This window comes from Oncorhynchus keta, chromosome 19 (genome assembly GCF_023373465.1).
Source record: "Oncorhynchus keta strain PuntledgeMale-10-30-2019 chromosome 19, Oket_V2, whole genome shotgun sequence".
In the NCBI taxonomy this organism is placed as follows: Eukaryota; Metazoa; Chordata; class Actinopteri; order Salmoniformes; family Salmonidae; genus Oncorhynchus; species Oncorhynchus keta.
This window is the reverse complement of record NC_068439.1, coordinates 69,081,079-69,208,959: the sequence shown is the minus strand read 5'-3', so window position 1 is coordinate 69,208,959 and position 127,881 is coordinate 69,081,079. Positions and strand designations below refer to the sequence as shown.

General features: G+C 41.7%; 5 protein-coding genes, 1 long non-coding RNA gene and 133 other non-coding genes across 156 annotated transcripts; 2 read left to right on the top strand and 137 right to left on the bottom strand.

The window, feature by feature from the left end:
* The first annotated feature begins 10,040 nt into the window (after positions 1–10,040).
* LOC118398779 (snake venom 5'-nucleotidase-like) lies at positions 10,041–20,111 on the top strand. Of its 3 annotated transcripts, none has more exons than XM_035794472.2 (9): positions 10,047–10,635; positions 11,898–11,973; positions 12,244–12,432; positions 13,485–13,682; positions 14,387–14,541; positions 14,631–14,739; positions 14,927–15,076; positions 16,611–16,811; positions 17,164–20,111. In XM_035794472.2, the coding sequence occupies exons 1-9, from the start codon at positions 10,306–10,308 to the stop codon at positions 17,349–17,351; spliced, it is 1,596 nt and encodes a 531-aa protein (XP_035650365.1). In that variant the 5' UTR covers positions 10,047–10,305; the 3' UTR covers positions 17,352–20,111. The 3 variants fall into 3 exon arrangements, with proteins under 3 accessions (XP_035650366.1, XP_035650365.1, XP_035650364.1); XM_035794471.2 differs by having other exon boundaries at positions 10,052–10,635; positions 11,751–11,973; XM_035794473.2 differs by lacking the exon at positions 16,611–16,811 and having other exon boundaries at positions 10,041–10,635; positions 11,751–11,973.
* Positions 19,283–41,364, bottom strand: LOC118398778 (sorting nexin-14-like). 5 transcript variants are annotated; one of them, XM_035794466.2, is made up of 31 exons: positions 41,175–41,363; positions 40,844–40,994; positions 40,496–40,616; positions 40,119–40,192; positions 39,809–39,887; positions 39,639–39,682; positions 39,429–39,516; positions 39,159–39,243; positions 38,879–39,035; positions 38,584–38,659; positions 38,258–38,302; positions 38,089–38,169; positions 37,613–37,727; positions 37,181–37,336; positions 36,938–37,062; positions 34,878–34,936; positions 34,443–34,469; positions 33,323–33,452; positions 32,789–32,975; positions 32,455–32,538; positions 32,191–32,291; positions 31,560–31,671; positions 29,870–29,910; positions 29,569–29,685; positions 25,465–25,545; positions 24,198–24,318; positions 22,946–23,110; positions 22,542–22,637; positions 22,177–22,268; positions 22,008–22,064; positions 19,283–19,451 (listed from the first exon to the last, which is right to left on the bottom strand). In XM_035794466.2, the coding sequence occupies exons 2-31, from the start codon at positions 40,978–40,980 to the stop codon at positions 19,413–19,415; spliced, it is 2,892 nt and encodes a 963-aa protein (XP_035650359.1). In that variant the 5' UTR covers positions 40,981–40,994; positions 41,175–41,363; the 3' UTR covers positions 19,283–19,412. The 5 variants fall into 5 exon arrangements, 4 of the variants coding, with proteins under 4 accessions (XP_035650359.1, XP_035650361.1, XP_035650362.1 ...); XM_035794468.1 differs by lacking the exon at positions 34,443–34,469; XM_035794469.1 differs by lacking the exon at positions 25,465–25,545 and having other exon boundaries at positions 41,175–41,362.
* A 399-nt stretch (positions 41,365–41,763) lies between these two features.
* Positions 41,764–51,611, bottom strand: LOC118398776 (heterogeneous nuclear ribonucleoprotein Q-like). 7 transcript variants are annotated; one of them, XM_035794460.2, is made up of 12 exons: positions 51,441–51,611; positions 50,528–50,705; positions 49,664–49,782; positions 49,465–49,572; positions 49,103–49,216; positions 48,645–48,821; positions 47,252–47,387; positions 46,877–47,082; positions 46,318–46,467; positions 46,090–46,211; positions 45,386–45,915; positions 41,764–43,975 (listed from the first exon to the last, which is right to left on the bottom strand). In XM_035794460.2, exons 1-12 carry the CDS (start codon positions 51,441–51,443, stop codon positions 43,947–43,949), a joined length of 1,872 nt encoding a protein of 623 aa, XP_035650353.1. In that variant the 5' UTR covers positions 51,444–51,611; the 3' UTR covers positions 41,764–43,946. The 7 variants fall into 7 exon arrangements, with proteins under 7 accessions (XP_035650353.1, XP_035650354.1, XP_035650355.1 ...); XM_035794461.2 differs by having other exon boundaries at positions 41,764–43,972; XM_035794462.2 differs by having other exon boundaries at positions 45,401–45,915.
* A 5,098-nt stretch (positions 51,612–56,709) lies between these two features.
* On the bottom strand, positions 56,710–95,750 carry LOC118397822 (uncharacterized). 6 transcript variants are annotated; one of them, XR_008071218.1, is made up of 19 exons: positions 95,659–95,750; positions 95,247–95,275; positions 89,967–90,022; positions 88,986–89,041; positions 76,820–76,875; positions 72,114–72,169; positions 71,121–71,176; positions 69,148–69,203; positions 68,658–68,713; positions 65,466–65,521; positions 64,231–64,286; positions 62,998–63,053; positions 62,008–62,063; positions 59,803–59,854; positions 59,054–59,105; positions 58,563–58,618; positions 58,318–58,369; positions 58,071–58,122; positions 56,710–57,135 (listed from the first exon to the last, which is right to left on the bottom strand). It is a non-coding gene; the product is annotated as an uncharacterized LOC118397822 (long non-coding RNA). The 6 variants fall into 6 exon arrangements; XR_008071221.1 differs by lacking the exons at positions 59,803–59,854; positions 62,008–62,063; positions 62,998–63,053; ... (9 more) ...; positions 95,247–95,275; positions 95,659–95,750 and adding exons at positions 59,550–59,601; positions 60,047–60,090; XR_008071223.1 differs by lacking the exons at positions 59,054–59,105; positions 59,803–59,854; positions 62,008–62,063; ... (10 more) ...; positions 95,247–95,275; positions 95,659–95,750 and adding exons at positions 59,550–59,601; positions 62,498–62,526.
* On the bottom strand, positions 58,205–58,276 carry LOC127909752 (small nucleolar RNA SNORD50). Its single transcript, XR_008072347.1, has one exon. It is a non-coding gene; the product is annotated as a small nucleolar RNA SNORD50 (small nucleolar RNA).
* Positions 58,698–58,769, bottom strand: LOC127909758 (small nucleolar RNA SNORD50). The gene has a single exon (XR_008072353.1). It is a non-coding gene; the product is annotated as a small nucleolar RNA SNORD50 (small nucleolar RNA).
* On the bottom strand, positions 58,941–59,012 carry LOC127909751 (small nucleolar RNA SNORD50). The gene has a single exon (XR_008072346.1). It is a non-coding gene; the product is annotated as a small nucleolar RNA SNORD50 (small nucleolar RNA).
* Positions 59,192–59,263, bottom strand: LOC127909750 (small nucleolar RNA SNORD50). Its single transcript, XR_008072345.1, has one exon. It is a non-coding gene; the product is annotated as a small nucleolar RNA SNORD50 (small nucleolar RNA).
* LOC127909749 (small nucleolar RNA SNORD50) lies at positions 59,437–59,508 on the bottom strand. Its single transcript, XR_008072344.1, has one exon. It is a non-coding gene; the product is annotated as a small nucleolar RNA SNORD50 (small nucleolar RNA).
* LOC127909748 (small nucleolar RNA SNORD50) lies at positions 59,690–59,761 on the bottom strand. Its single transcript, XR_008072343.1, has one exon. It is a non-coding gene; the product is annotated as a small nucleolar RNA SNORD50 (small nucleolar RNA).
* Positions 59,941–60,012, bottom strand: LOC127909747 (small nucleolar RNA SNORD50). Its single transcript, XR_008072342.1, has one exon. It is a non-coding gene; the product is annotated as a small nucleolar RNA SNORD50 (small nucleolar RNA).
* LOC127909746 (small nucleolar RNA SNORD50) lies at positions 60,181–60,252 on the bottom strand. Its single transcript, XR_008072341.1, has one exon. It is a non-coding gene; the product is annotated as a small nucleolar RNA SNORD50 (small nucleolar RNA).
* Positions 60,424–60,495, bottom strand: LOC127909745 (small nucleolar RNA SNORD50). Its single transcript, XR_008072340.1, has one exon. It is a non-coding gene; the product is annotated as a small nucleolar RNA SNORD50 (small nucleolar RNA).
* On the bottom strand, positions 60,663–60,734 carry LOC127909744 (small nucleolar RNA SNORD50). Its single transcript, XR_008072339.1, has one exon. It is a non-coding gene; the product is annotated as a small nucleolar RNA SNORD50 (small nucleolar RNA).
* Positions 60,906–60,977, bottom strand: LOC127909743 (small nucleolar RNA SNORD50). Its single transcript, XR_008072338.1, has one exon. It is a non-coding gene; the product is annotated as a small nucleolar RNA SNORD50 (small nucleolar RNA).
* Positions 61,159–61,230, bottom strand: LOC127909776 (small nucleolar RNA SNORD50). The gene has a single exon (XR_008072371.1). It is a non-coding gene; the product is annotated as a small nucleolar RNA SNORD50 (small nucleolar RNA).
* On the bottom strand, positions 61,405–61,476 carry LOC127909742 (small nucleolar RNA SNORD50). Its single transcript, XR_008072337.1, has one exon. It is a non-coding gene; the product is annotated as a small nucleolar RNA SNORD50 (small nucleolar RNA).
* Positions 61,652–61,723, bottom strand: LOC127909741 (small nucleolar RNA SNORD50). Its single transcript, XR_008072336.1, has one exon. It is a non-coding gene; the product is annotated as a small nucleolar RNA SNORD50 (small nucleolar RNA).
* LOC127909740 (small nucleolar RNA SNORD50) lies at positions 61,896–61,967 on the bottom strand. The gene has a single exon (XR_008072334.1). It is a non-coding gene; the product is annotated as a small nucleolar RNA SNORD50 (small nucleolar RNA).
* Positions 62,142–62,213, bottom strand: LOC127909757 (small nucleolar RNA SNORD50). The gene has a single exon (XR_008072352.1). It is a non-coding gene; the product is annotated as a small nucleolar RNA SNORD50 (small nucleolar RNA).
* Positions 62,385–62,456, bottom strand: LOC127909739 (small nucleolar RNA SNORD50). The gene has a single exon (XR_008072333.1). It is a non-coding gene; the product is annotated as a small nucleolar RNA SNORD50 (small nucleolar RNA).
* Positions 62,638–62,709, bottom strand: LOC127909738 (small nucleolar RNA SNORD50). The gene has a single exon (XR_008072332.1). It is a non-coding gene; the product is annotated as a small nucleolar RNA SNORD50 (small nucleolar RNA).
* On the bottom strand, positions 62,885–62,956 carry LOC127909737 (small nucleolar RNA SNORD50). Its single transcript, XR_008072331.1, has one exon. It is a non-coding gene; the product is annotated as a small nucleolar RNA SNORD50 (small nucleolar RNA).
* LOC127909781 (small nucleolar RNA SNORD50) lies at positions 63,133–63,204 on the bottom strand. The gene has a single exon (XR_008072376.1). It is a non-coding gene; the product is annotated as a small nucleolar RNA SNORD50 (small nucleolar RNA).
* Positions 63,376–63,447, bottom strand: LOC127909736 (small nucleolar RNA SNORD50). The gene has a single exon (XR_008072330.1). It is a non-coding gene; the product is annotated as a small nucleolar RNA SNORD50 (small nucleolar RNA).
* Positions 63,623–63,694, bottom strand: LOC127909735 (small nucleolar RNA SNORD50). Its single transcript, XR_008072329.1, has one exon. It is a non-coding gene; the product is annotated as a small nucleolar RNA SNORD50 (small nucleolar RNA).
* On the bottom strand, positions 63,874–63,945 carry LOC127909734 (small nucleolar RNA SNORD50). Its single transcript, XR_008072328.1, has one exon. It is a non-coding gene; the product is annotated as a small nucleolar RNA SNORD50 (small nucleolar RNA).
* Positions 64,119–64,190, bottom strand: LOC127909733 (small nucleolar RNA SNORD50). The gene has a single exon (XR_008072327.1). It is a non-coding gene; the product is annotated as a small nucleolar RNA SNORD50 (small nucleolar RNA).
* Positions 64,368–64,439, bottom strand: LOC127909756 (small nucleolar RNA SNORD50). Its single transcript, XR_008072351.1, has one exon. It is a non-coding gene; the product is annotated as a small nucleolar RNA SNORD50 (small nucleolar RNA).
* LOC127909732 (small nucleolar RNA SNORD50) lies at positions 64,611–64,682 on the bottom strand. Its single transcript, XR_008072326.1, has one exon. It is a non-coding gene; the product is annotated as a small nucleolar RNA SNORD50 (small nucleolar RNA).
* On the bottom strand, positions 64,867–64,938 carry LOC127909731 (small nucleolar RNA SNORD50). The gene has a single exon (XR_008072325.1). It is a non-coding gene; the product is annotated as a small nucleolar RNA SNORD50 (small nucleolar RNA).
* LOC127909730 (small nucleolar RNA SNORD50) lies at positions 65,110–65,181 on the bottom strand. Its single transcript, XR_008072324.1, has one exon. It is a non-coding gene; the product is annotated as a small nucleolar RNA SNORD50 (small nucleolar RNA).
* Positions 65,353–65,424, bottom strand: LOC127909729 (small nucleolar RNA SNORD50). Its single transcript, XR_008072323.1, has one exon. It is a non-coding gene; the product is annotated as a small nucleolar RNA SNORD50 (small nucleolar RNA).
* Positions 65,601–65,672, bottom strand: LOC127909780 (small nucleolar RNA SNORD50). Its single transcript, XR_008072375.1, has one exon. It is a non-coding gene; the product is annotated as a small nucleolar RNA SNORD50 (small nucleolar RNA).
* Positions 65,844–65,915, bottom strand: LOC127909728 (small nucleolar RNA SNORD50). Its single transcript, XR_008072322.1, has one exon. It is a non-coding gene; the product is annotated as a small nucleolar RNA SNORD50 (small nucleolar RNA).
* Positions 66,095–66,166, bottom strand: LOC127909727 (small nucleolar RNA SNORD50). Its single transcript, XR_008072321.1, has one exon. It is a non-coding gene; the product is annotated as a small nucleolar RNA SNORD50 (small nucleolar RNA).
* Positions 66,341–66,412, bottom strand: LOC127909726 (small nucleolar RNA SNORD50). Its single transcript, XR_008072320.1, has one exon. It is a non-coding gene; the product is annotated as a small nucleolar RNA SNORD50 (small nucleolar RNA).
* LOC127909725 (small nucleolar RNA SNORD50) lies at positions 66,588–66,659 on the bottom strand. Its single transcript, XR_008072319.1, has one exon. It is a non-coding gene; the product is annotated as a small nucleolar RNA SNORD50 (small nucleolar RNA).
* On the bottom strand, positions 66,837–66,908 carry LOC127909724 (small nucleolar RNA SNORD50). Its single transcript, XR_008072318.1, has one exon. It is a non-coding gene; the product is annotated as a small nucleolar RNA SNORD50 (small nucleolar RNA).
* On the bottom strand, positions 67,080–67,151 carry LOC127909723 (small nucleolar RNA SNORD50). The gene has a single exon (XR_008072317.1). It is a non-coding gene; the product is annotated as a small nucleolar RNA SNORD50 (small nucleolar RNA).
* LOC127909722 (small nucleolar RNA SNORD50) lies at positions 67,327–67,398 on the bottom strand. The gene has a single exon (XR_008072316.1). It is a non-coding gene; the product is annotated as a small nucleolar RNA SNORD50 (small nucleolar RNA).
* LOC127909765 (small nucleolar RNA SNORD50) lies at positions 67,556–67,627 on the bottom strand. Its single transcript, XR_008072360.1, has one exon. It is a non-coding gene; the product is annotated as a small nucleolar RNA SNORD50 (small nucleolar RNA).
* Positions 67,802–67,873, bottom strand: LOC127909775 (small nucleolar RNA SNORD50). The gene has a single exon (XR_008072370.1). It is a non-coding gene; the product is annotated as a small nucleolar RNA SNORD50 (small nucleolar RNA).
* On the bottom strand, positions 68,059–68,130 carry LOC127909721 (small nucleolar RNA SNORD50). The gene has a single exon (XR_008072315.1). It is a non-coding gene; the product is annotated as a small nucleolar RNA SNORD50 (small nucleolar RNA).
* LOC127909762 (small nucleolar RNA SNORD50) lies at positions 68,302–68,373 on the bottom strand. Its single transcript, XR_008072357.1, has one exon. It is a non-coding gene; the product is annotated as a small nucleolar RNA SNORD50 (small nucleolar RNA).
* LOC127909720 (small nucleolar RNA SNORD50) lies at positions 68,546–68,617 on the bottom strand. The gene has a single exon (XR_008072314.1). It is a non-coding gene; the product is annotated as a small nucleolar RNA SNORD50 (small nucleolar RNA).
* LOC127909719 (small nucleolar RNA SNORD50) lies at positions 68,793–68,864 on the bottom strand. Its single transcript, XR_008072313.1, has one exon. It is a non-coding gene; the product is annotated as a small nucleolar RNA SNORD50 (small nucleolar RNA).
* Positions 69,036–69,107, bottom strand: LOC127909718 (small nucleolar RNA SNORD50). Its single transcript, XR_008072312.1, has one exon. It is a non-coding gene; the product is annotated as a small nucleolar RNA SNORD50 (small nucleolar RNA).
* On the bottom strand, positions 69,282–69,353 carry LOC127909779 (small nucleolar RNA SNORD50). Its single transcript, XR_008072374.1, has one exon. It is a non-coding gene; the product is annotated as a small nucleolar RNA SNORD50 (small nucleolar RNA).
* Positions 69,523–69,594, bottom strand: LOC127909717 (small nucleolar RNA SNORD50). Its single transcript, XR_008072311.1, has one exon. It is a non-coding gene; the product is annotated as a small nucleolar RNA SNORD50 (small nucleolar RNA).
* Positions 69,778–69,849, bottom strand: LOC127909716 (small nucleolar RNA SNORD50). Its single transcript, XR_008072310.1, has one exon. It is a non-coding gene; the product is annotated as a small nucleolar RNA SNORD50 (small nucleolar RNA).
* On the bottom strand, positions 70,023–70,094 carry LOC127909774 (small nucleolar RNA SNORD50). Its single transcript, XR_008072369.1, has one exon. It is a non-coding gene; the product is annotated as a small nucleolar RNA SNORD50 (small nucleolar RNA).
* LOC127909715 (small nucleolar RNA SNORD50) lies at positions 70,270–70,341 on the bottom strand. Its single transcript, XR_008072309.1, has one exon. It is a non-coding gene; the product is annotated as a small nucleolar RNA SNORD50 (small nucleolar RNA).
* LOC127909714 (small nucleolar RNA SNORD50) lies at positions 70,513–70,584 on the bottom strand. Its single transcript, XR_008072308.1, has one exon. It is a non-coding gene; the product is annotated as a small nucleolar RNA SNORD50 (small nucleolar RNA).
* LOC127909713 (small nucleolar RNA SNORD50) lies at positions 70,761–70,832 on the bottom strand. The gene has a single exon (XR_008072307.1). It is a non-coding gene; the product is annotated as a small nucleolar RNA SNORD50 (small nucleolar RNA).
* Positions 71,008–71,079, bottom strand: LOC127909712 (small nucleolar RNA SNORD50). The gene has a single exon (XR_008072306.1). It is a non-coding gene; the product is annotated as a small nucleolar RNA SNORD50 (small nucleolar RNA).
* LOC127909778 (small nucleolar RNA SNORD50) lies at positions 71,255–71,326 on the bottom strand. The gene has a single exon (XR_008072373.1). It is a non-coding gene; the product is annotated as a small nucleolar RNA SNORD50 (small nucleolar RNA).
* Positions 71,498–71,569, bottom strand: LOC127909773 (small nucleolar RNA SNORD50). Its single transcript, XR_008072368.1, has one exon. It is a non-coding gene; the product is annotated as a small nucleolar RNA SNORD50 (small nucleolar RNA).
* On the bottom strand, positions 71,755–71,826 carry LOC127909711 (small nucleolar RNA SNORD50). The gene has a single exon (XR_008072305.1). It is a non-coding gene; the product is annotated as a small nucleolar RNA SNORD50 (small nucleolar RNA).
* On the bottom strand, positions 72,000–72,071 carry LOC127909710 (small nucleolar RNA SNORD50). Its single transcript, XR_008072304.1, has one exon. It is a non-coding gene; the product is annotated as a small nucleolar RNA SNORD50 (small nucleolar RNA).
* Positions 72,249–72,320, bottom strand: LOC127909777 (small nucleolar RNA SNORD50). The gene has a single exon (XR_008072372.1). It is a non-coding gene; the product is annotated as a small nucleolar RNA SNORD50 (small nucleolar RNA).
* Positions 72,492–72,563, bottom strand: LOC127909772 (small nucleolar RNA SNORD50). Its single transcript, XR_008072367.1, has one exon. It is a non-coding gene; the product is annotated as a small nucleolar RNA SNORD50 (small nucleolar RNA).
* LOC127909709 (small nucleolar RNA SNORD50) lies at positions 72,749–72,820 on the bottom strand. Its single transcript, XR_008072303.1, has one exon. It is a non-coding gene; the product is annotated as a small nucleolar RNA SNORD50 (small nucleolar RNA).
* Positions 72,992–73,063, bottom strand: LOC127909708 (small nucleolar RNA SNORD50). The gene has a single exon (XR_008072302.1). It is a non-coding gene; the product is annotated as a small nucleolar RNA SNORD50 (small nucleolar RNA).
* Positions 73,237–73,308, bottom strand: LOC127909707 (small nucleolar RNA SNORD50). Its single transcript, XR_008072301.1, has one exon. It is a non-coding gene; the product is annotated as a small nucleolar RNA SNORD50 (small nucleolar RNA).
* LOC127909706 (small nucleolar RNA SNORD50) lies at positions 73,489–73,560 on the bottom strand. The gene has a single exon (XR_008072300.1). It is a non-coding gene; the product is annotated as a small nucleolar RNA SNORD50 (small nucleolar RNA).
* LOC127909705 (small nucleolar RNA SNORD50) lies at positions 73,736–73,807 on the bottom strand. Its single transcript, XR_008072299.1, has one exon. It is a non-coding gene; the product is annotated as a small nucleolar RNA SNORD50 (small nucleolar RNA).
* On the bottom strand, positions 73,977–74,048 carry LOC127909704 (small nucleolar RNA SNORD50). Its single transcript, XR_008072298.1, has one exon. It is a non-coding gene; the product is annotated as a small nucleolar RNA SNORD50 (small nucleolar RNA).
* LOC127909703 (small nucleolar RNA SNORD50) lies at positions 74,240–74,311 on the bottom strand. Its single transcript, XR_008072297.1, has one exon. It is a non-coding gene; the product is annotated as a small nucleolar RNA SNORD50 (small nucleolar RNA).
* Positions 74,483–74,554, bottom strand: LOC127909702 (small nucleolar RNA SNORD50). The gene has a single exon (XR_008072296.1). It is a non-coding gene; the product is annotated as a small nucleolar RNA SNORD50 (small nucleolar RNA).
* On the bottom strand, positions 74,738–74,809 carry LOC127909701 (small nucleolar RNA SNORD50). The gene has a single exon (XR_008072295.1). It is a non-coding gene; the product is annotated as a small nucleolar RNA SNORD50 (small nucleolar RNA).
* LOC127909771 (small nucleolar RNA SNORD50) lies at positions 74,982–75,053 on the bottom strand. Its single transcript, XR_008072366.1, has one exon. It is a non-coding gene; the product is annotated as a small nucleolar RNA SNORD50 (small nucleolar RNA).
* On the bottom strand, positions 75,236–75,307 carry LOC127909700 (small nucleolar RNA SNORD50). The gene has a single exon (XR_008072294.1). It is a non-coding gene; the product is annotated as a small nucleolar RNA SNORD50 (small nucleolar RNA).
* LOC127909770 (small nucleolar RNA SNORD50) lies at positions 75,479–75,550 on the bottom strand. Its single transcript, XR_008072365.1, has one exon. It is a non-coding gene; the product is annotated as a small nucleolar RNA SNORD50 (small nucleolar RNA).
* LOC127909699 (small nucleolar RNA SNORD50) lies at positions 75,975–76,046 on the bottom strand. The gene has a single exon (XR_008072293.1). It is a non-coding gene; the product is annotated as a small nucleolar RNA SNORD50 (small nucleolar RNA).
* LOC127909769 (small nucleolar RNA SNORD50) lies at positions 76,218–76,289 on the bottom strand. Its single transcript, XR_008072364.1, has one exon. It is a non-coding gene; the product is annotated as a small nucleolar RNA SNORD50 (small nucleolar RNA).
* Positions 76,461–76,532, bottom strand: LOC127909698 (small nucleolar RNA SNORD50). Its single transcript, XR_008072292.1, has one exon. It is a non-coding gene; the product is annotated as a small nucleolar RNA SNORD50 (small nucleolar RNA).
* LOC127909697 (small nucleolar RNA SNORD50) lies at positions 76,707–76,778 on the bottom strand. The gene has a single exon (XR_008072291.1). It is a non-coding gene; the product is annotated as a small nucleolar RNA SNORD50 (small nucleolar RNA).
* LOC127909695 (small nucleolar RNA SNORD50) lies at positions 76,955–77,026 on the bottom strand. Its single transcript, XR_008072290.1, has one exon. It is a non-coding gene; the product is annotated as a small nucleolar RNA SNORD50 (small nucleolar RNA).
* On the bottom strand, positions 77,196–77,267 carry LOC127909768 (small nucleolar RNA SNORD50). Its single transcript, XR_008072363.1, has one exon. It is a non-coding gene; the product is annotated as a small nucleolar RNA SNORD50 (small nucleolar RNA).
* Positions 77,451–77,522, bottom strand: LOC127909694 (small nucleolar RNA SNORD50). The gene has a single exon (XR_008072289.1). It is a non-coding gene; the product is annotated as a small nucleolar RNA SNORD50 (small nucleolar RNA).
* On the bottom strand, positions 77,696–77,767 carry LOC127909693 (small nucleolar RNA SNORD50). The gene has a single exon (XR_008072288.1). It is a non-coding gene; the product is annotated as a small nucleolar RNA SNORD50 (small nucleolar RNA).
* Positions 77,943–78,014, bottom strand: LOC127909692 (small nucleolar RNA SNORD50). Its single transcript, XR_008072287.1, has one exon. It is a non-coding gene; the product is annotated as a small nucleolar RNA SNORD50 (small nucleolar RNA).
* LOC127909691 (small nucleolar RNA SNORD50) lies at positions 78,190–78,261 on the bottom strand. Its single transcript, XR_008072286.1, has one exon. It is a non-coding gene; the product is annotated as a small nucleolar RNA SNORD50 (small nucleolar RNA).
* LOC127909690 (small nucleolar RNA SNORD50) lies at positions 78,448–78,519 on the bottom strand. Its single transcript, XR_008072285.1, has one exon. It is a non-coding gene; the product is annotated as a small nucleolar RNA SNORD50 (small nucleolar RNA).
* LOC127909689 (small nucleolar RNA SNORD50) lies at positions 78,695–78,766 on the bottom strand. The gene has a single exon (XR_008072284.1). It is a non-coding gene; the product is annotated as a small nucleolar RNA SNORD50 (small nucleolar RNA).
* On the bottom strand, positions 78,942–79,013 carry LOC127909688 (small nucleolar RNA SNORD50). The gene has a single exon (XR_008072283.1). It is a non-coding gene; the product is annotated as a small nucleolar RNA SNORD50 (small nucleolar RNA).
* Positions 79,185–79,256, bottom strand: LOC127909687 (small nucleolar RNA SNORD50). The gene has a single exon (XR_008072282.1). It is a non-coding gene; the product is annotated as a small nucleolar RNA SNORD50 (small nucleolar RNA).
* LOC127909686 (small nucleolar RNA SNORD50) lies at positions 79,432–79,503 on the bottom strand. The gene has a single exon (XR_008072281.1). It is a non-coding gene; the product is annotated as a small nucleolar RNA SNORD50 (small nucleolar RNA).
* Positions 79,679–79,750, bottom strand: LOC127909685 (small nucleolar RNA SNORD50). The gene has a single exon (XR_008072280.1). It is a non-coding gene; the product is annotated as a small nucleolar RNA SNORD50 (small nucleolar RNA).
* On the bottom strand, positions 79,941–80,012 carry LOC127909684 (small nucleolar RNA SNORD50). The gene has a single exon (XR_008072279.1). It is a non-coding gene; the product is annotated as a small nucleolar RNA SNORD50 (small nucleolar RNA).
* Positions 80,187–80,258, bottom strand: LOC127909683 (small nucleolar RNA SNORD50). The gene has a single exon (XR_008072278.1). It is a non-coding gene; the product is annotated as a small nucleolar RNA SNORD50 (small nucleolar RNA).
* On the bottom strand, positions 80,434–80,505 carry LOC127909682 (small nucleolar RNA SNORD50). Its single transcript, XR_008072277.1, has one exon. It is a non-coding gene; the product is annotated as a small nucleolar RNA SNORD50 (small nucleolar RNA).
* LOC127909681 (small nucleolar RNA SNORD50) lies at positions 80,677–80,748 on the bottom strand. The gene has a single exon (XR_008072276.1). It is a non-coding gene; the product is annotated as a small nucleolar RNA SNORD50 (small nucleolar RNA).
* Positions 80,924–80,995, bottom strand: LOC127909680 (small nucleolar RNA SNORD50). The gene has a single exon (XR_008072275.1). It is a non-coding gene; the product is annotated as a small nucleolar RNA SNORD50 (small nucleolar RNA).
* LOC127909679 (small nucleolar RNA SNORD50) lies at positions 81,171–81,242 on the bottom strand. Its single transcript, XR_008072274.1, has one exon. It is a non-coding gene; the product is annotated as a small nucleolar RNA SNORD50 (small nucleolar RNA).
* On the bottom strand, positions 81,418–81,489 carry LOC127909763 (small nucleolar RNA SNORD50). The gene has a single exon (XR_008072358.1). It is a non-coding gene; the product is annotated as a small nucleolar RNA SNORD50 (small nucleolar RNA).
* On the bottom strand, positions 81,661–81,732 carry LOC127909678 (small nucleolar RNA SNORD50). Its single transcript, XR_008072273.1, has one exon. It is a non-coding gene; the product is annotated as a small nucleolar RNA SNORD50 (small nucleolar RNA).
* LOC127909677 (small nucleolar RNA SNORD50) lies at positions 81,908–81,979 on the bottom strand. The gene has a single exon (XR_008072272.1). It is a non-coding gene; the product is annotated as a small nucleolar RNA SNORD50 (small nucleolar RNA).
* On the bottom strand, positions 82,155–82,226 carry LOC127909676 (small nucleolar RNA SNORD50). Its single transcript, XR_008072271.1, has one exon. It is a non-coding gene; the product is annotated as a small nucleolar RNA SNORD50 (small nucleolar RNA).
* LOC127909675 (small nucleolar RNA SNORD50) lies at positions 82,409–82,480 on the bottom strand. The gene has a single exon (XR_008072270.1). It is a non-coding gene; the product is annotated as a small nucleolar RNA SNORD50 (small nucleolar RNA).
* On the bottom strand, positions 82,656–82,727 carry LOC127909767 (small nucleolar RNA SNORD50). The gene has a single exon (XR_008072362.1). It is a non-coding gene; the product is annotated as a small nucleolar RNA SNORD50 (small nucleolar RNA).
* LOC127909674 (small nucleolar RNA SNORD50) lies at positions 82,914–82,985 on the bottom strand. Its single transcript, XR_008072269.1, has one exon. It is a non-coding gene; the product is annotated as a small nucleolar RNA SNORD50 (small nucleolar RNA).
* Positions 83,161–83,232, bottom strand: LOC127909673 (small nucleolar RNA SNORD50). The gene has a single exon (XR_008072268.1). It is a non-coding gene; the product is annotated as a small nucleolar RNA SNORD50 (small nucleolar RNA).
* LOC127909672 (small nucleolar RNA SNORD50) lies at positions 83,408–83,479 on the bottom strand. Its single transcript, XR_008072267.1, has one exon. It is a non-coding gene; the product is annotated as a small nucleolar RNA SNORD50 (small nucleolar RNA).
* Positions 83,655–83,726, bottom strand: LOC127909671 (small nucleolar RNA SNORD50). Its single transcript, XR_008072266.1, has one exon. It is a non-coding gene; the product is annotated as a small nucleolar RNA SNORD50 (small nucleolar RNA).
* LOC127909670 (small nucleolar RNA SNORD50) lies at positions 83,902–83,973 on the bottom strand. The gene has a single exon (XR_008072265.1). It is a non-coding gene; the product is annotated as a small nucleolar RNA SNORD50 (small nucleolar RNA).
* Positions 84,149–84,220, bottom strand: LOC127909669 (small nucleolar RNA SNORD50). Its single transcript, XR_008072264.1, has one exon. It is a non-coding gene; the product is annotated as a small nucleolar RNA SNORD50 (small nucleolar RNA).
* Positions 84,404–84,475, bottom strand: LOC127909668 (small nucleolar RNA SNORD50). The gene has a single exon (XR_008072263.1). It is a non-coding gene; the product is annotated as a small nucleolar RNA SNORD50 (small nucleolar RNA).
* Positions 84,651–84,722, bottom strand: LOC127909667 (small nucleolar RNA SNORD50). Its single transcript, XR_008072262.1, has one exon. It is a non-coding gene; the product is annotated as a small nucleolar RNA SNORD50 (small nucleolar RNA).
* Positions 84,898–84,969, bottom strand: LOC127909666 (small nucleolar RNA SNORD50). Its single transcript, XR_008072261.1, has one exon. It is a non-coding gene; the product is annotated as a small nucleolar RNA SNORD50 (small nucleolar RNA).
* On the bottom strand, positions 85,140–85,211 carry LOC127909665 (small nucleolar RNA SNORD50). The gene has a single exon (XR_008072260.1). It is a non-coding gene; the product is annotated as a small nucleolar RNA SNORD50 (small nucleolar RNA).
* Positions 85,387–85,458, bottom strand: LOC127909664 (small nucleolar RNA SNORD50). The gene has a single exon (XR_008072259.1). It is a non-coding gene; the product is annotated as a small nucleolar RNA SNORD50 (small nucleolar RNA).
* LOC127909663 (small nucleolar RNA SNORD50) lies at positions 85,633–85,704 on the bottom strand. Its single transcript, XR_008072258.1, has one exon. It is a non-coding gene; the product is annotated as a small nucleolar RNA SNORD50 (small nucleolar RNA).
* LOC127909761 (small nucleolar RNA SNORD50) lies at positions 85,880–85,951 on the bottom strand. The gene has a single exon (XR_008072356.1). It is a non-coding gene; the product is annotated as a small nucleolar RNA SNORD50 (small nucleolar RNA).
* On the bottom strand, positions 86,131–86,202 carry LOC127909662 (small nucleolar RNA SNORD50). The gene has a single exon (XR_008072257.1). It is a non-coding gene; the product is annotated as a small nucleolar RNA SNORD50 (small nucleolar RNA).
* On the bottom strand, positions 86,378–86,449 carry LOC127909795 (small nucleolar RNA SNORD50). The gene has a single exon (XR_008072390.1). It is a non-coding gene; the product is annotated as a small nucleolar RNA SNORD50 (small nucleolar RNA).
* Positions 86,635–86,706, bottom strand: LOC127909794 (small nucleolar RNA SNORD50). The gene has a single exon (XR_008072389.1). It is a non-coding gene; the product is annotated as a small nucleolar RNA SNORD50 (small nucleolar RNA).
* LOC127909793 (small nucleolar RNA SNORD50) lies at positions 86,881–86,952 on the bottom strand. Its single transcript, XR_008072388.1, has one exon. It is a non-coding gene; the product is annotated as a small nucleolar RNA SNORD50 (small nucleolar RNA).
* Positions 87,128–87,199, bottom strand: LOC127909792 (small nucleolar RNA SNORD50). Its single transcript, XR_008072387.1, has one exon. It is a non-coding gene; the product is annotated as a small nucleolar RNA SNORD50 (small nucleolar RNA).
* LOC127909791 (small nucleolar RNA SNORD50) lies at positions 87,381–87,452 on the bottom strand. Its single transcript, XR_008072386.1, has one exon. It is a non-coding gene; the product is annotated as a small nucleolar RNA SNORD50 (small nucleolar RNA).
* Positions 87,628–87,699, bottom strand: LOC127909790 (small nucleolar RNA SNORD50). Its single transcript, XR_008072385.1, has one exon. It is a non-coding gene; the product is annotated as a small nucleolar RNA SNORD50 (small nucleolar RNA).
* LOC127909789 (small nucleolar RNA SNORD50) lies at positions 87,875–87,946 on the bottom strand. Its single transcript, XR_008072384.1, has one exon. It is a non-coding gene; the product is annotated as a small nucleolar RNA SNORD50 (small nucleolar RNA).
* LOC127909788 (small nucleolar RNA SNORD50) lies at positions 88,122–88,193 on the bottom strand. Its single transcript, XR_008072383.1, has one exon. It is a non-coding gene; the product is annotated as a small nucleolar RNA SNORD50 (small nucleolar RNA).
* LOC127909787 (small nucleolar RNA SNORD50) lies at positions 88,373–88,444 on the bottom strand. The gene has a single exon (XR_008072382.1). It is a non-coding gene; the product is annotated as a small nucleolar RNA SNORD50 (small nucleolar RNA).
* On the bottom strand, positions 88,620–88,691 carry LOC127909786 (small nucleolar RNA SNORD50). Its single transcript, XR_008072381.1, has one exon. It is a non-coding gene; the product is annotated as a small nucleolar RNA SNORD50 (small nucleolar RNA).
* LOC127909755 (small nucleolar RNA SNORD50) lies at positions 88,873–88,944 on the bottom strand. Its single transcript, XR_008072350.1, has one exon. It is a non-coding gene; the product is annotated as a small nucleolar RNA SNORD50 (small nucleolar RNA).
* LOC127909754 (small nucleolar RNA SNORD50) lies at positions 89,121–89,192 on the bottom strand. Its single transcript, XR_008072349.1, has one exon. It is a non-coding gene; the product is annotated as a small nucleolar RNA SNORD50 (small nucleolar RNA).
* LOC127909785 (small nucleolar RNA SNORD50) lies at positions 89,364–89,435 on the bottom strand. Its single transcript, XR_008072380.1, has one exon. It is a non-coding gene; the product is annotated as a small nucleolar RNA SNORD50 (small nucleolar RNA).
* On the bottom strand, positions 89,607–89,678 carry LOC127909784 (small nucleolar RNA SNORD50). The gene has a single exon (XR_008072379.1). It is a non-coding gene; the product is annotated as a small nucleolar RNA SNORD50 (small nucleolar RNA).
* On the bottom strand, positions 89,854–89,925 carry LOC127909783 (small nucleolar RNA SNORD50). Its single transcript, XR_008072378.1, has one exon. It is a non-coding gene; the product is annotated as a small nucleolar RNA SNORD50 (small nucleolar RNA).
* Positions 90,102–90,173, bottom strand: LOC127909753 (small nucleolar RNA SNORD50). The gene has a single exon (XR_008072348.1). It is a non-coding gene; the product is annotated as a small nucleolar RNA SNORD50 (small nucleolar RNA).
* Positions 90,345–90,416, bottom strand: LOC127909766 (small nucleolar RNA SNORD50). The gene has a single exon (XR_008072361.1). It is a non-coding gene; the product is annotated as a small nucleolar RNA SNORD50 (small nucleolar RNA).
* LOC127909782 (small nucleolar RNA SNORD50) lies at positions 90,601–90,672 on the bottom strand. The gene has a single exon (XR_008072377.1). It is a non-coding gene; the product is annotated as a small nucleolar RNA SNORD50 (small nucleolar RNA).
* LOC127909759 (small nucleolar RNA SNORD50) lies at positions 90,844–90,915 on the bottom strand. Its single transcript, XR_008072354.1, has one exon. It is a non-coding gene; the product is annotated as a small nucleolar RNA SNORD50 (small nucleolar RNA).
* Positions 91,087–91,158, bottom strand: LOC127909760 (small nucleolar RNA SNORD50). Its single transcript, XR_008072355.1, has one exon. It is a non-coding gene; the product is annotated as a small nucleolar RNA SNORD50 (small nucleolar RNA).
* Positions 91,323–91,394, bottom strand: LOC118398901 (small nucleolar RNA SNORD50). The gene has a single exon (XR_004828722.1). It is a non-coding gene; the product is annotated as a small nucleolar RNA SNORD50 (small nucleolar RNA).
* A 119-nt stretch (positions 95,751–95,869) lies between the features above and the next one.
* On the top strand, positions 95,870–104,047 carry LOC118397883 (mitotic checkpoint serine/threonine-protein kinase BUB1-like). The gene is given in 25 exon segments (XM_052468960.1): positions 95,870–96,069; positions 96,269–96,328; positions 96,640–96,963; positions 97,036–97,079; positions 97,187–97,263; positions 97,375–97,421; positions 97,515–97,699; positions 97,930–98,066; positions 98,170–98,699; positions 98,899–98,945; positions 99,058–99,177; positions 99,405–99,521; positions 99,759–99,840; positions 99,950–100,025; positions 100,171–100,339; positions 100,595–100,664; positions 100,831–101,280; positions 101,424–101,746; positions 101,829–101,923; positions 102,126–102,287; positions 102,607–102,648; positions 102,650–102,765; positions 102,975–103,152; positions 103,242–103,348; positions 103,511–104,047. Coding segments are annotated over 25 exon segments (3,777 nt in total). The 5' UTR covers positions 95,870–96,046; the 3' UTR covers positions 103,707–104,047.
* Positions 104,048–109,349: 5,302 nt separating this feature from the next.
* Positions 109,350–114,956, bottom strand: LOC118397882 (mucin-5AC-like). The gene is made up of 4 exons (XM_052471788.1): positions 114,432–114,956; positions 112,859–112,884; positions 111,939–112,692; positions 109,350–111,753 (listed from the first exon to the last, which is right to left on the bottom strand). The coding sequence occupies exons 1-4, from the start codon at positions 114,606–114,608 to the stop codon at positions 109,411–109,413; spliced, it is 3,300 nt and encodes a 1,099-aa protein (XP_052327748.1). The 5' UTR covers positions 114,609–114,956; the 3' UTR covers positions 109,350–109,410.
* Positions 114,957–127,881: the final 12,925 nt, after the last annotated feature.

Here is a 127,881-nt window from a genome sequence, read left to right as displayed (position 1 = left end):
TAACAACACATCCGCCATGCTGATCCTCAACACAGGGTCCCCTCAGGGGTGCGTGCTCAGTCACATCCTATACTCCATGTTCACTCATGACTGCACAGCCAGACACGACTCCAACACCATCATCCAATTTGACGATGACACAACAATGGTAGGCCTGATCACCGACTACGACGAGACAGCCTGTAGGGAAGGGGTCAGAGACCTGGCTGTGTGGTGCCAGGACAACAACCTCTCCCTTAACGTGATCAAGACAAAGGAGATGATTGTGGGCTGCAGGAAAAGGAGGATCCAGCACACCCCCATTCTCAGCTACTGGGCTGTAGTGGAGCAGGTTGAGAGTTTCAAGTTCCTTGGTGTCCAAATCACCAACAAACTAACATGGTCCAAGCACACCAAGACAGTCATGAAGAGGGCATGACAAAACCTATTCCCCCTCATGAGACTGAACATATTTGGCATGGGTCCTCAGATCCTCAAAAGGTTCTACAGCTGCACCATCGAGAGCATCCTGACTAGTTGTATCATTGCCTGGTATGGCAACTGCTCGGCCTCAGACCGCAAGGCACTACAAAGGGTAGTGCGTTTGGCCCAGTACATCACTGGGGCCAAGCTTCCTGCCATCCAGGACCTATTCCAGGCGGTGTCAGAGGAAGGACCGGAAAATTGTCAAAGACTCAAGCCACCCTAGTCATAGACTGTTCTCTCTGCTACCGCAAGTCAAGCAGTACCGGAGCACTAAGTCTAGGTCCAAGAGGGTTCTAAACAGCTTCTATCCCGAAGCCATAAGACTCCCGAACATCTAATCAAATGGCTACCCAGACTATTTGCATTGCCCCCCCTCCTCTTTTACGGTGCTGCTACTCTCTGTTTATTATCTATGCATAGTCACTTTAATAACACTACCTACAGTATATGTATATATTACCCCAATTACCTCAACTAACTGGTGCACATTGACTCTGTACCGGTACCCTCCTGTATATAGCCTCACTATTGTTATTTTACTGCTGCTCTTTAAATATTTGTTACTTTTATTTCTTACTTTTTAGGCATTTTCTTAAAACTGAATTGTTAGTTAAGGGCTTGTAAGTAAGCATTTCACTGTTGTATTTGGCGCATATGACAAATAACATTTGCTTTGATTTAATAATTTAGTCAAAGTAAGTCCGAAGAAAGAGTCAGATGTGGGAGGGTTTCTAATGTAACTGACTCTTTAAGTATCACTAGTCACCTGGCTGAGTGCTGAAATGTTGAACGATGCAGAATCATTTGGGCACTATGTGCTAATCTTACCTCCTGTCATACAGTCAGCCCCTATAAAAGACAAGTTAATGGATTTCTGTAATTGTTTCTATCTTGACTCTCTGACACTGCAGCACTTACATCTCACAATTAAAATATATCAATGTTCTCCACACATGTGCAGAGACAAGTACAGATGGTCCCAGTCAAAAGTGTATGTTTTTTCCTGCTCCTTTTAAAATGCGTAGTGTAGCTCCTAGAGTCTAGAACTAGCTATGATGAAAACACAGTTATTTCTTTACTGATATACTGAACAAAAATATCAACGCAACATTTATAGTGTTGGTCCAGTGTTTCATGAGTTGAAATCAGAGATCCCAGAAATGTTCCATACTCACAAAAAGCTTATTTCTCTCAAATGTTGTGCACAAATTTGTTTACATCCCTGTTAGTGAGCATTTCTCCTTTGCCAAGATAATCTATCCACCTGACAGGTGTGGCATATCAAAAAGCTGATTAAACAGCATGATTATTACACAGGTACAGATACACCTTGTGCGAGGGACAATAAAAGGCCACTCTAAAATGTTTTAAGGGAACGAGCAATTTGCATGCTGACTACAGGAATGTCTACCAGAGCTGTTGCCAGATAATTAAATGTTAATTTCTCTACCATAAGCCGCTTCCAACTTAATTTGAAAGAATTTGGCAGTATGTCCAACCGGCCTCACAACAGCAGACCACATGTAACCATGCCAGCCCAGGACCACCACATCTGGCTTCTTCACCTGTGGGATCGTCTGAGACCAGCCACCCGGACAGGTGAAGAAACTGTGAGTTTGCACAACCAAATAATTTCTGTACAGCCTGTCAGAAGCTCATCGTCCTCACTAGGGTCTTGACCTGACTGCAGAGTGGCGTCGTAATTGACTTCAGTGGGAATATTCTCACCTTTGATGGCCACTGGCACACTGGAGAAGTGTGCTCTTCATGGATGAATCCCGGTTTCAACTGTACCGGTGTCAATGTTGTGAACAGCGTGCACCATGCAGGCGTAAGCTACGGACAATGAACACAATTTCATTTTATCGATGGCAATTTGAATGCACAGAGATATCTTGACGAGATCCTGAGGGCCATTGTCATGCCATTCATCCGCCGCCATAACCTCATGTTTCAGTAAAATCTTTGAAATTGTTGCATGTTGTTATATTTTTGTTCAGTGTACTTAAGCTCTCAAGGAGAGTGACACAGGGGTTAGGAGAAACACTTTAAAGTGACACCATCTCTACCGTGCTGAATAGGTGGATAGAACCATAGAATTAGAATGAATAGAACTTAGAAGTGAATCAGACAGGGGATATGGAACTCCCAAGCCTGATAATGAGATGCATAGAGTGAGAGAGAAATTTCATTTCTCTTCTCTTTCAGGAAATGAGGTAAGGCTATATCTGATAACATTTCATTCAACATGAAATTAAATGATCCCCTCCAACTTCATATGAACTTTTGTGATTTGGTTCTGGGGGGTTTGGTTTTATGCTCGCATAGAAATTAATATGAATCAACATTGTAATAGGACTTTGTATCAATCCTCATGTGTACTGCTTTCTGCTTAGAATTGTTTTAAATTTTGATGACATTGTCTCACCTTTAATTCAGATAATGATATGTAATATATGCCGGGCGTATAGGATAGTGCCGTTCCACAGGAGTTCTGAATCCTTTTCCATCACAGAACTCACGAGTCTCAGCTTTTATCTCCTATTCAACCATTTCATTCAAATATAATTAAACAAAATCTCCATTGATTACAAAATACGCATTTGAGATCTCAGTTAGTTTGCAGCCCACTGAGAACCTTATTTTTCAGATCATTTTTGTTCTACTAATCAATTTCTGCTAATAACTTTTATATTTTTCAGAGTAGCATCTGTGTACCAGTCACTGATTCATGCTGCTACCCACGAGGGTGCTAGTGGCTTAATAGTTGGCAAGAAGATCAGGCAAGGCAAGAGGGCTAGTTTCCCACACCACCACCCCCATGTTCTGTAGTTGTGATGATGCCAAAATCACTGCTTACTTTCTCCCCTTTTTTGATGTATATAAAACATATTAGTATCCCCATGGTGACAGTCTTACTGGGGCCCGACACATAATGAAAAAGACATTACAGACAAAATGTACATACATTTAAAACATTAGCATGTGGTGTGCGTGTGTGTGCATCTATCAATTACACCTGTCAGTACATACACACAACAAGTACGTCACATGGGGGAGAGGCGTTGTACCGTGAGGTGTTGCTTTAGTCAAACAGTAAAAGTCTCAACTCAGTTAGTGATTTGAGAGGTCCAAAATCCCAAATCATAAAAAGCTGTATACAATTATATCATCCATCATTTTGTGACCATTTCAAATTAGGCTAGAAACTGATATCACTGAACTTCTCCACATGGCCAAAAGTTATTTATCACCAACATGTGTTCATTAAATCACGGAACGATCACGGAATCAAACAAAACACAAGTTCTTCAGCTGGAAAGCTGTGATGGGGTGTCTTGAAGTCACAGCTGGCAGGTTGAAAACACATCTTCAAATGCCTTTCATGAAGGAACGGCACTAAATTCACTCCATTTCAATTCACCTCGGAAAATAAAATCACAGCAGATCTTTAGAAAAGGACGCCATCTGGCATTTAAGACTACATTGAGAGTGAGCTATAGTCTTATGAGAAAGTTAGTGTCAAAACTGTGCATCAAAAATGTTCAAAGTCTTTATGGAGAAAATTACAGCAATGCAAAAAATGACTTCTCTCTTTGAATTTAGAGGGTCTTAGAACAAATTGTAAAATAACAGCTTTGGTTTCCCTTTGACGACATGTTCCTTTTTAACTCCTGTCTCAATCTCACACCCTTAGCCCCTCCAGCTATAATTTCTGACAGTCAGAACCTCATCACTCTATCATTCCTCCAACCCCTTTACTTTTTGGAGACTTCTGTTTCATCCTCCCTTTCCGCCCACCCAGGTCTGGATGGGGGACAAGAACAAGAACGTGCAGTAATGCACAGCAGGTCATTTCATCACTCTATTTCAACCCATAGTTCCCTAGGATCCCAGCAACAATTTCATTCCTCACCAAGTGCTCTTCGTCCTTTGGTCTCATCAATCATCATTCATATCGAGCAGGTCCTCTTCCTCACCTATTCAGAACAAGGCTTATGGGCCCTGGTCAAAAGTAGTGCACTTAAAAGGTATATGGTGCCATTTGGGAAGCACACCATGTCAACAACATGGGGTTCATCTTCGACTGAGGACATGGACAGGTACGTGAGGATAACAGGCCTGCTCTTGACTGGTAAACCCATTCATAATTGGCTACAGGGCCTTGTATGAAATGCCATGGTCATTCATTCATTGTTTGTAAGATTGGACCACTAACCCTTATCACCAACACTATCATTATAGGTAGTCATATTAAGGCTGGTGTATGAGAGGGTTGGCCAATGGCCATCAGTGCGAAGTCGAGTTACCTCTAATGGAAGGACTCCCTCTCCACATAGTGCCTCCACTCTCTATTTCTCTCTCAGTCTCAGCCTATAGTGAAACGTACTCGTGCAGGTCTTTGGGTTTTTCATTTGTCATTTGTGTTGAATGTGAAGTGGGAAGGTGAGAGAGACTGTCAGTGTGCAAGCCCACACACACAGATCATCATTCATTTGGTGGGACTCTTGAGAAGCTGTCAGATGTTATGTGAATTGTTTCAGCCATTACATTTGTCATCTAACATCAGGCTTGACTTTCATTTCAAATATCCAGTGAAGTAGTAGTCTCTATTATTTGAACGGTTACCATATCTGGTGGTATCTGGTGGTGGAAGGTGCTGGTACGACACGGTTGTTAGCCCTGTAACACATCAAAACAGTCCCACATGCAGCGTACCTCATCTCTGGGTAAAGCTACATAGCTCCATGAATTAATGTTTACTGCCACCTTGTGCGTCAAAGGTGCCCCTGCAGTATGTCTAAGTAATAACACTATCATTTCTCTACGATTTTCATAGTATTGGAACATACCAAATAAAGGTTTAGTAAATATGTAATAAATAGCCTCAGAAGAGGTACTGGTGACGGATAATGGGACCAAAATGATCTTAAAACACAGGATTATTATGGAAACAATGATGTGTTTCCGGTTTCCAAGACATAGATTAAGCCTAGTCCTGAACTAATAAGAATGTCCAATGGAGAATCTCTATTGAAAGTGTCATGGTAATTGACCCTAAAGGTCTACAACATGAAAAAAGAGCCATTCCACTGGTACCATTAACAGCAGAGATCCACATAGCACGTTGGGGGCGATGAAACAACAGAAGCCCATTCATTTTAAATGAAGGAAGCCAAGTGGGTGGGGGGAGGGGGGCCGTTGGGCCATGTGAGCATGTGCGAGGGACTAAGGTTGGAGAAAGTTGAACTTTATTCAAATATTCTGCAACATCGTGTCTGGTTGCAGTCAAGGTCACTATAGCTTCCAGCCCCTACTGGGCTGGCTGTTTCCACTGGGCACAGACGTTAGTTCTATCATTCAGCCTACAGTAGCAGCCAAGTGTGGTGTTCAATGTATGCCTACATTCCATGAGACTTTTTTTTTTTAAACATGCAGGGCTTGACATTAACCTGTTGACTTTAACTTGCATACTATTGTTTGTACAGATGAACATGGAACCTTCAGGCATTTGGAAATTGCTCCCAAGGACGAACCAGACTTGTGAAGGTCTACAATTATTTTTACTGAGGTTAAGTTCTTCAGACAAGGAGGTGACTGAAAATGTTGCTGTGTTGTTTGATGCAAGAAACCACTTTACAAAATAAAATGCATTATTATTACCATACCATTATTACAGAGAATTCGACAAGTTATGCTACCCTCTGCCTATTGGCTACTTAGCTTATTCAAGCCTGTCTCAAAATACAACAGTGCCCCTTTAGACAAAAAAAACTCTACCCAACTCGCTTTTCAAAGATGTCTAGAAATGTACACATTTTGTGCTCTTGTAGGAAGCAATCACTCCCCTATTGCTGACTACAAATTATCTATAACTGGGCTAATAACTCACTAACAAGCAAAGGATATGAACAAATATGCACAGGCGCATCTACTCACAACCGCTCATGCTGTAAACAGTCCAGTTCAAAGTGAATGGCACAGATCCATATATGGCAATGATCTATTTGCATATGGGTCTACTGCAGGTCTGATTGGTTATGCCGCACCTATCTGTGTATGTGTGTCAATGCAATAGAATTCTCCTTCAATGTGTTCTGCCAACAACAAAATCTCTTGCATTGTTAGTTTTGCATACTAAATCTTGCATAATTCATTTTATTTTGGTATGTTCATTGAAAGTGGCTAATACTGCGTTGATTCAATCATAATTCCCACCTAAAGGGAAACATTGATAGTGTTAACTAAGGCGGAAAACTCTAGCGTAGCTTAGAGGGAACATTGGTCCCAAATGGGCCCTGGTCAAATGTAGTGTACTACATAGGGAATAGAGTGCCATTTGGAATGCATACACACTGCTACTTCTTATTCACTGATAGAAAAAAACTTTTGTGTTACCCTACTCATCAGCACATACTGTAGCCAACTCTCCTGTTATGATATCACCTCAAGCCCAAGACAAACTATTACTGGTAGTTCTGGTCCATGTACATTATATGCCTCTGTCAGCAGACATAAGAGAGAAAATGTGTTTGTGAGCAATAATTGTAGCAATACAGCAGCATGCAAGGAGTATGATTATAGCCTCCACCGTTTGTGGTGATGAGTTTGCAGACTTTGTTATTTTTAACTACGTGGCACTGAGTATCTGGTATTTAAACATAAATATTTATTGGCAGTTGTACATTTTTTTAAGTGACTCTCCCTGTACAGCAGTGGTATTCAAACTCTTTCAGTGGGGACCACATTTTTTCCACCAGAATATATATTTTTACATCAATAAATAACCTTCAATTCATCAAATGTTAATCTCTTATCAAAATTAAAAGAAACCATTTAAAAAAAAAACTCAATAACCCCACTGCAGTTCCTCTAGGGGGATACGACCCCAATTTTCAAATACCACTGCTGTATTTAACAAATTAAGCAATAAGGCTTGAGGGGGTGTGGTATATGAACAATATACCACCACTAAGGGCTGTTCTTATGCACGACGCAACGCGAAGTTGTTAAATGCGGTAGACACATTTCAGTTGAATACATTCCGTTGGACAACTGACTAGGTATCCCCCTTTCCCTTTATATTGGCCATATACCACAAACTCCCAAAGTGCCTTATTGCTATTATAAACTGGTTACCAACATTAGAACAGTAAAAAAAAAAATTTTTGTAATACACGCGGTATTTGGTCTGATATACCACGTATATCAGCCAATCAACATTTAGAGCTCGACCTCCCAGTATATAATGTTTAATCTATTATTTTAAATTAGTATACCAGTAGCAGCCCGCACATACAGTTGAAGTTGGAAATTTACATACACCTTAGCCAAATACCTTTAAACTCAGTTTTCATAAATCCTGACATTTAATCATGGTAAGAATTCCCTGTCTTAGGTCAGTTAGGATCACCACTTTATTTTAAGAATGTGAAATGTCAGAATAATAGTAGAGCGAATGATTTATTTCAGCTTTAATTTCTTTCATCACATTCCCAGTGGGTCAGAAGTTTACATGCACTCAATTAGTATTTGGTAGCATTGCCTTTAAATTGTTTTAACTTGGGTCAAACGTTTTGGGAAGCCTTCCACAAGCTTCCCACAATAAGTTGGGTGAATTTTGGCCCATTCCTCCTGACAGAGCTGGGTCAGGTTTGTAGGCATCCTTGCTTGCACACACTTTTTCAGTTCTGCCCATATATTTTCTATAGGATTGAGGTCAGGGCTTTGTGATGGCCACTCCAAAACCTTAACTTTGTTTTCCTTAAGCCATTTTGCCACAACTTTGGAAGTATGCTTGGGGTCATTGTCCATTTGGAAGTGCACCAGTCCCTCCTGTAGTAAAGCACCGGCACAACATGCTGCCACCCCCGTGCTTCACAGTTGGGATGGTGTTCTTCGGCTTGCAAGACTCCCCCTTTTTCCTCCAAACATATCAATGGTCATTATGGCCAAACAGTTCTATTTTTGTTTCATCAGACCAGAGGACATTTCTCCAAAAGGTACGATCTTTGTCCCCATGTGCTCTGTACTCTGACTTTTTTTTATTTAATAGAAAAAGCTTGTTTTCTCCCCAATTTCGTGGTATCCAATTGTTTAGTAGCTACTATATTGTCTCATCGCTACAACTCCCGTACGGGCTCGGGAGAGACAAAGGTTGAAAGTCATGCGTCCTCCGATACACAACCCAACCAAGCCGCACTGCTTCTTAACACAGCGCGCATCCAACCCGGAAGCCAGCCGCACCAATGTGTCGGAGGAAACACCGTGCACCTGGCAACCTTGGTTCACGCACACTGCGCCCGGCCTGCCACAGGAGTCGCGATGAGACAAGGATATCCCTACCGGCCAACCCCTCCCTAACCCGGACGACGCTAGGCCAATTGTGCGTTGCCCCACGGACCTCCAGGTCACGGCCGGTTACGACAGAGCCTGGGCGCGAACCCAGAGTCTCTGGTGGCACAGCTGGCGCTGCAGTACAGCGCCCTTAACCACTGCGCCACCCGAGAGGCCAGTCTGGCTTTTTTATGGCGGTTTTGAAGCAGTGGCTTTTTCCTTGCTGAGCAGCCTTTCAGGTTATGTCGATATAGGACTCTTTTTTTACTGTGGACATAGATACTTTTGTACTTGTTTCCTCCAGCATCTTCACAGCGTCCTTTGCTGTTGTTCTGGGATTGATTTGCACATTTCGCACCAAAGTACGTTCATCTCTAGGAGACAGAACGCATCTCTTTCCTGAGCGGTATGATGGCTGCATGGTGTTTATACTCGCATACTATTGTTTGTACAGACGAACGTGGAACCTTCAGGCGTTTGGAAATTGCTCCCAAGGATGAACCAGACTTGTGGAGGTCTACAATTATTTTTACTGAGGTTTTGGCTGATTTATTTTGATTTTCCCATGATGTCAAGCAAAGGGGCACTGAGTTAGAAGGTAGGCCTTGAAATACATCCACAGGTACACCTCCAATTGACTCAAATTATGTCAATTAGCCTATCAGAAGCTTCTAAAGCCATGATATCATTTTCTGGAATTTTCCAAGCTGTTTAAAGGCACAGTCAACTGAGTGTATGTAAACTTCTGACCCACAGGAATTGTGATACAGTGAATCATAAGTGAAATAATCTGTCTGTAAACAATTGTTGGAATAATTACTTGTGTCATGCACAAAGTTGCCAAAACTATAGTTTGTTAACAATAAATGTGTTGAGTGGTTGGAAAACGAGTTTTAATGACTCCAACCTAAGTGTTTGTAAACTTCTGACTTCAACTGTAAACATATACTGGTGAGGGGAGGGAGAAAGTGGAGTGACTGCAAAGAGGAGTGGTGCATGTCTAAATGTCTGCTTAGTGTGCTTAATCTTTATGCTGTAATGCATGGCAGTGGGAAGATGTTTTGGGGTGGGGGTGCTGTCGATTGTTTGGGGTGGGGGGAATTTTTGTCAATTAGTATTTTTCTCTGCTCATAATGGCCTAGTGCAGTAATTTGGTGAGAACAATTTTTTATGTTAAATTGTGATCTATCAGGGGGTGCTTCAGCACCCCTACATCCTGCAACTATGCCATAATTCAGTGTGTGGGTGGTGATTGAATTGAACAATTCAGATAGCGAGAAATGTTTTTTATATGCTGTATACACCTCTGTGGTAAAAGACACTACAATATTATAACTATAGAATGTGTAAATGGAAAGGCACAATATTTTGCCCAAATTACTCTCTCTCTCTCTTAAATGCTACGATTTGAGAAAAACAGTGTCCACGCCTTCTGGTGCAGTCACTGAAAGTAGGGGATAACTTCAGTGTTCTAATACACTGTGCGGGCAACGAGCAGATAAAATGGGAGTGCGTGAGCAGGTGAAGAGCATTTTATTATACCTCTGCATCTGTAGTCATGTTTGTACTGAAGAGTGGGAACTCACGCTGCTTCATACCAACGATGTCCACGCACGGGTTGAGGAGACAAGCAAGGACTCCGGCAAATGCACCAAGCCTCCGTGTTTTGCCGGGGTGGCACGGAGATTTACGAAAATAAAGGAGATCCGGAACCGAGAGAAAAATGTGATGCTGCTGGACGCAGGCGATCAATTTCAAGGAACCGTTTGGTTTAATGTCTATAAGGGAGCAGAGGCTGCACATTTTATGAACAAACTTGGCTACGATGCAATGGTAAGCCGTTTAGTCCTAGTTGGGTAAGAATTCATATAAATACGGGCTAGTGTTGGGGTATTCAACTACTATTTGAGAAAGTCCGGTCACACACATTTCCTAGGTGGCAAAGGTCCTGATAGATATTGTAATGTATCGGTGTAGTAACTTATGATACCTGAGTGACAGAATCAATGAGGGCCCCCTGCCCGTCGAGGCCTCTGGACACATAATCTGGCAATGATAACTACAAGATTTAGATAGCTGGTTAGCCTAACTAGCTAACATGGGCTGGTAGTTGATCCACTGGACATTTCTGACAGTTTATAAAAAGCTCTCTAAATTCTATCAGTGAATGAGATAGCAAAACTGCCCATATACTACCACATTTGGTCATTTTACCTTGTGCATTCTACGATACAACTCTCAATAGCAGTAGCCTAAATTGAAAGCCCCCCCATCAACAAGAAAATATACAGGTACAACGGGGACATCTGTGATGTACAAGGGACGGGTAACCTGGAGTAAGGTGTCAATGAGGTAGTGGGTAAAACTAGTCCTGACAAAGGACTACTATTCCCAGTGTGACACTGGCCCGGGAATAATTCCAGGCATCTTCATATTATGTTTAGGAAGCCAACCCCAGGATATGTCCAATCACAGAGATGTTTTTAATTCCATCAGTTGTTAGTAGACATGTAGCCTTTACTCCTATACTCCACTAACCAGGGGAGGTGACAGCCTGTGGCAGAGGCTAGTAGACATTAGATGAAGACAAATATTACTTTTGATTCGATTCGATATACTAATCTAAAAATGTTTATTGGTTTTCTAAGATGAACTTGGCAGCACAATAACTACTGAACATTATGGCTGATTTGTTGCACACTTTGTTAACAGGTGAAATATTGGGGATGACATTTACCTTTGTTTTGATTACACAGGAGGTTGGTGGCACCTTAATTGGGGTGGATGAGCTTGTGGTAATGGCTGGAGCGGAATAGATGGAATGGTATCAAACACATCAAACACATGGTTTTCATGTGTTTGATGCCATTCCATTTACTCCGTTTCAGACAATATTATGAGCCTTTCTCCCGTAAGCAGCCTCCTGTGGTTTTGAACTATCTTTATAGGCTCTGGGGAATCATGAGTTTGACAATAAAGTGGAGGGACTTATCAAGCCGTTTCTCCAGGAGGTGAAGTGCACAGTCCTCAGTGCTAACATCAAAGCAGACGACACACTAGCACCTCGCATCAGTGGCCTTTATTTCCCTTATAAGGTATTTGATCTGGACTCTAAGAAAGTGGCCGTGGTGGGATACACATCAAAGGAGACGCCTGCTCTGTCACAAACAGGTACAATTGATTGAAGTTCTAGCTCCTCTTCATCTGTCTTCCTCTCTTAATCTCTCTCTTTTCCTCAATCCCTCTATTGAGCTTCACTTAATACATTGTTATTCATATTCAGGCATTGTCTCCTCACAATAATCAATATTGATCACTTTGTCCAGGTTGCTTCATATTTGCTTCCTATTTTTGTCTTGGAGCAAATCTGATTTTGAGATGCCTTTCCATACGTAGCTACATTTGAGGATGACCCTGGTGTAAAACCATTTTTTGTTCCAGGACCTAACTTGGTGTTTGAGGATGAGATTGATGCTCTCCAGCTCCAGGTTGACAAACTAATCACTTTGGGGGTCAACAAGATTATCGCCCTTGGTCACTCTGGATTCGTTACAGACAAAGAAATAGCCAGAAGGGTAAAGGGTGTGGATGTGGTCATCGGAGGACATAGTAACACCTTTCTGTACACAGGTATGCATAATGTTTTTTCTATAGGCTACTTTTCTTATTTACAATCATAGTAGCTAGCCACTGTAATTCTTCAGAACACCATCTGGTAAACTGTCATCGTTTTTGTAAGGAGCCTACAGTTGATTTATTCCAGAACTGAACATGTGTCCTTGGCTGTCTTCGCAGTTTTCAAATCAAATCAAACTTTACTTGTCACATGCGCCGAATACAACAAGTGTAGACTAACGTGAAATGCTTACTTATACAAGCCCTTAACCAACAGTGCAGTTCAAGAAGAGAAGTGATCCAAGAGTGAAATCAAGTAACAACAACAGACTAGAAATGTAAATGAACGTGCCAGAGGTTTCCTTCTAACCTCAGCACCATAGAAAGTCCAAAACAACGTAGCATGTTTTATGTCCAATCAAAAGGACATAAATTCTTCTTCCAGTCCTGTCAAGGAAGTAGGTCCACTAATAGCTCAGCCAACACACTAACCATGCTGTTTCTGCTACACATGCAGTAGATGTTTGTACTTTATGCCTCAGCAGCTCCTGGCCCATGACTGTGACCATCTCATCCTTAGTGCAATTTCAAAAAGCTGAAACGATGAGTATCTGCCACCTGCCTTACCTGTTCTCCGGTGATGCCAATCATAGCCTTACTCTTTGTTAACTTGAGCTGTGCTAATAACTGATTTTTCCACAGCAGCAGCCATGATTAATGTTGGAATGTTTTGTTAAACTGTCTGGTTCCCACACCTGCACGTTCAATAAACTGGAGGGGAGAGTGGGTTAAGTTGAGCCAGAGAGGACTAAGGGAGGGACTAAGAGAGTGATTAAGTGATTGCTATAAGGTTTCCCTTTGAACGGAGGCCTATACAGTTCACTTATGTGGTGGGAAAGCGCAGAAATTAGCAATGCAAGAAGACTGCATTGAATCTTTATTCACCCCACGGTCATTTAGGCGTTGTATAAATTGCAACACTGCTTTCGTACGCATGACTACAATGCAACTGATGACTGATATTAACAATGTTAATCAATTCAATGGTTTACATTCACCGTTTCTAGGAAAACAGCCTTCCTCTGAGGTCCCGGCAGGTCCCTACCCGGTCATAGTAAGGTCAGAGGGTGGGCGTGACGTCCCTGTGGTGCAGGCCTTTGCCTTTGGGAAATATCTGGGTTACCTCAAGGTGACGTTTGACGAAGCTGGCAACGTGCTCCAGTCCACAGGCAACCCCATCCTTCTGGACAGCTCTGTACCAGAGGGTGAGTACAGTACTGCTGAGTAAAATGAGGGGAAGTTGACAGTAAGTGCATCCCAAATGGCACCCTATTTCCTATATAGTGCACTATTGACCAGGACCCATAGGAAACCTTTCTTCAGAACACTTGCATCTGGTAAAACTGTCATGTTTTTGTAAGGAATTATGGAGCCTAGAGTGGATTTATTCCAGAACTTAACATGAAAGCAACAACAACAGGCTGGAAATGTAATTGAAAGCGCCAGAGGTTTCCCTCTAACCTCCGCACCATAGAAACTCCATAACAACGTAGCCTGTTTCTTGTCCAATCAAAGCACATCAATTCTACCTCTAGTCCTGTCAAGGACGGAGTTCTGGTCAAAAGTAGTGCACTATATAGGGAATAGGATGCCATTTGGGATGTAAACAGTAAAATGGACTTCAGATTGCATCAGCAGTGAGTGCATGGTGATATACAGTAGTTTTATACTTGTAGTGCATGGTGATATACTTGTAGTGCATGGTGATATTTTATTTATACTGTAATATATCAGTAGTATGTCTCTTTGTCCACTGTCACTGTATCTTAATACAATGATAAGCATGAGTTCACCATGAAAACGTCCACACTGTTATTATCAGTATCAGGATCATTATAATCTACACGCGCATTAGAATTCTTATATTGTATGGAATATATAGTAAGTTTATATGATTCCGTCTTGTCAGATCCCAGTATTCTGGCTGAAGTCAACGAGTGGAAAAAGGCCCTGGCAAATTACTCCTCCCAGTATGTGGGGGAGACCCTGGTGTATCTCAATGGAACGTTTGAAGAGTGCAGGTTCCGAGAGTGCAACCTGGGAAACCTAATCTGTGACGCTATGGTAAGTTCGTAGTATTCAGAAAAGCTAACCAAAGGAGGTACCTTTGGGCCAGTCTGTAACCTACTGAAATCCTCTTTTTTTCGCTGTAGGTACACCACAACATTAAATATGCAGATGAGCTTCAATGGAACCATGTTAGCTCCTGCATCCTCCAAGGGGGATCGATACGGTCATCCATAGATGAGCGGAGTCGAAACGGTGTGTGTGCCTTTATGGGTCCGTTTCCTGGACACAGATTAAGCATAGTCTTGGACTTAAAAAAAAACATTTTCAATTTCTCCAGGACTAGTCTTAATCTGTGTCCAGGAAACCGGCCCTGTGTGTTTAAGAGAGAGAATAAACTCCCGCTTATGCTGAGGAAACTGAGTGAAATGTCTTTTGTTAGGTTCCATCACGATGGAGGACCTCATTGCTGTGTTGCCGTTTGGAGGCACCTATGATCTGGTTCAGCTGAAGGGATCTACTCTGAGGAAGACTTTTGAGCACTCCGTCAGGAGATATGGAGGGAACACAGGGGAATTCCTTCAAGTATCAGGTATCAGACACTGTTTTTTAAAATTTGGTACAGAGGGTCACAATATGACATCATGCAGGGGCAGTTACGCTGAGTGTACAAAACATTAGGAACATCTTCCTAATATTGAGTTGCACCCCCCTTTGCCCTCAGAACAGCCTCATTCGTCTGAGAATAAACTACAAATGGTCGAAAGCATTCCACAGGGATGCGGGCCAATGTTGACTCAAACAACTGATGCTACTGAACCAGATGTCTATGTGTCAGGGCAGAAGCTCCAGGTGGTATCTGATTTTAAGTACCTTGGTATCATACTTGATTCCAACCTCTCTTTTAAAAAGCAGGTGAAAAAGGTAATTCAAATAACCAAATTCAACCTAGCTAATTTATGATTTATACATTTTTTTTTACTACAGAGGTAGCAAAACTGTACTTCAAATCTATGATACTCCACCACTTAACATACTGCTTGACTAGTTGGGCCCAAGCTTGGTGTACAACATTAAAACCCATTCAGTCTGTCTACAAAAAGGCTCTCAAAGTGCTTGAAAGGAAGCCCAATAGCCATCATCACTGTTACATCCTCAGAAAGCATGAGCTCCTGAGTTGGAAAAATCTTGTGCAATATACCGATGCATGTCTTGTATTCAAGATCGGAAATGGCCTGGCTCCCCCTCCACTCAGTAGTTTTGTTAAACAGAAAACCCAAACATATGGCAGCAGATCCACAAGGTCTGCCATGAAAGGTGACTGTATAGTTCCCTTAAGGAAAAGCACCTTTAGTCAATCTGTTCTCTGTGAGAGCTTCCCATGTCTGGAATACACTGCCATCAGACACACATAACTGCACCACCTATCACACTTTCACAAAAAACAGAAAGACATGGCTAAAGGTCAATCAGATTTATGAACATGATCCCTAGCTGTGTGTTGTCGCTTTCCATGTTGTCTGTAGCTTATGAGGTGTGGAAACACTGTTGCTTTTATGGATTTTGTCTTGTTGCTTTTTGTGCCATTTTGCTCTGTCTACATCTTGCTTGTCCTACTTTGCTCTGCGTGTGCTCAATGATTGTCTGTATTATTGTAATTGTAAATGTTTTTAATAACCTGCCCAGCGACTGCGGTTGAAAATTTGCCGGCTGGCTAAAACCGTCACTTTTACTGAAACGTTGATAATGTGCACTGTCCCTGTAAAAATGAACTCAACTCAATGCTTGCCACAGTTGTGTCAAGTTGGCTGGATGTCCTTTGGGTGGTGGACCAATCTTTAAAAAAAATCTTAAACATACAATCTACCCGCAGTGAAGCAGCTCAACATTTACATTACATTCAGTCATCTAGAAGACGCTCCCATCCAGAGCGATCCACAGGAGCAACCAGGGTGAAGTGCCCCGCCCATAGGCAAATCGACAGATTTTGTTACATATTGGTTACATATAAGTTAGGACCAGCAACAGATTGAGGAACCTACATGAGGAAGAGGAATGAGGACAGGTGTTTGGTCTCCCGCTGTGTTTTGGACTGATTTTATTTCACTCTTGTACAATCTCAATAGGATTTCATGTAGAGTATGATATGTCAAGGCCCCCTGGGGAGCGCGCTAGGAGTATTAGTGTGCTCTGTACGGACTGCCGGGTGCCAGTCTATGAGCCTCTGGACGACAGAAGGCTATACAAGGTGGTCCTGCCCTCATACATGGTGGAAGGAGGAGACGGATTCTCCATGATTAAAGAGGAGAACCTGAAACATGACAGCGGTGAGCTCACAGAACTGAACAGATTACAACACAATGGTTATGTCCTAAATGGTACCCTATTCCCTGTATAGTGCACTACTTTTGACCAGCGTCCCAGTCAAAGGTAGTGAACTACATAGGGCACAGGAAGGAAAGAGTACCATTTGCGACACAGACAATCTATCGCTATGGCTGAGCTCCTCTCTGGTGAGCTCCTCTCTGCAGACTCACAACTTCCTTATGAACAGGAACCCTTTGGTAATTTTCTGTTGTATAACCATTACAGACCAAGCAATGTTGGTGAACTGTTGCATGAGGGTTGAAAATTAAAATGTTCTTGACGTCAAAGAATCGGTGTCTGTTTCTCTTTCAGGTGACATGGACATATCGGTGGTGGCCAGCTATATTGCTGAGAGGAAGAAGGTGCACCCGGCTATAGAGGGACGTATCAAGATTTCCAACTCAGCTTCAGTGGGGCCTGGTCACATGGCTCTGTTAATCATGCTGGGGCTAGTGATGGCTCTGTTTGGGAGACTGAGAGATCCCTGGCTGCAATCATGATGCAAAGCTCACCATTGGATATGTTCTTCTCACCAACAGCATTCAAGGGAAGAGCTCAACTCTAGTTAGTCTGAGTACAAATTGAACAGGGATATGGTGAATGGATATTTCACCAATGCTCTCAGATTTTTCTTTCTAAATACTGCAGTTTGATATGAAATTCGCTATTGAAACTTCAGGGAAAATACTGTAAATGTATTATCCTATGGCTAAAACTAGAAATGATGCACTGGTAAGTCTCGTGTACAGTCGCTGCCGTCAAGCTCTTGGTCTGCGATCCAGTTTGAGCATAAACATACATTTGCTTATGTACTCTAACAGATGGAAACAGATGACCGGTGCTTGTTTAAGTGTGTGCCCCTGGCAGAGCCTACTTAACCAGCATTAGGACTGAAGCGTTAAAGGTTTTGGGTCATTTCCGATTGAGCCGACATATGCAGTCTCCGCTAACGGGGGACATTGCCTTTAAATATCAATCACGCTGTAACACCGAATGTCCATTATACGGATAGAATAGACTTTGTTTATGAGATAGGGTGTCCAAACACAGAGCTCCGGAATAGTTTTGTCAATATTTTGAAGCTCTTTTAGAAATATAATCTCTCAAGGTGGGATAAACAAGTAGTGACCAACCTTTTGTAAACATTTAGAGAACTCTATTTACAGGACATACCCACTCAAAGTAACAAGGTAGCAGGAAACTGATACACTTGGTATTGATTCACACAGGAAACTGTTGAGTGAAAAATCCAGCAGCGTAGCAGTATTTGACACAAACTGGTGCGCCCAGCACCCTATTACCATACCCCGTTCAAAGGCACTGAAATATTTTGTCTTGATCATTCAGATTGAAGTGGATTTAACAAGTGACATCAATAAGGGATCCTAGCTTTCACCTGATCATGGAAAGAACAGGTGTTCTTAATGTTTTGTACACCAAAGAGGGAATGTTTTTCTCTGAGTTGTAATTTTTTAATAGCCTATGATAAATTGTGACCTAACATTTTAGATTTGGTGATATTACAACAAGGTTGGTAATAGTACAATATACTGATGATATGTACCTAAAGCCTGAAGGTTATACAGGTAAATTAACAAATTGTTCTCCTTACTGTTTTTTAATGTCTAGCAGCTATTTCTGCATATACAAACAAGTCACCAACTGTAACAATTCAACAGTAAAAATACCAATAAATTGTCGTGACTAAAAAAAAAAAAAAGCTAATCTTAAACTCGTTAAAAACAAAGAAACACATGAACTATGAAATGCCGCCCAGGCGTAATTCCATTGAATTTATTATTTCTCAAAGGAAAGAATTACATAACATCCCTCACAGTTACTCTTTAACTTGTGAGTGGTGTAACCTTGAGCTTTGCTGCTCTCACTATTCATCAGATCTCTGTCAGGGCCACGGGGTAGAGTAGTATTCTGAGGACAAGGACCATTCCGTCTCTGGATTGCTCACAGAAACACAAGCTTTATTGTTCACAGGGGCCAGCTATTAGTCTCCACTGATGGCTCTGACCCAGCTGGCTCTGACCAGTGGGAATGTACATGGTGTTGCCAATTACCACATCCACGGAACACTGCATGGAAAGTATCTCCTTTTCACAGTGGACTAAAACATTATCAGGGCAGAAATGAGACTCCAAGGAGGGAAGGGAGATGGAAATCACATTAGGTCATATGCAGGACAAAACAGGTCTTAGTGCTCAGCTTATTGCTCCAACCTGCTTCTCAGCTGTAAAATTACACAAAGGAACCTACAGTTACCATACAAAATACAGAGACTGTTTAAAGACCAATTGAATCTGTCATCTCACTTGGAGAAGGGAAGACATCTAAAATTGACACATCTAACTAAAGATGGACCAGTTTGCAGGCAGCAAGGCATTATTATATCCAATAAGTAAAATATTTGACCACCCAGTAAAATCTAGAAATATATTTTTATTAATGCATTATTATACATTGGAATGTTGATATATGCTCACAGAGACATTGGAATTTGCTGTATTGCACTTTGGCTCCAGAAAAAGGAAGCAAGCTGTTTTCTAAATTCACTGGTTACTGTCTGCCGACGGCTCCCCTTGTCCCTTCTGAAGAGACAACATACAGTATCAGCAGGGAGGTACACAACCTACATCCTGTTACCGTTCTACTTTCACTTAATTTATAAATGTCTAAATAGTTTGGAAAAGACATCCGGTTGATTACCCCCTAGTTGAAACAAAGTGAGTGTTTACTTTCAGGGGCCCTATGGCAGAGAGATGCTTAAGTTAAATACAATATACAGTGCCTTGCTAAAGTATTCAGACCCCTTGGATTTCATTGTGTTACAAAGTGGGATTAAAACAGATATAATTATATTATTTTTGTCAACAATATACACAAAATACTCTGTCAAAATGTAAGGAAAATGTATATTTTTTATTTTTATTAATAAAAAATATATATAACTAACAGTTGTATCAATCTGCTTGAAACACTATGGCAACACTTGAATTGCTGTCTAGCCATGATCCCCAACATCTTGACGGAGTATGAAGAATATTTACAAGGAAAAATAAAATAGGCAAATATTGAACAATCGTGGTGTGCAAAGCTCTTAGACACTTACCCAAGAAGACTCACAGCTGTTATCGCTCCTTAAGAGTTTCTAACATGTATGGACTCAGGGAGCTGAATACTTATGAAATTACGATATTTTATTTATTACATTTTTATTAATCAAAAATAAAGTTTGTATTTTTCAGACACTGACAGAGTATTGTGTAGATTGTTGAAAAAATATATAATTAAATCCGTTTTAATCACACTTTGTAACGCAATAAAATGTGAAGAAATCCAAGGGGTCTGAATACTTTTGCAAGACACTATCTAAAGCTGTGTTTGGTAACTTTACATTTATTTGTGTAATACAAGCAAATACACAGTAACGTCATTAAGAAACAGAATCTGGCCAGTTTACTTTTAAGAACACAGCTAAGGTGAAAGTATACAGCACAATAATTGCATTGTAGTAAGTAGGCATACATATTATGACAAACGTATTACGAATGGTTGCCCTGCATACAGTGGCTTGCAAAAGTATTCACCCCCCTTGGCATTTTTCATATTTTGTTGCCTTACAACCTGGAATTAAAAAAAAAAAATGGGGGGGGGGGTTGTATCATTTGATTTACACAACATGCCTACCACTTTGAAGATGGAAAATATTTTTTTGTGAAACAAACAAGAAATAAGACAAAAAACTGAACTTGAGCTTGCATAACTTTTCACCCCCCCAAAGTCAATACTTTGTAGAGCCACCTTATGCAGCAATTACAGCTGCAAGTCTCTTGGGGTATGTCTCTATAAGCTTGGAACATCAAGCCACTGAGATTTTTGCCCATTCTTCAAGCTCCAGCTCCTTCAATTTGGATGGGTTCTGCTGGTGTACAGCAATCTTTAAGTCATACTTCAGATTCTCAATTGGATTAAGGTCTGGGCTTTGACTAGGCCATTCCAAGACATTTAAATGTTTCCCCTTAAACCACTTGAGTGTTACTTTGGCAGTATGCTTAGGGTCATTGTCCTCCGTCCCAAGTGAACCTCCGTCCCAGTCTCAGGTTTCCCTCAAGAATTTCCCTGTATTTAGCGCCATCCATCATTCCTTAATTCTGACCAGTTTCCCAGTTCGTGCCAATGAAAAACATCCCCACAGCATGATGTTGCCACCACCATACTTCACTGTAGGGATGGTGTTCTCGGGTGATGAGAGGTGTTGGGTTTGCGCCAGACATAGCGTTTTCCTTGATGGCCAAAAACCTATATTTTAGTCTCATCTGATCAGAGTACCTTCTTCAATGTTTGGGGCGTCTCCCACATGCCTTTGGCGAACACCAATTTAATTCTTTAAGCAATGGCCACTCTTCCGTAAAGCCCAGCTCTGTGGAGTGTACGGCTTAAGGCGGTCCTATACTCCAACAAATACTCCAATCTCCGCTGTGTAGCTTTGCAGCTCCGTCAGGGTTATCTTTGGTCTCTTTGTTGACTCTCTGATCGATGCCCTCCTTGCCTGGTCTGTGAGTTTTGGTGGGTGGCCCTCTCTTGGAAGGTTTGTTGTGCCATATTCTTTCCATTTTTTTTTATAATGGATTTAATTGTGCTCCGTGGGATGTTGAACATTTCTGATATTTTTTTTATAACCCAACTCTTATCGGTACTTCTACACAACTTTGTCCCTGACCTGTTTGGAGAGCTCCTTGGTCGTCATAGTGCTGCTTGCCTGTGGTGCCTCTTGCTTACTGGTGTTACAGACTTGGGGACCTTTCAGAACAGGTGTGTGTATACTGAGATCATGTGACACAGATTGCACACAGGTGGACTTTAACTAACCATGTGACTTCTGAAGGTAATTGGTTGCACCAGATCTTATTTAGGGGCTTCATAGCAAAGGGGGTGAATACCTATGCACGCATCACTTTTACATTTTTTAAAAATAAGTACTTTTTTTCACTTCACCAATTTGGACTATGTTGTGTCTGTCCATTACATGAAATCCAAATAAAAATCTATTTAAATTATAGGTTGTAATGCAACAAAATAGGAATAATGCCAAGGGGGATGAATACTTTTGCAAGGCTCTGTATAGCTGATTCTCAGAAGTTTACCTTGCCGAGTTCTGGAAACAGTTCTTCGACAGCAATATCCATCAGAACGTAAGTCATCTTAGGGGAGCCAAAAGACAGAAACAAGAGGAGAGAAAACAGTTAATATCGCCATGAGACCTTGGCTGCAGAGAAGCTGTTACTCGTCTTCATGTTTGCCTTTTAGCTTTACCTGCTTGTTGAGAAGTGGCTGCTGGAAGCCGTCAAAGAGAAGTCGGATGCCCTCGTACTTGGCCTCCTGTCCAATGCACTTTTCCATAAAGTCTACAAGGTGAAAAGACACAGCAATACTGCACAGCTGAACTGAGGCCAATGTTATCTGCCTTTGCCATTAATGGGACTGATTGGGGAAACTGGAATGTTTCTACAATGGAAAATATCTGGGATAGGAGGAAACTCCAGGATGATCCCAGAGTTTCCGACTTGCAATTCCGTGTTGGATGGACAAAATTTTTCCCACTCAGAGCAGGTGAATATGGCAAAAGAAAACTACTGAGTAGAGATAATACTAATAGTCAGCCAAAGCCTGCGTCTAACCTGGCAGATAATTCATCATCTCTTCAAATGCCTTCTTGGCTCTTCTCTGTTTGTCTCCTGTGGTGCGTTCCTCACTGTTCTCGCAGAACACAGCATCTGAAATTTGGCAGAAAATGTAATTATGAGTTTAGGAGAGCTGGATTAAGTAGGGCAGGGCAATCCCAGACCTCAATGGACATGGGATAACAAACAATATCATGGTGATTGGATTTGGATGAGCACTGAAGTGAAACAGCACATCTACAGTGATTGTATGCTACTCTTAAACTTTGGTTGAGCCTTAGGAAGGAAATAGGAGGGGTTGGGGGAGAATGTCAACAAAATAGGATGCGTTACTGAAGGAACATACACAAGCGACCGCACGCACAAACACACACGGAGAGAGACCAACACACACACAGTACCTCTGAGCATAGTGACGAGAGACACCACACGGTGCTCCTGCAGGATCATCTCTAGTTTGTGTTGAATGTAGCTATCCATGTAGGCCTCAAATGTGTTCTTGAGCAAGATCCGCCCCCCTGACAGGATGTGATGCAACCAGTCTGGCATATGGAACACGACTCGACCTGTCCATCAAACACAACAAACACAATGAAAAGAATCATGACTGGGCAACAGGTGTGTGTCTGACAGTCAGGATAAGCAAACCATCCTAAAAACTTTCTATCATGACAAACACTGTGGTGGCCATCACTGGTAGTGCTAAAACTCTGGATTAACTTGCACAAGATGAGCGTTGGACCGAAAGGTCACTGGTTCGAATCCCCGAGCCGACTAGTTGAAAAATATGTCAATGTGCCCTTGAGCAAGTCACTCTGGATAAGAGAGTCTGCTAAATCAGTGTTTCCCAACTCCAGTACCCCCAACAGCACACATGTTTGTTGTAGCCCTGGACAAACATCTGATTCGGCTCATTGGGGCTTGAGGATTAGTTGACAGGTTGAATCAGGTGAGTTTGTCCGAGGCTACAACAAAAATGTGTGCTGTTGGGGGTATTGGAGGACTAGAGTTGGGAAACACTATGCTAAATGACTCAAATGTAAAAATAAAAAGTCTATTGGCTGAATCCTATAACAGTTAGTCATATGTTACAAGCTTTGGCTTTTCCATTTATGTTTTGAGGTTGGTCTTTAGCTCTTTATCACGTAGGGCACACCAATTGCTGTCACCTCGTTAGTCAGTATGTGTTACACCTGTGTTGGTTTCCATCTCGTTAGTGGGAAGGTGTTTCACCTGTGCTGGCCCAAGTGCTATTTAAGAGTGGCTGGCCCAGTGCTCCAGTTGTCTTGATAGATGCGGAGGGTTAACACCTTTAGTTGACGCTCTCTATTTTGATTTTTAGACAAACAATCCGTTATCTGACTTTGTTTCACGCCATTAGTTTGGTGTGGGTTTTTCTTTTGTTAGCTTTTTCTTAGGCAAATTTAGTGGGCGCTCATGGTGGGTCTCTTAGGTTCCAGTTGTTGTTGCTAGTCAAGTTTCTGTGGACACCCCCATGAGTGTCTTTCAGAACCCCTCCTAAAACCCCACTTGTTTTGGTTGTTGTCAGTGACTCATTGTTTGTTCTCCCTTCTGTTTGAGTGCTGGAGAACGTACCACATAGTTCAGTTCTTCTCTATGAAAGGGAACTACTACTTGTGCCTGGTCACTTACCCATAAACATCATGTAGTCATACATCCCTTCTACCGAGATCATCTCCATAAAGTAGTTCCGGTTATGCGTCTCCAGGGTCTCAAACAGATTAGCATTGTTTTTGTAGAGGTCATTGGAGAGCTAGGGAGAGACACTATTTTATTGACAGAATGAAAAATACAACTGTCAAGCCATCTTCTAACATCTTTAATTAGTGGCTTGCAAAAGTATTCATCCCCTTGGCACTTTTCCTATTTTGTTGCCTTACAACCTGGTATTAAAATTGATTTGTTAGGGGTTTGTCTCATTTGATTTACACAACATACCTACCACTTTGTAGAAGCAAAATATATTTTTATTGTGATACAAACGAGACAAAATAATTTAAGAGTGCATGACTATTCACCCCCCCCCCAAATCAATACTTTGTAGAGCCACCTTTTGCAGCAATTACTGCTGCAAGTCTCTTGGGGTATTTGACTCTAAGCTTGGAACATCTAGCCACTGGGATTTTTGCCCATTCTTCAAGGCAAAACTGCTCCAGCTCCTTCAAGTTGGATGGGAATGTTCAGCAATCTTTAAGTCATACCACAGATTCTCAATTGGATTGAGGTCTGGCCTTTGGCTAGGCCATTACAAGACATTTAAATGTTTACCCCTAGGCCACTCAAGTGTTGAGTCATTGTCCTGCTGGAAGGAGAACCTCCGTCACAGTCTCAAATCTCTGGAAGACCGAAACAAGTTTCCCTCAAGAATTTCACTGTGGGGATGATATTCTCGGGGTGATAAATTGTTGGGTTTGCACCAGACATAGCGTTTTCCTTGATGGACAAAAATCTAAATTTTAGTCTCATCTGACCAGAGTACCTTCTTCCATATATTTGGGGAGTCTCCCACATGTCTTTTGGCAAACACCAAATGTGTTTGCTTAAAGAAAAAAATAAGCAATGGCTTTTTTCTGGCCACTCTTTCGTAAAGCCCAGCTCTGTGGAGTGTACGGCTTAAACTGGTCCTGTGGACAGATACTCCAATCTCCACGGTGGAGCTTTGCAGCTCCTTCAGGGTTATCTTTGGTCTCTTTGTTGTCTCTCTGATTGATGACCTCCTTGCCTGGTCTGTGAGTTTTGGTGGACGGCCCTCTCTTTGCAAGTTTGTTGTTGTGGTGCCATATTCTTTCCCATTTTTTTTTAAACAATGGAATTAATTGTATTCTGTGGGATGTTCAAAGTTTTATATTTTTTTATAACCCAACCCTGATCTGTACTTCTCCACAACTTTGTCCCTGACCTGTTTGGAGAGCTCCTTGGTCGTCATAGTGCTGCTTGCTTGGTGGTGCCTCTTGCTTAGTGGTGTTGTAGACTCTGGGGACTTTAAGAACAGATGTATGTATACTGATGTGACAGATCATGTGACACTTAGATTGCACACAGGTGGACTTGAACTAACCATGTGACTTCTGAATGTAATTGGTTGCACCAGATCTTATTCTCAGCCTCCAGTATTTATGCTGCAGTAGTTTGTGTCGGGGGGCTAGGGTCAGTTTGTTATATCTGGAGTACTTCTCCTGTCCTATTCGGTGTCCTGTGTGAATCTAAGTGTGCGTTCTCTAATTCTCTCCTCTCTTTCTTTCTCTCTCTCGGAGGACCTGAGCCCTAGGACCATGCCCCAGGACTACCTGACATGATGACTCCTTGCTGTCCCCAGTCCACCTGACCGTGCTGCTACTCCAGTTTCAACTATTCTGCCTTATTATTATACGACCATGCTGGTCATTTATGAACATTTGAACATCTTGGCCATGTTCTGTTATAATCTTCACCCGGCACAGCCAGAAGAGGACTGGCCACCCCACATAGCCTGGTTCCTCTCTAGGTTTCTTCCTTGGTTTTGGCCTTTCTAGGGAGTTTTTCCTAGCCACCGTGCTTCTACACCTGCATTGCTTGCTGTTTGGGGTTTTAGGCTGGGTTTCTGTACAGCACTTTGAGATATCAGCTGATGTACGAAGGGCTATATAAATCAATTTGATTTGATTTAGGAGCTTCATAGCAAAGGGGTGAATCCATATGCACGCACCACTTTTACATTTTTCGGGGATTAAGGTCTGGGGAGTTTCTTGGCAATGGACACAAAATATTGATGTTTTGTTCCCCAAGCCACTTAGTTATCACTTTTGCCTTATGGCAAGGTGCTCCATCATGCTGGAAATGGCATTGTTCGTCACCAAACTGTTCCTGGATGGTTGGGAGAAGTTGCTCTTGGAGGATGTGTTGGTACCATTATTTATTCTTGGCTGTGTTCTTATGCAAAATTGTGAGTGAGCCCACTCCCTTGGCTGAGAGGCAACCCCACACGTGAATGGTCTCAGGATGCTTCACTGTTGGCATGACACAGGACTGATGGTAGCGCTCACCTTGTCTCAATCGGTAAGAGGGTTCATCAGAGAAAATGACTTTACCCCAGTCTTCAGCAGTCAAATCCCTGTACCTTTTGCAGAATATCAGTCTGTCCCTGATGTTTTTCCTGGAGAAAAGTGGCTTCTTTGCTGCCCTTCTTGACACCAGGCCATCCTCCAAAAGTCTTCACCTCACTGTGCAGGCAGATGCACTCACACCTGCCTGCTGCCATTCCTGAGCAAGCTCTGTACTGGTGGTGCCCCGATCCCGCAGTGGAATCAACTTTAGGAGACAGGCTTGGCGCTTGCTGGACTTTCTTGGGCGCCCTGAAGCCTTCTTCACAATAATTGAACCGCTCTCCTTGAAGTTCTTGATGATCCGATAAATGGTTGATTGAGGTGCAATCTTGCTGGCGGCAATATCCTTGCCTGTGAAGCCCTTTTTGTGCAAAGCAATGATGACGGCATGTGTTTCCTTGCAGGTAACCATGCTTGACAGAGGAAGAACAATGATTCCAAACACCACACTCCTTTTGAAGCTTCCAGTCTGTTATTTGAACTCAATCAGCATGACAGAGTGATCTCCAGCCTTGTCCTCATCAACACTCACACCTGTGTTAACGAGAGAATCACTGACATGATGTCAGCTGGTCCTTTTGTGGCAGGGCTGAAATGCAGTGGAAATGTTTTTTGGGGGATTCAGTTCATTTCCATGGCAAAGAGGGACTTTGCAATAAATTGCAATTCATCTTATCACTCTTCATAACATTCTGGAATATATGCAATTTGCCATCATACAAACTGAGGCAGCAGACTTTGAAAATTAATATTTGTGTGTCATTCTAAACTTTTGGCCACGACTGTACATATCAAAAGTCTGTTTTTTATATGCATAGTTTCAGTGGAAAATGTTCTTCCAAAACTGATAAACCCTGGAATGACTGGAACAGTCATGGTTTATGTTTTTGGGAAGGAGTATGTAAAGATTTATTGTTCTGACATACATTTGAAGTCGGAAGTTAACATACACTTAGGTTAGAGTCATTAAAACTTGTTTTTCAACCACTCCACAAATATTTTGTTAACAAACTATAGTTTTGGCAAGTCGGTTAGGACATCTACTTTGTGCATGACACAAGTCATTTTTACAACAATTGTTTAACAGAGATTATTTAATGTATAATTCACTGTATCACAATTCCAGTGGGTCAGAAGTTTACATACACTAAGTTGACTGTGCCTTCAAACAGCTTGGAAAATTGCAGAAAACGATGGCATGGCTTTAGAAGCTTCTGGTAGGCTAATTGACATCATTTGAGTCAATTGGCGGTGTACCTGTGGATGTATTTCAAGGCCTATCTTCGAACTTTGCTTGACATCATGGGAAATCAAAAGAAATCAGCCAAGACCTTAGAAAATAAATTGTAGACCTCCACAAGTCTGGTTCATCCTTGGGAGCAATTTTCAAATGCCTGAAGGTACCACGTTCATCTGTACAAACAATAGTTCGGAAGTATAAACACCATGGGACCACGCAGTCGTCATACTGCTCAGGAAGGAGACGTGTTCTGTCTCCTAGAGATGAACATACTTTGTTGTGAAAAGTGCAAATCAATCCCAGAACAACAGCGAAGGACCTTGAAGATGCTGAAGGAAACAGGTACAAAAGTATCTATATCCACAGTAAAACGAGTCCTATATCGACATAACCTGAAAGGCCGCTCAGCAAGGAAGAAGCCACTGCTCTATAACCACCATAAAAAAAGCCAGACTACAGTTTGCAACTGCACATGGGGACAAAGATCGTACTTTTTGGAGAAATGTCCTCTGGTCTGATGAAACTAAATTGTTATGTTTGGAGGAAAAGGGGGAGGCTTGCAAGCTGAAGAACACCATCCCAACCGTGAAGCATGGGGGTGGCAGCATCATGTTGTGGGGGTGCTTTGCTACAGGAGGGACTGGTGCACTTCACAAAATAGATGGCATCATGAGGAACAGAAATTATGTGGATATATTGAATCAACATCTCAAGACATCAGTCAGTAAGTTAAAACTTGGTTGCAAATGGGTCTTCCAAATGGACAATGACCCCAAGCATACTTCCAAAGTTGTGGCAAAATGGCTTAAGGACAACGAAGTCATGGTATTTGAGTGGCCATCACAAAGCCCTGACCTCAATCCTATAGAAGATTTGGGGGCAGAACTGAAAAAGCATGTGCGAGCAAGGAGGCCTACAAACCTGACTCAGTTACACCAGCTCTGTCAGGAGGAATGGGCCAAAATTCACCCAACTTATTGTGGAAAGCTTGTGGAAGGCTACCCAAAACGTTTGACCCAAGTTTAAATTGTTTAAGGCAATGCTACCAAATACTAATTGAGTGTATGTAAACTTCTGACCCACTGGGAATGTGATGAAAGAAATTAAAGCTGAAATAAATCACTCTACTATTATTCTGACATTTCACATTCTTAAAATAAAGTGGTGATCCTAACTGACCTAAAACAGGGATTCTTACAAGGATTAAATGTCAGGAATTGTGAAAAACTGAGTTTAAATGTATTTGGCTGAGGTGTATGTAAACTTCCAACTTCAGGCAGGGTAGCCTAGTGGTTAGAGCGTTGGACTAGTAACCGGAAGGTTGCAAGTTCAAACCCCCGAGCTGGCAAGGTACAAATCTGTCGTTCTGCCCCTGAACACTGTTCCTAGGCAGTCATTGAAAATAAGAATTTGTTGCCTTGTTAAAATAAAAGGTAAAATAAAGTGAGAACATCCTGGCAGAGAGCAGGGGTAAGGAGATAATCAGTGATTAAGGCTGTCCACTCAGGCAGGATATATCCCTACATATAGCTAAGCTGGATGGGAGGGGTGTACATAGTGTTTCCACTGTGAAGTATGTATAGGCCAAGTGGACAGATGGGGAGTTTTGCACAGTGATTTTAACTTGGGTAAAACCAGGGAATTTGGGGAAAGTTTTGGGAATTTTGCAACCGTAGCTGACCTTGTTGTACTCAGCAGTAGAGCTGAGGGTGGTCAGCTCAGGCCTGCTGGGTTTGACTTTGGGAGATTCACAAGAGTTGAAGAAGGACTGGATGAAAGGCTCTAGGTTCTGTCCTTTCTGGCAGGCAGAGGAAACAGACACAACATCATGATTAATATCACACCACTGAGCTGGGAGGTCTGCAACACCATTGTCTGATCATATATTCTTTATTTAAGAGTGAAATAATTTCAGTGACTAACTACAGTATATCCCAAGAGATATTCTACTATTAAAATCCCATTGGATAAATGCCTCTTACCTCTTTTATAATTTTTCCAGGGACAGACCTGAATATTTTACCTGAGAAGGAATAAAATCAATTTGTCAACACAGCTACACATGATGCTGCTACATAGCTAATCAACAATGAATTTCTCCTATATTTCTCTATGGCATCTTTAGGCCTCCTTGTATGAATGTGTGGGTTTTTAAGGATTGCATCCCAATTGGCACCCTATTCCCTACACATTGCACACCTATTATGCTCTGGTCAAAAGTAGTGTACTATATTGGACACTGTGCTATCTAACCTCCAAACGAGCTTCAATGCCATACAACACTCCTTCCGTGGCCTCCAACTGCTCTTAAACGCTAGTAAAACCAAATGCATGCTTTTCAACCGTTCGCTGCCTGCACCCACACGCCTGACCAGCATCACCACCCTGGATGGTTCCAACCTTGAATATGTGGACATCTATAAGTACCTACGTGTCTGGCTAGACTGTAAACTCTCCTTCCAGACTCATATCAAACATCTCCAATCGAAAATCAAATCAAGAGTCTGCTTTCTATTCCGCAACAAAGCCTCCTTCACTCACGCCGCCAAACTTACCCTAGTAAAACTGACTATCCTACCGATCCTCGACTTCGGCGATGTCATCTACAAAATTGCTTCCAACACTCTACTCAGCAAACTGGATGCAGTTTATCACTGTGCCATCCGTTTTGTCACTAAAGCACCTTATACCACCCACCACTGCGACTTGTACGCTCTAGTCGGCTGGCCCTCGCTACATATTTGTCGCCAGACCCACTGGCTCCAGGTCATCTACAAGTCCATGCTAGGTATAGCTCCGCCTTATCTCATTTCACTGGTCACGATGGCAACACCCATCCGTAGCACGCGCTCCAGCAGGTGTATCTCACTGATCATCCCTAAAGCCAACACCTCATTTGGCCGCCTTTCGTTCCAGTTCTCTGCTGCCTGTGACTGGAACGAATTGCAAAAATCGCTGAAGTTGGAGACTTATCTCCCTCACCAACTTCAAACATCTGCTATCTGAGCAGCTAACCGATCGCTGCAGCTGTACATAGTCTATCGGCAAATAGCCCACCCATTTTTACCTACCTCATCCCCATACTGTTTTTATTTATTTACTTTTCTGCTCTTTTGCACACCAATATCTCTACCTGTACATTTCTGATAATTTATCACTCCAGTGTTAATCTGCAAAATTGTAATTATTCGCCTACCTCAAGCCTTTTGCACACAATGTATATAGACTCCACTTTTTTTTCTCTTCCTATTGTGTTATTGACTTGTTAGTTGTTTACTCCATGTGCATCTCTGTTGTCTGCTCACACTGCTATGCTTTATCTTGGCCAGGTCGCAGTTGCAAATGAGAACTTGTTCTCAACTAGCCTACCTGGTTAAATAAAGGTGAAATAAAAAAATAAAATATGGGAAATAGGGTGCCATTTGGGATACACTAGGCAGGGTAGCCTATTGGTTAGAGCGTTGGACTGGTAACCGGAAGGTTGCAAGATCAAATCCCCCAGCTGACAAGGTAAAAATCTGTCGTTCTGCCCCTGAACAGGCACTGTTCCTAGGCAGTCATTGAAAATAAGAATTTGTTCTTAATTGACTTGCCTAGTTAAATGAAGGTCAAATAAAAATGAATTTTTAGTGTTCCTTGTGTTATACATAAGTGTTATTTGATGCTCCATACCCAGGTTTACATCAGGCATCATCTTGTCCATGAACTGAGTCTCCATGCTGTGAGGTGACAGGAAGTCTGCCAACAGCTGACTGTTACTCAACTCTGGGTGCTGCAGCAGTCTCTGTTTACAACACAGACATGTATTATAGTAGTTTCGATTTCATAGAACTGTATAGGTACTACAGTTACTGTACACTACAGAGCAATAGGCCTACGTACACAGTGTACATAACATTAAGAACCGCTTCCAAATATTGAGATGCACCCCCCTTTGCCCTCAGAACAGTCTCAATTCATCAGGGCATGGACTCGACAAGGTGTCGAAAGCGTTCCACAGGGATGCTGGCCCATGTTGACTACAATGCTTCCCACATTTGTGTCAAGTCAGCTGGATGTCCTTTGGGTGGTGGACCATTCTTGATACAAACAGGAAACTGTTGAAAAACCTAGTAGCGTTGCAGGTCTTGGCACAAACAGGTGCACCTGGCACCTACTACCATAGCCTTCTTTAACCGGTCTCCTCCCCTTCATCAACACTGATCGAAGTAGATTTAACAGGTGACATCAATAAGGGATCATAGCTTTTACCTGGTCAGTCTAGATCATGGAAAGAGCCGTTCATAATGTTTTGTAGGAATACCTGCAAATATTCCTCAAATTCTTCCCTCTTTGATGATAGGAACTCATAGTTCTTTGGTCCTATAATTCTTTTCGAAGGGAGCTGTGCATCTGCAAATGAGCCTGTGCAACAAAAAAAGTTAAAAACTACCAGTGACACATAACAAATGTGAAAAAAGGTAACGGAAGCTCACATCTACTAACCACAGGACTTCAGAGATAACAAAGCCAAACAGGTATACTTCCTCTGAAGAAATGTGTGAGAAAGTACACAATGTCGTCTTACCGTGGAACTCTGTGAGTTTATTTTCTAGAACGTAGAATTCCATGTATCGTCTGAAGATGGACCAGTCCTCCGTTTCATGTCCCACTGAAACAGAAATAAAATCACTCAAGAATCAACACAATTGAAAACCAACATCAATACTGCAGTTTTATCTTTCCCCAATTCCCACACACATAATTCATAGAACACATATATAGTGCATCCTAAATGGCACCCTATTCCATACAAAGTACACTACTTTTGACCAGGGCCCTCTGATCAAAAGTAGTGCACTGTGTAGGGAATAGGGTGGCATTTGGGACTTTAACATAAACAGCTCTAGCCGTGCCCTCACCTTCCTTCATGTCATTGCGTTCCACGTCGATGCAGAACACGGGGACCCTCTCCTTCTTCACCTCGTCATCGTAGAAGTCAATGTAGGGGATGGTGATGCTCCAGGCTGACAAGTTCCTCAGGACACCTGGAGTACTAGCTGCCTCCACATGGGAGTCATCCTCCATCACCATAGTTGCTTCCTCAACCTGCAACACAACATGGGATGTCAAAAAGGCACTTCGTATAATAAATTAAAATTCCTTTATTTGTATGGCATGTTCAATGATGTGTTAGTGTGTGAAAATTCAAGAACGATATTGGAATTGGAAATAATTGTTGTGTGATACTTTAAAGTGTCATTCCCAGAGTGTATTTTTTGAAAACTGCACTTACTACTAAAGTAACTGACAATTCAATCAAAATAACTATGGAAACCCAGCCTGTGGTTACAATATGCAGGAATAGAAATCCCCCATTCATATGCATGGTGGAGGATGGGGATGTGATTGATCATAGTTTCGGTGTCAGTGTTCATTTTGGTGGGGGTTCTCACCGCTTCATCTTCAGCGTCGACCATGGAGTACGGCAGCATCGCCCCCTCCATGGTGGTGCTCTTGAAGACGCCTTTGATTTTGCTGCCGATCCGGCTGATCCCAAACGTCTCCCCTCGTTTTGAGACGTTCCTTCACAGGCACACACGAATACAGAAGTGAACACACACTAGGAAATTGAATGCCAGACAGGCAGCTGTGTGAAACTGCATGTGTTGTTGCTGTCAACAGTTGATGCCACTTATCCAAACATCTGCTGTTAATGCAGCGATGCCCGAAATGGTGCTATGCAGATCAAAATAATTCAAAATGCTGCAAAGATGTTGAAACTATAAGTCCAAAGTCAAAATGCCATGCTGAGGTCCAAATCCAAACATGAACACACAAAGAGAGCACACATTATGAAACGTTGCACATTCTACTAATGCCAAGCAGACAGATGAGAACAGATGCACTCAAGCAATGAGAGGTAGTTTGTAGTTGTGTACAGGAGTCCATGCTTACAGACTGAGGCTTACATCTAGCCATATGTCAGTAAAGGTGGTTTGAATGTTGGATGGGCAACTTAGTGCAGACCAAATATTAGGGACAAGAAGGGAAGGTTGAAATTGAGGCCCTCTAACACTGTCCCGACAAGGAGATCTGGCGCCCATTATACACAAGAGAACTATGGGCGCTCACACAAGACATGGATAGACCATTAGAGAAACAGTATGAGAGGAGATTAGTTATGGGGCCATGGGAAACCCCACATTTCTCCTCTTCCTCCATTCTGTGGCTCGAGTTCAACGCCAAAACTAGAAGTTAAATACTATTCAAAGCACCTGCTACCTTGAATGTTCAACAATTATTCAACTGAATAAAAACAATTACATATAACCCCAACTCTTATTCAGTTACAGCAATACAAGGTAAAGAGCAAGTCTTAACAAAAACAACAAACGCTAGCTTGCAAAAGCCTACTGAAGAAAAGTGCTTATTGCCCCACAATGCTTTTTCTACAGCACATTTTGGTTCCATTCACTGCAGTCTGGGCTAATTATATCTGGCATGCAGCAAACTCAATGGCAGTCGGCAGCAGGACATTAACCTGGTCTGCATCATTCCCAAACACATACTCACCTCATATCATCCACACTCAGACTATTCCTGGAATAACAGCAAGATAAACAACATAAGCCCACAGCGACAGGCTACAAATAGTACAATATAGCTTCAGTGCCATCATTTGTGGTGGGCGTAAACAGGCCTGTGTTTGTGGTGGGCTTAAACAGGCCTGTGTTTGTGGTGGGCGTAAACAGGCATATGTTAACAAGACGCCACCCTAATGTGGAGTCTTGGCTGAGAAGTAAAGACGCACGGTGTAGAAATAGCCATTGAAACTACACAACACTTCTGTTATGAAGAAGATGAAAGCTCTCCAATAGTCTCTATTTAGATGCAAAGAGAAAATGTGTGTATATGTGTGAGTGAAAATAAAGAACACTAAAGACTTCAGCTTAGAAGAATATTACACCTCTTTCTAATGTCACAATCATTGCCATCAGGAGCACAAACCTGTTCATTCTGGAGTCCCTTTTTGGAGACTCTGCCCCCATCAGCAGGTGTGTGAAATACTGCAGAGAGAGTTATGAATGGGAAAAATATTATCAGTTAGTCAACTTGCTTTTGTATATTGAAACGTTCACGTTGTCATTGTATCATGTTCTGGCTCGTTGTAGGATAACTCCATTGAAGGCGATTAGATATGGGTGTATGGTTTATGTCCACATAGAAAGTACAGGTTGCGTCCCAATAATCTATATTTTTCCAGAAATGTGCACTTGTTCACTTCCCTTGATGGATTAGAAAGGAAAATGACAGGTACAGTTGAAGTCCGAAGTTTACATATAGCCAAATACATTTAAACTCAGTTTTTCACAATTCCTGACATTTAATCCTAGGGAATTTTTACTGTCTTAGGTCAGTTAGGATCACCACTTTATTTTCAGAATGTGAAATGTCAGAATAATAGTAGAGAGAATTAATTATTTCAGCTTTAATTTCTTTCATCACATTCCCAGTGGGTCAGAAGTTTACATACACTCAATTAGTATTCGGTAGCATTGCCTTTAAATTGTTTAACTTGGGTCAAACGTTTCGGGTAGCCTTCCACAAGCTTCCCACAGTAAGTTGGGTGAATTTTGGCCCATTCCTCCTGTAACCGAGTCAGGTTTGTAGGCATCCTTGCTCGCACACGCTTTTTCAGTTCTACCCACAAATGTTCTATAGGATTGAGGTCAGGGCTTTGTGATGGCCACTCAAATACCTAGACTTTGTTGTCCTTAAGCCATTTTTCCACAACTTTGGAAGTATGCTTGGGGTCATTGTCCATTTGGAAGACCCATTTGCAACCAAGCTTTAACTTACTGACTGGTGTCTTGAGACGTTGATTCAATATATCCACATAATTTTCGTTCCTCATGATGCCATCTATTTTGAGAAGTGCACCAGTCCCTCCTGCAGCAAAGCACCCCCACAACACGATGCTGCCACCCCCGTGCTTCACGGTTGGGATGGTGTTCTTCGGCTTGCAAGCCTCCACCTTTTTCCTCCAAATATAACAATGGTCATTTGGGCCAAACAGTTCTACTTTTGTTTCATCAGACCAGAGGACATTTATACAAAAAACATGATCTTTGTCCCCATATGCAGTTGCAAACCATAGTCCATTTTGTAGCAGTGGCTTCTTCCTTGCTGAGCGGCCTTTCAGGTTATGTCGATATAGGACTCGTTTTACTGTGGATAAAGATACTTTTGTACCTGTTTTCTCCAGCATCTTCACAAGGTCGTTTGCTGTTGTTCAGGGATTGAGTTGCACTTTTCGCATCAAAGTATATTAATCTCTAGGAGACAGAATGCGTCTCCTTCCTGAGCGGTAATGAAGGTTGTGTGGTCCCATGGTGTTATTACTTGCATACTATTGTTTGTACAGATGAACGTGGCACCTTCAGGCGTTTGGAAATTGCTCCCAAGGATGAACCAGACTTACGCAGGTCTACAATTTTTTTCTGAGGTCTGGCTGATTTCTTTAGATTTTCCCATGATGTCAACCAAAGTGGGACTGAGTTTGAAGGTAGGCCTTGATATACATCCACAGGTACTTGAAATATATCCTCCTTTTGACTCAAATGATGTCAATTAGCCTATCAGAAGCTAAATCCATGAGATCATTTTCTGGAATTTTCCAAGCCGTTTATAGGCACAGTAAACTTAGTGTATGTAAACTTCTGACCCACTGAAATTGTAATACAGTGAATTATAAGTGAAATAATCTGTTTAAACAATTGTTGGAAAAATGACTTGTGTCATGCACAAAGTAGATGTCCTAACCGACTTGCCAAAACTATAGATTGTTAACAAGAAATTTGCGGAGTGTTTGGAAAAAATAGTTTTAATGACTCCAACCGAAGTGTATGTCAACTTTCGAGATGGAAACTCCCTCTAGCCGAAGCCTACATGACCATTACAATGTTTTAAAATGTGTGGGCAGTAGTGAACGAGCGCAAACTTCAGGAAGTAGGTGAGATTATTGGGATTCGACCAGAGAGTAGTGTCAGTGCATGGCTTGGGCTCACCCCATCGCTGTGGCAGAACATGGGGGTGAAGACACTCTCCAGCAGGGACAGAACATGCTCGTAGGCCTCAAACAGGCAGCGCATAGTCTGCAGCTTCACCACTCCCTCGTACGGCCCCTCTGCAACTAAAACAAGATACATGTTTTTAAAGGTTTATGGACTTCCAGAAAAGAGCACATCTCACATCACACTGTTAAATTATTGTGGTAAAATTGTGAGCACCAAGTCACTACCACAGCTTACTGTTTCGTATTTCCTCAACGATGAAGCGGTCAAAACTGATCTTGTCGATACTCTCCTCCAAGCAGTAGGTCTCGTAGACGTGCTGCACCTCACCATGCAGACGCTGCAGCTCAGCTTCACTCAGCTCTGGACACAGGATCTTATCATTGAACTCCTCTGTAATACCATGAAGGAGAAGTGGATGAATGCTGTTAGTGTTACCAGATTGATCTATGCTTTATAAAACTTTCAAAGTCAAAAACTTAACTGAAATTAAGTGGGGTTGAGTAGTACCTCTCTAAATATCACTGGCTTGACTATGGTTATTTTACATGTCCTCCTGGACTTACATTAAATGGATATTTGATGAATTTATATAAAAGCCTCTCAATAGAGCAGTATGCAGGAAAGACCTTACAGCCTCGTATGAGGTTCTATGAGATTTGTCCTTACCCACGGTGAGTAAGAACTGGAGCACGTGCACGGCTCCCTCCTGCTTTAGGAAGTTCATGAAGCGGAACAGAAGGTCCTGCTGCTCCCGAATCTCCTTCAGCTCCAGCTTCAGCACCTGGGAAACCAGATGGCAGGAGGAAAGACAGAGTTCAGCAGCTGTGTGTGCTCCCTAAATGGCACCCTGTTCCCTTTATAGTCAACTACTTTTGAACAGGGCCCATAGAGCCCATAGTAATGCACTATATAGGGAATAGGAGGCCATTTGGAACACATCCTGTGTTTGTCCATGCAAAACTCTACCAATATTTCATTTATCAATCTCTTCTCTTTTTTTTTGTATTCTGTATAAGTTCATTAACTACCTTTCTCATTGTGCTTGTAATGGCTGATAGGGTACTGTACAGACAATTAATTGGTCAGTGGACTGGATATGTGGGTAACAAGGGCTTTCTGTGCCCATAGGTCTAAGTACTTACAGATGTCTTCTTGGTACGAGGGTCAGCATATTTCTGCAGGAATGGAACCAGGCTAGATGGTGGCTCCATGGCCGGCTCAGACTGGGAAAACAATTTGAGGAATGAATCACAAATGCACGACTGCATGATGCTTCCACTAGAAGATTAGTAAAATGTGCAATTTCCTTACTGGAGTGTCATCAACGAATATTAGCACCATGTGGTTCACAGTATCCTGAAAAGCAACAGGAGGAATGCATCAGTATGATGGAATGTGTCAACCACCACAGTTGCATTGCTAAAATTCCAGTTCTAAAATGTTCTGCTCGTTCATGCATTTCATTGATACAATCTTAATGCAGAGAGTTGAGTTTGTATAATTGGCCCATTCACTTGATTCTGCTCCTTTGAAAAACAAGGCTTGCTCAGCGCAAAGCTGTTCTTGCACGAGTCATGTGAATGGCCTTTAGCTTCTACACCCTCTATCACTAAGTACACATACATCATCATACTTACAGGATCAGCCATGAAGTCCATGATGGGGAGGAACACAGAGCCTACCAGGATCTCTTGCATTAGCACAGCTAGAGATCTGACAAAGAGTAAGACACAGGATTCCAATTGCCTTGGTTCAAAAATAAATGTTTTCCTTTCCCTTCAACAGGTACACGGTCTCTGGCTGTGTTCCAAATGGCACCCTTTTCCCTTTATATGACACTACTTTTGCCCTATGGGCCCTGGTAAAAAGTAGTGCACAATACAGGGGGTAGGTTGCCATTTGGGATGTAACTGTCTGGTTGATGTGGCCTACCTGCAGTCAGTGGCTTTGGGAGGCATGAGATAGGCAAATAGCATCTTTGTCAACTTCCTGAGATAACGCAGCTCATCTTTGCGACTATGCAGGGCAAAATGTAAGTCAGGGCCATACTCAACCAGAGCAGCCTGCTGCAATCCCTCAGTGTTCTTCACTGAAACACACACAAACAGTATTAAGCCTTGCACAGTCAGTGCACATTTAGTTCTCTACTGAACAACATCTTGCAGTGCAGAAACTTACTGCAATTTGTGTTACCAATCTACAGAAAATAAACCTTTTTGCTTGGCCTTTGCAATTATTTCAACGTGCTTCATGGCTGCTTTCATCATTTTGCCAGAAATAACTGAGGGGACATCAACCTGTATGAAACATTTTCACAGTTAGTGTAAAGCCCGAGTACATTAACAATGTATTAACCATAATCAGCAATATATGGACCCTTGAAAAAGAGAGAGACTCTGGGTCTCAATGTTCTTTTCCTGGTTAAATAAAGGTTAAAAAAAAATAAAAAAATAACTTGAATCGACTGAGAGCTATGCATCACCTTCTGAGCGCGTCGAACTAACACAGATGCAAAGAACCGAAAGGTCATTCTCAGTTCATCTACACATGCCTCATCATCTGTGATGTTCCTGTCATGTAAAGAAAAGCATAATGAAATATGCATTCACACTTCCCTCTCCAGAGAACAGGGAAGTCTGTTCAAAATTGTTCAACTGTTCCACAGTTCAAAACTGTGGTAGAATCTACTCACCGGTACCAGGGATATACAAAATTCTCCAGAACCAACTCGAGCACCTACGGGCCAAACGATAATACAAAATGGATTTCCTGATTTGGACAATAAAGACATTGACTGATTGACAATCTGTTATAATTGTGATTTCTTAACAAAAACCTATTTAAAATGACCCATTGCAATACCTCAGACATGGAAGCATCCACTTTGGAGTAGACTTTCAAGTCCAACCATGGCTGATAGTTTTCTAGGAGTAATGTTGGTCTGCGAAGGACAACATATTTCAATAGTGATGTGAAAGAGAAGCACCGACTCAGTGTCCACTAAGTGGCAGATTAACTCTGCCAAATCCTTCTTTGACTTTTACTAATCAATCAATGCCACTGCTGTTCATTGATGCTCAATACAAGCTTCCATTCATTCGCCATACATGTAAACATGACATTTGGTCTGTTCTCCATTTGTGCTAGGCTTATATTGAGTGGTCTGACATACCTGTGACGTTTGCACTTTACTTTCCCACACACTGCACAGCTGTGTCCCAATGGAAACAGCTCCTGTTGCTCTTGCTGGTGGAAGAATAGATAGGGAGACCCTGTCGCTACAACACTTGTCACTTACTTTTGGATATCTGACTGATGAGAAATTACCAACTGTTTACAGAAACATAATAAGCAACTCTATTACAAAACACGGCATTGCCCTAACTATTGGGTCATATTAATTATGGCACACTGAAGGAAAACATTTGCAACAGAAAACTAAAACGAGTGTTTAGTTCAGGAGGTTGTCCCTCCATTTCAATCCGCATTCTTCCATTTGGTGCATAGTAAACATGACCCTTGTACTTCAGGTTTTTGGAATGTGCTTACTTTGTTCTTGGGCTTTATGGTGTACAGGATGTTGGGCAGGAGTGATTCTGGACCGAGGGAGCAATAGAACGTAATCACTCCAGCCAGGAAGGACCAAAAAACCATCAAGATGTGAAGATACCTAGAATAACCAGGTCAGACACATAGATGTCTAATACAATACCTCAACTGAAAAAAAAAATATTCTGAAAGAATGAGTATAGACAGGATGCTATACTGACTTTACCCCGACAGTTCTGAATTGAGCACGATAACCGTTTTAACTACTTCATATTACATGAGCATAAGGTATAACATTTGACATTTATTCAAAAATAGACATCCACCTTGTTTGTTCACAAAACCTACCTATTAAGAAGTATAGTTAATGACAGCATGAAAACCAGAAGAAAGCAAAAGACAGGATATTGACGTCCAACTTCCCTCAAGACATCAATTTGCAGTCCTTGCTTCAGGCTCTCCAGATAAACTCGAATACATTCCATTTTACAAATGGGATCTGTTGAAGATGTGAACATTGTATTTACTCACGCTTGCGTGAAAGACGTAGCTAGCAAGTTAGTTACATGGATAGCCTACTATTTGAAGTAATAACGTTACCAGCTAAAAGTAACAGCACACCAGCTACAATTTACTAAATGATCAAGGGGCACGCGACATTAACTAGCTGGCTACTTACAAATGAGTAATCCAGGCAGCTAGTTCTACTTCAGACAGCGAACCATGTTATACTTTTGTGTCAGTTTCAGATAGAAGAAAGTATAGCTAACTATGTCTTAATTTGAATTGTAGCTAGCTGGCGTTATTTACTATGTCAGAAAGTGTTGTTTATTTCCTTGACAGATCGACTGTTTCCTTAATCCTACAGTCGTCACTTCCGGCTCCAATCCTCGCCACTAGTAGAAAGGCGCAGCAGAACAGGGATCGAAGGATAGGAGATGCGACTGGGAAATCTTTAGTACCAGTAGTCTTTAGTTGTATTAGCGTTCATATTTTCTGTAACGTTTGTTAATATACCCCTTATTATTGATAGTGAAAATTCTGGCATTTCCAATTAAACTCGTAGTTTTAATAGTGACATGATCAGTAAACAAAATTAAATCTGTATTTGCCTATTGCTTTAAATTCCAGAAAAAGGGCAGTGAATGTAGTGTACTAATTCAACTCAAACATGCTGATTATCAGTCTTTCCACCAATTTCTATTACATCTATACACATGTTAGATGGATAAAGTCATACACATGGATACAGTAGCAAGAGCACTACAATCAAATCAAGACCTTTATTTTTTTTTAAATAAATTACTCACCTCAATTTACAGTATAAAACAATTTATTTGCAAGACTGAAAAAAAAAAAAAAAACTTGTTAGCCAGCCAACAATATTTTAACACGGGTATTTTCAAAGGTTGTCTAATGATAGACTGAGGGAGTCAACTGTGTAAAAAACCTGATCAAGTTGTTCAGTATCCTTTATGCAATTTTTAAAAAGCTGCCGCATCCTTTTTGAACTGGATAAAACCAGTCATATCCAGCTAACTCCGCTACTAATCATATATTCAACATGATGCAGATTGAAGACACTTGTCAAATGTGACAAAAAGGCAGCTGGTTGGATGTCTGATCAATGCTCAAGTTGTACAACATGATTAGGCAAATATCTGTACACAAAGTAGGTGGATGGCTTTCAAACATTAGTGTACGCAACCTTACAAAAGGGATGCGATTATATACAAAAGTTAGACTTCCTATCCCATTGAGCAAAGGGATACTTTAAAGCTTGAAAAATGTTGTTTTTATGGTGTTCAAGCTTTTACAAAAGTAACATTTTCCTAAACTATAATACAACCAGTAAGTAACTACATTATCTGAAGAAGCACACCGCAAATTCAGTTCAGCCTAGATGAAAGCAAGGCTTGTTCATTCAGGCTCATTACATGAGATTATTTAACATGCAGCGTTTGACTATTCGCAGTGTCAGACAAATAGCATGCAGCACCTATAATAAAACTATGTGTGCTCTGCTGTTGCTCTTGTGCATATTTAGTAGGGCCGGGATGATACCAGTATCGCGAAACTCGTATTGTGGCAAGGAAACAAAACCCTAAAGTTGGAAAAATCATTATGGTGTCATCCAGTCACATGTATTTACTTTCAAGCTATAGCACACAATACTTTACATACAGTAGATGTTTAAAGTAACAAAGAGTTGTCTGCTTCGTGTTGTTATTTTTGCCATGGGAAAAAAAATTGTGCGATACTAGTACCTTCACAGTCCTAATATTTAGTGGGTGAACAAGCCCTTCTTTCATCAATGAAGTTTTCCTATTTACAGTACAAACAGGGCAGTTGAATCCTCTGTACAGAGGTAGTTAACCAGTGGTGTAAAATACTTAAGTAGCACTTAAAAGTATTTTTACTTTAAGCAAAAAATTGACTATCTGTACTTTACTATTTTTGACAACTTTTACTTCACTACATTCCTAAATAAAATTATGTACTTTTTTACTCCACACATTTTCTGACACCCAAAACTACTTCTTACATTTTGAATGCTTAGCAGGAGAGGGAAATGGTCCAATTCACACACTTATCAAGAGAACATCCCTGGTCATCCCTACTGCCGCTGATCTGGCGGAATCACTAAACACAAATGCTTCGTTTAAATTATGTCTGAGTGTTGGAGTGTGCCCCTGGCTATCCGTAAATAAATAAAAATACAATAACATGGTGCTGTGTGGCTTGCTTAGTAAGGAATTTGAAATGTAGACTTTTGATACTGAATTACATGTTATCAATTACTTTTTATAAATATCTTTAAAAACCAAATACTTACTTTTACTCAAGTAGTATTTTACTGGGTGACTCACTTTTATTTGAGTCATTTTCTAATTAACATATCTTTACTTTTACTCAAGTATGACAATTCAGTACTTTTTTTCCACCACTGTAGTTAACCAACCCTTTAAAATAAATTCTGAAAATAACCACCTTCCTGGAATGCCTGACTATTTACGCCTTAAAACATTATCTTAAAACCAATCCAAATCAAAACATGTCTATTCCAGCATAAAGCTGCATTAACCACACAAATGTACATTAGCATCAAGCTCCTCTGAGCCACTTCAAACTTAGACAAAGTGCAAAAGACATAATTACATTTAATTTCAGGATGAAGAGTCCCCTGGGAAATCTCAACATCTTCAGTCATTTAAAATGGCATATTCTTTGGGGATATGGGTGAAGGTGACAAGTTAATATAAAAAAGTCCAAGCAAGTGATTTGAGTTCTCTTTTGATCATCTTCTCCTGTAGCAGTTCTGGGAGATATGCTGCTTTAAGGCTGGAATATCATTGGACCATTGAGTTGACCTTACCATCACTTCCATTGGCAGCTTCCTGGTGTAACCCCCACATACAGTAAGTAGCAGGTCAGTCTTCATAGTTACAGGTCAGGACCGGCCTCGACCTCTTTTCCCTGCTAGTCAGGTAACAAAAGGATGCAATTAGAAGATAGACCACAACAGAAGACCACATAACATCTACACATATGTAACTACAGAAAATGGGCTACTGCACATTAAAGACAAAAACTCTTGAAAGCATTCATCGACTTCCACACCTTTCAACGTCACATGCAACAAGTCTATGCCTTTAGGAAAAGGTCAAGCAGAACAGTGGTGTTGCTGTGTTCTTTAAAAGGAGACAAGTTCAGTAGTAGGGATGAAAGATTAGGGGTTATGGCCAAACTACAAGCTCTACAGACAGTCCATGCATGACAATTATTTCCCACCATTACTCAATTAGGAATTTGAGAAACATGCAAGATCAGTGAAGGCCACCAATGACTATATAGATCTTTCTAAGACACGAAAAGCTCCACAAATTGTGCTTTCTTAATAGTCCAAGGGACAGATTTGAAGTGGCCACCAGAGAAAGATTTCACACTTGTTTTCAGGGCATGTCTTTAATGAAAATCCATTTAAATTTGGGCTACAAAAAAAAAGTGAAATCAAATAGACAATGTTTGAGATATGGCGATTCATTTTTTTTAATGCTCTGATGGGGTATGTCTCCACAAATGCGTAAAACTTGAATTGTGGAAAGATGCCGACTGCTGAACTAGGTGATAAATTTGATGGCATGCAAAAGTGACGTTGCAGCATGTGGCTAACATTGGCAAACCTTTAGTCCTTCTCTTCCACAAGGAGCCTTAAATTTGAAGGCAATTTAAAGAGAATTTGCCAAAACATGAATTTGCAACACAATTTGAAGTTTTGTACACTTGTGTGTGTATGTTTATTAAAGCAGACAAACAGCAAAGAATACAAGCCAAAATGTAAAGGCAAAAAATAGGACTAGTCCCCCCTTTTTTTCCCTCTTTTTTTAAACAAGACAAGCTACTTCCTATAATTACCTTGTGTAACATACAAATTGTAATTTCATTTGTTTTAAAAAGCGAGACTACATATTTAAGAGACAAGCGTTGTTGCTGTTAGCTACTTAAGACATGGAGATCAGAATTGCTAAAAACATACATAATACTACCATAGCCAAATAGAGAGCTGGAGCACATGATTGCAAATTTAAAAATGTCAAAACATTATGGAAATCACAATCAACTTTATAAAAAAAATGTACCAGTTCGCCAGAAGCAGGTGGGATTGTATCTATGGTTCAAATCCAAGCGGATTATTAAAATATATACAAGACAAAACTTGCCAGATGTTACCAAATTGGAAAAAAGGGAGGCGACCGTATGGATTTACAACTAATCAGATCAAGCCTCTAAAAAAATGATTTGAAATCATAGCCCTAAAGTTCTACTTCCACTGTTGCCCAAAAGAATCCTGATAAAACTCCTGGTTGTCAGATTTGTAACCATAGTTACCAGAACGATCACCACCTTGGAGCGGTTGCTGAGCAATGGGTTGAGAGCCCCAGTTCTGATTATTGGTCTGGCGCCGCTTGGAATCTGGCTGGTTGTACCCATCAGCTTTGCGCTTTCCTCCTACATTTCCACCGCGGCCACCCCTTGCACCACGTACCCCGCCGCGGCCTCTCTGCTGCACACCTCCTCTGGCACCTCCTCTGCTTGATCCTGGACCGCCACGCGGTGAGAAGCCACCTCTGCCCCTGAAAGCACCTGCACCGCCTCGGCCTCTGGCTGGTGATGGCCCCCAGGCACTTCTGCCCCCTCTTCCTCTAGCGGGAGCCTGATAGTCATCATAGCCGTAGTAGGGGTCCTCGTATCCGTCACGGTAATTGTGGTAGTCATAACCATAATAATCGTAGTAATCCTCATAGCCATAATAGTCAGGGGGGTAAGCATACCCTCCCCTACCACCACCTCTACTTCTTCCACCTCTTGTGGGAGGGGGCAACTGAGGGGGGCCGTAGTTGTAATAATAATCATCATACCTATGTGGGGAAAAACAAGCAGAACCATGCAAAAATGTTCAAGGCACTATACACATATGGACTTATTACTGTTCTTACGGGAGAACTTTGAAATGGTTGCATGACCAATTCAATTTGGGCTTTGAAAAGTGGAGCCTTTTGTAAAGAGGTGTAACATTTGGGAAGACTTCTTACATGTTAGTTTTGGCTGCTTGTCTCTGAGCTTTGCGTTCTTTCCTCTTCTGATCAGGGGGCTTTGCAAAGACTATGTCAATGTGCTCTCCCTCTAGATCTTTGCCATTCATTTCAGCCAATGCCTGTGGAGATGGTGGCAAACTACAGTCATCATACAATTACACACCTATGCACCGTCATGTACTTACAGCAGTGTATTCTCATTATATTATCACTCAACGGTAGTACCTTGACTGCACTGTCCCTCTCATCAAAGTGAATGAACGCGTAATCTTTCAGCTTTTTCACTCGCTCCAGTCGACCAAACTTGCCGAATGATTTTTCCAGTATTTCTTCCGTAACACTGTTCGCAAGGTTTCGGACAAACAAAACTTTGACCTGTGGATTGAAATGCATGAAAGGAAACGTGTTATGAATTTCAAGTACATGGTTTCCACAAAGACGTCAGTGTGATCTCCACCCAGTTAAAGAGGAGCTGTTGCGTTTTGTTAAATGCAAGACTTGAGGTTGATACATTTTCAACTGCAAGCCTATGAAGCAAGACTTCAGGTGGGAAACCAACCAATGTACATCCCCTGTCCTTCAAAAGAGGGATTTTTATACCCGAGAAAGTTAAATAGGCAACATTCAGAAACCCCGGCGGCGTCCCAAATGACACCCTATATAGTGCACTACTTCTGCACAGGTCCAATGGCCCATAGTCAAAAGTAGTGCACTCTATAGAGAATAGGGTATCATTAGGGATTTATCCAGTGTTTCATCACTTTGTAATAATCAGATCACCTACCTTGGCCATGACCTCCGAATCGGGTTCCTCGATGGGGTCTGCCCATTCCACAGTAACCACATTCCCCCAGACTTTCACCTTGCCACTCATCAACCTGCGTCTGGCCTGAGCAGCAGTTTTATGGTCCTCGTATTCCAAAAAGCAAAAACCTCGGTTCTTCTTTTTGTCATCCGGCTGATGGTACAGTATGACATCATTAAGACCCTCTGTTGGAAAAAGAAAAAAGTCCGTTCAGGTTTGAAGTGCATTAAATATCACATTCTCATAGCTAAAGAAAATCTGCTCTTGATGTAGTTAGCTACAACCAGAAGACATGTCATTAACTTAATAAAATGAAGAGCCCTAATCTCACCCAGCAGCAAATATGTTTCTTACCTGTGACTTTAGCAAACTCCTCAACCATCTGCTCTTTCGTTTTACTCTTGGGGATGGAGCCGACGAACAGACGGTTATTGGCAACAGATATACACACTCCAATGTGTTTGCCGGGGCGTATTTCATGATTATTACACTACGGAAAGAGAGGAACTCGTCAACCAGGGTGACAAGCATAAATATGAAACCACCATGGCACAGAAGGTTAATATTTTCAAATTGATTAAACCGATGAAGCCTGAAAACAAATTTGAGGAATACCATAGAGCAGGGTTCTCCAACCTTTTCTAGCATGAGCTACTTAAAAAAAAATGTTGCTTTCAAATAGGCACATTTTCCTCCCTCCCCTGCAACTCTTCCCCAGGTCCTTACTGTACAAGAGAAAGTAGTGGACTGCGTTTTCAGTAAACATACCAGGTAAAATCATGGTTAATAAACAAAGGATTTTCTCTCTCCAAATGATGTTGTATATTTCCCAAAATTGTGTTCTCAATTTTATTTTTCCTGGTTTTAGATTTGTTTTGAAATCAAAAATACAATTGTTTAAAGAAAAACAACAAAATGTGATTTTCTGAGTCTATGACAATGCTTTAAATCACACCTGAAGACCATTTAAAAGTCTGGAAGAAAATGAAGACATTGATTTTTTTGTGTAATTCTACCTTAAATTGTGCATCTGGCAGATGAGGAATGTGCCATCTGATGTGCCGTTCTAGTGATGGTTCTGTACGGCTGCTGCTCAGATTTCATGGCAACGTTTGCAGGTAACAAATAATAAGATACAAATAATATACTTCTGCCAGGTTAGCCTACTTTGCAGTTAACATTTAATTGAGACGGCTTTGGGGAAAGCATTTCTCTCAACCCACAAGACTTATCACATCAACTAGCTACACACAGAGCGATAGAAACGCGTGCACAACACAGACAGGTGCAATATTGCTGCAAATTAACTGGCAGATATTGTGTTAGATTTAGCTTTTTAAGCCAATAGTGGCTAACCAGGGGTTGAGATAATGTCAGTGTTGGGTTGATTAGACCGTAGCAGATACTGGTGAAATTTGTTTATCACAGTTTGCAGTGGAACATATAGAAATTGCATGTACTTTCAGAATTGTTTGGCGAGCTACTCATATGTGGGCTGCGAGTTACTAGTAGCTCGCGATCGACCTGTTGGAGATCCCTGCTGTAGAGGATGCCATAACTGGAGTGTCAAGGTTGGTGTTGCAAAATTCCCGAGTATTCCTGAAATCCCGGTTGGAGGATTCCTGGAATCAGGAGCAAATAATTATGAAATGTGGAATCCTACAATCAGGATTTCTGGAAAACCATGGAATTCATTTAAAGTTCCTGGAATTCTACAACCCTCGTCAAGGCACAAAGACACACTCACCAGGTTTACTGCCTCTGAGGCAGCCTCTTTAGTGCAGAAAGTGACAAAGGCGTACCCCCTGTTCAGGCCACTAAGTGGGTCCATCATTAGACGTAGATCCCAGATAGGTCCCGCCTTCTCAAAGAGCGGCACCAGCTCGTCCTCAAACAAGTCTCGAGGAATTTTCCCAACAAATATCTGGAAAGGGAGGGAACATGTCATGAAGAAACATCTGAGCAGATGCGAAAGTGCCCGGTTATGGAAATAAATACACAAAAATTATGGAACTCAAAAGGCACGAGAAGTTTTACTTATTTATTACAATTTAGTGTTTTAAGTTTCAGCCCAGTCAGATCTTAGCAGTAAGCTCTCAGAGTCTCTCCAGAACTACAAATATCATTAGGACAAACAGCAACTTGAAGATGTTTGATGGTCTCATTCATGTGCATTTGTTCACTGAAAGGTCTTAAAGACCTTACCTCTGTTCCAATAGTGGGTTGAGAACCTGAATACACAGACTCTGGGGGGGGGCCTCCATACTTGCGCTGACCCGTTGTCACATCAAGTGTATAGCTGGTTCTATCAAGCAGAGCCTGACAATCAAAATAAATAGATTAAATGTTGCAACTACACAAAAACAATGATACATTGTCACAAATAACCAAAATATTCACAGAATTTTGGAATCTTGGTATAATACTCTTGACAAGCTAAGTGGAGTCTAGTCTGCCAGCAAATGTCCAACTACTACAATAATGCCAAGGCAGTGGGAAGAGATTGGAACAGAAATATTTCATTTCTACAAAGAGCATGGAAAGTTAAGTTCCTGGTGTTGACATACCTTTATTTTTGCCTCATCTGGTCCCTTTGTGGAATCTGAAACTTTGGTCCCTTGCTTCTCCCTCTGTCTGTAAGTCTTCATTACTCCACAGAGAAATGCACTTTTGTTCTGCATGGGAACATTGGAGCTTTTATGTCCTCCCAGTGTTTCACTAAATCAGAAAAACATCCTCAACCAAGAGTAACGCTGCCCCACTTACTTGCACGTGCGACAGATCACTTTCCTTAAACTGAAGCAGGACTTGCAGAGCACCTTCTTCATTAAATTCTTTCAACGCTTCAATAGCCCTTTCATCTAGGTCACTGTGTGCTACCAGTCCTGTAGATGAGACATTCCAAATATAACCATTTTGTTCACCAATGACATCACAATAAGACATGGCATTATGTCCAATCAGATCTTAGCGGTAAAACATCACAGCAATGTTGAGTTGCTCTGGGATTTGAGTAATAGATATCATGTGGACAAGCAACACAAAGTAGTCAATATTGCTAGAAAAAGTTTAGTTTGTAGTGAAAACATGAACAAGGATAACAGAAACTTAAGGAAATTAACAAACATGCAGCTTATCAAAAGAAGAAGAATATCTCAACATCTGCACCCATAAGCAAGCACCACACTGTAAAACCCAAGTCAGTCAGCTGTACTTGTACAAGTAAATACAGATGTCTTAAGAGGCCTGTTATGCTTTTCTTTATATTGTCCACATTGTGCTTCTGGGGGACATCACTTGTCCCAGTCCAGGCAGCTGGTGCAATTGTTCCTGCATATGCAATGGCCTCAGATTCCCCTTGAGACCATATCAAGACAACCCTCCCCAATCCACTCCAGTTTCAACATTTATACTAATCCACAATAGGTTTCCATCCATGTTAAGCAATAGCTTCTCTACTCTGTCTTGACACATTTCATTAAAATTCCCACTCAGAAATACAGTTTTTTGGGTAGGGCGAGGATAGCTTTGTTTGTGCCCATTTTGCAAATAAATCAGACAAAGTTTGTGTGGTAAATATAAACTGGTAATAGATACAACTAAAAAGGCAATTACGGTAGTTGAGCTCACCTGCTACGTAAATTGCATCTAATTTTTCAGCAATTTTCTGTGGTAAACCAGCTTCTAATAAAGTCTGGAAATGGTCTGAATGTTTAACTTCTGCTGCAGTTGTGTCCACTGTAGTTGTGTCCATTGGTTCTTCTGTACAATTTCCATTTACTTGATCAGTCACCATGTCTCCAGACATCTGTATAATGCAATGAGTCAAATAAATTAGACGGGGAAATGTAGTATAGCAACAACCCTTTTATGGTCATGCTAATCATTAAACTCCTGCAACGAAGAGACATGTTTTACGATGGTCTTGTTTTAGCAAGCAAACAGTGCCTTAAACTAAATTCCTGAGGTACCCGACTTTATACTGAACTTCGGAAATTAAGATAACCGTTAAATATAACTAACGTTAGCTACAGTATGTAGCTAACATTTGGGTGTGTTTTTGGACTCATTTAGGAACCAGCAAACTAGCGTTACACGTGTTTTGTGCGCACTGACGGCACTGCTGTAGGCTTGTTTAGCAATGCATTGTAAAGTAGCCAGTAAACTAATACCACAGATATAACTAAACCTCATTGTTCTACAATTAACGCATTTGCTAATACATTAGCTAATGTTAACCCCTTCTTCAGGAATGTGTCTAAAATATTTGCCCCCGGTTCGCTAGTAACATTAGTGAAACTAACATAGCTAGCTACTCCGTGGCCCCGGCCTGGTGTCCAGCCGCCAAATAACTAGCTAGTTAAGTTAGCTGTCTAGCTAACGACATTAGCTCTGGAATCCATTTTCAAAATGCCGGGTAGGAGTAGCTAGCTTGCTAGTTAGCTAACGTTAACCACGTTACACATTGTTTGAAAACACTACAAGAACAAACCGCTTCACCTATCCCTAGCTTGATCAGTTGGCACATCAGGCAAATATTTACCATTTGATAGTTCACTAAGGTGCACGGTGTTGATTTTGTCTGATTTCAGGGTGTTACAAAAAAAAAGAAAAAAAATCTACGATTCCGGGGGTAGGTCGGGTTTTCACTCCTGTCCCGATAATGTAAAATGGCGGCTAGTTTACGCCGCGAGTGCTTCAACATATATGGGGTTTCTGCAGCTGCAAACCACGGGCTGGTGCATTTTGACGATGTAGACTCGAAAAGGAAGAGAGTGGGCCAACTCGGTGGGAACTCTGTCTCCCTCCAGCAGATGGCGATTTGTCGTTCTTTCGCCAACCAAAAAGCAAGGAGTTTTTGTATGGTCAGTGTCGAAATTGGTCAACAAGCAAATTAATGGCTTATTTGTAACGTGAAGTTTACTTGATCGAATATACGTTTTGTAATGCTTAAGTTCTTAAGAGTGTAATGATATACACTATATATGCAAAAGTAGGACACCCCTTCAAATTAGTGGATTCTGCTTTTTCAATCACACCCATTGATGATAGGCGTATAAAATCGTGCACATAGCCATGCAATCTCCATAGACAAAACAAGGGCAGTAGAATGGCCTTACTGAAGAGCTCAGTGGCTTTCGATGTGGTACTGTCATAGGATGCCACCTTTCCCAGAAGCAGCTGGTCAAATTTCTGCTCTGGTCAACTGTAAGTGCTGTTATTGTGAAGTGAAAACATTTAGGAGCAACAACAGCTCAGCCACGAAGTGGTAGGCCACACAAGCTCACAGAATGTGTGCTGAAGGCGTAACGTGTAAAAAAATTGTCTGTCCTCGGTTGCAACAGTCACTACAGAGTTCCAAAGTGCCTCTGGAAGCAACGTCAGCACAATAACTGTTTGGAGGGAGATGCATGAAATGGGTTTCCATGGCCAAACAGCTGCACAAGCTTAAGATTACCATGCACAATGCCAAGCGAAGGCTGGTGTAAAGTTTGCCACCATTGTACTGTGGAGCATTGGAAACACGTTCTCTGGAGTGATGAATCATGCTTCATCACCTGGGTTTGGTTGATGCCAGAAGAACACTACCTGCCACAAACAGAGTGCCCGACTGTAAAGTTTGGAGAAGGGACAATGGTCTGGGGCTGTTTTTCATGGTTTGGGCTTGGCCCCTTAGTTCCAGGGATGGGAAATTTTAATGCTGCAGCATACAATGACATTCTGTGCTTCCAACTTTGTGACAACAGTCTGGGGAAGGCCCTTTCCTGTTTCAGCATGACAATGCCCCTGTGCACAAAGCGAGGTCCATACAGAAACGGTTTGTCGAGGTCGTGTGGAAGAACTTGACTGGCCTGCACAGAGCCCTGACGTCAACCCCAACAAAGACCTTTGAATTGGAACACAGACTAGGAGCCAGGTCTAATTGCCCAACATCAGTCACTAATGCTATTGTGGCTGAATGGAAGCAAGTCCCCACAGCAATGTTCCAACATCTAGTGGAAAGCCTTCCCAGGCGAGTGGGTGCAGTTGTAGCAGCAAAGGGCTTATTAATGCCCATGATTTTGGAAATAAATGTTCGACGAGCAGGTGTCAACATACTTTTGGTCAATGAGTGTAAGTAAGTATGATACGTAACATCCCGGAAACTTTGTGAAAAAACACGTTATATCGGAGTTGTCGCGAGGTGGCTATGTTAAACGAGATGTATCCACCAATCCAAAGAAAGGTTAGGCGGGAGCGAGATAGCTCGCGGTGTTGTTTTGTGGACGACTCCCCACACTGTTAGGACCGGGGGCCATCTTGTCAGTATATCCATAATATTTTATAGCCAATAGTTTATTAATGTGACTGGGACTACTGGTAGCCCAATAATGGACCGAATGAGCCAGACGTTACTTCCTATAGTCCAAGGACCTTACATGTTCTGAATGTTTAAAGGTGAATTGGCTCTGGAGGACAAAACAGCCATATACTCAACCTAAACATGAATCAATTCTCAATTGCTGTACGGTTCTAGAACCATAAATCGCTCTACTTTCATATCACATGAAAATAATTTCACACGTCTTCCGTTTACACAGGTTTTAGGAGACGTTTTCCGTAAACCCTAACCCGATAAAAAAGTGTATACATTTAACATAGTTTTTTTGACAATTATTTATCGCTGATAACGATATGTCCTTCCAAAACCTTACTGCAAGTGATGTGTGTTCTGACCAAGTGTTGGGGCTCTTAAGGTTAACAACTTTCCATACAGAAGACGCCTTGTCCAAGCGCTATGGCTACTAAGTGCTTTTGGCACATAACATAAGCAGTGGCCTAGTGACATTGTCCAGAACAAACAGGGAGGCATTTTTATAGGTGTTAGATATTTCAAGCATCATAGCTATATTCTTCATATGCCATCTTCATCCCTTTGGCATGTCCTATAAATGAGTTCTCACAAGAAAAGTTAAGGGCATTATCAAATCAAATTTTATCGGTCACATACATATGTTAAGCAATGTTATTGCGGATGTAGCGAAATGCTTGTATGGACCCAAATAAAAGTGCATGTGGACCTGTAATCTTTAGAACAGCCAGGTAAATAATCATTTCAAAAGCAATATTTTCCAAGGCTTCACAGTATTTTATGCATCATTTCATGAAGAAATCTCTATTATCCTGGATGACGACCATAATTAGTTATTACATTTTGCAGTGCAAGGACTGATCTTTAGCAGTCATTTCTATGAATGTGTTTCAAGTTTATGAATCAGGCTCTGGTTCAGATTAATCGGATTCAGATGAGTCATAAAATTCAGATGGAGATTCAGTTATGTTAGTCTAGTCAGACGAAGAGTCAAGGAAAGCCAACAATGTATCCAATTCGGAATCCGAAACCCTTTCAGACTCTGTCCCAGATAAAGAGATCCTGGCCCTTGCTTCTGCTCGATGGTGGTTGGCTTGTGGTCCTCTAGGCTTCTGACAGCCAGTGCAGTTCTAGAAGCATGTTCAGGTGCATCCTTCTTTACAATTTGCACCAGTCTTTCAAGATAAATACCTAGTAAATTACCAGTATGCTACTTTCACCCCTTCGGGGCATCAATTCCATTTTACCAGCACCTAAATTATACAATTTGAAAAACACGTTGGGGTGTTTTATAGTCTGGGATTAGAATTAATCTTTGTCCAGAAAACCAGTCGTTAAAATTGGAAGCTAATAAAGCGAGAATTGATTTATTTTAAATTGGAACCTGTGGTGAAAAACAGACCAACATCAACAGGTTGTTCCTGAGTAGGTTCTGCCCGATGCAGGTCTTGCATCCTCTGGGTGACTTCAGTCACACACCCTCTGCATGCCACTACCTAGGTATGAGCATTGCATTGCTTCAATTGAGTTACAGTACAGGGAAAAACATGCATTGCAAAGAGTCAGAGGCTCCATTTCCATTTGTCTCATCTCAATGGTCCCTCCACTCAGACCTTTTCCTATTGCTTGAGGATTGGATATATTGAGGAAAGATGAATTGAGAATGGGGCAAAGGTATTACCTTTGTTACATCTCTCCTCTAGCTACATGGGAACTCTTTGAACCCACTATCACATCAGTGGTCATTTACAAGTACTATCACTATCACTATCACTATCAGGTCATTTACAAGTCCATGCTAGGTAAAGCTCCGCCTTATCTCAGTTCACTGGTCACGATGGCAACACCCATCCGTAGCACGCGCTCCAGCAGGTGTATCTCACTGATCATCCCTAAAGCCAACACCTCATTTGGCCGCCTTTCGTTCCAGTACTCTGCTGCCTGTGACTGGAACGAATTGCAAAAATCGCTGAAGTTGGAGACTTTTATCTCCCTCACCAACTTCAAACATCAGCTATCCGAGCAGCTAACCGATCGCTGCAGCTGTACATAGTCTATAGGTAAATAGCTCACCCTTTTTCACCTACCTCATTCCCATACTGTTTTTATACTGTTTTAATTTATTTACTTTTCTGCTCTTTTGCACACCAATATCTCTACATGCCCATCTGATCATTTATCACTCCAGTGTTAATCTGCAAAATTGTATTATTCGCCTACCTCCTCATGCCTTTTGCACACATTGTATATAGACTGCCCATTTTTTTCTACTGTGTTATTGACTTGCTAATTGTTTACTCCATGTGTAACTCTGTGTTGTCTGTTCACACTGCTATGCTTTATCTTGGCCAGGTCGCAGTTGCAAATGAGAACTTGTTCTCAACTAGCCTACCTGGTTAAATAAAGGTGAAATAAAATAAAATAAAAATTCCTGCACTTCATGACCACTTGCTCCAAGTGCAACACCATCTCCTCCAGAGTTAATTATTTAACTAGGCAAGTCAGTTAAGAACAAATTATTATTTACAATGACGGCCAGGCAAAAGGCCTCCAGCGGGGACTGGGGCTGGGATTAAGAATAAAAATGAATTAAAAATAAGACACATCACAACACTACATAAAGAGAGACCTAAGATGACAACATAGCATGGTAGCAGCACAAAACAGGGTACAAACATTATTGGGCACAGACAACGGCAAGAAGGTAGAGACAAATATACATCACACCAAGCAGCCACAACTGTCAGTAAGAGTGTCCATGATTGAGTCTTTGAATGAAGAGATTGAGATAAAACTGTCCAGTTTGAGTGTTTGTTGCAGCTTGTTCCAGTCGCTAATGGTAAGGTCCTCGGTGGAGGTGATAAGACAAATGCACCCATAACAAATAATAGTCTGTCTTGTGGATCTCCATGTTGTGGTCAGTAAGCCATGCTGTGGGATACTTTCCCCCGTTTAACATGTTTTGATTGATAAGGTCCATGTTGAGAAAGCCACATGCAAAGTATTTTACATCTAACGTTACTCAAAGTTGAGTCAGACCTTACCTCAGCAGAGCAGTCTTACCCCATTCTCTCAAATGATAAAATTACTTAAATTAGGCCAAATTCATTATAGAGCACAGGGCAGCGCAAAATTGGCCCAGCGTCGTACGTGTAGGGTTTGGCCGGGATAGGCCGTCATTGTAAACAAGAATTTGTTCCTGATTTACCAAGTGAAAACTTTTTTTTTTTTTTAATAGCTGCTGTCATACCACTAAGAAATTGAACATGCAGTTTTTCTTAGAAAATAAGATCTAATCTTTAGATAATTGATATTTAAAGAATAAATATTTAACAATGACATACTGATACTGTGATTATGAGATCTGACATTATGACGCATTAGATTCCACAGGCCATCATTCACACCCAAATGAGCTGGGACAAAAGCCTATGCAGTGAAACAAAAACGAAAGACTGAATGCATTTAAATTATCTTTATTAAATTCAAACATCCAGTTACTTGTAAATGAAAAGGCAATAATGCGGTCTCCACATTTGTAGTGATGGCCAGCTCCATTGTATGATAAAGATCACAATGACCCTTGCGAAGACAGTCACTAGGAATTAAATAAATGAAAGAAAACACCTTGTTACAACCTTTATAAAGCTATTCTCCCCATAATCCTGCTAACACATTTGGTTGCAAATTGCATTTCAGAAGTCAGGTCTGACAGTGTTGTCAATCATGTTCGGGATAGTGTCATCCTAAATACAATCTTGCAACAACTTCACAAAATGCAAGTGTAACACTGTCCTTTTCTGGTCTGCTGTCCCCCAACCTTGAAGCCCAGGCGTCGCTAGTCAACGAGACAATTTGGAAGAATGGAGTCACGACGAGCAGTGCCCTGAAAGACAACCAGGAAAATGATTTAACAATACACCCTTTTGCATGTTAAAATGTGACACCAGAAATCTGCAAATTGGGGACTCCTGAGTGGCGCAGCAGTCTGAGGCTTCACAACAGACAGGGGTTCAGAGCAGACAGAGGAGTCACTACAGACAGGGGTTCGATCCCAGGCTGTGTTACAACCGGCCATGACAGGGAGTCCCATAGGGCTGTGCACAAAGGGCAAAACATCATCAGGGTTAGGGCAGGGTTTGGCCAGGGGAGCTTTACTTGGCTCATTGCACTCTAGCGACTCCTTGTGGTGGGGCCTGGCACCTGCAGGCTGACCACGGTCATCAGTTGAACGATATCCATCTCCCGACGGAGTTGCAGCGTAATTGTATATCACGAAATTGGGGAGAAAAGGGGGTAAAAAAATAACAATAATGACAAAAAAGGTCAGATCCGAAAGGGTTGTCACTCTTACACAAACCTAGAAGATACTTAGTTGTTAGCTACAGTTTGTATTTTTACCATCCATTTCTGATCTGAAGTTACCTGAAGGACAGTATGGTAAAAAAAAAAATACCATTAACTTTATTGTGCATGTGTAACGGATGTGAAACGGCTAGCTTAGTTAGCGGTGGGCGCTAAATAGCGTTTCAATCAGTGACGTCACTTGCTCTGAGACCTTGAAGTAGAAGTTCCCCTTGCTCTGCAAGGGCCGCGGCTTTTGTGGAGCGATGGGTAACGACGCTTCGTGGGTGACTGCTGTTGATGTGTGCAGAGGGTCGCTGGTTCGCGCCCGGGTATGGGCGAGGGGACGGTATAAAGTTATACTGTTACACATGTCAGATCCGACAGGGTTGTCAATCTTACAGGAATCAGGTTTGGGATAGGTTCATCCTTAATACAATCTTGCAAAGAGTTTGCACAAAACTAACAGATACTTACAGCTAGCTTGCTACAAGATGTACTTTCCCCATCCATTCTGGTCTGCAGTTCCCTGAAAGACAGTACAGTCAAAATATTAACATGAAGTTTGTGCATGGATGTTCAAAAGTATCATGATCAATTATGCCAATTGTATTTCAGAAGTCAGATCCGACAGGGTTGTCAATCTTACAGGAATCAGGTTCGGGATAGGTTCATCCTTAATACAATCTTGCAACGAGTTTGCACAAAACTAGCAGACACTTACAGTTGTTAGCGACAGACTGTATTTTTCTCATCCATGTCTGGTCTGCAGTTTCCTGAAAGACAGTATGAAAAAAAAAAAAATACCATTAACTTTATTGTGCATGGATGTTCAAATGTATCATGATGAATTATGCCAATTGTAGTATTTCAGAAGTCAGATCCGACAGGGTTGTCAATCTTACAGGAATCAGGTTCGGGATAGGTACAATCTTTGCAAAAAAGTAGGAGTAGACAACAGAATCTTACAGGCGATACAGGAAGCCATGTTCTGGTGTAGAGGATTCCATTTCTGGTCTGCATATCTGAAAAACGGTAAGATGAACAGTTTCACATTAAACCCTGGTGCATGTTCAACTGTGGTATCAGATATCTGCAAATGGTATTTCAGAAGTCAGATCCAATAGGGTTGTCAATCTTACAGGAATCAGGTTCGGGATAGGTTCATCCTTAATACAATCTTGCAACGAGTTTGCACAAAACTAGCAGACACTTACAGCTAGCTACAAGATGTACTTTCCCCATCCATTCTGGTCTGCAGTTCCCTGAAAGACAGTACAGTCAAAATATTAACATGAAATTTGTGCATGGATGTTCAAATGTATCATGATCAATTATGCCAATTGTATTTCAGAAGTCAGATCCGACAGGGTTGTCAATCTTACAGGAATCAGGTTCGGGATAGGTTCATCCTTAATACAATCTTGCAACGAGTTTGCACAAAACTAGCAGACACTTACAGTTGTTAGCTACAGACTGTATTTTTCTCATCCATGTCTGGTCTGCAGTTACCTGAGACAGTATGGTAAAAAAAAAATGACCATTAACTTTATTGTGCATGGATGTTCAAATGTATCATGATCAATTATGCCAATTGTATTTCAGAAGTCAGATCCGACAGGGTTGTCAATCTTACAGGAATCAGGTTCGGGATAGGTTCATCCTTAATACAATCTTGCAACGAGTTTGCACAAAACTAGCAGACACTTACAGCTAGCTACAAGATGTACTTTTCCCATCCATTCTGGTCTGCAGTTCCCTGAAAGACAGTACAGTCAAAATATTAACATGAACTTTTTGTGCATGGATGTTCAAATGTATCATGATCAATTATGCCAATTGTATTTCAGAAGTCAGATCCGACAGGGTTGTCAATCTTACAGGAATCAGGTTCGGGATAGGTTCATCCTTAATACAATCTTGCAACGAGTTTGCACAAAACTAGCAGACACTTACAGTTGTTAGCTACAGACTGTATTTTTCTCATCCATGTCTGGTCTGCAGTTACCTGAAAGACAGTATGGTAAAAAAAAAATGACCATTAACTTTATTGTGCATGGATGTTCAAATGTATCATGATCAATTATGCCAATTGTATTTCAGAAGTCAGATCCGACAGGGTTGTCAATCTTACAGGAATCAGGTTCGGGATAGGTTCATCCTTAATACAATCTTGCAACGAGTTTGCACAAAACTAGCAGACACTTACAGTTGTTAGCGACAGACTGTATTTTTCTCATCCATGTCTGGTCTGCAGTTTCCTGAAAGACAGTATGGGAAAAAAAAATACCATTAACTTTATTGTGCATGGATGTTCAAATGTATCATGATCAATTATGCCAATTGTATTTCAGAAGTCAGATCCGACAGGGTTGTCAATCTTACAGGAATCAGGTTCGGGATAGGTTCATCCTTAATACAATCTTTGCAAAAAGTTTGACAAAGATTCTTACAGGCGTTACAGGAAGCCATGTTCTGGTGTAGAGGATTCCATTTCTGGTCTAGATCCCTGAAAACGGTAAGATGAACAGTTTCACATTAAACCCTGGTGCATGTTCAACTGTGGTATCAGATATCTGCAAATGGTATTTCAGAAGTCAGATCCGACAGGGTTGTCAATCTTACAGGAATCAGGTTCGGGATAGGTTCATCCTTAATACAATCTTGCAACGAGTTTGCACAAAACTAGCAGACACTTACAGCTAGCTACAAGATGTACTTTCCCCATCCATTCTGGTCTGCAGTTCCCTGAAAGACAGTACAGTCAAAATATTAACATGAAGTTTGTGCATGGATGTTCAAATGTATCATGATCAATTATGCCAATTGTATTTCAGAAGTCAGATCCGACAGGGTTGTCAATCTTACAGGAATCAGGTTCGGGATAGGTTCATCCTTAATACAATCTTGCAAAACAAAACTAGCAGACACTTACAGCTAGCTAGCAAGATGTATTTTCCCCATCCATTCTGGTCTGCAGTTCCCTGAAAGACAGTACAGTAAAAAAAATATTAACATGAAATTTGTGCATGGATGTTCAAATGTATCATGATCAATTATGCCAATTGTATTTCAGAAGTCAGATCCGACAGGGTTGTCAATCTTACAGGAATCAGGTTCGGGATAGGTTCATCCTTAATACAATCTTGCAACGAGTTTGCACAAAACTAGCAGACACTTACAGCTAGCTACAAGATGTACTTTCCCCATCCATTCTGGTCTGCAGTTCCCTGAAAGACAGTACAGTCAAAATATTAACATGAAATTTGTGCATGGATGTTCAAATGTATCATGATCAATTATGCCAATTGTATTTCAGAAGTCAGATCCGACAGGGTTGTCAATCTTACAGGAATCAGGTTCGGGATAGGTTCATCCTTAATACAATCTTGCAACGAGTTTGCACAAAACTAGCAGACACTAACAGTTGTTAGCGACAGACTGTATTTTTCTCATCCATGTCTGGTCTGCAGTTTCCTGAAAGACAGTATGGGAAGAAAAAAAATACCATTAACTTTATTGTGCATGGATGTTCAAATGTATCATGATCAATTATGCCAATTGTATTTCAGAAGTCAGATCCGACAGGGTTGTCAATCTTACAGTAATCAGGTTCGGGATAGGTTCATCCTTAATACAATCTTGCAACGAGTTTGCACAAAACTAGCAGACACTTACACAGCTAGCTACAAGATGTACTTTCCCCATCCATTCTGGTCTGCAGTTCCCTGAAAGACAGTACAGTCAAAATATTAACATGAAAGTTTGTGCATGGATGTTCAAATGTATCATGATCAATTATGCCAATTGTATTTCAGAAGTCAGATCCGACAGGGTTGTCAATCTTACAGGAATCAGGTTCGGGATAGGTTCATCCTTAATACAATCTTTGCAAAAAGTAGGAGTAGACAACAGATTCTTACAGCGTTAGCAGGAAGCCATGTTCTGGTGTAGAGGATTCCATTTCTGGTCTGCATATCTGAAAAACGGTAAGATGAACAGTTTCACATTAAACCCTGGTGCATGTTCAACTGTGGTATCAGATATCTGCAAATGGTATTTCAGAAGTCAGATCCGACAGGGTTGTCAATCTTACAGGAATCAGGTTCGGGATAGGTTCATCCTTAATACAATCTTGCAACGAGTTTGCACAAAACTAGCAGACACTTAGCAGCTAGCTACAAGATGTACTTTCCCCATCCATTCTGGTCTGCAGTTCCCTGAAAGACAGTACAGTCAAAATATTAACATGAAGTTTGTGCATGGATGTTCAAATGTATCATGATCAATTATGCCAATTGTATTTCAGAAGTCAGATCCGACAGGGTTGTCAATCTTACAGGAATCAGGTTCGGGATAGGTTCATCCTTAATACAATCTTTGCAAAAAGTAGGAGTAGACAACAGATTCTTACAGGCGTTACAGGAAGCCATGTTCTGGTGTAGAGGATTCCATTTCTGGTCTGCATATCTGAAAACGGTAAGATGAACAGTTTCACATTAAACCCTGGTGCATGTTCAACTGTGGTATCAGATATCTGCAAATGGTATTTCAGAAGTCAGATCCAATAGGGTTGTCAATCTTACAGGAATCAGGTTCGGGATAGGTTCATCCTTAATACAATCTTGCAACGAGTTTGCACAAAACTAACAGATACTTACAGCTAGCTACAAGATGTACTTTCCCCATCCATTCTGGTCTGCAGTTCCCTGAAAGACAGTACAGTCAAAATATTAACATGAAGTTTGTGCATGGATGTTCAAATGTATCATGATCAATTATGCCAATTGTATTTCAGAAGTCAGATCCGACAGGGTTGTCAATCTTACAGGAATCAGGTTCGGGATAGGTTCATCCTTAATACAATCTTGCAACGAGTTTGCACAAAACTAGCAGACACTTACAGTTGTTAGCGACAGACTGTATTTTCTCATCCATGTCTGGTCTGCAGTTTCCTGAAAGACAGTATGGTTAAAAAAAAAAATACCATTAACTTTATTGTGCATGGATGTTCAAATGTATCATGATCAATTATGCCAATTGTATTTCAGAAGTCAGATCCGACAGGGTTGTCAATCTTACAGGAATCAGGTTCGGGATAGGTTCATCCTTAATACAATCTTGCAACGAGTTTGCACAAAACTAGCAGACACTTACAGCTAGCTAGCTACAAGATGTACTTTCCCCATCCATTCTGGTCTGCAGTTCCCTGAAAGACAGTACAGTCAAAATATTAACATGAAGTTTGTGCATGGATGTTCAAATGTATCATGATCAATTATGCCAATTGTATTTCAGAAGTCAGATCCGACAGGGTTGTCAATCTTACAGGAATCAGGTTCGGGATAGGTTCATCCTTAATACAATCTTTGCAAAAAAGTAGGAGTAGACAACAAATTCTTACAGGCGTTACAGGAAGCCATGTTCTGGTGTAGAGGATTCCATTTCTGGTCTGCATATCTGAAAAACGGTAAGATGAACAGTTTCACATTAAACCCTGGTGCATGTTCAACTGTGGTATCAGATATCTGCAAATGGTATTTCAGAAGTCAGATCCAATAGGGTTGTCAATCTTACAGAAATCAGGTTCGGGATAGGTTCATCCTTAATACAATCTTGCAACGAGTTTGCACAAAACTAACAGATACTTACAGCTAGCTACAAGATGTACTTTCCCCATCCATTCTGGTCTGCAGTTCCCTGAAAGACAGTACAGTCAAAATATTAACATGAAGTTTGTGCATGGATGTTCAAATGTATCATGATCAATTATGCCAATTGTATTTCAGAAGTCAGATCCGACAGGGTTGTCAATCTTACAGGAATCAGGTTCGGGATAGGTTCATCCTTAATACAATCTTGCAACGAGTTTGCACAAAACTAGCAGACACTTACAGCTAGCTAGCTACAAGATGTACTTTCCCCATCCATTCTGGTCTGCAGTTCCCTGAAAGACAGTACAGTCAAAATATTAACATGAAGTTTGTGCATGGATGTTCAAATGTATCATGATCAATTATGCCAATTGTATTTCAGAAGTCAGATCCGACAGGGTTGTCAATCTTACAGGAATCAGGTTCGGGATAGGTTCATCCTTAATACAATCTTGCAACGAGTTTGCACAAAACTAGCAGACACTTACAGTTGTTAGCGACAGACTGTACTTTCCCTCATCCATGTCTGGTCTGCAGTTTCCTGAAAGACAGTACAGAAAAAAAAATACCATTAACTTTATTGTGCATGGATGTTCAAATGTATCATGATCAATTATGCCAATTGTATTTCAGAAGTCAGATCCGACAGGGTTGTCAATCTTACAGGAATCAGGTTCGGGATAGGTTCATCCTTAATACAATCTTGCAACGAGTTTGCACAAAACTAGCAGACACTTACACAGCTAGCTACAAGATGTACTTTCCCCATCCATTCTGGTCTGCAGTTCCCTGAAAGACAGTACAGTCAAAATATTAACATGAAGTTTGTGCATGGATGTTCAAATGTATCATGATCAATTATGCCAATTGTATTTCAGAAGTCAGATCCGACAGGGTTGTCAATCTTACAGGAATCAGGTTCGGGATAGGTTCATCCTTAATACAATCTTTGCAAAAAGTAGGAGTAGACAACAGATTCTTACAGGCGTTACAGGAAGCCATGTTCTGGTGTAGAGGATTCCATTTCTGGTCTGCATATCTGAAAAACGGTCAAAAGATGAACAGTTTCACATTAAACCCTGTGCATGTTCAACTGTGGTATCAGATATCTGCAAATGGTATTTCAGAAGTCAGATCCAACAGGGTTGTCAATCTTACAGAAATCAGGTTCGGGATAGGTTCATCCTTAATACAATCTTGCAACGAGTTTGCACAAAACTAGCAGACACTTACAGCTAGCTACAAGATGTACTTTCCCCATCCATTCTGGTCTGCAGTTCCCTGAAAGACAGTACAGTCAAAATATTAACATGAAGTTTGTGCATGGATGTTCAAATGTATCATGATCAATTATGCCAATTGTATTTCAGAAGTCAGATCCGACAGGGTTGTCAATCTTACAGGAATCAGGTTCGGGATAGGTTCATCCTTAATACAATCTTGCAACGAGTTTGCACAAAACTAGCAGACACTTACAGTTGTTAGCGACAGACTGTATTTTTCTCATCCATGTCTGGTCTGCAGTTTCCTGAAAGACAGTATGGAAGAAAAAAAAATACCATTAACTTTATTGTGCATGGATGTTCAAATGTATCATGATGAATTATGCCAATTGTAGTATTTCAGAAGTCAGATCCGACAGGGTTGTCAATCTTACAGGAATCAGGTTCGGGATAGGTTCATCCTTAATACAATCTTGCAACGAGTTTGCACAAAACTAGCAGACACTTACAGCTAGCTACAAGATGTACTTTCCCCATCCATTCTGGTCTGCAGTTCCCTGAAAGACAGTACAGTCAAAATATTAACATGAAATTTGTGCATGGATGTTCAAATGTATCATGATCAATTATGCCAATTGTATTTCAGAAGTCAGATCCGACAGGGTTGTCAATCTTACAGGAATCAGGTTCGGGATAGGTTCATCCTTAATACAATCTTGCAACGAGTTTGCACAAAACTAGCAGACACTTACAGCTAGCTACAAGATGTACTTTCCCCATCCATTCTGGTCTGCAGTTCCCTGAAAGACAGTACAGTCAAAATATTAACATGAAATTTGTGCATGGATGTTCAAATGTATCATGATCAATTATGCCAATTGTATTTCAGAAGTCAGATCCGACAGGGTTGTCAATCTTACAGGAATCAGGTTCGGGATAGGTTCATCCTTAATACAATCTTTGCAAAAAAGTAGGAGTAGACAACAGATTCTTACAGGCGTTACAGGAAGCCATGTTCTGGTGTAGAGGATTCCATTTCTGGTCTGCATATCTGAAAAACGGTAAGATGAACAGTTTCACATTAAACCCTGGTGCATGTTCAACTGTGGTATCAGATATCTGCAAATGGTATTTCAGAAGTCAGATCCAATAGGGTTGTCAATCTTACAGAAATCAGGTTCGGGATAGGTTCATCCTTAATACAATCTTGCAACGAGTTTGCACAAAACTAACAGATACTTACAGCTAGCTACAAGATGTACTTTCCCCATCCATTCTGGTCTGCAGTTCCCTGAAAGACAGTACAGTCAAAATATTAACATGAAGTTTGTGCATGGATGTTCAAATGTATCATGATCAATTATGCCAATTGTATTTCAGAAGTCAGATCCGACAGGGTTGTCAATCTTACAGGAATCAGGTTCGGGATAGGTTCATCCTTAATACAATCTTGCAACGAGTTTGCACAAAACTAGCAGACACTTACAGTTGTTAGCGACAGACTGTATTTTTCTCATCCATGTCTGGTCTGCAGTTTCCTGAAAGACAGTATGGGGAAAAAAAATACCATTAACTTTATTGTGCATGGATGTTCAAATGTATCATGATCAATTATGCCAATTGTATTTCAGAAGTCAGATCCGACAGGGTTGTCAATCTTACAGGAATCAGGTTCGGGATAGGTTCATCCTTAATACAATCTTGCAACGAGTTTGCACAAAACTAGCAGACACTTACAGCAGCTAGCTACAAGATGTACTTTCCCCATCCATTCTGGTCTGCAGTTCCCTGAAAGACAGTACAGTCAAAATATTAACATGAAGTTTGTGCATGGATGTTCAAATGTATCATGATCAATTATGCCAATTGTATTTCAGAAGTCAGATCCGACAGGGTTGTCAATCTTACAGGAATCAGGTTCGGGATAGGTTCATCCTTAATACAATCTTGCAACGAGTTTGCACAAAACTAGCAGACACTTACAGCTAGCTAGCTACAAGATGTACTTTCCCCATCCATTCTGGTCTGCAGTTCCCTGAAAGACAGTACAGTCAAAATATTAACATGAAGTTTGTGCATGGATGTTCAAATGTATCATGATCAATTATGCCAATTGTATTTCAGAAGTCAGATCCGACAGGGTTGTCAATCTTACAGGAATCAGGTTCGGGATAGGTTCATCCTTAATACAATCTTGCAACGAGTTTGCACAAAACTAGCAGACACTTACAGTTGTTAGCACAGACTGTATTTTTCTCATCCATTCTGGTCTGCAGTTTCCTGAAAGACAGTATGGGTAAAAAAAATTACCATTAACTTTTTGTGCATGGATGTTCAAATGTATCATGATCAATTATGCCAATTGTATTTCAGAAGTCAGATCCGACAGGGTTGTCAATCTTACAGGAATCAGGTTCGGGATAGGTTCATCCTTAATACAATCTTGCAACGAGTTTGCACAAAACTAGCAGACACTTACAGCTAGCTACAAGATGTACTTTCCCCATCCATTCTGGTCTGCAGTTCCCTGAAAGACAGTACAGTCAAAATATTAACATGAAGTTTGTGCATGGATGTTCAAATGTATCATGATCAATTATGCCAATTGTATTTCAGAAGTCAGATCCGACAGGGTTGTCAATCTTACAGGAATCAGGTTCGGGATAGGTTCATCCTTAATACAATCTTGCAACGAGTTTGCACAAAACTAGCAGACACTTACAGCTAGCTAGCTACAAGATGTACTTTCCCCATCCATTCTGGTCTGCAGTTCCCTGAAAGACAGTACAGTCAAAATATTAACATGAAGTTTGTGCATGGATGTTCAAATGTATCATGATCAATTATGCCAATTGTATTTCAGAAGTCAGATCCGACAGGGTTGTCAATCTTACAGGAATCAGGTTCGGGATAGGTTCATCCTTAATACAAAAAAAAGGAGTAGACAACAGATTCTTACAGGCGTTACAGGAAGCCATGTTCTGGTGTTTCCATTTCTGGTCTGCATATCTGAAAACAGTAAGATGAAATTTCACATTAAACCCTGGTGCATGTTCAACTGTGGTATCAGATATCTGCAAATGGTATTTCAGAAGTCAGATCCGATAGGGTTGTCAATCTTACAGGAATCAGGTTCGGGATAGGTTCATCCTTAATACAATCTTGCAACGAGTTTGCACAAAACTAGCAGACACTTACAGCAGCTAGCTACAAGATGTACTTTCCCCATCCATTCTGGTCTGCAGTTCCCTGAAAGACAGTACAGTCAAAATATTAACATGAAGTTTGTGCATGGATGTTCAAATGTATCATGATCAATTATGCCAATTGTATTTCAGAAGTCAGATCCGACAGGGTTGTCAATCTTACAGGAATCAGGTTCGGGATAGGTTCATCCTAAATACAATCTTGCAACGAGTTTGCACAAAACTAGCAGACACTTACAGTTGTTAGCTACAGACTGTATTTTTCTCATCCATGTCTGGTCTGCAGTAACCTGAAAGACAGTATGGTAAAAAAAAAAAAAAATACCATTAACTTTATTGTGCATGGATGTTCAAATGTATCATGATCAATTATGCCAATTGTATTTCAGAAGTCAGATCCGACAGGGTTGTCAATCTTACAGGAATCAGGTTCGGGATAGGTTCATCCTTAATACAATCTTGCAACGAGTTTGCACAAAACTAGCAGACACTTACAGCTAGCTACAAGATGTACTTTCCCCATCCATTCTGGTCTGCAGTTCCCTGAAAGACAGTACAGTCAAAATATTAACATGAAGTTTGTGCATGGATGTTCAAATGTATCATGATCAATTATGCCAATTGTATTTCAGAAGTCAGATCCGACAGGGTTGTCAATCTTACAGGAATCAGGTTCGGGATAGGTTCATCCTTAAATACAATCTTGCAACGAGTTTGCACAAAACTAGCAGACACTACACAGCTAGCTACAAGATGTACTTTCCCATCCATTCTGGTCTGCAGTTCCCTGAAAGACAGTACAGTCAAAATATTAACATGAAGTTTGTGCATGGATGTTCAAATGTATCATGATCAATTATGCCAATTGTATTTCAGAAGTCAGATCCGACAGGGTTGTCAATCTTACAGGAATCAGGTTCGGGATAGGTTCATCCTTAATACAATCTTTGCAAAAAGTAGGAGTAGACAACAGATTCTTACAGGCGTTACAGGAAGCCATGTTCTGGTGTAGAGGATTCCATTTCTGGTCTGCATATCTGAAAAACGGTAAGATGAACAGTTTCACATTAAACCCTGGTGCATGTTCAACTGTGGTATCAGATATCTGCAAATGGTATTTCAGAAGTCAGATCCGACAGGGTTGTCAATCTTACAGGAATCAGGTTCGGGATAGGTTCATCCTTAATACAATCTTGCAACGAGTTTGCACAAAACTAGCAGACACTTACAGCTAGCTACAAGATGTACTTTCCCCATCCATTCTGGTCTGCAGTTCCCTGAAAGACAGTACAGTCAAAATATTAACATGAAATTTGTGCATGGATGTTCAAATGTATCATGATCAATTATGCCAATTGTATTTCAGAAGTCAGATCCGACAGGGTTGTCAATCTTACAGGAATCAGGTTCGGGATAGGTTCATCCTTAATACAATCTTTGCAAAAAGTAGGAGCAGACAACAGATTCTTACAGGCGTTACAGGAAGCCATGTTCTGGTGTAGAGGATTCCATTTCTGGTCTGCATATCTGAAAACGGTAAGATGAACAGTTTCACATTAAACCCTGGTGCATGTTCAACTGTGGTATCAGATATCTGCAAATGGTATTTCAGAAGTCAGATCCAATAGGGTTGTCAATCTTACAGAAATCAGGTTCGGGATAGGTTCATCCTTAATACAATCTTGCAACGAGTTTGCACAAAACTAGCAGACACTTACAGCTAGCTACAAGATGTACTTTCCCCATCCATTCTGGTCTGCAGTTCCCTGAAAGACAGTAGTCAAAATATTAACATGAAGTTTGTGCATGGATGTTCAAATGTATCATGATCAATTATGCCAATTGTATTTCAGAAGTCAGATCCGACAGGGTTGTCAATCTTACAGGAATCAGGTTCGGGATAGGTTCATCCTTAATACAATCTTGCAACGAGTTTGCACAAAACTAGCAGACACTTACAGTTGTTAGCTACAGACTGTATTTTTCTCATCCATGTCTGCTCTGCAGTTACCTGAAAGACAGTATGGTTTAAAAAAAAAAATACCATTAACTTTATTGTGCATGGATGTTGAAATGTATCATGATCAATTATGCCAATTGTATTTCAGAAGTCAGATCCGACAGGGTTGTCAATCTTACAGGAATCAGGTTCGGGATAGGTTCATCCTTAATACAATCTTGCAACGAGTTTGCACAAAACTAGCAGACACTTACACAGCTAGCTACAAGATGTACTTTCCCCATCCATTCTGGTCTGCAGTTCCCTGAAAGACAGTACAGTCAAAATATTAACATGAAGTTTGTGCATGGATGTTCAAATGTATCATGATCAATTATGCCAATTGTATTTCAGAAGTCAGATCCGACAGGGTTGTCAATCTTACAGGAATCAGGTTCGGGATAGGTTCATCCTAAATACAATCTTGCAACGAGTTTGCACAAAACTAGCAGACACTTACAGCTAGCTAGCTACAAGATGTACTTTCCCCATCCATTCTGGTCTGCAGTTCCCTGAAAGACAGTACAGTCAAAATATTAACATGAAATTTGTGCATGGATGTTCAAATGTATCATGATCAATTATGCCAATTGTATTTCAGAAGTCAGATCCGACAGGGTTGTCAATCTTACAGGAATCAGGTTCGGGATAGGTTCATCCTTAATACAATCTTGCAACGAGTTTGCACAAAACTAGCAGACACTTACAGCTAGCTACAAGATGTACTTTCCCCATCCATTCTGGTCTGCAGTTCCCTGAAAGACAGTACAGTCAAAATATTAACATGAAGTTTGTGCATGGATGTTCAAATGTATCATGATCAATTATGCCAATTGTATTTCAGAAGTCAGATCCGACAGGGTTGTCAATCTTACAGGAATCAGGTTCGGGATAGGTTCATCCTTAATACAATCTTGCAACGAGTTTGCACAAAACTAGCAGACACTACAGCTACAGCTAGCTACAAGATGTACTTTCCCCATCCATTCTGGTCTGCAGTTCCCTGAAAGACAGTACAGTCAAAATATTAACATGAAGTTTGTGCATGGATGTTCAAATGTATCATGATCAATTATGCCAATTGTATTTCAGAAGTCAGATCCGACAGGGTTGTCAATCTTACAGGAATCAGGTTCGGGATAGGTTCATCCTTAATACAATCTTGCAACGAGTTTGCACAAAACTAGCAGACACTTACAGCTAGCTAGCTACAAGATGTACTTTCCCCATCCATTCTGGTCTGCAGTTCCCTGAAAGACAGTACAGTCAAAATATTAACATGAAGTTTGTGCATGGATGTTCAAATGTATCATGATCAATTATGCCAATTGTATTTCAGAAGTCAGATCCGACAGGGTTGTCAATCTTACAGGAATCAGGTTCGGGATAGGTTCATCCTTAATACAATCTTTGCAAAAAAGTAGGAGTAGACAACAGATTCTTACAGGCGTTACAGGAAGCCATGTTCTGGTGTAGAGGATTCCATTTCTGGTCTGCATATCTGAAAACGGTAAGATGAACAGTTTCACATTAAACCCTGGTGCATGTTCAACTGTGGTATCAGATATCTGCAAATGGTATTTCAGAAGTCAGATCCAATAGGGTTGTCAATCTTACAGAAATCAGGTTCGGGATAGGTTCATCCTTAATACAATCTTGCAACGAGTTTGCACAAAACTAGCAGACACTTACAGCTAGCTACAAGATGTACTTTCCCCATCCATTCTGGTCTGCAGTTCCCTGAAAGACAGTACAGTCAAAATATTAACATGAAGTTTGTGCATGGATGTTCAAATGTATCATGATCAATTATGCCAATTGTATTTCAGAAGTCAGATCCGACAGGGTTGTCAATCTTACAGGAATCAGGTTCGGGATAGGTTCATCCTAAATACAATCTTGCAACGAGTTTGCACAAAACTAGCAGACACTTACAGTTGTTAGCTACAGACTGTATTTTTCTCATCCATGTCTGGTCTGCAGTAACCTGAAAGACAGTATGGTAAAAAAAAAAAAAAATACCATTAACTTTATTGTGCATGGATGTTCAAATGTATCATGATCAATTATGCCAATTGTATTTCAGAAGTCAGATCCGACAGGGTTGTCAATCTTACAGGAATCAGGTTCGGGATAGGTTCATCCTTAATACAATCTTGCAACGAGTTTGCACAAAACTAGCAGACACTTACACAGCTAGCTACAAGATGTACTTTCCCCATCCATTCTGGTCTGCAGTTCCCTGAAAGACAGTACAGTCAAAATATTAACATGAAGTTTGTGCATGGATGTTCAAATGTATCATGATCAATTATGCCAATTGTATTTCAGAAGTCAGATCCGACAGGGTTGTCAATCTTACAGGAATCAGGTTCGGGATAGGTTCATCCTTAATACAATCTTTGCAAAAAAAGTAGGAGTAGACAACAGATTCTTACAGGCGTTACAGGAAGCCATGTTCTGGTGTAGAGGATTCCATTTCTGGTCTGCATATCTGAAAAACGGTAAGATGAACAGTTTCACATTAAACCCTGGTGCATGTTCAACTGTGGTATCAGATATCTGCAAATGGTATTTCAGAAGTCAGATCCAATAGGGTTGTCAATCTTACAGAAATCAGGTTCGGGATAGGTTCATCCTTAATACAATCTTGCAACGAGTTTGCACAAAACTAACAGACACTTACAGCTAGCTACAAGATGTACTTTCCCCATCCATTCTGGTCTGCAGTTCCCTGAAAGACAGTACAGTCAAAATATTAACATGAAGTTTGTGCATGGATGTTCAAATGTATCATGATCAATTATGCCAATTGTATTTCAGAAGTCAGATCCGACAGGGTTGTCAATCTTACAGGAATCAGGTTCGGGATAGGTTCATCCTAAATACAATCTTGCAACGAGTTTGCACAAAACTAGCAGACACTTACAGCTAGCTACAAGACTGTACTTTTCTCATCCATTCTGGTCTGCAGTTCCCTGAAAGACAGTACAGTAAAAAAAAAAAAAAAAAATATTAACATTAAATTTGTGCATGGATGTTCAAATGTATCATGATCAATTATGCCAATTGTATTTCAGAAGTCAGATCCGACAGGGTTGTCAATCTTACAGGAATCAGGTTCGGGATAGGTTCATCCTTAATACAATCTTGCAACGAGTTTGCACAAAACTAGCAGACACTTACAGCTAGCTACAAGATGTACTTTCCCCATCCATTCTGGTCTGCAGTTCCCTGAAAGACAGTACAGTCAAAATATTAACATGAAGTTTGTGCATGGATGTTCAAATGTATCATGATCAATTATGCCAATTGTATTTCAGAAGTCAGATCCGACAGGGTTGTCAATCTTACAGGAATCAGGTTCGGGATAGGTTCATCCTTAATACAATCTTGCAACGAGTTTGCACAAAACTAGCAGACACTTACACAGCTAGCTACAAGATGTACTTTCCCCATCCATTCTGGTCTGCAGTTCCCTGAAAGACAGTACAGTCAAAATATTAACATGAAGTTTGTGCATGGATGTTCAAATGTATCATGATCAATTATGCCAATTGTATTTCAGAAGTCAGATCCGACAGGGTTGTCAATCTTACAGGAATCAGGTTCGGGATAGGTTCATCCTTAATACAATCTTGCAAAAAAGTTTGCACAAAACTAGCAGACACTTACAGTTGTTAGCGACAGACTGTATTTTTCTCATCCATGTCTGGTCTGCAGTTTCCTGAAAGACAGTATGGGAAAAAAAAATACCATTAACTTTATTGTGCATGGATGTTCAAATGTATCATGATCAATTATGCCAATTGTATTTCAGAAGTCAGATCCGACAGGGTTGTCAATCTTACAGGAATCAGGTTCGGGATAGGTTCATCCTTAATACAATCTTGCAACGAGTTTGCACAAAACTAGCAGACACTTACAGCTAGCTAGCTACAAGATGTACTTTCCCCATCCATTCTGGTCTGCAGTTCCCTGAAAGACAGTACAGTCAAAATATTAACATGAAGTTTGTGCATGGATGTTCAAATGTATCATGATCAATTATGCCAATTGTATTTCAGAAGTCAGATCCGACAGGGTTGTCAATCTTACAGGAATCAGGTTCGGGATAGGTTCATCCTTAATACAATCTTGCAACGAGTTTGCACAAAACTAGCAGACACTTACAGCTAGCTACAAGATGTACTTTCCCCATCCATTCTGGTCTGCAGTTCCCTGAAAGACAGTAGTCAAAATATTAACATGAAGTTTGTGCATGGATGTTCAAATGTATCATGATCAATTATGCCAATTGTATTTCAGAAGTCAGATCCGACAGGGTTGTCAATCTTACAGGAATCAGGTTCGGGATAGGTTCATCCTTAATACAATCTTGCAACGAGTTTGCACAAAACTAGCAGACACTTACAGTTGTTAGCTACAGACTGTATTTTCTCATCCATGTCTGGTCTGCAGTTACCTGAAAGACAGTATGGTTTCCCAAAAAAAAAAAAAAAAATACCATTAACTTTATTGTGCATGGATGTTCAAATGTATCATGATCAATTATGCCAATTGTATTTCAGAAGTCAGATCCGACAGGGTTGTCAATCTTACAGGAATCAGGTTCGGGATAGGTTCATCCTTAATACAATCTTGCAACGAGTTTGCACAAAACTAGCAGACACTTACAGCTAGCTACAAGATGTACTTTCCCCATCCATTCTGGTCTGCAGTTCCCTGAAAGACAGTACAGTCAAAATATTAACATGAAGTTTGTGCATGGATGTTCAAATGTATCATGATCAATTATGCCAATTGTATTTCAGAAGTCAGATCCGACAGGGTTGTCAATCTTACAGGAATCAGGTTCGGGATAGGTTCATCCTTAATACAATCTTGCAACGAGTTTGCACAAAACTAGCAGACACTTACAGTTGTTAGCTACAGACTGTATTTTCTCATCCATGTCTGGTCTGCAGTACCTGAAAGACAGTATGGTAAAAAAAAAAAAAAATACCATTAACTTTATTGTGCATGGATGTTCAAATGTATCATGATCAATTATGCCAATTGTATTTCAGAAGTCAGATCCGACAGGGTTGTCAATCTTACAGGAATCAGGTTCGGGATAGGTTCATCCTTAATACAATCTTGCAACGAGTTTGCACAAAACTAGCAGACACTTAGCAGCTAGCTACAAGATGTACTTTCCCCATCCATTCTGGTCTGCAGTTCCCTGAAAGACAGTACAGTCAAAATATTAACATGAAGTTTGTGCATGGATGTTCAAATGTATCATGATCAATTATGCCAATTGTATTTCAGAAGTCAGATCCGACAGGGTTGTCAATCTTACAGGAATCAGGTTCGGGATAGGTTCATCCTAAATACAATCTTGCAACGAGTTTGCACAAAACTAGCAGACACTTACAGTTGTTAGCTACAGACTGTATTTTCTCATCCATGTCTGGTCTGCAGTAACCTGAAAGACAGTATGGGGAAAAAAAAAAAATACCATTAACTTTATTGTGCATGGATGTTCAAATGTATCATGATCAATTATGCCAATTGTATTTCAGAAGTCAGATCCGACAGGGTTGTCAATCTTACAGGAATCAGGTTCGGGATAGGTTCATCCTTAATACAATCTTGCAACGAGTTTGCACAAAACTAGCAGACACTTACAGCTAGCTACAAGATGTACTTTCCCCATCCATTCTGGTCTGCAGTTCCCTGAAAGACAGTACAGTCAAAATATTAACATGAAGTTTGTGCATGGATGTTCAAATGTATCATGATCAATTATGCCAATTGTATTTCAGAAGTCAGATCCGACAGGGTTGTCAATCTTACAGGAATCAGGTTCGGGATAGGTTCATCCTAAATACAATCTTGCAACGAGTTTGCACAAAACTAGCAGACACTTACAGTTGTTAGCTACAGACTGTATTTTTCTCATCCATGTCTGGTCTGCAGTAACCTGAAAGACAGTATGGAAAAAAAAAAAAAAATACCATTAACTTTATTGTGCATGGATGTTCAAATGTATCATGATCAATTATGCCAATTGTATTTCAGAAGTCAGACAGGGTTGTCAATCTTACAGGAATCATGTTCGGGATAGGTTCATCCTTAATACAATCTTTGCAAAAAGTAGGAGTAGACAACAGATTCTTACAGGCGTTACAGGAAGCCATGTTCTGGTGTAGAGGATCCATTTCTGGTCTGCATATCTGAAAAACGGTAAGATGAACAGTTTCACATTAAACCCTGGTGCATGTTCAACTGTGTATCAGATATCTGCAAATGGTATTTCAGAAGTCAGATCCGACAGGGTTGTCAATCTTACAGGAATCAGGTTCGGGATAGGTTCATCCTTAATACAATCTTGCAACGAGTTTGCACAAAACTAGCAGACACTTACAGCTAGCTACAAGATGTACTTTCCCCATCCATTCTGGTCTGCAGTTCCCTGAAAGACAGTACAGTCAAAATATTAACATGAAGTTTGTGCATGGATGTTCAAATGTATCATGATCAATTATGCCAATTGTATTTCAGAAGTCAGATCCGACAGGGTTGTCAATCTTACAGGAATCAGGTTCGGGATAGGTTCATCCTAAATACAATCTTGCAACGAGTTTGCACAAAACTAGCAGACACTTACAGCTAGCTACAAGATGTACTTTCCCCATCCATTCTGGTCTGCAGTTCCCTGAAAGACAGTACAGTCAAAATATTAACATGAAGTTTGTGCATGGATGTTCAAATGTATCATGATCAATTATGCCAATTGTATTTCAGAAGTCAGATCCGACAGGGTTGTCAATCTTACAGGAATCAGGTTCGGGATAGGTTCATCCTTAATACAATCTTGCAACGAGTTTGCACAAAACTAGCAGACACTTACAGCTAGCTAGCACAAGATGTACTTTCCCCATCCATTCTGGTCTGCAGTTCCCTGAAAGACAGTACAGTCAAAATATTAACATGAAGTTTGTGCATGGATGTTCAAATGTATCATGATCAATTATGCCAATTGTATTTCAGAAGTCAGATCCGACAGGGTTGTCAATCTTACAGGAATCAGGTTCGGGATAGGTTCATCCTTAATACAATCTTTGCAAAAAAGTAGGAGTAGACAACAGATTCTTACAGGCGTTACAGGAAGCCATGTTCTGGTGTAGAGGATTCCATTTCTGGTCTGCATATCTGAAAAACGGTAAGATGAACAGTTTCACATTAAACCCTGGTGCATGTTCAACTGTGGTATCAGATATCTGCAAATGGTATTTCAGAAGTCAGATCCGACAGGGTTGTCAATCTTACAGGAATCAGGTTCGGGATAGGTTCATCCTTAATACAATCTTGCAACGAGTTTGCACAAAACTAGCAGACACTTACAGCTAGCTACAAGATGTACTTTCCCCATCCATTCTGGTCTGCAGTTCCCTGAAAGACAGTAGTCAAAATATTAACATGAAGTTTGTGCATGGATGTTCAAATGTATCATGATCAATTATGCCAATTGTATTTCAGAAGTCAGATCCGACAGGGTTGTCAATCTTACAGGAATCAGGTTCGGGATAGGTTCATCCTAAATACAATCTTGCAACGAGTTTGCACAAAACTAGCAGACACTTACAGTTGTTAGCTACAGACTGTATTTTTCTCATCCATGTCTGGTCTGCAGTTACCTGAAAGACAGTATGGTAAAAAAAAAAAAATACCATTAACTTTATTGTGCATGGATGTTCAAATGTATCATGATTAATTATGCCAATTGTATTTCAGAAGTCAGATCCGACAGGGTTGTCAATCTTACAGGAATCAGGTTCGGGATAGGTTCATCCTTAATACAATCTTGCAACGAGTTTGCACAAAACTAGCAGACACTTACACAGCTAGCTACAAGATGTACTTTCCCCATCCATTCTGGTCTGCAGTTCCCTGAAAGACAGTACAGTCAAAATATTAACATGAAGTTTGTGCATGGATGTTCAAATGTATCATGATCAATTATGCCAATTGTATTTCAGAAGTCAGATCCGACAGGGTTGTCAATCTTACAGGAATCAGGTTCGGGATAGGTTCATCCTTAATACAATCTTGCAACGAGTTTGCACAAAACTAGCAGACACTTACAGCTAGCTAGCTACAAGATGTACTTTCCCCATCCATTCTGGTCTGCAGTTCCCTGAAAGACAGTACAGTCAAAATATTAACATGAAGTTTGTGCATGGATGTTCAAATGTATCATGATCAATTATGCCAATTGTATTTCAGAAGTCAGATCCGACAGGGTTGTCAATCTTACAGGAATCAGGTTCGGGATAGGTTCATCCTTAATACAATCTTGCAACGAGTTTGCACAAAACTAGCAGACACTTACAGCTAGCTAGCTACAAGATGTACTTTCCCCATCCATTCTGGTCTGCAGTTCCCTGAAAGACAGTACAGTCAAAATATTAACATGAAGTTTGTGCATGGATGTTCAAATGTATCATGATCAATTATGCCAATTGTATTTCAGAAGTCAGATCCGACAGGGTTGTCAATCTTACAGGAATCAGGTTCGGGATAGGTTCATCCTTAATACAATCTTGCAACGAGTTTGCACAAAACAGCAGACACTTACAGTTGTTAGGACAGACTGTTTTTTCTCATCCATGTCTGGTCTGCAGTTTCCTGAAAGACAGTATGGTAAAAAAAAAAAAAAAAAGTTACCATTAACTTTATTGTGCATGGATGTTCAAATGTATCATGATCAATTATGCCAATTGTATTTCAGAAGTCAGATCCGACAGGGTTGTCAATCTTACAGGAATCAGGTTCGGGATAGGTTCATCCTTAATACAATCTTGCAACGAGTTTGCACAAAACTAGCAGACACTTACAGCTAGCTAGCTACAAGATGTACTTTCCCCATCCATTCTGGTCTGCAGTTCCCTGAAAGACAGTACAGTCAAAATATTAACATGAAGTTTGTGCATGGATGTTCAAATGTATCATGATCAATTATGCCAATTGTATTTCAGAAGTCAGATCCGACAGGGTTGTCAATCTTACAGGAATCAGGTTCGGGATAGGTTCATCCTTAATACAATCTTGCAACGAGTTTGCACAAAACTAGCAGACACTTACAGCTAGCTAGCTACAAGATGTACTTTCCCCATCCATTCTGGTCTGCAGTTCCCTGAAAGACAGTACAGTCAAAATATTAACATGAAGTTTGTGCATGGATGTTCAAATGTATCATGATCAATTATGCCAATTGTATTTCAGAAGTCAGATCCGACAGGGTTGTCAATCTTACAGGAATCAGGTTCGGGATAGGTTCATCCTTAATACAATCTTGCAACGAGTTTGCACAAAACTAGCAGACACTTACAGCTAGCTACAAGATGTACTTTCCCCATCCATTCTGGTCTGCAGTTCCCTGAAAGACAGTACAGTCAAAATATTAACATGAAGTTTGTGCATGGATGTTCAAATGTATCATGATCAATTATGCCAATTGTATTTCAGAAGTCAGATCCGACAGGGTTGTCAATCTTACAGGAATCAGGTTCGGGATAGGTTCATCCTTAATACAATCTTGCAACGAGTTTGCACAAAACTAGCAGACACTTACAGCTAGCTAGCTACAAGATGTACTTTCCCCATCCATTCTGGTCTGCAGTTCCCTGAAAGACAGTACAGTCAAAATATTAACATGAAATTTGTGCATGGATGTTCAAATGTATCATGATCAATTATGCCAATTGTATTTCAGAAGTCAGATCCGACAGGGTTGTCAATCTTACAGGAATCAGGTTCGGGATAGGTTCATCCTTAATACAATCTTGCAACGAGTTTGCACAAAACTAGCAGACACTTACAGCTAGCTAGCTACAAGATGTACTTTCCCCATCCATTCTGGTCTGCAGTTCCCTGAAAGACAGTACAGTCAAAATATTAACATGAAGTTTGTGCATGGATGTTCAAATGTATCATGATCAATTATGCCAATTGTATTTCAGAAGTCAGATCCGACAGGGTTGTCAATCTTACAGGAATCAGGTTCGGGATAGGTTCATCCTTAATACAATCTTGCAACGAGTTTGCACAAAACTAGCAGACACTTACAGTTGTTAGCGACAGACTGTATTTTTCTCATCCATGTCTGGTCTGCAGTTTCCTGAAAGACAGTATGGTAAAAAAAAAAAAAAAAAAAATACCATTAACTTTATTGTGCATGGATGTTCAAATGTATCATGATCAATTATGCCAATTGTATTTCAGAAGTCAGATCCGACAGGGTTGTCAATCTTACAGGAATCAGGTTCGGGATAGGTTCATCCTTAATACAATCTTGCAACGAGTTTGCACAAAACTAGCAGACACTTACAGCAGCTAGCTACAAGATGTACTTTCCCCATCCATTCTGGTCTGCAGTTCCCTGAAAGACAGTACAGTCAAAATATTAACATGAAGTTTGTGCATGGATGTTCAAATGTATCATGATCAATTATGCCAATTGTATTTCAGAAGTCAGATCCGACAGGGTTGTCAATCTTACAGGAATCAGGTTCGGGATAGGTTCATCCTTAATACAATCTTGCAACGAGTTTGCACAAAACTAGCAGACACTTACAGCTAGCTAGCTACAAGATGTACTTTCCCCATCCATTCTGGTCTGCAGTTCCCTGAAAGACAGTACAGTCAAAATATTAACATGAAATTTGTGCATGGATGTTCAAATGTATCATGATCAATTATGCCAATTGTATTTCAGAAGTCAGATCCGACAGGGTTGTCAATCTTACAGGAATCAGGTTCGGGATAGGTTCATCCTTAATACAATCTTGCAACGAGTTTGCACAAAACTAGCAGACACTTACAGCTAGCTACAAGATGTACTTTCCCCATCCATTCTGGTCTGCAGTTCCCTGAAAGACAGTACAGTCAAAATATTAACATGAAGTTTGTGCATGGATGTTCAAATGTATCATGATCAATTATGCCAATTGTATTTCAGAAGTCAGATCCGACAGGGTTGTCAATCTTACAGGAATCAGGTTCGGGATAGGTTCATCCTTAATACAATCTTGCAACGAGTTTGCACAAAACTAGCAGACACTTACAGCTAGCTAGCTACAAGATGTACTTTCCCCATCCATTCTGGTCTGCAGTTCCCTGAAAGACAGTACAGTCAAAATATTAACATGAAGTTTGTGCATGGATGTTCAAATGTATCATGATCAATTATGCCAATTGTATTTCAGAAGTCAGATCCGACAGGGTTGTCAATCTTACAGGAATCAGGTTCGGGATAGGTTCATCCTTAATACAATCTTGCAACGAGTTTGCACAAAACTAGCAGACACTTACAGCTAGCTAGCTACAAGATGTACTTTCCCCATCCATTCTGGTCTGCAGTTCCCTGAAAGACAGTACAGTCAAAATATTAACATGAAGTTTGTGCATGGATGTTCAAATGTATCATGATCAATTATGCCAATTGTATTTCAGAAGTCAGATCCGACAGGGTTGTCAATCTTACAGGAATCAGGTTCGGGATAGGTTCATCCTTAATACAATCTTGCAACGAGTTTGCACAAAACTAGCAGACACTTACAGCTAGCTAGCTACAAGATGTACTTTCCCCATCCATTCTGGTCTGCAGTTCCCTGAAAGACAGTACAGTCAAAATATTAACATGAAATTTGTGCATGGATGTTCAAATGTATCATGATCAATTATGCCAATTGTATTTCAGAAGTCAGATCCAACAGGGTTGTCAATCTTACAGGAATCATGTTCGGGATAGGTTCATCCTTAATACAATCTTGCAACGAGTTTGCACAAAACTAGCAGACACTTACAGCTAGCTACAAGATGTACTTTCCCCATCCATTCTGGTCTGCAGTTCCCTGAAAGACAGTACAGTCAAAATATTAACATGAAGTTTGTGCATGGATGTTCAAATGTATCATGATCAATTATGCCAATTGTATTTCAGAAGTCAGATCCGACAGGGTTGTCAATCTTACAGGAATCAGGTTCGGGATAGGTTCATCCTTAATACAATCTTGCAACGAGTTTGCACAAAACTAGCAGACACTTACAGCTAGCTAGCTACAAGATGTACTTTCCCCATCCATTCTGGTCTGCAGTTCCCTGAAAGACAGTACAGTCAAAATATTAACATGAAGTTTGTGCATGGATGTTCAAATGTATCATGATCAATTATGCCAATTGTATTTCAGAAGTCAGATCCGACAGGGTTGTCAATCTTACAGGAATCAGGTTCGGGATAGGTTCATCCTTAATACAATCTTGCAACGAGTTTGCACAAAACTAGCAGACACTTACAGCTAGCTAGCTACAAGATGTACTTTCCCCATCCATTCTGGTCTGCAGTTCCCTGAAAGACAGTACAGTCAAAATATTAACATGAAGTTTGTGCATGGATGTTCAAATGTATCATGATCAATTATGCCAATTGTATTTCAGAAGTCAGATCCGACAGGGTTGTCAATCTTACAGGAATCAGGTTCGGGATAGGTTCATCCTTAATACAATCTTGCAACGAGTTTGCACAAAACTAGCAGACACTTACAGTTGTTAGCGACAGACTGTATTTTTCTCATCCATGTCTGGTCTGCAGTTTCCTGAAAGACAGTATGGGAAAAAAAAAAAATACCATTAACTTTATTGTGCATGGATGTTCAAATGTATCATGATCAATTATGCCAATTGTATTTCAGAAGTCAGATCCGACAGGGTTGTCAATCTTACAGGAATCAGGTTCGGGATAGGTTCATCCTTAATACAATCTTGCAACGAGTTTGCACAAAACTAGCAGACACTTACAGCTAGCTAGCTACAAGATGTACTTTCCCCATCCATTCTGGTCTGCAGTTCCCTGAAAGACAGTACAGTCAAAATATTAACATGAAGTTTGTGCATGGATGTTCAAATGTATCATGATCAATTATGCCAATTGTATTTCAGAAGTCAGATCCGACAGGGTTGTCAATCTTACAGGAATCAGGTTCGGGATAGGTTCATCCTAAATACAATCTTGCAACGAGTTTGCACAAAACTAGCAGACACTTACAGTTGTTAGCGACAGACTGTATTTTCTCATCCATGTCTGGTCTGCAGTTTCCTGAAAGACAGTATGGTAAAAAAAAAAAAAAAAATACCATTAACTTTATTGTGCATGGATGTTCAAATGTATCATGATCAATTATGCCAATTGTATTTCAGAAGTCAGATCCGACAGGGTTGTCAATCTTACAGGAATCAGGTTCGGGATAGGTTCATCCTTAATACAATCTTGCAACGAGTTTGCACAAAACTAGCAGACACTTACAGCTAGCTAGCTACAAGATGTACTTTCCCCATCCATTCTGGTCTGCAGTTCCCTGAAAGACAGTACAGTCAAAATATTAACATGAAGTTTGTGCATGGATGTTCAAATGTATCATGATCAATTATGCCAATTGTATTTCAGAAGTCAGATCCGACAGGGTTGTCAATCTTACAGGAATCAGGTTCGGGATAGGTTCATCCTTAATACAATCTTGCAACGAGTTTGCACAAAACTAGCAGACACTTACAGCTAGCTAGCTACAAGATGTACTTTCCCCATCCATTCTGGTCTGCAGTTCCCTGAAAGACAGTACAGTCAAAATATTAACATGAAGTTTGTGCATGGATGTTCAAATGTATCATGATCAATTATGCCAATTGTATTTCAGAAGTCAGATCCGACAGGGTTGTCAATCTTACAGGAATCAGGTTCGGGATAGGTTCATCCTTAATACAATCTTGCAACGAGTTTGCACAAAACTAGCAGACACTTACAGCTAGCTAGCTACAAGATGTACTTTCCCCATCCATTCTGGTCTGCAGTTCCCTGAAAGACAGTACAGTCAAAATATTAACATGAAGTTTGTGCATGGATGTTCAAATGTATCATGATCAATTATGCCAATTGTATTTCAGAAGTCAGATCCGACAGGGTTGTCAATCTTACAGGAATCAGGTTCGGGATAGGTTCATCCTTAATACAATCTTGCAACGAGTTTGCACAAAACTAGCAGACACTTACAGCTAGCTAGCTACAAGATGTACTTTCCCCATCCATTCTGGTCTGCAGTTCCCTGAAAGACAGTACAGTCAAAATATTAACATGAAATTTGTGCATGGATGTTCAAATGTATCATGATCAATTATGCCAATTGTATTTCAGAAGTCAGATCCGACAGGGTTGTCAATCTTACAGGAATCAGGTTCGGGATAGGTTCATCCTTAATACAATCTTGCAACGAGTTTGCACAAAACTAGCAGACACTTACAGCTAGCTAGCTACAAGATGTACTTTCCCCATCCATTCTGGTCTGCAGTTCCCTGAAAGACAGTACAGTCAAAATATTAACATGAAATTTGTGCATGGATGTTCAAATGTATCATGATCAATTATGCCAATTGTATTTCAGAAGTCAGATCCGACAGGGTTGTCAATCTTACAGGAATCAGGTTCGGGATAGGTTCATCCTTAATACAATCTTGCAACGAGTTTGCACAAAACTAGCAGACACTTACAGTTGTTAGCGACAGACTGTATTTTTCTCATCCATGTCTGGTCTGCAGTTTCCTGAAAGACAGTATGGAAAAAAAAAAAAAATACCATTAACTTTATTGTGCATGGATGTTCAAATGTATCATGATCAATTATGCCAATTGTATTTCAGAAGTCAGATCCGACAGGGTTGTCAATCTTACAGGAATCAGGTTCGGGATAGGTTCATCCTTAATACAATCTTGCAACGAGTTTGCACAAAACTAGCAGACACTTACAGCTAGCTAGCTACAAGATGTACTTTCCCCATCCATTCTGGTCTGCAGTTCCCTGAAAGACAGTACAGTCAAAATATTAACATGAAGTTTGTGCATGGATGTTCAAATGTATCATGATCAATTATGCCAATTGTATTTCAGAAGTCAGATCCGACAGGGTTGTCAATCTTACAGGAATCAGGTTCGGGATAGGTTCATCCTTAATACAATCTTGCAACGAGTTTGCACAAAACTAGCAGACACTTACAGCTAGCTAGCTACAAGATGTACTTTCCCCATCCATTCTGGTCTGCAGTTCCCTGAAAGACAGTACAGTCAAAATATTAACATGAAATTTGTGCATGGATGTTCAAATGTATCATGATCAATTATGCCAATTGTATTTCAGAAGTCAGATCCGACAGGGTTGTCAATCTTACAGGAATCAGGTTCGGGATAGGTTCATCCTTAATACAATCTTGCAACGAGTTTGCACAAAACTAGCAGACACTTACAGCTAGCTACAAGATGTACTTTCCCATCCATTCTGGTCTGCAGTTCCCTGAAAGACAGTACAGTCAAAATATTAACATGAAGTTTGTGCATGGATGTTCAAATGTATCATGATCAATTATGCCAATTGTATTTCAGAAGTCAGATCCGACAGGGTTGTCAATCTTACAGGAATCAGGTTCGGGATAGGTTCATCCTTAATACAATCTTGCAACGAGTTTGCACAAAACTAGCAGACACTTACAGCTAGCTAGCTACAAGATGTACTTTCCCCATCCATTCTGGTCTGCAGTTCCCTGAAAGACAGTACAGTCAAAATATTAACATGAAATTTGTGCATGGATGTTCAAATGTATCATGATCAATTATGCCAATTGTATTTCAGAAGTCAGATCCGACAGGGTTGTCAATCTTACAGGAATCAGGTTCGGGATAGGTTCATCCTTAATACAATCTTGCAACGAGTTTGCACAAAACTAGCAGACACTTACAGCAGCTAGCTACAAGATGTACTTTCCCCATCCATTCTGGTCTGCAGTTCCCTGAAAGACAGTACAGTCAAAATATTAACATGAAGTTTGTGCATGGATGTTCAAATGTATCATGATCAATTATGCCAATTGTATTTCAGAAGTCAGATCCGACAGGGTTGTCAATCTTACAGGAATCAGGTTCGGGATAGGTTCATCCTTAATACAATCTTGCAACGAGTTTGCACAAAACTAGCAGACACTTACAGCTAGCTAGCTACAAGATGTACTTTCCCCATCCATTCTGGTCTGCAGTTCCCTGAAAGACAGTACAGTCAAAATATTAACATGAAATTTGTGCATGGATGTTCAAATGTATCATGATCAATTATGCCAATTGTATTTCAGAAGTCAGATCCGACAGGGTTGTCAATCTTACAGGAATCAGGTTCGGGATAGGTTCATCCTTGATACAATCTTGCAACGAGTTTGCACAAAACTACAGACACTTACAGTTGTTAGCGACAGACTGTTCTTTTCTCATCCATGTCTGGTCTGCAGTTTCCTGAAAGACAGTATGGAAAAAAAAAAATACCATTAACTTTATTGTGCATGGATGTTCAAATGTATCATGATCAATTATGCCAATTGTATTTCAGAAGTCAGATCCGACAGGGTTGTCAATCTTACAGGAATCAGGTTCGGGATAGGTTCATCCTTAATACAATCTTGCAACGAGTTTGCACAAAACTAGCAGACACTTACAGCTAGCTAGCTACAAGATGTACTTTCCCCATCCATTCTGGTCTGCAGTTCCCTGAAAGACAGTACAGTCAAAATATTAACATGAAGTTTGTGCATGGATGTTCAAATGTATCATGATCAATTATGCCAATTGTATTTCAGAAGTCAGATCCGACAGGGTTGTCAATCTTACAGGAATCAGGTTCGGGATAGGTTCATCCTTAATACAATCTTGCAACGAGTTTGCACAAAACTAGCAGACACTTACAGTTGTTAGCTACAGACTGTATTTTTCTCATCCATGTCTGGTCTGCAGTTTCCTGAAAGACAGTATGGGTAAAAAAAAAAAAAAAACCATTAACTTTATTGTGCATGGATGTTCAAATGTATCATGATCAATTATGCCAATTGTATTTCAGAAGTCAGATCCGACAGGGTTGTCAATCTTACAGGAATCAGGTTCGGGATAGGTTCATCCTTAATACAATCTTGCAACGAGTTTGCACAAAACTACAGACACTTACAGCTAGCTAGCTACAAGATGTACTTTCCCCATCCATTCTGGTCTGCAGTTCCCTGAAAGACAGTACAGTCAAAATATTAACATGAAGTTTGTGCATGGATGTTCAAATGTATCATGATCAATTATGCCAATTGTATTTCAGAAGTCAGATCCGACAGGGTTGTCAATCTTACAGGAATCAGGTTCGGGATAGGTTCATCCTTAATACAATCTTGCAACGAGTTTGCACAAAACTAGCAGACACTTACAGCTAGCTAGCTACAAGATGTACTTTCCCCATCCATTCTGGTCTGCAGTTCCCTGAAAGACAGTACAGTCAAAATATTAACATGAAGTTTGTGCATGGATGTTCAAATGTATCATGATCAATTATGCCAATTGTATTTCAGAAGTCAGATCCGACAGGGTTGTCAATCTTACAGGAATCAGGTTCGGGATAGGTTCATCCTTAATACAATCTTGCAACGAGTTTGCACAAAACTAGCAGACACTTACAGTTGTTAGCGACAGACTGTATTTTTCTCATCCATGTCTGGTCTGCAGTTTCCTGAAAGACAGTATGGGAAAAAAAAAAATACCATTAACTTTATTGTGCATGGATGTTCAAATGTATCATGATCAATTATGCCAATTGTATTTCAGAAGTCAGATCCGACAGGGTTGTCAATCTTACAGGAATCAGGTTCGGGATAGGTTCATCCTTAATACAATCTTGCAACGAGTTTGCACAAAACTAGCAGACACTTACAGCTAGCTAGCTACAAGATGTACTTTCCCCATCCATTCTGGTCTGCAGTTCCCTGAAAGACAGTACAGTCAAAATATTAACATGAAGTTTGTGCATGGATGTTCAAATGTATCATGATCAATTATGCCAATTGTATTTCAGAAGTCAGATCCGACAGGGTTGTCAATCTTACAGGAATCAGGTTCGGGATAGGTTCATCCTTAATACAATCTTGCAACGAGTTTGCACAAAACTAGCAGACACTTACAGTTGTTACAAGACTGTATTTTTCTCATCCATGTCTGGTCTGCAGTTTCCTGAAAGACAGTATGGGAAAAAAAAATACCATTAACTTTTTGTGCATGGATGTTCAAATGTATCATGATCAATTATGCCAATTGTATTTCAGAAGTCAGATCCGACAGGGTTGTCAATCTTACAGGAATCAGGTTCGGGATAGGTTCATCCTTAATACAATCTTGCAACGAGTTTGCACAAAACTAGCAGACACTTACAGCTAGCTAGCTACAAGATGTACTTTCCCCATCCATTCTGGTCTGCAGTTCCCTGAAAGACAGTACAGTCAAAATATTAACATGAAGTTTGTGCATGGATGTTCAAATGTATCATGATCAATTATGCCAATTGTATTTCAGAAGTCAGATCCGACAGGGTTGTCAATCTTACAGGAATCAGGTTCGGGATAGGTTCATCCTTAATACAATCTTGCAACGAGTTTGCACAAAACTAGCAGACACTTACAGTTGTTAGCGACAGACTGTATTTTTCTCATCCATGTCTGGTCTGCAGTTTCCTGAAAGACAGTATGGGGGAAAAAAATACCAATAACTTTATTGTGCATGGATGTTCAAATGTATCATGATCAATTATGCCAATTGTATTTCAGAAGTCAGATCCGACAGGGTTGTCAATCTTACAGGAATCAGGTTCGGGATAGGTTCATCCTTAATACAATCTTGCAACGAGTTTGCACAAAACTAGCAGACACTTACAGCTAGCTAGCTACAAGATGTACTTTCCCCATCCATTCTGGTCTGCAGTTCCCTGAAAGACAGTACAGTCAAAATATTAACATGAAGTTTGTGCATGGATGTTCAAATGTATCATGATCAATTATGCCAATTGTATTTCAGAAGTCAGATCCGACAGGGTTGTCAATCTTACAGGAATCAGGTTCGGGATAGGTTCATCCTTAATACAATCTTGCAACGAGTTTGCACAAAACTAGCAGACACTTACAGTTGTTAGCGACAGACTGTATTTTTCTCATCCATGTCTGGTCTGCAGTTTCCTGAAAGACAGTATGGAAAAAAAAAAAATACCATTAACTTTATTGTGCATGGATGTTCAAATGTATCATGATCAATTATGCCAATTGTATTTCAGAAGTCAGATCCGTCAGGGTTGTCAATCTTACAGGAATCATGTTCGGGATAGGTTCATCCTTAATACAATCTTTGCAAAAAAGTAGGAGTAGACAACAGATTCTTACAGGCGTTACAGGAAGCCATGTTCTGGTGTAGAGGATTCCATTTCTGGTCTGCATATCTGAAAAACGGTAAGATGAACAGTTTCACATTAAACCCTGGTGCATGTTCAACTGTGGTATCAGATATCTGCAAATGGTATTTCAGAAGTCAGATCCGACAGGGTTGTCAATCTTACAAGAATCAGGTTCGGGATAGGTTCATCCTTAATACAATCTTGCAACGAGTTTGCACAAAACTAGCAGACACTTACAGCTAGCTACAAGATGTACTTTCCCCATCCATTCTGGTCTGCAGTTCCCTGAAAGACAGTACAGTCAAAATATTAACATGAAGTTTGTGCATGGATGTTCAAATGTATCATGATCAATTATGCCAATTGTATTTCAGAAGTCAGATCCGACAGGGTTGTCAATCTTACAGGAATCAGGTTCGGGATAGGTTCATCCTTAATACAATCTTGCAACGAGTTTGCACAAAACTAGCAGACACTTACAACTAGCTACAAGATGTACTTTCCCCATCCATTCTGGTCTGCAGTTCCCTGAAAGACAGTACAGTCAAAATATTAACATGAAGTTTGTGCATGGATGTTCAAATGTATCATGATCAATTATGCCAATTGTATTTCAGAAGTCAGATCCGACAGGGTTGTCAATCTTACAGGAATCAGGTTCGGGATAGGTTCATCCTTAATACAATCTTGCAACGAGTTTGCTCAAAACTAGCAGACACTTACAGCTAGCTAGCTACAAGATGTACTTTCCCCATCCATTCTGGTCTGCAGTTCCCTGAAAGACAGTACAGTCAAAATATTAACATGAAATTTGTGCATGGATGTTCAAATGTATCATGATCAATTATGCCAATTGTATTTCAGAAGTCAGATCCGACAGGGTTGTCAATCTTACAGGAATCAGGTTCGGGATAGGTTCATCCTTAATACCATCTTTGCAAAAAAGTAGGAGTAGACAACAGATTCTTACAGGCGTTACAGGAAGCCATGTTCTGGTGTAGAGGATTCCATTTCTGGTCTGCATATCTGAAAAACGGTAAGATGAACAGTTTCACATTAAACCCTGGTGCATGTTCAACTGTGGTATCAGATATCTGCAAATGGTATTTCAGAAGTCAGATCCGACAGGGTTGTCAATCTTACAAGAATCAGGTTCGGGATAGGTTCATCCTTAATACAATCTTGCAACGAGTTTGCACAAAACTAGCAGACACTTACAGCTAGCTACAAGATGTACTTTCCCCATCCATTCTGGTCTGCAGTTCCCTGAAAGACAGTACAGTCAAAATATTAACATGAAGTTTGTGCATGGATGTTCAAATGTATCATGATCAATTATGCCAATTGTATTTCAGAAGTCAGATCCGACAGGGTTGTCAATCTTACAGGAATCAGGTTCGGGATAGGTTCATCCTAAATACAATCTTGCAACGAGTTTGCACAAAACTAGCAGACACTTACAGTTGTTAGCTACAGACTGTATTTTTCTCATCCATGTCTGCTCTGCAGTTACCTGAAAGACAGTATGGTTTAAAAAAAAAAAATACCATTAACTTTATTGTGCATGGATGTTGAAATGTATCACGATTAATTATGCCAATTGTATTTCAGAAGTCAGATCCGACAGGGTTGTCAATCTTACAGGAATCAGGTTCGGGATAGGTTCATCCTTAATACAATCTTGCAACGAGTTTGCACAAAACTAGCAGACACTTACAGCTAGCTACAAGATGTACTTTCCCCATCCATTCTGGTCTGCAGTTCCCTGAAAGACAGTACAGTCAAAATATTAACATGAAGTTTGTGCATGGATGTTCAAATGTATCATGATCAATTATGCCAATTGTATTTCAGAAGTCCGATCCGACAGGGTTGTCAATCTTACAGGAATCAGGTTCGGGATAGGTTCATCCTAAATACAATCTTGCAACGAGTTTGCACAAAACTAGCAGACACTTACAGCTAGCTACAAGATGTACTTTCCCCATCCATTCTGGTCTGCAGTTCCCTGAAAGACAGTACAGTCAAAATATTAACATGAAGTTTGTGCATGGATGTTCAAATGTATCATGATCAATTATGCCAATTGTATTTCAGAAGTCCGATCCGACAGGGTTGTCAATCTTACAGGAATCAGGTTCGGGATAGGTTCATCCTTAATACAATCTTTGCAAAAAAGTAGGAGTAGACAACAGATTCTTACAGGCGTTACAGGAACATGTTCTGTGTAGAGGATTCCATTTCTGGTCTGCATATCTGTAAGTGAACAGTTTCACATTAAACCCTGGTGCATGTTCAACTGTGGTATCAGATATCTGCAAATGGTATTTCAGAAGTCAGATCCGACAGGGTTGTCAATCTTACAGGAATCAGGTTCGGGATAGGTTCATCCTTAATACAATCTTGCAACAACTTTATTGTGCATGGATGTGTCGTGGAATTGTTAAGTATTCAGACACAGTGACTTTTTCTACATTCGGTTAGGGTCCAGAATTATTCTAAAATGCATAAAATAATCTACACACAATACCCCATAATGACAAAGCAAAAACAGGTTTTATTTTAACGTGGTAAAAAATTAAAACACCCTGAAATATCTAATTTACATAAGTAATCCAATCCTTACTCTGTTTTTTATTTTATTTCACCTTTATTTAAGCAGGTAGGCTAGTTAAGAACAATTTCTCATTTACAACTGCGACCTGGCCAAGATAAAAGCAAAGCAGCGCTACACAAACAACAACACAAGAGTTACACTTGGAATAAACAAATAAACAGTCAATAATACAATAGAAAACGTCTATATACATTGTGGGCAAATGAGGTAGGATAAGGGAGGTAGGCAATAAATAAGCCGTCGTGGCGAAATAATTACAATTTAGCAATTAAAACACTGGAGTGATAGATGTGCAGAAGATGAATGTGCAAGTGGAGACACTGGGGTGCAAAGGAGCAAAATAAATAACATTATGGGGAAGAGGTAGCTTGGATGGGCTATTTACAGATGGGCTATGTACAGTTGCAGTGATCTGTGAGCTGCTCTGACAGCTGGTGCTTAAATTTAGTAAGGCAGATATGACTCTCCAGCTTCAGTGATTTTTGCATTTTCCAGTCATTGGCAGCAGAGAACTGGAAGGAAAGGCAGCCAAAGGAGGAATTGGCTTTGGGGCTGACTAGTGAAATATACCTACTGGAGCATGTGCTACGGGTGGGTGCTACTACGGTGACAAATGAGCTGAGATAAGGCGGGGCTTTACCTCGCAAAGACTTAGATGACTTGGAGCCAGTGGGTTTGGCAACGAATATAAAGTGAGGGCCAGCCAGTGAGAGCATACAGGTCGCAGTGGTGGGTAGTATATGGGGCTTTGGTGACAAAACGGTCGGCACTGTGATAGACTGCATCCAATTTGCTGAGTAGAGTGTTTGAGGCTATTTTGTAAATTACATCACCAAAGTCAAGGATCGGTAGGATAGTCAGTTTTACGAGGGTGTTTGCTAGCATGAGTGAAGGATGCTTTGTTGCGAAATAGGGAGCCGATTCTAGATTTAATTTTGGATTGGAGATGCATAATGTGAGTCTGGAAGGAGAGTTTACAGTCTAACCAGACGCCTAGGTATTTGTAGATGTCCACATATTCTAAGTCAGAAACGTCCAGAGTAGTGATGCTGGACGGGCGGGCAGATGCTGGTAGAGATCGGTTGAAGAGCATGCATTTAGTTTTACTTGCATTTCAGAACCATTGGATGCCACGGAAGGAGAGTTGTATGGCGTTGAAGCTCGTCTGGAGGTTAGGTAACAGTGTCCAAAGAAGGGCCAGAAGTATACAGAATGGTGTCGTCCGCGTAGAGGTGGATCAGAGAATCACCAGCTGCAAGAGCGACATCATTGATGTATACAGAGAAGAGAGTCGAGAATTGAACCCTGTGGCACCCCCATAGAGAGACTGCCAGAGGTCCGGACAACAGGCCCTCCGATTTGACACACTGAACTCTGTCTGAGAAGTCGTTGGTGAACCAGGCGAGGCAGTCATTTGAGAAACCAAGGCTGTTGAGTCATCCGATAAGAATGTGTTGATTGACTGAGTCGAAAGCCTTGGCCAGGTCGATGAATACAGCTGAACAGTATTGTACTTTGTTGAAGTACCTTTGGCAGCAATTACAGCCTTGAGTCTTCTTGGGTATAATGCTACAAGCTTGGCACCTGTATTTGGAGAGTTTTCCCATTATTCTCTGCAGATCCTCTCAAACTCTGTCAGGTTGCATGGGGAGCATCGATGCACAGCTATTTTCGGGTCTTTCCAGAGATGTTCGATCGGGTTCACTTCCGGGCTCTGGCTGGGCCACTCAAGGACATTCAGAAACTTCTCCTGAAGCCACTGCTGCATTGTCTTGGTTGTTTGCTTATGGTTGTTGTCCTGTTGGAAGGTGAACCTTTGCCTCAGTCTGAGCTCCTGAGCACTCTGAAGCAGGTTGTCATCAAGTATCTCTTCGTACTTTGTTCTGCTCATCTTTCCCTTGATCCTGACTAGTCTCCCAGTCCCTGCCGCTGAAAAACCTCCCCACATGTTGCTGCCACCACCATGCTTCACCGTAGGGATGATGCCAGGTTTCCTCCAGACATGACTCTTGGCATTCAGGCCAAAGAGTTCAATCTTGGTTTCATTAGCCCAAATAATCTTATTTCTTATGGTCTGATTGTCCTTTAGGTGCCTTTTAGCAAACTCCAAACTGGCTGTCATATGCCTTTTACTGAGGATGGGCTTCCATCTGCCCACTCTACAACAAAGGCCTGACTGATGGAGGCCACTGTGTTCTTGGGGACCTTCAATGCTGAATACATTTTTGTGTACCCTTGCCCAGATCTGTGCCTCGACACAATCCTGTCTTCGAGCTCTACAGACAATTCTTCCAACCTCACGGCTTGTTTTTACTCTGACATGCACTGTCAACTGTGGGACATTATACAGACAGATGTGTGACTTTCCAAATCATGTAGAAACATCAAGGACGATCAATGGAAACAGGATGCACCTGAGCTCAATTTCGAGTCTCATAGCAAAGGGTCTGAATATGTAAACAATTTCATTTTTAAAATTAATACATTTGCAAAAATGTCAAAAAACCTGTTCTTACTTTGTCATTATGGGGTATTGTGTGTAGATTGAGTTATTTATTCTAAAATGGATTTTAAAAATGAGACTGTGACATAACAAAATGGGGGGAAAACGAAAGGGTCTGAACACTTTCCGGGAATGCACTGTACTTAATTGTAATGCATATATATGCAATTAGTAATAATATTAGCTAGCAACAATATATAAATACTCTATTTTCATATTTTACAAACTGAAGGTTAACAATGTTTTTAAACAGGTAAATATAAAAAAATGGAAAGTTATGTAAACTGATGTACAATATTCATTCGTATTACAGGTATTTTTCAACCATTTCAAAATTATGCCAAAGTTAGAATACCTTTAATTGTTTAAATATTGTATTCTATAGTGGTATTGCTTTCCACCCTCTTATGCTTCATTCAACAGTTAGGTCGGTATTTTTTAAATCATAATGTAACACCATCAAATGTCATGCATATTTTTGTGCTAACGTGTAAAGAAAGAAGGGGTCGACTAAAAATAGTGTTGACAAAATTCTATTGTTATTCTTGTTTGGAAAAATGGGGTGCCAATAAAGAACTGGTTCTGAAAATAACACATTTCACTCAATCATTGTTTTAAATTGACTTCAATAAAACAATGAATATGATGAGAGTAAGCCAAATTTGAGGTCTTAGACATTTGCAGCTAGTTGTGCGTCTGACAGGGTGGAAATACCTCAAGGTCCACGTGTGAACAAATCCGCCTATAAATATTAGGATTCCGGTGCTTGACCAATGTTTTTCAAACATGTCCTTTTTGTGATAGAATACTAAGAAAAGAAAACAAATATGAACTTTTACCCCAAAAGTTACGAGGACCAAAAGACAATGGAATGCCCATTGGCCACAAATTATTATATTTACACTTGTATTCCATTTTGGCACTAAAATACATGTTTGACTCATATCGATGCCGTTTTCAAAACGTTAAGTTGTTTTTAGGAGCAGTCGCTCTTTTTGAATACAATCTTGAACAAAACTAGCAGCTGTTAAAATACAGTATATTCTTACAGGTTGTCTTGTTTTTGCATACAGACTTGGTATGGTATGCCACACTATTTCACAAAACTAGCAGCAGTTAAATTGACTTACAGGAGTTCCATTTTTTTTTCTGCAGTCCCCTGAAAGACATTAAGACAATAATAGCCTGTTAACATGTACATTTATTGTGCATACATAGCTTGCTAATGTAATGTAAATTGTATTTCAGTTGTCAGATACGACAGTGTTGTCGAATTTCAGAAGTCAGATTCGTCAGTGTCTACAATTTTGCACAAACCTAGCAGCAGTTAATTCATACAGCCGTTAGTTTTTCCTTTGAGCTAATGTTTCTGGGTTGCAAAAGGTGATTGGAGCGCAAGCAAACTTCGCTAACATGCGGTACTCTACTTATGCTTAACATTATTTCACATATCATTTTTAAGTGATGATTGACAACTAATGTCAATAGCTATCTTTCGTGCTATCTAGGTTATAACTGCAGATGTATTGCTAATAGTCTTACTTCCAGTGAACTTCGCCAGCAAACTAACTGAGTTAACAAGTTGGAAATTGCAGATAAAAGAGATCCCGTAAGCGTTTCGTGAAGTACTTATATTCAAATTCATCACACGATTCAAAACAGCCGATTCGAGCATTGGCGAAAATGCCATTGAAATTGCGTTTTTCTCGCTCCAAAGGCGCTGATTGGCTCCATTCGGATTTGTCGCGGTGCTTACTGATGACGTACCAGCTAAACACGCAATTTGAAATGTACCAGCTAATCTAACTAGCCAGCTGTGAATGAATCTAGCGGAGCCATTTTTTAAAATTAATTTAGCCAATTAATTAATTTAACTTGCTTGTAAATTGCTCGTATTTGTATTGTTATCAAATTTGTTGTTCAGTACACCATGGATGTTGGTTCACATTTACAGTAAGTTCCGATTTTAGTTAGCGAACTAGCTACACGTTAACTGTTGATTTCCCCAAACAACTAACGCAAATGATTGACAATAAGATAACTACCTAACTAAGTAATGATTTCTCCCAAAAATGTGTGAATAATATTACCTTTGATAGTTATAGATGTTTCTTTGATACCAGGGTTGTAAACAAATGTTTTGGTTTTACAGGAGTTTTGAGCAAAGCTTAAACAACTATACCGGAGACGACCCACTCGATCTATGGGACAGGTAACTTGTCAATGCATTGTGCAATGTGTGTAACCTTTTATTTAATTATTACATCTTCTTACTTACAATGACGGCCTGCCGGGGAACAGTGTTCAACAGAACAACAGATTTTTAACTTTTCAGCTCGGGGTTTCGATCCAGCAACCTTTTGTTATTGGCCCTTCAGGGAGGGGGGGAATATAACATTGTAAAAAAAAAAAAAATCAAAGTACTGATGAAGCAAGCAATTGATTGTGATTAATCATCTGTTTTTATGGCCAGCTTAAATTTGTTGGTGTATAACTCTTTACCATTTATTTACATTATTTCAGGTTTATAAAATATCTAGAGAAGAGACTACCTGCTGAAGACTCCATAGCGATGTCTCTTGTGCTAGATCGTCTAGTACAAATATTTCTCCAAGAAGAGCGTTATACCAATGACATCCGATACGTAAACTGCTGCATTAAATGTGCAAGTTATTACAATGAGCCCATCAGACTATACAGCCACATATACAGTAAGGGCATTGGCACCAGAGATGCAGTCCTCTATGTGGTGTGGGCTCAACAGTTTGAGCAGCAGGCTGACGCCGTGTACCAGAGAGCCATTGAAAACCAAGCTAAGCCAACTGACACTGTCCTTCAGCAATACAGGTAACTTGAAGTATTGTGTTTACCTTTCCATGTTGATGTTTCTATTGTTGATACATTTTAATGTATTCACAGAATGTTCCAAACCAGGACTTCTGGAAGTGTGGCAGGGGCTTCAGGTGAGACTTTTGTGTGTATTTCTTCCTTCTGTACCAGATCTTTGGCTGTGGAAATTATCAAAGGAAACTAATGTATCCACTATCTAACCTGTGTTTATGAAAACAAGCTGTACGGAATCCTCTTCAGAATTCCAACTTGGTAAATCAGCTGCATACCCACAGAGTGCCCAGCCCACAGTGCAAGGTGAGTTACTAACAGTTTTTGTAGCTTCAAACTTGGTATACATTGGTTAGTGGCCGTTTCTCATGTGTTGTTCATAGAAAGTGATCAATATGATATTTTTTTTTGCCACAGGACCCTGAACGTCTGTTCCAACTCCCTACAGACAGAACTGTTCGCATGTAAGTCACTAGACAGAATACCAATTCTTCTTATTGTCCCTTATTTTCGGAACGTTACATTATATTACCTCTAATGAAATTACTCTACCACAGAATCTCCCAGTCTGAAAATGTGGTGGTAAATAAACCCAATCAAGGCCCGGTTGTGAGCCTGCAGACAGTGTCGATGTACCGTACGGAAGACCTCGTCTGCGATGGGTCTGAACTATGCTTCGAGGAGGTCAGAGCCAGACAATACTTTGTGAGATGCAAGCAAGAGAAGAAACGGAGAGAGTTTGGTAGGATCATATGACTTCTTAACCCAGCGCTGTTCCATCACACTCCTCTAAAGAGAAGAAATGTATGGCTGGATTTTAGTGTAGTCAAAGACATCGATATGATAAGGCCACATGATATCCTTTAGACACCCTTCATCTAAATCAAATGCATTAACAACTGGTTGCATAGCTCACTACCACAGGGCTAATTGTGGGTTTGGACCAACGTTTTCTTTGTGTTCTGTTACCAGAGGAACGTCAGAGTTTGGTAAGAGAGCAGGAGGAGGAGGTAATGAGGATGAACCGGCTGTTGGAGGAGCTGGAGAGTAATCTCTGTGTGAGCTCTACAGGCCAGGGAAGCACTGCCAGTGTTCTACCAATGCAGCAGGTGAGAGAAAACACATTGCCTTTTTATCTTTAGTCGTTTCTGTTATAGTTTCCCTCGTACACTATTTTTTTTTTTTAAACATTGGTATTCACTTCTGTTTCAGACACTCTGCACACCTGCAACAGACCTGAATCCTGAGTTCCTCCAACATTCCTTAAGGCAACCTCTACTCTCGAGCAACCTCGGCATCAAACTCACTCTAGGCTTTAGACTGAACAGTGGACAGGACCCCAGACAAGGCATGGTTAGGGAATCTGAGACACACCTTCAGTGTGACAATCTCAGGGCTCCCATTACAGACACTCTGCGCTCACAGAGATCCGTTTCCTCATCTGGACAGTTGGAGGAGGTAAACACCTCCCATAGACGCTCCCTCCACATGCCAGAAGCAGCAATGGGTCACTTGTGTGAATGTACAAAAGCTCCAAAACCATTTGCAGTCGCTTCCCAGGCATATTCTCTACAACCTTCTCTAGTTCAGCCCCAACCAGAACAAAACCCTAAGCCATTTGGGTCGGCCCCACAGAAGCCAGCAGCCTACAGATCTGACGTGCAGCTTGGTGGAGTTCCAAATCAGGGTGGTCACTCTCACCTTAGCAGCATTTTCCAGCAGCACAACGGCAGCAATCATCAGTAAGTGATAATGAGTCATCATGTCTCCAGATTGGTTCTGGTTTTTCAGATGTGTAATTGTTCCCAAGCAGACTTAATTACATATCTTATGCTGCTGCTTAGTCAGAGTGAAACGCCTCAGAGATTAAGCTAATTAATTTGTTTTTAATTAATTTGCCGCTCATCATCTCCAAGCTATTCTCTTCTTTGTTTTTTCTAGTGAGGTGTCTGTCAGTGAAACTCCTGAGTCGGAGGTGAAATTAGATGGTGAGTAAAGGATCGTAACCTGGGCCCGTTATCCCCTTCATTGGAATCCGCATGGGAATTAAAAGATTGTTTAATCACACCGTCCCTCACTCACTCCTATTATCTTTGGCAGTGTCACAGGGAGGGTCTGGAAACGTGTCCCATATCACTCCTAACACTTCTCTGGGACTGGTGCAAGCCACCCCGTCCAGGGTGCTCCCATCCCCCACAGTCAACACACGAGAGGCACTTGGTGATAAATGTATACTTTTATTGAGGACTCAGTCATAAACCATGTTGTGTTTACATATTGGTGATTTAGATGTCTAAAATGCAGAAAAACCACTGTGGTGCTATCTACTACACCCAGTCCCTTTTTTTGGTGGATATATTCTAATGTATTACCATACCTGTGTATGGGAAAGACGCTACAACCAATGGAGTCCTTAGTATCTCACCGCTCTTTACCCTCACCTCCAGATGCTATCATGGACATGTTCCAGGCTCCAACCCTCCTGCAGGAGGACCAGTTCCGCAGCATGCCAATGCATCCACATCAGGCAGAGAACAGCTTTGATGCTGGCTACCAGAGAACGGGTAATTCTATTCCCATCTGATTGGAACTTCTCAAAACCTTTGTTTCAGACTGTAGGTCAAAGTGCATGTAAAACATTTGCATCACATTTTACAGTAAAACAAATAAATAAAATAAGAGGTAAAAGCCAATAATACACAATAAAAGCGACACATAATGGCGGGTCGCCCTTTTTTATTTTACATACAGTGATTTAAATGGTATTTCTATAAATGTTTTTGTTGTATTATGTAATGGAGGCGACGCTTCATTCAGCAAGCCCCGCAATGCAGTCCCTTTCGCCATCTTTCAGGATGAGAATGACATAAAGGAGAAATGCAGGTGAAGCATTGCATTTATTCGCCTGCATCCCTTTCTCTTTGCTGTCTCTTTAATTCAACATAGGATATTTATTAACAATGCATTATTGTTCTTCTCCTGCTCCATTTAGTGTTGCTATGGTGGACAATGCAAAGCCACCAAGGGCCCTAGCAGAAATCCCTGTATCTAAACCAGAGAAACGAAATGTAAGTGCACAATTACATGGTGACTTACCCATGTTGATTCAACAAGGACTCAATGTTGTTGATGGTTGGGTTATTTTAAGTTGAGTACACAATGCAAACCTTTATCGTTTCGTGTGTTTGCTCGTTTACATTTTTAAAAAATCAGGAATCTCCTTTGGAATTGATACCAGATGAGAGCACTATGTGGGAAGCACGCTACAACTCCCTGGCCGCCTGCCCCAACAGCACCAGAGACTTTTCACTGTCGGCTCACCTGATCTCCACGCCCTTCCAAAACAAAGCTCCTTACTCCTGGGACTTTGATCAGGATCAAGGTAGCCCTCTGTCTGAGCTTATACAGGATGCATCCCAACGGGTACCATAGGGCTCTGGTCAAAAGTAGTGCACTATATAGGGAATAGTGTGCCATTGAACTCTGATCAAAAGTAGTGCACTATATAGGGGAATAGGGTGCCATTTGGCAGTTCAGAAATCAAATGCCCTCACCTGGCAAAACGTGTCTGTAGTTCAGAACAACAATGCTGTCTATAGCAAGTACTTTACTTTTCTTTTCTTTTTTCTCCCTCTAGAAAATGATCAACCCAGAGGCTTTGGGGGTCTGGAAGAAGTCCCTTTCCTACGACAACCCACAAAACTCAGGTACTTAACAGTAACCCCCTATTGTAGACTACCGGTAACTGCAGTGTACTGTATGTATGTGTTCACGTTGAATGTTTGTTGGTCCACGTTTTTGATGTGTAGTCAAGAGTGAGGGTCAAACCATTGTAGTTGCCTCCATGGCGGTGATAATGACCTCCTTCCTCAGCCCTATCATAGAGCAGAGCCCACCTGATGGGTTACCTGAGACTGGCACGGAGTGCTGTATGAGAGCTCAGGGCTTTGTTGAGCAGGGCACCATCGTGGGAGAAGGGCTGGCCCAGCGAAGCCTGGCTACCTGCTCCATGACTGAAGTGCAGCATCATGCCCCGGCCGCACTGTCCTTCAGAGACCAGACTGCCCCCCTGACCCATGCTGAGGTGGCAGTGGCCAAAAGCCCTCCTTCCAAGGCCTCAAAGCCAGACTGGGATGTATATGTGAGCCCAGAGCAGTCCTCAAAGCCAGCTTTTCCTCTCCCACAGCGTGCACCTGTGGCAGAAGCATTCATTTCAAAGAGCCAGATCTATGCCTTCAAATCCAACTTTGATGTTCCAACTTGTCCAGAGAAAGCCCCAACGGCTGCCTTCGATATCCCCATGAGTCCGGAGTGTGCACCCAAGTGAGACTGGTTAGTGGTCAAAAGCCCAGAGGTTGTGGTTGAACCTGACTTGGATGTCTTCATGAGTGCCCGTCAGTGTCAGAGAACAGTCGGCATCCTTCTGGAGACCGTGGACATCCCCATGAGTCCAGATCCACCTAAATTTGGCTCGGATGTGACCATGAGTCCATTCCAGTCGTCATCAAAAAGTTCAGAATGGATATTCCTATGAGCCCAACTCCAGAGGTGAGGTTTGGCTTGGATATTCTTATGAGCCCAAACCAAGGTTCAAAGGTGAACATGGATGTTCCCATGAGTCCAGCAGCTCAAGGGGCAGCAGCTGTAGAGCTGGTCTCCGACCCCTGGGATGAGGAGTTGATTTCCTCCCTGCTCTCCAAGCTGTCCACACCACTCACCTCACAGCCTAACTTCACCACCTGGCAGTGCAAAGTCCCCAGCATTGCACCCAAGATGACCATCAAGATCGGTAAGAAAGTTGTCCATCTTTGTGTTTACAAGCAGTGACATTTAAATGACATCTGAAAATGGCTTTGATGGTCGTCACACAGGTGAAGGCTCCTTACGGGTTGACTGTGTACTCGGACAGGGTGCCTTTGCCACAGTCTACCAGGCAACTGACACCTCGGAGAAGATGATTTTGAAGGTAAGATGGATCTTGACTTTATATTAATTTACAACAGTTGACTCCCCTGACCCTTCAATGAAATTAGTAGTAATTATTTTGCCTCTGCCATTACTAAGGCCAGAGAACATGGCATGTTTTTATGGAGCTGGCCCTCACAATGAATGCGCTCCTATTGGGTGATGGATTCTCAATGCTTGAATGTGTCTTTCTTAATTTATAGGTGCAGAAACCTGCCAATCCGTGGGAGTTTTACATCAACTCTCAGCTGAATGTCCGGCTGCAGCCCAGCATGCGCCACCTCTTTAATAACATCCACTCTGCCCACCTCTTCCAGAACGATAGTGTGCTATTGGGCAAGCTCTACAACTGTGGCACCCTATTGGTGGGTAGTAACCCCTCTTCATCACCCACCAGACTTTGTCAATCAATTAAAGATCAAGGATACTTCCCAATTATATCCCATTCTTCCCAAAGTGTGTAATGTTTCACTTCCATTCACTGATTTGAAAGGACTGGTATAAAAAAATATAGTGGAAACTCACTCTAGCCCATGCCTGTATCAATCTAATGCTTTTAGATTTGTGGGAAGTGGTGAACAAGTTTACACTATAGGAGAAAGGAGATCTTATTGGGATGCACCCAAGGAGAGGCCACAGCAGAGCACTGAAAGGAGTTAAACATGTTTTATTATTCCCCTCTAGAATGCTGTAAACCTGTACAAGAACCTTAGTGACAAGGTGATTTCCCCAGCCTCTGGTGATCTACTTTACTGTCTGCATCCTGCACATGGTGGAACAGCTGCACAATATCCACATTGTTCACGCTGACATCAAACCAGACAACTTCCTGCTGGGAGAGAGGTAGTGACGTCCCTGAGTGTGTAAAGGAGACCGATAGGAATCCTGTATCAAATGCTAAACTTAATATTTTCAACTGTGTCATTTCAGTGAGGAACATATTTTATTTGAGTATTTTCCTTACAATCATTTAGTAGTGGGTGGATGCAGTACTCTACCAGGGATTTCCAATGTCTCTTAACTGTTTTAATTTTTTGCCTGTTGTTCTTTAGGTTCCTGGAGAAAAAGTATTTTGACCAAGAATATCTGGATCATGGCCTCTCCCTAATTGACCTGGGTCAGAGCATTGACATGACTCTGTTCCCAGAGGGCACAGCTTTCAACGCCAAGTGTATGACCTCTGGCTTCCAGTGTACAGAGATGCAGAGTGGGAGACCATGGAACTACCAGGTAAAGATTGCTTGTTTGTGTGCGTGCTCCTGTAATGATGGTGGATGTCTGATAATACCTGTTGAGGATATTAAGTTTCTTTGTTTTAGACGGACTACTTTGGTATAGCTGGAACGGTGTACTGCATGATTTTTGGAACATACATGCAAGTGACACAGGAGGGTGGCGTGTGGAAGACAAATGCAGTATTTAGAAGGTAACCCTTTTAGTAGGAGTTTTTTTTACACAACCCACAACTTATTTTTTGCTCTCAAACTCGTTGACTATATTTGTTGTAATTTTGAAAACATCTCTCCACTCCACCGCAAATAGTTAAAATTCACACTATATTACCTTTCCCCTTGTCTGTCTCCTCCAGAAATCCCCACAGTGATCTGTGGACAGAGTTCTTCCACACTCTGCTGAATGTACCTGACTGCAGCTCCCTGCCCTGCCTGCGGAGCCTGCGCAGTAGACTGAGCACTGTGCTCCAACAGAACTACAGCAACAAGCTGCCGTCACTGAAGACCCGCCTGGTTATCCAGCTGTTAGAGAGCAGGACGACACGGAGATAGAACTCCCTGAGAACCTTTCTACTCCTGGGTCCTGTTCAGTAGGTATACAATTAAAGAAAGCGATCTGAAACTGAGTGGAACTTGGGAGATACTATCTGGACTTTATGAACAACCCTAATGAACACGACCCTGGATGGATACTACTGCGATGTTGAATTTCTAGTCCATTTGTAAATACAAAAGATTTACCTTAAATTGGGTCCGGTCACTGTGATAACCGTTTATGCATTTTAATGTTTTTTATTGATAACCATTTGTCCATTTAAATAACAGAAATTGTGAGGTTGGTGATGTTATGGTGTATTTAAATTTGTAAAGAATAAATAAACATTTTAACATTTCTGTTTTGCAAGTGTAGTTTACCTTTGAATTTCTTTTGGCTCTAACTTCATGCAGAAATGTCACTAGGTGTCACCCTTGTTCAAGAAATTGAGCAACATGCTCTAGTTTGTGAATTTACTGTGTAATTTTAAGGACAGTATTTGATATTAACACAGTATATAGTTGTGTATTCCCTTGATACTACAATGCAAGATAAATGAAGGTGAGGCAATTATTTATGTTTCAGTACCTATTGCCAGATGTTTGATGATAGTAGCTAGGTTAATGCACCAGCAGAATATAGCAATCAAAAATGACTTTTCATCCAGAACAACAGATCAAAACAAATTAAGGAGGTGATGTACGAAATTAGCACAAAATACTTGACTGGTTCCAAGTGTCGGAGCAATTCAGTTTCGAGTCATACCAAAGACTTAAAATGGAACCCGATGCCTCTGCTTGGCGCTCGGCATTAAGGACATGGATTGGGTGATGAACCCCTGTGATAGGCTAGTGTCCTGCCCAGGAGGTGATCTGTTCTGGTTTGGACAAGGCTTTCTTACAATTCAGTTTGGATCCAGGATACATATGCAATTACCACAATCTGTGCCTCTACAGTACAGTGCCCTCAGGTGCCTCTAGTTTTGCCACTGTCTATTCCATTGCTAGGCACCCTGTTTGACTCCCACTTTAACAGCTCTGCCCTTTGATGTCCTCAGCATTATTAATGAGCTTTTTGTTTGGTCACAGTATTTCTGACCCCAATGGTACCCTATTCCCTTGTGGGCCCTGGTCAGAAGTAGTGCACGGGAGAGGGAATGGGGTGCCATTTGGGACATTAGCATTGTCAATCAGAAGCCTGTGATATGAAAAGAGGGCACAGCAGAGATTTGAGATTTCGCCGCAGCTGGAACGGTGATGCTGAAACAGACCAGACTTTTAGGGTGGACGCTAGAGTAAACCTCTCAAAGGGTGTTAACGATAGAAGCGTGCCTCAATCTGTTTTTCCTTTACCATCCCCTCAGGCGAGAGTGATATCAGAGACCATCAATACTAGCCTGGCTGACACGACCCATGATCAGGCCACTGATCTGACACCTTGCGATGAGAACCTAGACACCCTAATGAATAGGGAGGATTTACACATCGAACAAACCTCATAACATTGAATATAAATCGAGGCAATTACTTTTTTATTTGGTGTATTCCGGTGTGTGAGATATTAAATGTCACAAACTGAAAATTGAGTTTGTAGTTGTGTGGTGGCCTTAACATGCACTGTTTACGATAACACAATTTACTAGCTATCTGCTATCTGCTTTTTAATTTATTTTTATATTGAGTGAGATATCCATGGGGTATATCGTCACATTGACACTTCATTACTTTCCTACATAAATCCAACATAAAAAATAACTCTGAGGTGGCTAATTCAGACTGAACAGTTTGATTATTTCACAAATCCAATCTGATGCTTGCAGGTGATTATTATTTGTTATAAGAAGCTTCCATGAGGAGAACAACCAGCAAACCTGTTCATACTACAAGCGTCAATGTCAGTCGTCTGTCTTTTTGACTAGAGCCCATTATCCCCTTATATTCAGGTTAGTTGAACATCCATTGCTGTGACAGCAGCAGTGACAGCCCATCCATAGGGTGCCATGCACAGTGGTGGGAGAAACCACTGGTCTTCAGCAGTCCCAGTTGGGCTCTCAGCAGCCATCTAAACACCCATTTAACCCTGCAGAGCTCCACCTTGTGGAGTGCAGCAGGCATCATCCTGCCTGACAGTGTCAGCCTCATTGTCTGCCAGAGAAGAAGCTGTAACTGTGACACGGCTGGGGAGGTCAAATAAAAATGTATTTGTCACCTACTTTGTAAAAAAACAGGTGTGGACTAACAGTAAAATGCTTACATACGGACTCTCCCCAACAACGGAGAGAGCAATAAAATAGAGAAATAATAGATAAGTAAAAAACATAATGACAGATACACATTGAGTAACAATAACTTGGCTATATACACGGGGGTACGAGATAGTTAACAATAGCAGCAATTTGTAAGTCGCTCTGGATAAGAGCGTCTGCTAAATGACTTAAATGTAAATGTAAATATGCGATGTGTCAAGTGCAAAAAAGGGTCAATACATACAGCCCAGGTTGCTTTTTGGGTAACTATTTAAATAGCTATTTAGCTGTCTTATGACTTAAGTAAAATATGTTCAGGGTCCTGTTGGTTTCAGACTTTGGTACCGCTTGCCGTGCGGTAGCAGAGAACAGTCTAGGACTTGTGGCTGGAGTCTTTGACCATTTTTAGGGTCTTCCTCTGACACCGCCTGGTATAGAGGTCCTGGATGGCAGGGTGTTCCACCCCAGTGATGTATTAGGCCATCCGCACCACCCCCTGTAGCGCCTTGCGGTCGGAGGCAAAGCAGTTGCCATAAAAAGCAGTGATGCAGCCAGGGGCCCTGGTTAAAAAGCAGTGATGCAGCCAGGGGCCCTGGTTAAAAAGCAGTGATGCAGCCAGGGGCCCTGGTTAAAAAGCAGTGATGCAGCCAGGGGCCCCAGGGGCCCTGGTTAAAAAGCAGTGATGCAGCCAGGGGCCCTGGTTAAAAAGCAGTGATGCAGCCAGCCAGGGGCTCTGGTTAAAAAGCAGTGATGCAGCCAGGGGCCCTGGTTAAAAGTAGTGATGCAGCCAGGGGCCCTGGTTAAAAAGCAGTGATGCAGCCAGGGGCCCTGGTTAAAAAGCAGTGATGCAGCCAGGGGCCCTGGTTAAAAAGCAGTGATGCAGCCAGGGGCTCTGGTTAAAAAGCAGTGATGCAGCCAGGGGCTCTGGTTAAAAAGCAGTGATGCAGCCAGGGGCCCTGGTTAAAAAGCAGTGATGCAGCCAGGGGCCCTGGTTAAAAAGCAGTGATGCAGCCAGGGGCCCTGGTTAAAAAGCAGTGATGCAGCCAGGGGCCCTGGTTAAAAAGCAGTGATGCAGCCAGGGGCTCTGGTTAAAAAGCAGTGATGCAGCCAGGGGCTCTGGTTAAAAAGCAGTGATGCAGCCAGGGGCCCTGGTTAAAAAGCAGTGATGCAGCCAGGGGCCCTGGTTAAAAAGCAGTGATGCAGCCAGGGGCCCTGGTTAAAAAGCAGTGATGCAGCCAGGGGCCCTGGTTAAAAAGCAGCGATGCAGCCAGGGGCCTGGTTAAAAAGCAGTGATGCAGCCAGGGGCCCTGGTTAAAAGCAGTGATGCAGCCAGGGGCCCTGGTTAAAGTGATGCAGCCAGCAGTGATGCAGCCAGGGGCCCTGGTTAAAAAGCAGTGATGCAGCCAGGGGCCCTGGTTAAAAAGTAGTGATGCAGCCAGGGGCCCTGGTTAAAAAGCAGTGATGCAGCCAGGGGCCCTGGTTAAAAGCAGTGATGCAGCCAGGGGCCCTGGTTAAAAAGCAGTGATGCAGCCAGGGGCTCTGGTTAAAAAGCAGTGATGCAGCCAGGGGCTCTGGTTAAAAAGCAGTGATGCAGCCAGGGGCCCTGGTTAAAAAGCAGTGATGCAGCCAGGGGCCCTGGTTAAAAGCAGTGATGCAGCCAGGGGCCCTGGTTAAAAGCAGTGATGCAGCCAGGGGCCCTGGTTAAAAAGCAGTGATGCAGCCAGGGGCTCTGGTTAAAAAGCAGTGATGCAGCCAGGGCTCTGGTTAAAAAGCAGTGATGCAGCCAGGGGCCCTGGTTAAAAAGCAGTGATGCAGCCAGGGGCCCTGGTTAAAAAGCAGTGATGCAGCCAGGGGCCCCAGTGATGCAGCCAGGGGCCCTGGTTAAAAAGCAGCGATGCAGCCAGGGGCTCTGGTTAAAAAGCAGTGATGCAGCCAGGGGCCCTGGTTAAAAAGCAGTGATGCAGCCAGGGGCCCTGGTTAAAAAGCAGTGATGCAGCCAGGGGCCCTGGTTAAAAAGCAGTGATGCAGCCAGGGGCCCTGGTTAAAAAGCAGTGATGCAGCCAGGGGCCCTGGTTAAAAAGCAGTGATGCAGCCAGGGGCTCTGGTTAAAAAGCAGTGATGCAGCCAGGGGCTCTGGTTAAAAAGCAGTGATGCAGCCAGGGGCCCTGGTTAAAAAGCAGTGATGCAGCCAGGGGCCCTGGTTAAAAAGCAGTGATGCAGCCAGGGGCCCTGGTTAAAAAGCAGTGATGCAGCCAGGGGCTCTGGTTAAAAAGCAGTGATGCAGCCAGGGGCTCTGGTTAAAAAGCAGTGATGCAGCCAGGGGCCCTGGTTAAAAAGCAGTGATGCAGCCAGGGGCCCTGGTTAAAAAGCAGTGATGCAGCCAGGGGCCCTGGTTAAAAAGCAGTGATGCAGCCAGGGGCCCTGGTTAAAAAGCAGCGATGCAGCCAGGGGCTCTGGTTAAAAAGCAGTGATGCAGCCAGGGGCCCTGGTTAAAAAGCAGTGATGCAGCCAGGGGCCCTGGTTAAAAAGCAGTGATGCAGCCAGGGGCCCTGGTTAAAAAGCAGTGATGCAGCCAGGGGCCCTGGTTAAAAAGCAGTGATGCAGCCAGGGGCCCTGGTTAAAAAGCAGTGATGCAGCCAGGGGCTCTGGTTAAAAAGCAGTGATGCAGCCAGGGGCTCTGGTTAAAAAGCAGTGATGCAGCCAGGGGCCCTGGTTAAAAAGCAGTGATGCAGCCAGGGGCTCTGGTTAAAAAGTAGCGCACTATAAAACAAATAGGGTGCAATTTTGGGATGCTATTTATAGTAACACCCCAATTATAGTGTTCAGGTATAATTTAGCACATGCTCCTCTCTTCCTTCCTGTATTGCTCCATGTGCCTGACATGTAGTATAATGTAGGGCTATGCGTCAGTGCGTGGGAGTATAGCTCTGTATCTCTGCTCTCCCCGTCTCCAAGGTAGTCACGCTTTCTTCTGACATCTAGAGGAATCCGCAAGCATAGATAGACTGAAAAATAGCACAGGGGAATGAATCTACAAGTGTCAATCCCATAGGCTAACTGGGGAAAGACCTCTGCAATGGAAATGTTAGCAGCAGTAATACTTCAAGAGGCACCACCTCAGACCAAAATAGCTCAACATGTCAGTTTGTTACTGTAAAGTGTATTATAGCATCAACATCCCTGCCATTTCACCTCCATTCAGCTGTGTTTCTCTTGTGTCTGTTCTAAGACATGTTTTGACATTGTGTATTTTAAACAGTGCACCATAATATTTACTTTTTTTCTGTAGCCTAAACTATGCATGTTGTATTTAAAACAAACCAAAATTAATAAGCCCAAACCAATAGGCATACCAAATGTATTCATTAGGAACAGACACATACTGTACTCATAGAACAAACAGAGTCAAATCATGTGAAATGCAAAACAATGTATTTGGTAGAAAGAATACATACTATTCACTTCTGAATACATCTTTAGGTAAAATATGCAGAAATAAAATGAGAGGGAGGCCTAATCAAAGGAGGCAGAGGGAGCCCGCTGGAGCTTTGGTCCTCAGTGTTGGATGATACTGCAGAATCAGCTGGTCCAGATACCACCTTGGCTGTGGCTGAGCTAGGTTTCACCTCGTGCTGTTGTGGAGCCAGCAGGGTCTTGAGCTCCACGAAGCCTCCTTCCAAACCATTCATCAGCACAAGCTGTTTAATGAGGGCAGGATGGGGTTGTGAGACAGTAGCTGTGTGGGCCGAGGTCTCTAGAGCCAGGCTGTGTGAGCTTTGCACGTGGGCCGAGGCGGTGGTCACTCCCTGGGTGTGGGCCGAGGAGGCCGAGGCGGTGGTCACTCCCTGGGTGTGGGCCGAGGGGGCCGAGGCGGTGGTCACTCCCTGGGTGTGGGCCGAGGGGGCCGAGGCGGTGGTCACTCCCTGGGTGTGGGCCGAGGGGGCCGAGGCGGTGGTCACTCCCTGGGTGTGGGCCGAGGGGGCCGAGGCGGTGGTCACTCCCTGGGTGTGGGCCGAGGGGGCCGAGGCGGTGGTCACTCCCTGGGTGTGGGCCGAGGGGGCCGAGGCGGTGGTCACTCCCTGGGTGTGGGCCGAGGGGGCCGAGGCGGTGGTCACTCCCTGGGTGTGGGCCGAGGGGGCCGAGGCGGTGGTCACTCCCTGGGTGTGGGCCGAGGGGGCCGAGGCGGTGGTCACTCCCTGGGTGTGGGCCGAGGGGGCCGAGGCGGTGGTCACTCCCTGGGTGTGGGCCGAGGGGGCCGAGGCGGTGGTCACTCCCTGGGTGTGGGCCGAGGGGGCCGAGGCGGTGGTCACTCCATGGGTGTGGGCCGAGGGGGCCGAGGCGGTGGTCACTGCCTGGGAGTGGGCCGAGGGGACCGATGCGGTGGTCACTGCCTGGGAGTGGGCCGAGGGGACCGATGCGGTGGTCACTCCCTGGGAGTGGGCCGAGGCGGTGGTCACTCCCTGGGAGTGGGCCGAGGGGGCCGAGGCGGTGGTCACTCCCTGGGTGTGGGCCGAGGGGGCCGAGGCGGTGGTCACTCCATGGGTGTGGGCTGAGGGGGCCGAGGCGGTGGTCACTGCCTGGGAGTGGGCCGAGGGGGCCGATGCGGTGGTCACTCCCTGGGAGTGGGCCGAGGCGGTGGTCACTCCCTGGGAGTGGGCCGAGGGGGCCGATGCGGTGGTCACTCCCTGGGAGTGGGCCGAGGGGGCCGATGCGGTGGTCACTCCCTGGGAGTGGGCCGAGGGGGCCGATGCGGTGGTCACTCCCCGTGTGTGGGCCGAGGGGGCCGAGGCAGTCGTCACTCCCTGCCTCTGAAGGTGCTCCATGTGTTTCATGATCAGGTTGTCCTCCAGGTGCCTGAGCTCCTCCTGGCCCATGAACAACACCTTATCCCGCCGTCTGAGTGGGGCAGTACGTTTCAGAACAACAGCGGGGGCTCCTGCCACCTGGGTGGGTTTCCTAGTTGGCTGGCTGGTTGCCGAAGCAAGGGCGGAGTGGTATGACTGGGCCACCATGCCAGGAAAGTGTTTGAGCTTCACCTCCATACACTTACTCCTCACCTTCTCCTCCAGCCAGCATCTCTCCGGGGTCAAGCTCCTCACAGGGGATGTCTGATTCAGAGAGTGTCTGGTCTGGGAGGGTTTGGTAGCATGGGTCTCGGCTGGCTGGAGCACGGTGCTGGTGGTAGTCTTCTCCACAGGTCTGGTGGCTGGTGAGCTGTCCTTCGCTACGGCTGCAGTAGCCTGTGGCTCCTCCGCTGGCCTTGTAGTCTTATTCTTCAACCTGAACTCTGTGTTGCGGTGCGCTCGTCCAGAGAACACCGCCTGATGGTCAGTCACATTGCCCATAATCTTCCCGTCACCTGCGCTGCCGGAGGTAGGGAGCTGCTGGAGCGCAAGGTTGCCCACGTACCTGGTGACCAGCTTGGGGAAGCCCCAGAGGAGCTGGCTCTGCTTGCGGCAAACATGAGACTCAAGCTTCTCTCGGACCTCCTGGCAAATGAAGGGGATCCTGGCGCCCTGAGCGTACATCATGATGGACTTGGATTTACCCTCTAACCCTGGAGACTGGCATGGAGCCTTGGAGGGAGATGGAGGGTTGGCACCCTGAGGGCAGAAAGCTGGAACACTGGCAGTTTTCCTGGTGATCTTTGATCCTTTCTTGGCCTGAGAGGTGGTAGTGGTGGTGGTAGTGGTGGTGGTCGGGGTGGACGCAGAGGTGGAGGTTGAGTTGGTGGTGCCTCCCCTCTTCAGTCTCTCTGGGATCAACCACCTAACGATGGAGATCATCAGCACGGCAATCCTCCAGCGCTTGCGGGCCACCTTAGATTATAGATTAAAAATTAGATGAATTCAACTCCAAGGAGGAAATTAGACAGACAAACACCTAACCAGCAACTCATCAACTAGACATTTAACAGAAGTGGATGTCTCAAATGACACTATATATCTTATATAGTGCACTATGTAGGAAATAGGATCAGTAAAAATGATTTTCTTTTACAGACCTTCTGTGTCACGTTGAGTTCCAAGTGTCTGCGGTGCCAGCGGCACAGGACGGCCGGGTCTCCATTCCTCGGCACAACTTCAAACAGCTGTCTCACCATTTGAATATGTCTCACAGTCGGAGTCCTGGAGAGGTCTGTGCGGCCGGCAGCTCTGTCTTTACAGCCAGTGACAGTAGAAGCAGCAGCAACAGGCACAGCGACAGGAGAGTCCAGTTTGGCCTCCATCAGAGTCCAGTTTAGCCTCCAACCAATAGCAGTACGCTGACGAGGGCAGGGCTGGTATTCAAGAGGTTGAGGGGAGCCAGAAGGAGTCACATACCTAGAGGAGCTGCAGGAGGAGCTACAGGAGGCACGTGTGGAGCCATTGTGACTGTCCTTAACATCACCATCTCCTGGTAGCTTGAGGCAGGGCTTAGCCAGTGGGCTGGGACTACTTGAAGAACAGCGACTATCTGGACCACCGCCTTTCAGGAATTTAAACCTGTCAGGTGGATGCCGTTTCCGCCGTTTATTGCAGACTCGGCATGTGCTGCAGTCACTAAATCTGGAGGATCTCGAAGATCTAGAATGTGATCTAGAATGTGATCTAGAAGATGATCTGGATGAGCATGAGTCAAAGCACGATTGGGGGTCAGAGCAGGATTCCAGGTCCACCTCAGAGGTGAGGTCCTCCATATGTAATGTTAGTTCCTCCAGTCGTTGGAGGTAGCTGTAGTAGAGATGAACTCCCTCTGTGAAGTTATTGACCAGCGCTCTGCAAAAGAACATTTAAGACTGGGTTAAAATTAAGTTACATATGGGTAAAGACTGGGTAAAAATTAAGCCCAAAAAATTAAGCCATTTTCGTGATTTTTACAAAAGTTTTAACCACATGAAAGATCTCTTTGAAATCCCAATGAATTATGAAGGATGAAACTTACTGGTCAATGTCGCCGAAGACATCATCCTGTTAAAAAAAAAAAAAAAAATTGTATACGATAAGGATTTTGAAATATATATAACTTGTAAATTCTGTACAATGACACATTGCAAACAATGGCAAAATTAGGAAGTTAAGATGGCCGACCTTCAGCACTACTGAATGGAGAGCACTTGTGTATACTGTATATACAGTACCAGTCAAAAATTTGGACACACCTAATCTTTATTTTTACTAAAGTCTACATTGTAGAATAATAGTGAAGACATCAAAATGATTAAATAACACATATGGAATCATGTAGTAACCAAAAAAGTGTTAAACAAATAAACATTTATTTTATATTTCATATTCTTCTAAGTAGCCACTCTTTGTCCTGAAGACAGTTTTGCACACTCTTGGAATTCTTTCAACCAGCTTCATGAGGTAGTCACCTGGAATGCATTTCAATTAACAGGTGTGCCTTGTTAAACATTAATTTGTGGAATTTCTTTCCTTCTTAATGCGTTTGAGCTAATCAGTTGTGTTGTAACAAGGTAGGGTGGTATACAGAATATAGCCCTATTTGGTAAAATACCAAGTCCATATTATGACAAGAACAGCTCAAATAAGCTAAGAGAAATGACAGTCCATCATTACTTTAAAACATGAAGGTCAGTCAATCCGGAACATTTCAAGAACTTTCTTCAAGTGCAGTCGTATAAACCATAATGCGCTATGATGAAACTGGCTGTAAATGTGGACCGCCACAGGAAGGGAAGACCCAGAGTTACCTCTGCTGCAAAGGATAACTTCATTAGAGTTAGTTGCACCTCAGATTGCAGCCTAAATAAATGTTTCACAAGTAACAGACACATCTCAACATCAACTGTTCAGAGGAGACTGCGTGAATCAGACCTTCGTGGTCAAATTGCAGCAAAGAAACCTCTACTAAAGGACATCAATAATAAGAAGAGACTTGCTTGGGCCAAGAAACATGAGCAATGCAATGGACATTAGACTGGTGGAAATGTGTCCTTTGGTCTGATGAGTCCAAATGACGGCACACACCCTAGAGGTGCCATCACTGGTCACCAACCTAATTAGAGCAGTAAAAATAAATGCCCGTGGTCTGATGGTGGTATATATGGTCTGATATACCTACTACGGCATTCAGCCAATCAGCATTCAGGGCTCCAACCACCTGCTTTATAAATCGTGGTAGTCACTCTGCAGTGCTGAATGGACAGCGCCACTGTCTCGCCAGCTATAGAGTTTTAATGTTTGTGGAAAGTGGGGCAGTTTGTGGCAGGCCCATGTATTTAGAGAGTTGGGCCAGTGCGGTTTCTGCATTATGGTGCATTTACATAACACTTCAACATTCTATGGCAGCAATGTAGCTCCCCATTAAAATTATATGGGGGATATTTTAAAAACACCTGTGTAACTGAATGTCTGGAATATTCAAAATTCTCTAAATATATAGCCCTGGTTTGTGGGCAGTTTGTCACACCCTGACACTTTGTCACACACGCGTGAAACACAATTAGACTATATCAAGAAGTAACTTCTCCCTACTGGTGGCGCGCACTTACATCGTCCTTACACAAATGGATGACCCAGAACAGGAGCAGGAGAATGGAGAGGAGAATCAGGAAAAGGTGAAGCCCGATGACCCCGTCAGAACCGAACTCCTCCTCGGATACTTGTAGGAGCCTGGGCACACAGAGGCCCATGTAACTTACTGCAGTGGCAAACATGTTAACTAGCATCTTCCTTCTTCAGTCACACATCGCCATGATGACCACCCTAACGTTATTTAACGCTCTACCGCGAAACCACGAATGTAGCTTCGATCCATTTCTGTTCTGGTGGTTGCGCGTTCCAAGAGCAAACGTGGGGTTGAAGCCACAATACAATGTTACTGCTCTGCCTGATTGATAAAGTGTATCTATCTATCTGACGGTTACAGGTTGTTGTGAACCATATAAGCGGCATGTGTGCGTCACGCTATTATGACTCAATCATGGTGTGTAGTCACGCAATCAAAGTAAACAGTTGCGAGGTACCACGAAGCATCCTTAATCGAAATCTCTATGGCCCTATATGCCTCAAAGACAAATTCCCGTGCTGTGTCCCTCTATATGCCACTCTAATTAACCATATGGACAATGTATGTCATAGCCTAAGAACACACAGCAATAGTCTATATTTTGTTGTCGTGGGGTTTGAGAATTCTACAAGTTAAAGCAAAACATCACCAACCTAGAATGTTTTTTTTTCAGCTTGGGGTTTGCTAGGCTACCCAGTCTGATTTGGAAGATTGTTGATATAGGTCATCTCCCACAGGCCACACATTGTTTTATTGGGCCCTCGTTGCTTTTCAAAACCCTTCAAAACAACTGCAGAAACATTTTCATATTCATGCTTCCTAACTTACTAGAGAGGTGTGTTTGAGTCACAATCGTATTTGTTCCACCTCTGCATTTCATTTCCAAACTAATAATCTCTTTCAATAGTTTGTTTACCACCCCGCTGCGATTACAAAACAGATTAAGATGCTGCTCACATCTGATCTGCAATGCAGAATATAAAGTCTGCCGTTAAAACTAAGTGGGCTGAGGGGTTTGTTTGGGTAAAGAGTAAATAAAGAGGTGAGGTGCCACAGAATATTAATTAAATGTTATGATATCATCCCCAATGTCATTTAAAGAAAAAAGAGGAGCCCCCTAAAAGAGGAGAGAATTGTAAGGTAATGCATATGAACTGATTTATCCATTAAGGAACACACACATTTATTCTCACTAACAGTACCTCTCAGTGGGAAAAAATGGTTAAAATGTTGTCATTTCCTCTGACAATCATAGTAAAATATGCTTAATGTGACCATTAATTCAAGTGCTGTTATTAAAATGTCAATATATAATATATATGTATACATATACATTATATATTGACATGTAATAATAATGTCAGAAAAGCCTCAATTCGTTGGGTCATGGACTCTACAAGGTGTCGAAAGCATTCCACGGGGATGCTGGCCCATGTTGACTCCAATGCTTCCCACAGTTGTGTCAACTTCTCTGGATGTCCTTTGGGTGGTGGATCATTCTTGATACACAGGGGAATCTATTGCTACTCATTGGACTCTATGATCACTCTGCTACACAGCTGATGCCTGCTGGACTGTTCATTAACACGGTACTTCATTTTGTTTATCTTTTGGGCCCAGCCTCGAACTCAGGCTCTGTGTGTAGCTAACTGACCCTGTCTGCCCATTTATCGCCATTTACCTGTTGATCTTGTCTTAGCTGTTTACCCATTGTTGTCTCACACGTTGTTGTCTTAGCTCTCCCAAGCAACACCTGTGATTGCTTTATGCCTCTCTCTAATGTCAATATGCCTTGTATACTGTTGTTTAGGGCAGCTCTCGTTGTGTTATTTTACTGCGGAGCCCCTAGTCCTGCTCAACATGCCTCAGATAGCCCCCATGTCTCACCCCCGACACATGCAGAGACTGCATCTAGCTTAACTGGCGCCTCCAGAGATGCAACCTCTCTCATCGTCACTCAATACCTGGGTTTACCCCCACTGTACTCGCAGCTTACCATACTTGTCTGTACACTATGCCCTGAATCTATACTACCACGCCCAGAAATCTGTTCATTTTATTCTCTGTTCCCAAAGCACTAGACGAACAGTTCTTACAGCCTTTAGCTGTACCCTCATCCTACTCCTCCTCTGTTCCTCTGGTGATGTAGAGGCTAACCCAGGCCCTGTATGTTCCCAGGCGCTCTCATTTGCTGACTTCTGCAACCGTAAAAGCCTTGGGTTCATGCATGTTAACATCAGAGCCTCCTCCCTAAGTTTGCTTTATTCACTGCTTTAGCACACTCCGCCAACCCTGATGTCCTAGCCATGTCTGAATCCTGGCTTAGGAAGGCCACCAAAAATCCGGAAATTTCCATGCCCAATTACAACGTTTTCCGTCAAGACAGAACTACAAAGGGGGCGGAATTGCAATCTACTCTAGAGATAGCCTGCAGAGTTCTGTCATACTATCCAGGTCTATGCCAAAACAGTTCGAGCTTCTACTTTTAAATATCCATCTCTCAATAAATAAGTCCGTCACTGTTGCCTCTTGTTATAGACCCCCCATCAGCTCCCAGCTGTGCACTGGACACCATATGTGAATTGATTGCCCCCCCATCTATGGTCATAGTTCGTACTGATAGGTGACCTAAATTGGGATATGCTTAACACCCCGGCCATCCTACAATCTAAACTAGATGCCCTCAATCTCACACAAATTATCAAAGAACCTACCAGGTACAACCCCAAATCCGTAAACATGGGCACGCTCATAGATATCATCCTGACCAACTTGCCCTCAAAATACACCTCTGCTGTTTTCAACCAGGATCTCAGCGATCACTGCCTCATTGCCTGTGTCCGGTATGGGTCCGTGGTCAAATGACCACCTCTAATCACAGTCAAACGCTCCCTAAAACACTTGTGCGAGCAGACCTTTCTAATCGACCTGGCCCGGGTATCCTGGAAGGAGATTGACCTCATCCCGTCAGTAGAGGATGCCTGGTTGTTCATTAAAAGTGCTTTCCTCACCATCTTAAATGAGCATGCCCCTTTAAAAAATGTTTAAACTAAGAACAGATATAGCCCTTGGTTCACACCAGACTTGATTGCCCTTGACCAGCACAAAAACACCCTGTGGCGTACTGCACTAGCATCGAATAGTCCCCGCGATATGCAACTTTTCAGGGAAGTCAGGAACCAATACACAGTCAGTTAGGAAAGCAAAGGCTAGCTTTTTCAAATAGAAATGTGCATCCTGCAGCACTAACTCCTAAAAGTTTTGTGACACTATAAATTCCATGGAGAATAAGAGTACCTCCTCCCAGCTGCCCACTGCACTGAGACTAGGAAACACTGTCACCACTGATACATCCACAATAATCGAGAATTTCAAGAAGCATTTCTCTACGGCTGGACATACTCTCCACCTGGCTACCCCAACCAACCCCGGCCAATAGCTCTGCATAACCGCCATCGATAAAAGACAGTACTGTGCAGCCGTCTTCATCGACCTGGCTAAGGCTTTTGACTCTATTCTTATCGGCAGACTCAACAGCCTTGGTTTCTCTAATGACTGCCTCCCCTGGTTCACCAAGTACTTCTCAGATTGAGTTCAGTGTGTCAAATCGGAGGGCTTGTTGTCCGGACCTCTGGCAGTCTCTATGGATGTGCCACAGGGTTCAATTCTCGGGCCGACCCTTTTCTCTATATATATCAATGATGTCGCTCTTGGCCTCCCAGGTGGCGCAGTGGTTAAGGGCGTTGTACTGCAGCACCAGCTGTGCCATCAGAGTCCCTGGGTTCGCGCCCAGGCTCTGTCGTAACCGGCCGCGACCGGGAGGTCCTTGGGGCGACGCACAATTGGCCTAGCGTCGTCCGGGTTAGGGAGGGCTTGGTCGGTAGGGATATCCTTGTCTCATCGCGCACCAGTGACTCCTGTGGTGGGTGTGGCGCAGTGCACGCTAACCAAGGTTGCCAGGTGCACGGTGTACCCTCCGACACATTGGTGCGGCTGGCTTCTGGGTTGGATGCGCGCTGTGTTAAGAAGCAGTACGGCTGGTTGGGTTGTGTATCGGAGGACGCGTGACTTTCAACCTTTGTCTCTCCTGAGCCCGTATGGGAGTTGTAGCGATGAGACAAGATAGTAGCTACTACAAAAATTGGATACCATGAAATTGGGGAGAAAAAGGGGTCAATTTTGTTTAATGAATTTTTTTATTATTATTTTTTTAAATGATGTCGCTCTTGCTGCGGGTGATTTTTTGATCCACCTCTACGCAGACGACACCATTCTGTATGGGTCGGCCCTTCTTTGGAAACTGTGTTAACAAACCTCCAAACGAGCTTCAACGCCATACAACTCTCCTTCCATGGCCTCCAACTGCTCTTAAATGCAAGTAAAACGAAATGCATGCTCTTCAACCGATCACTGCCCGCACCCGCCCGCCCGACTAGCATCACTACTCTGGACAGTTCTGACTTGTATGTGGAGAACTATAAATACCTAGGTGTCTGGCTAGACTGTAAACTCTCCTTCCAGACTCACATTAAGCATCTCCAATCCAAAGTTAAATATAGAGTCAGCTTCCTATTTCGCAAGAAAGCCTCCCTCACTCATGCTGCCAAACTTCTCTCGTAAAACTGACTATCCTACAAATCCTTGACTTCAGCAATGTAATTTACAAATTAGCCTCCAACACTCTATTCAGCAAATTGGATGCAGTCTATCACAGTGCCATCTGTTTTGTCACCAAAGCCCCATATACTACCCACCACTGCGACCTGTATGCTCTCGTTGGCTGGTCCTCGCTACATATTCGTATACCCACTGGCTCCAGGTCATTTACAAGTCTTTGCTAGGTATAGCTCCGCCTTATCTCAGCTCACTGGTCACCATAGCAGCACCCACCCGTAGCACGTGCTCCAGCAGGTATATTTCACTGGTCATCCCCAAAGCCAACACCTCTTTGGCAGCCTTTCCTTCCAGTTCTCTGCTGCCTATGACTGAAACGAATTGTAAAAATAACTGACGTTGGAGACTTATATCTCCCTCACTAACTTTAAGTGTCAGCTGTCAGAGCATCTTACCAATCGCTGCAGATATAAGCCCATCTGTAAATAGCCCATCCATCCAACTACCAACCTCATCCCCATATTTGTTTTTGTTTTTCTGCTCTTTTGCACACCAGTATTTCTACTTGCACATCCTCATATGCACATATATCTCTCCAGTGTAAATTGCTCAATTGTAATTACTTCGCCACATTTAGCCTATTTACGACCTTACCTTCTTACTTTCTTTGCACACACTGTATACAGATTTTCCATTGTGTTATTGACTGTACGTTTGTTTATGTGTAACTCTGTGTTGTTGTTTTTGTCGCACTGCTTTGCTTTATCTTGGCCAGGTCGCAGTTGTAAATAATAACTTGTTCTCAACTGGCCTACCTGGTTAAATAAAGGTGAAATAAAGAAATAAATACAAATAAAAACTGTTGAGTGAGAAAACCCCAGCAGCATTGCAGTTCTTGACACACTCAAGCCGGATACCTGCTACCATACCCCGTTCACTTAAATATTTTGTCTTGCCCATTCACCCTCTGAATGGCACACATACATAATCCATGTATCAATGCTTAAAAATCCTTTAACCTGTCTCCTCCCCTTCATCTACACTGATTGAAGTAACATCAATAAGGGATCATAGCTTTCACCTTGATTCACCTGGTCAGTCTACTGTATGTCATGGAAAAAGCAGGTTTTCCTAATGTTTTGTATTAATGCAATACAATTGGTCCCTTCAAATAAATAAATGGTAATGCATCACTTGAGATTAACAATTTTTTATATCACAGCAACACATGTGTTATTAATCTATCAACAACCTTCATGAAATGATCAAATGATACAGGTTTAACCAAGATAAATGTTATTGGAATATCATGCTTGAAACTGAATATCATGCTTGAAACTGTGAAGTGGGTCAGAGGTGAAGTATGGATGAAGTGGGTGAGGGTAGTCAAATTCTTCAAAAACCTTAATAGTTTTGTGTTACAGAGGAGAAACTAACTAAAAACCATTTTGTGCTATCCCAAATGGCACACTATTCCCTATATAGTGCATTACTTTTGACCAGAGCCCTATGGAAATAGGGTGCCACTTGGGATGCAACCATTATCATTGTAACACCCACTAAAATCTCCATTTATCCTGGCATGCTGCGAGTATACTTTTTAGCATTGTATTTATGGACTATAGAGTTGAATGTCGATAAATACATTAAAGTGCAAATGTAACAAAAGGTCAAACATGCTTCCCAAGCTCACTTTAACCTTTTGCTCTAAGAGCAGATGCAGACTGATTATAGTAAAAGCCTACTGTATACAGGAACCAAACCTGAGGCTGTTTGAGCAGCAGAATCACAGCAAAGAAATCTCCCTCTTGTACATTACATGCAATGCCTTCTGCATATGGAGAATTTAGAACTCTATTTTACACTGAAGGAAAGTGAGTTATTTGTCATAATAAGTTGACTAAGGTCAAGCAAGAACTTTTCAGCTTGCCTGTTTTCCAAATTGTTTGTGAACTAGTGTGCACCATGAAGCGTTTGCATATCTATTCCCCTAGCACTTCTGTCTTCAGACTTGTTTTGCTTCGTCACCTGTGAGTCTGAGGCAGTGGAGGCTCCTCAGAGGAGGAAGGGGAGGACTTGACCTCAATACAAAACCTAGGGGGCTCATGGTTCTCACCACCTTCCATAGACTTATACAGTAATTATGACAACTTCCGGAGAACGTCCTCCAACCTATCAGAGCTCTTGCAGCATGAACACATGTTGTATACCCAATCAAACGATCAGAAAATGAATCTAGTACTGAAAGCATAAGCTACAGCTAGTTAGCACTGCAGTGTACAAGATGTGGTGAGTAGTTGACTCAAAGAGAGAGAAAGACAATAGTTTAAATGTTTTTAACAAATTCATTTCTTCAATAATGAAAGAGAAGCAAGAGAGAGATTTTGTAATTTAAATTTTCATTTTCACTTACTTAGCTAGCAAATGCAGCTAGCTAGTTTAGCCTACTCAAACACCCTGCTCAAACAGAGGGGTGCTATGTTAGCTAGCTGGTTATATCCAACACAACACTGGTACTCTTCCAAGTCAATGTAAGCTTTTGGTTTTACTCATTTATTGCCACCGGGGCCCGCCGGTGTAACTGCTAAACTGCTTACTGACTGTACACTGTACTGCATGATTGCAGTAGGTTTACTAACGCCTGAGTTCTATTAACTATGCTGACTATGATGTTACTTTAGCTAATATGGTAACAACCATGTAGGCTGTGTGTTGCTAGCTCACATAAGTTGCTAGCTCACATCAAATTTCTCTAACTAAATACATACTGCAATTCCAACCACAAATTCTCTCAGCTTCAATTTTAAGCTTAAAAAATACAACAGCTTTCTTAGCTACAGCTAAATGTTTGTTATTGACTTTGTTTGACTTTGTTTTGATTAATTCTAATTATATTTTCGAGGTTTGGCATGTTGTAATGGCATTATTTATGTTTAACAACCAATAAGTGCTCATGCACAAAATCCAGCTGCAGATTGAACTTTGATTTTAAGCCTTAAAATACAACAAGGGATTTGTTTCGATGTAAAATGATTGGATGATGGATCATGACCCTTTAAAGCTATTGTTGGAACAATGACAAAGCAGGCACTCTGCCTCTGTTTTGGTAAATAGCTGAGGTATAGGCCTGAAGAAATGTAACCACTTGTAAATTCATAGACAGAGTGGATGCAAGGACTGACTATCATCATTACAGTTTTAACCATGTTTGAGGCTATACAGTATTTGTTTACATTGACGTTGTTTTACAAACCTAAAACAAGCTTCTATTTTGGGTTCTGATGGGATATGATAGTTGAACTTTGCTCATGGGGCATTTATAAGTGATATTCTTCAAGAATCAATGGGTTTCATAATTTTTTATTTAAAAAAAATGGATGTAGCAGCTAATGATTCTTGCGTGACCATTCGTGCTCATTAGCCCCCAAGGCCCAAGCCACCAACCCAAAGCATGACATCAGTCACCACACTCGACTGGATCACCAAGAGGAAAGCCTAACCAACAACGGACACTTTTAAAATGTACACTGCAGGTCTCAAACAGTAATAGAGTAAACTAATATGACAGTTGGGACCTAATGTCGGAGAAAAAAGCATAATTAAATTGTTGCCAGCAGCACAGTTACAGTCACCAACGCTCTGGATAACATGAAAACCAGCTCTGCTCGTGCTAGTAAAATTGTCAGAGTGAGGTGTTCTCTCATTTGTGTCTGGAAGTAGATAGCAAGCTTGCCAACATTAGCCAGTTAGCTTGGGTGCTTGACGGCCGTTGTGTTGTCAGAACGCTCAGATCAACCATATTCCTCCGCCAGAACGTCCAATGTGCGCTCTTAACGCTCCGAGAGTGAAACACTCATAATTTACAAAAGGACAATCTGACAATGCTCGGAATTTACGAACAGCCAGAGCGCACTCTGGCACTCCAGATTGAATTTACAAACACACCCTTGATCATTTAATATATCCCCGGGCTTTTGCTTGAGTCTGTCATCATCTCTGGAATGAGCTACCTCAATCTAGGCTAGGGCCTTGGCTCGAACACATCTTGAAGACAGGACAACTCGTTTGCTGTACTGTGACTGTAATGTTTGTTTTGCTCACTTGTACTTGACTTATCTTGTAGGATATAGGCCTACTACATGAGTGTGTTTCATGTTGTGGGTAAAAAATGTTAGACCTGTCAAATCATTGAATTCCCAAGGGAAAGCAAGTTCCATGATCCCAGGGGAAATTTGGGACAAAGTTCACCCAGAATTTAGAATATCAGCATCCTGATTCCAAACTAGTTTAAGAGGATAAACAACACAGTTTGATTATCAGATTATGTGATAGTTACTGCACTGTCGGTTCTCAAAGATGAAATTGCATTGAATCAAATATTTTTTAGCAAAAGATGGTAAAACATTTTAGAGCCACAACATCAAATGGCATAGTAACGATCATACTGTTAATGTCTGTTTGGGGACATTATTCTTTGCTCTTGGAGGAGAACTTGAAGTCAGAATTGGAAGGAAACTCATGGAAGTGGGCTGCAAAGAGGTTGTTAATATCATCGATCCATAACGCTTTTCTACTGCCAATTTCTGAATGGATCATTTACAGTTTTTCTCAGTCGCTTTGGTGCATTTTTAGCATCATCCGTAACATGTGCAAAATAATAAGTGCATTTCTCAGAACTATTTGTAGATATGTTTCTAAAGCTAGTCAGTCACTAAAAATCCATAGTACATCTCTCAAAAGTAAATATTCATGCCAATGATCATGTCAGTGTCATCAGAATGATAACTCATTGAGTCATTGTTCACGAACATGGTCGTCAAAATGTTTAGGCATGTTGTCAATGTAACTGTGTACTTTGACAGTATTACCTGATGTAAACTTAGGCTACAGTTTGAATGACAGTTACTGTATTGAAAATGCACAAGGCTGCACTTCTATGGCATATATCAATTTCAACAGTACTATTTACATATTACTGTATGTGGGTTATTGATTGAAAGAGACTGGACAACCCAAAGGGGCACAAAGGAAAAAAAACTAAATTAGAAAGAAACACAGGAAACCACCCCTAAGGCACAACTTTGCCCGCAGCACTGTTGTGCTGTCTCTACACATATTCTCATCCACATCACACCAGAGATTTTCCCTTCCAATGCAACGTGGAAAGAATCTTTTGGAATGCCTTATCCATCCTCTGCAGGCATCTACTGTGATGTCCTCACATGCTGCATCCATTGCAGCCAGCAGGGTCATCTGTGTGTGTGGCTGACGATCGTACACCTTCCACCTCCATGTTGAAAATAACTACTCAATTGGATTAAGGAATGGTGAATAAGGTGGGAGAAATTCTATGAGCATCCCCGGGTGGGTCACAAACCATTGCCTTATGATGTTTGATCGATGGAAACTCACATTATCACAAATTACCACATACAAATCCTCTCTAAGTAGACCCCTCTCATCATCAGGGATGAGAGCCCTGTAGAGAGTCTCTACAAGTTGAGTAGATGCTGGGTGTTGTATCGCCAAAATAAGGTGGATATGGGTTAGGACACCATGCTCTGAAATAGCAGCACACATGGTGATATTACCTCCCCATTGGCCTGGCAAATCCACAGTAGCTCTGTGGTCAGGTTGAAGCCAGCCTCATCCACGTATACAAAGTTGTGAGAGGGTTCACTTGATTCCAACTCCATTATACGCTATATCCCAGAACACACAGTTGAATTTGTTTTCGTAAGGAAGAGTGACATAAAATGTACATATATTGCATGTTCCTTCCACAGCAATGGAAATGTGTGCAGTTTATGCTTACTGTACTATGTATCACTATAAAATGTTGCTGTAAAGTAGTTACATAGATCTATGTTTTACCTGTACATACTGGTACCGTAGCTCCGTAACTCTGTCCTCATTCCTTTGGAATGGTACACGGTACAGCTGTTTCATACTCATCTGGTTTCTATGCAGCACCCTGTCTATGGTTGAGATGCTAACCGTATGGATGTTTTCAAAGACATCGTTGTCCTCTATAATGGTCCTTTGTATTTCCCTGAGTCTCATGGCATTGTTTACTCGGACCATGGTGCAAATAGCCTCCTCCTGTTTAGGTGTGAAAAGTCGTACTCTGCCACCGGTTTGAGGTAATCTTGCAGTCAGTCCTATGTGGGGAAATGCAGTGATGCATCGCACACTTTCACATAGACAAAAACTATGCGAACACACATTTTACTGTAAAGCATACAGGTGGGTGCATGTAAGGTGCAGTATGTATCTGTATAGAGTATATTTCTGTATGCTGTGAAATACAAGTGGACTACTGTAATATGAAGCATTGTAGGAAGTATACAGTATACTGCTTATATACAGTGACAGTGCACTGTACATTGGTGGACATACCTGTTCTCTCTTCAAAACGTTAGAACTATTGAGGACACGGTTGATCTCCCAATATTCGGCTGCACCCTTCGACCCGTCTCAGCCATTGTAAGGCCATGATTGACAACATGGTCTACAATAGTGTCATCAGATATGCGCCTATGTCCTCTTCTGCCTCTTCCTCTGTTTTGCCTTCCACCACGCATCCTTGCTCCTCTTCTTCCTCCTCTTGGCTATTGACCCTGTTCGTTTCCTGGTCCATCCATTATTGGAAAATTGCAACTCTGTGTTGTGGTCTGTCTATATATATGCTTGCCAATTGTTTCTTCATGAGATGCAACTTTGAGCAATTTAGACAACTGGTTGATTGTTGGTTGAACTAACACTCAATTTCACCTGCACGATTCATCAATTCATATGTTTGTACAAAAGGTCTAATAGAAATGTGTAAAACTATGCTTGACAGTTTATGACAAATAGTTCAACAATTTTGCATGTAATGGCTTATGCAAGGGTTAGTGCCTAGATGTTTTGAGGGGTAAGACTATTCAACAGAGAACCATCTACTATATTTTGATCAACATGACATGAGCAATTGATAATGTGGAAAAAGCTGACACTTGTACATTATCAATTGCAATTTGTTCAAAAGGAATAAGAAATTGCTTTAATGATGTGACTAGATTATTTGGAATTTGTACAAGTAGTATCAAGAATTGCACTTTTGATCTAAGAAATGCACCAAAGCGACTGAGAAAAACTGTAACACAGGCTAATTCAATTTTGTACAAAACCCCATATCTGGATGAGACAATTATTCAGTGTTGTTAAATTCAGGATCTTTACTCATTTGGCTCTGTAAGACAGTATTTTATTACATAGATCTAAATCCTTTGTGTGATTGCCTCATTTTGTCCTCACAAGCTCTGGAATCAAGGATAATTCATGGGGGTTTGAATAAACAGAATGAGTGTAAAATCCAGCAGAAACCAGACAAAAATATGGAGGGAAAATGAGAAATGTTAAACTTGCATACATTTTACATATGGGTGGTCCCAGGAATCAAACCCACTATCATGGTTTTGCAAGCGCCATGCTCTACCTACTGAGCTACAGAGGACCGCTATACCACTGTTTAGAACTTCCTTTCTCTGCTTATTTTTCCTCTAAATACCATCTGGTGTTGTATGCATCAAACCACACATCTCTGTATTGTTACAGAAAGTATATATGTGCAAAGCTATAGGGACAGGGTCCCGTAGAACAAATGTAAAGCCAATAGATTCAACCTCTAAATGAGACTTAAATCGTTCTTCTAAGATGACGCACAATTCAGTGTCATCAGCTGCGTTTACACAGCCAGCCCAATTTGTATAATTTGCCCAATTATTACACAACCAGCCCAAAAGCATCTTAAAGCTAAGTTCATCGTTAGAATTGGCTCGCAAGGTGTTGTTTGGAGTCTGTGCAGATCGATCTCGACAAACCATTTCTGTATGGCGCTCGCTTTGTGCACAGGGACACTGTCATGCTTCCCCAAACTATAGGCACAAATAATTGTCTAGAATGTCATTGTATGCTGTAGCGTTAAGATTTCCCTTCACTGGAACTAAGGGTCCTAGCCTGAACCATGAAAAACAGCCCAAGTCCTTTAGTCTCGTCCACCAAACTTTACGGTTGGCACTATTGATTCTGGCTGGTAAAATTCTTCTGGTATCCGCCAAACCCAGATTCATCCATCGGACTGCCAGATGGTGAAGCGTAATTAATCTCTTCAGATTAATTTCCAATGCTCCACAGAGTCCAATGACGGCAGGCTTTACACCACACCAACCATAGCTTGACATTGCGCATGGTGATCTTATGCTTGTTCGGCCATAGAAACCCATTTCATGAAGCACCCGACAAACAGTTTTTGTGCTGATATTGCTTCCAGAGACAGCTTGGAACTCGGTAGTGAGTGTTGCAACCCAGGACAGATGATTTGTACATGCTACGTGCTTCAGCACTCGGTGGTCCAGTTCTGTGAGCTTGTGTGGCCTACCACTTTGCGTAGGTAGATTTTAAAGGGAGACTTCTAAAACAATGATCTCTGAGAACTTGTTATTCTATTGCATCTCACACCTTTCAGTTTGTAAATAACACAACATATATATTACCAATATTTACATAAATCAATCCACTGAACTGAAAATGGACATGGCACTTTTCCTCTTTTGCGCTGGCTGACTTACAGAAATGTCTATATTTAGCTGACTGTTGACTCCCTCTCCAGGTCCCCTGAGACAGAGCCTAATCAGCCTGCTGGAGCATTCTTCAGAGATGCAGCCCATATGGCCCTGGTCAAAATAAGTGCACTACGTAAAGTGCACTATATAGGGAATAAGTTGTCATTTGAGACGCACACGGTGTGAAAACTACACAAAGCTGACAGACTAGGC

Bases quoted from the DNA above. Each gene is read 5' to 3' on its own strand.
- LOC118398779 (XM_035794471.2), top strand. From the start codon at position 10,306: ATGGGAGTGCGTGAGCAGGTGAAGAGCATTTTATTATACCTCTGCATC. The intron at 14,740-14,926 runs GTGTGTGTGCCT...GTCTTTTGTTAG, and splicing joins AGATGAGCGGAGTCGAAACG to GTTCCATCACGATGGAGGAC. The intron at 15,077-16,610 runs GTATCAGACACT...CAATCTCAATAG, and splicing joins GGAATTCCTTCAAGTATCAG to GATTTCATGTAGAGTATGAT.
- LOC118398778 (XM_035794466.2), bottom strand. From the start codon at position 40,980: ATGGAATGTATTCGAGTTTATCTGGAGAGCCTGAAGCAAGGACTGCAA. The intron at 29,911-31,559 runs GTATGGAGCATC...ATTCCTTCTCAG, and splicing joins GATGCCTGATGTAAACCTGG to GTAAAATATTCAGGTCTGTC. The intron at 29,686-29,869 runs GTAAGAGGCATT...TCTGCCTGCCAG, and splicing joins CTGGAAAAATTATAAAAGAG to AAAGGACAGAACCTAGAGCC.
- LOC118398776 (XM_035794459.2), bottom strand. The intron at 49,217-49,464 runs GTATGTCAACAC...TTTGATTGTCAG, and splicing joins CAGATGAGGCAAAAATAAAG to GCTCTGCTTGATAGAACCAG. The intron at 46,468-46,876 runs GTAGGTGATCTG...TTCAATCCACAG, and splicing joins ATTCGGAGGTCATGGCCAAG to GTCAAAGTTTTGTTTGTCCG.
- LOC118397882 (XM_052471788.1), bottom strand. From the start codon at position 114,608: ATGCTAGTTAACATGTTTGCCACTGCAGTAAGTTACATGGGCCTCTGT. The intron at 112,885-114,431 runs GTAAGTGCGCGC...TTTTTTTAACAG, and splicing joins TCCATTTGTGTAAGGACGAT to GATGATGTCTTCGGCGACAT. The intron at 111,754-111,938 runs GTCTGTAAAAGA...CTATAATCTAAG, and splicing joins AACTCAACGTGACACAGAAG to GTGGCCCGCAAGCGCTGGAG.